We start from the raw sequence: 144,179 nt of genomic DNA on the forward strand, positions 1-144,179 counted from the left end.
TTAAAATAATGCACATAACAATAAAAATCCATACAAGGGTGGAAATGTCAGATCAGTAAACACCTTTTTTATACACATGTAAAACTTTTCGATGATCCTTTTCCCAATGAAGCATTGATAACATCACACAAACTCTCATAACATTCAAAGCTCGAAGGTAACACAAGTTTGTACATGCACGTATGCGCGAATACTCCATCAGAGGGCTGCTCCGATACCGTCAGTGCTCTTGACAATTTCATTTTCGATCCTGTGGAAAAAGCTAATAAATCTTTCAACGTATTCGGAGTTGCATCTGCTAGATAGCGTCGCAAGTACACAGCTACTTCCGAATTTTCATTTTTGAAACGGAGGTAGTTTAATATTTATGTAGGCGTTGTAATCTCCGTTCCAACAAACAAATGACAAAACAAATCTTCACACTTTGAAACCATCTCTAGAACATTCAAAGTTTTCAAACCAGATCGAATTTGGTCTAGAACGAGCGTTCTTTTCCCAATTACATCATGGAATAGAATATTCTGTATGATGCTTTCCTTTGTTTTAATCTATGGAAAAAACATTTACCTTAAGAAGGAAAGAAATTGTTTGCGGAAGAAATATGTGCGGAAGAAATTTTTGAGGATTAGGGCCAAACCGCAAAACTTTCTTAAGATGGCAATTTCACATTTTCAGACCAACTATTCTCTAAATTTGGCAAGTACTTTTATTAATTATTGTGATGAGATTGGAAAACTCAAATTTATTATTTTATCAGGAGATACAGATACAGATACATACATCAAGTATTTCGGTTGTTCCAGTTTCATTTAATAATTCCATAAAGCCATCATCGGATGTAATATCACTGAAATTTCCATCATTGATTTGGTTCAGCTTGAAAGAAAAAATATATCATCATGCATTTGGGAAACACCAAACTGCTCATATCACTGACAAAATTCTGAAAACAATACAGTAGATTCAAATTCAGTAAGTAAGATTCTGATATTCATAAACACGTTCATTTTTTGTATATGTAAAAACAATAATAGTACAAACAAACAGTCTTACTAAATCTATATAATGCCTTGTTCGGGTAGTCGCATCCTCCACTGATATCAATGGTATGGTTGAGTTTAAATCTCCACTACATATGTATTTGTACACAGTAGGTGAGAAAAATGCCGGACCGATCCCAGTTAAAACAATAGAATGGGATATTATCTTTCCAACCAAGTTCATGATACCAGAAATGGTTATTGCAGCATTCTGAATTGGCATTTTTCGACCAGTCGGACCTTCAAATAATGCTGGTATACCACTTCCACCAATTAAAAGTTGATTGAAAACGTCAGTGAAAAACTGCCTAGATACACCACCAGTATCTACTGCTGGTTGCAATTTGTAGCGGATTCTCAGTTGTACTGATGCATCAAATTCAGAATCCTTATAATATGCAAAGGTATCACCCAAAATGTCCTCGGGCTCAACTTTAAATGTTTTAAATTCAGACGTCAAACTTTTTTTTAAAGTTTCCAATGCTTCTTGTAATGATGTTGGAACTTTCAATTCTGCTGCTTGCTGGTCGAGCAGGGATCTTCGACCAGATTCTGGAGCTCATGTACACGGTTGGTCACAGTGGAAGTGGACGAAGAAGGAACTTGATTGTCAGTATGAGTATCACTAGTACCAGAAGAGGCATTCAAGCTATTACCAAAGCTGAAAATGAAAGAAATCATGTGATATGCCTGCTGCAATCTGGGCATTTTTTTCCGTAAAAAAATGTTAATAAAAGATGTATTGTACTCTTAGGTTCCAAATAAACCTAAGTGTACATACATACCAACTGTTCATGAAAATATCATCTCCAGGCTCAAGATCAGACAACGATTCAACATCTGATATTCCTTGCTAAAAAAAATGCAAATGATTTGTACAGCTCTGATGACAAGAGTCACTCTTTCTGAGAGATTGACAAAGATCGCTTTAGCTTCAAACTGGCAGCCATTTCTAGTTATAATCATTAAATGGATCCCAAAGTATTTTTACAAGTTGAATTCATCTGATTAAAAAGAAAAACTTGATTAACATTAAGCAAATATTTTCCTGTAAAAGTTGATTAAACCATTTTGAAATTTTAAATTCCTGGCTTGGCCGCCATTACAACCTTCTTCTCCCCTAAAATACCTTTATAGAAGCAACTGATATACCTGTTGTTGTTCCAGCATATCTGTTATCAAGGGTTGTTTCCTTACACTTTCAAATGGTATTTCACAACTGGGTCTTAGCCATATGATCTTTTGAGAAAATAATCTGTTTCCTTACACTTTCAAATGGTATTTCACAACTGGGTCTTAGCCATATGATCTTTTGAGAAAATAATCTGGAAATTCTGGCTCCATCAAGCATTTGCCCCTCATTGAGGCATGGTAATTGCAGAGAATTACCCACTGCCAATAATATTGTGACACTAAAATAAAAAATAGCACATTCAATAGCACCCTGCCTGCCTGGTCTTTAGCATGTTTCTTCCAAAAAAAGACAAATATATAACTGGTGTGTGTACCTGATGCTCCAAAGTGTCAAACTGTCAGAAGAGCAAGAGAAAGAGGGCAAGAAGGTTTATTACAACTCCACAGGACATTTTTACAACAATTTGCAAAGCTCTATACTTACTTTGGATCGTCTAACAGGTCAAGTTTAGCCTTGAATGAGGATTTCAAAAATTCATGAACTTCACGTTCATCCCAACTTTTATCAAGCTCCAATTCACTACGAATAAAACCTTGCTCCATAAGTAATGCTTTTCTCTCACCTCGAATAATTTTCGTCTCGTTATTATCGGGTAGTAATACCACTTCTTTTGTGATAAATTTTGCACTATTGCGACTCCTACCACCACTACCAGCTGCTGATGACTTTTTCTGATATTTTTTAGTGTTCTTCTTTGTTGACTTAGGGTAAAATGTATGCCCCCTTCGAAATCTTGATGGTGAATTTACATTTCTCAGATTATGAGTGCTGAGACTACCCATGACCAACAGCCCCTGGTGTCGTTGTGACAGAGGTAGTGGTGGTGTTCTCCTCAACAGCATGATGATGATGATGGTATGTTTTCCTGTCACTGCTTGCAGCTCTTCTCCTGTACAGACTGGACAGTTCCTCTTGAGGCGTATTATACGATATTCTTGTTGTTCGTTGTGGCATAGGAGAGGCTGAAAGTCTTGAAACACTTTCCCTGAAAGAAGGGTGTGCTAAAATTTGCTCCACAAGCGGATCAAGTTCCACGCGTCGTACCTCCTCCGCCATCTTCTTTTTCTTCTAAGCACGTTTTTTCTTTGAGGTTTAATCTTTGAAGGGCTGTCCATGGTTATATAATTTTATTTTCGTGAGTGACACTTTATATATAAAACTTTTTTTGAACTTATATATATGTGTTTTGCGATAAAATATATAATTTCGGGAATGTATATATATATATAATGTATATGTATGGGAATGTATATATATAATTTTGACTTTATATATTAGAATTTAACTCATAATTTTGACTTTATATATAAGAATTCGACTTTACATATAGATTTTGACTTTATTTATAACGATTTAATTTTATATATGGATTCTGACTTTATTTTGACTTTTGTCCACTTTGGCAGGGCATACACAGGGGAGTAAATAAGTTGGATGAAAAGTAGTTTTAGCTTTCAGATTATTAGCTAAAATAATAAATTGGATAATTGTAGAAGTATATACTATATATATAGATGCAAAGAAAGGGAGAAAAACAAAATCAACAAAAATGCAGTCTGAAAGTTTACTCAGCACAAGGTTTGTCATTATGGAAATTTAAAAATGACGGTTCACATGAATATACTAGACCAAAAGCGCGCCGTTAAATTCATAATGGTAGAGACAGTAAAAAAGTATCATAAATAAACAGATAATAAGTTAGGTTAATACAAATTCAGTTATAGAAATCAAAATCAGGAAACATTCCTACTAATTCATATACATTGTTTATTTTTGTCGGGCGATCATTTTCATTAATTTTCATTAAAATAGATCCTTTCCAGGAGCAGCATGCATGTATTTTAGCTTTTGTATACAGTTGACGACACATTCCAAGTAACATTAAGTCATATTGGCACAGGTTATCAGAAATAAAAATATCAGAACTATTCAGGTTAGGAGAAATTGACGTAAGATCAGTATCCTTTAACTTTTTTCTACGTTCCAGAGCAGTCTCGCAGAACTTCCGGTTTACAAATCGAATTATTGTTCGCTTTGGTTTGTTATGTTTGCGCTTCAGCATGAAGAATATGTTAAAGCATAACTCACTTTAAAAAACCAATGAACAAATGGAACAAGTAGTTTATAAACTATATTTTACTACATGTTATGCATTTTTTTGTTTAAGTACACAAAATATTTATATAAAATTTTGTTTTCCATTTATACCAATCATTTTACAGAACGTTTTGCAAGTGTATTGAGTAAAAAAATATCATATGCTACTTTAGATAAATTTCCCAAATTCTCCTCCTTCAAAATTACCATTAATACTAGCTACTTCTGGTCAAACATAATAATTTCCTTGAATATCCACAAGAAGAAATGAAAGAAAAATGAGCAAAACTTTCTGACAGTATTTGCAATACATCTTGTGGTCTATCAATGATCTGTACATCATTTATATACTTATACCTGAAAACTCCATTTTGGAATAATTCGATTGTAACAATTTCATCGCTCGGTTTGAATTTACCAAAAGCAACTTTGGAGTACATTAAGTTTTGGCATTCATACCCATTTTGTTTTAATTGATCAGCAAATGTTTCCGCCAAATTTTTTGCCAACATGTGCAACATGTTTTGACTTGGGTGGTGCTTTTCATACTTTTTTTGATAAATTCAGTGGTACACTTTTTGGGATATTAAATGTCGGATTTATAATCTGATAATTGGGAAAATACTTTTTGTTGACGAGATTGTTTTGCTTTGTTGACTTGTGTTATTTAAAAATTATGAGATAACAAAACAGCAAGCTGTAGTGATTTGACTAGTCTAATGACTCTTATTTTAAGTGGTAGAGCTTAAGCCCTCCAAAGATCTCTATGCAAAGTAAGATCTCCCTTTTACAAAGATGGTCTGTAAAACCAAGCTAATTGAAAAAGCAACCCTCTGGACAATACAAATAATGTGCATACAACAAAAAAAACTGTAAAAGGAATGACATCGCAACAACAAAAAACATATATTGACATAAAACGTATATATATATACAAATAAACAAAAACTATAAAAAGGAGGCAAACAACTACCTATGCGCCAGGACTTGTAAACCTGGCTGTAGCTTTACACGTCTTACGGGATCCCAACACTCAGCCTTACACAGGTGATTGATGAACTAAAACTATTTTCCTTGATAAATCGATGTGAACTACTTTCAGGTTCGGAAGTTGAGAGAGCTTTGTGCATGATGGTCCCCTATCAGATGCAAGGATGTCACAAGTCATTTCAGGTGGCACCTTGTCTTTAAAAGGCTCATTACAGGCATTTTCAATTGAACATATTGTCACTTCTTCCTCAAAAAATTCGACAAATTCCTGAGGCCCAGTTCGTTCATACTTCTTAGCTTTTCCTGTAGCCTCAGATTCCAGTGGCTGAACAATAATTTCTTTACAGTTCAAAATAGTTGCCCTTTTGGTCTGGCTTGTTCCTCCTCTTTTTCTTCATATCACTTTAAACCTTTTCCACTTTTCTACTTGTCCCTTACCCGCCATGTTTGTTTTAAATGCTCATAGCTATGTCATACTCCTTAATACCGCAATAAAGGTTATCATTCAAAAGAACATTTTTGGCAGCAATGGGCCTCGTGTAAATTTTTTATTTTAAATTTAATTTCATAAAAAAATTGAATTAGTTTGGATTGAAATGAAAAAAGGTAAATCGAATTCATTTTTATAAAAAAACAAATTAAAATTAAATTGACTTTGATTTTTTTTTCTTATTTAATTAGAATGAGTGTCACAGTTACGACGGCAGAAGTAAAAGTGAGGGCCATGATGGGCTCGCACCAACACGGTAAAGGTGGGTTAGGTCTGTGTCCGAGAGCTAAAATGCCTGCTTCCTGACATTGTTACTCTTACAGGAAGCTAATAACAAACACTGCAAAGGAAATAAAAGAAGAAGAACAAGTAGGTAGAGTTACGCAACTTCAGGTGCAAGGGCACTGGAGTAAATGGAATAACTACATCAAGCACGATCTCTCCTGGAAATCCTTGTTGGCAATGCAACCAAACTTAGTGTCATTCTGCTTAAGTTCGACCTACGACATTCTTCCTTCCCCGGGTAATTTAAAGCTTTGGCGGATATCCACTGAATCCTCTTGTTTTTTTATGTGAAAAAAAATTGTGCACCACAGCTCACATCCTAGGTGCCTGCAAAACTGCTCTTGCACAGGGTAGACTTACATTCCGCCACGATTCTGTTTTAAAACAACCTGTGGAGTTGCTCACTACTTTTTGTAAGTCCATTACGTCACCTGTAAAACAGCTAAATAGCATTAAGTTTATTAAGGCTGGTGCCCACACTCCTGGTAAAAAGTCTACATCTTGCCTGCGACTGGATGATTTTGTCTAACTTAACCCTATTAGGTCTGGGTTTTTTTTAACATACTATGACCGGGGGAGCGGAATCGCTCCCCTCAATAACTTTTCATAGGGTTGTTTAAATTGAATCAAACTTGGCACACTTATAGTACGTCATAAAAAGAACAAAATGGCAGCAATAAATTTTTGCGTCAGCACATTTTCTGTGACGTCATCAGAAGCTTGAAATTATCTATCTGCTTAAAATTTAATTACTTTTGTTCCAGATCGAATTTTTGTATTCTGTTTGAAGTTTCTGAAAGCTAAATAAAAGTTATTTAACATATTTTCCGGTTTTTACGTGTATCGAATAAAAAATTGCAAAAAATTACCCGAATATCCGGTTTTTTCCGACTTTCGGGTAAAATCCGACAAAATCGGGAAATCGGATTAATCACGTGTCCAAATTATGCAAAATGATTCTTCTTAATAAAATAAAGTTGTGTTGCAAGTTTCAAACTCTAAAGATAATCCTAACAGGAGTTATTAAATTTTAGCCATCATAAGGATTTCATAGAGATTTTTAGGGGTAGCTTCGAGTAATGGGCAATGTCCAACTCTCTGAAAGGTATGGGACGTAAAAATTTGGCATGCAGGTGCCTAATAGATAAATATTGAAACTCAATAAATTTCATAGCCAAATAACCTAGCAATAAGGTGTTTTTTAAAAAAAACCGTCAGGGAGAAGGGGGGGTGGGGGGCAGAAAACGCCCCGGACTGAATAGGGTTAAAGGACGGATTTGCTTTCCCTGGGCATATTGCTTTAACATCACTCAGGCCAGATGTCGTTATCTATTCCAACAACAAGAAGCATGTGATTGTGATGGAGCTTACCTGTCCATGCGAGGAAAATATGGAAACTTGGCATTCAACTAAGATGTCCAAATGCAATCCTCTGGTGAACATCATCAAACAAAACGGTTGGCATACAGATCTTTTTGCCAACGAAGTAGGTGCCAGCGGCTACTGCTCTCGATCTGTTTCTTCGTGTTTAAAAAGACTGGGATTGGATCGCAGAAAAACTTTTCAAGCTGCTCGTCAACTTGGTGAAATGTGCATGAAAGCTTCTTTCTGTATTTGGGTCGCTAGAAATACAAAGGTATGGAATGAACACAGCCACATCCCTATTTCAACCAACTATTCCATACCCACTCCTCTAATGCCAAAGGCCAAACAACCAACAGTCACCAAGCCCAGTACACCTGTTAAAGCAGGCCTAGACCAACCTACCCAAAGCAAAGTAATTTACGCAGGATTAATGAATAAAAGAAACACCTGTTACGCCAATTCCATCCTGCAAGCATTAACTGCAATCCCATCATTTTGGTCACATTTTGCTTCGGAATCTTCTCCTGTTTCTCCTCTATTGAAGTCTTTTATGCTGAGTATGTCCATGCCGTCCCAGTCTTCCACAGCTGTTGACCCTTCCCCCTTCTTAAGAGCCTTGCAGCGTGAGATGTCCAGCATTAGGAAGACCCCATTCAACATTAATACCTAGCAGGACGTGCCAGAAATACTGCTTCATGTCTTGGGTGAATTACCAGGCCCTTCGGTTATCGCAAATAATATCATCATTAACATAACCACTACGACGTCTTGCAATGCATGCTTCTTATCAACTAGCAGGGAGGAAAGTATGCCTATTGTGCCACTCCCTATCTCAAACAGCGTTACAGGTTCAATTAATTGTTTTTTGCAGCCCGAAAATTTGTCTGGAAATGACAGGTGGCTTTGCCTGCAGTGCTCTTCTTATCAAGAAAGTACAAGCGAAACGGTTTTCACCCAGTGTGGAGACATTCTAATTATCCAACTGAAGAGGTTTACGTTTCTTGATGGAAGAACCCTAAAAAATAACAAATTTGTTACCTGCCTTGCTTCAAATGATGACATTTTTAGAGTTCTCTCTCTGCCAACGGATGACATATCATTTAACAACAAATATTCGTTAGCTGCCACTATTAATCATTCGGACACCCTAGAAGCAGGTCACTATTGGGCATTCATTAAAGATCGCAGATGTGGCTCATGGTTAAGATGTGACGATAAAGCAGTTGTTAGAGTTGCACCATCCGATTTAAATAACTCTTCTGTGTATGTGTTGTTTTTTGTGAAAATGTAAAAATTGTCTGATTAACATTCACATAAAGGGGGAGGGTTATCTTTCCCTAGCGGTTTTGTATTACCCGGCTGTTTCTGTCACAAGCAGTCTACCGTGAACCTAGAGTTTGCTCACTCTTCACTCTCTTATAGAGTAATCATAAGAACCATAGCAAGGGGGTTTGACTATATCTTGTCTTTGGGTGCGACGAACCCACTTTTTACCCCAGTCCAGTAGGGAGGCCAAGTTTGCTCACTTGGTCTACAGGGTTAACGATCCTGCTGTACCCATAGTTATTCTTGTAAGAAGCTCTGCAAGGGTTTGTGAAATTTCTCTTTCATGTCTTCGTAGTTTTACGCCCACGCATATCACCCCAGTAACTTCAGGCTGGTCCTGACCAAGGCTGGTCCTTAGCATCAATCACCTGTGTAAGGCTGAGTGTTGGGATCCCGTAACACGTGTAAAGCTACAGCCAGGTTCACAAGTCCTGGCGCATAGGTAGTTGTTTGCCCCCTTTTTATAGTTTTTGTTTATTTGTATATATATACGTTTTATGTCAATGTGAAGAGAACACGGAATATTGGCACAAACGAAAGCTTAACAAATATTCTTCACTTTGCTATGCTATGAAAAACAATGGATGGATCGTGCATTTCTTTGCCATTGAGGTGGGTGCAAGGGGTTTCTGTTCAGAATCAGTAAGGACCTGTTTTCGTCGCCTTGGTTCCCCTAACAAGCCTTTACGTTCCCTATTAAAATCCCTAACTTTTACCTCCATGAGTGCTTCTTTTTACATCTGGATGTCTCGAAATTCTACCACTTGGGTTGAGCCTGAAAAGGCCCCAATCATTCTTGAAGTTTCTTCTGTTACAAATATGGAATGTAAGAAATCAAACACCCCTGAGAAATCTTCCGCAAATCACACAAAATCTTGTAAAATCAAAAAAACCGAAAAACTTGCTACAAGGTCTTCTAAAACAACAGTCGCATTGCCATCTAACCCTGATTTTAGGAATAGCGGTCTAAAAATCTTGGGAAACACATGTTATGCAAACTCCATCTTACAATGTTTTTATAACCTTCCAAAAGTTAAAGAAGCCATTTCTGTCAGCAAAACAACCTCAAAGTTTGGCTGTTTCTAGAAGTCCAGTTGCTCCCTCCCATTTTTTGCGTGCTATGAAACATCATATCTCAGCTGCGAAGGGAAGTGCATTTAATATCTTTGCTCAGCACGACGTCCCCGAGGTTCTTGAATATCTCCTACCTGGTCTGTCATTAGACTTTCCATTTCTTGGAAGTCTTTTTAGTATTGGCATCAAGACATCAACCACTTGCAATTCATGTCATATTACCAGCTCCTCAGAAGTTATAGCACCATGCATCCAACTTTCTCTGCACCCTACGTTACAATCTTCCTTAGATAATTTCTTCGAAAGCGAGGAGTTGTCAGACGCCAATGCCTACTTCTGCCATGTTTGCAACGCTCATCAAACTGCTCTAGTTGAAAAAGAGGTAGTGTCGTGCGGTTCCCATCTCATTTTACAGCTAAAACGTTTTGCCAGTGCCAACGGCCTTGTGTCAAAAATTGCCTCTCGTATTACTGCTTACCCTGGTACCCTTTCCATACCTTTAACCGTAGATGGAGAAGTGAAATTTCGTAAAAATTTTCAATTAACCAGTCTTATCAACCATTGCGGCAACTTAAATAATGGTCACTACACAACCATAGCCTTCGACCAAATTGTACACAGGTGGATACATTGCAACGATAGAGCAGTAATTTGCTGTGATGACCGCCTTATTAACAGTCACAAGTCATATGTTATCGTATCATCAATGAAATTGAGCCAGCAACATATGTCAACATCAAATTCTGAGTCGTATCACGAGGGGAGATAAACAACAAGGTCACCTCTAAGTTACGAGAACATGTCATCACAGATGATGGTGTCAATACAATTATCTTGACAATGTTTGGTGACCTAGTCGATAAACTTGAAGAAAAACACGTTTATTCGCTGGTTAACTGCCAAGTCAAGACTTTCATGAATAAAAAAAGGCTAAAAAGTTCATACCTTTCTGTTGCGGAGGAAGTAGAAGGATCAATTCCTGATTTAAGCTCTACCGAGGTGGAAGAAGAATTAGCTTCAACATTGGATTCCACGACAGGGAGTGCAGAAGTCAAGATACGTTCAATTGATAATGGAAGTTTGTGTTCAGTGTTTTCGTGCAATGAATGTGCTGAACAACTGATGAAAGTGGGAACAAAAAGTTGCACAAATGTGAATCTTGTGGTGCTGTGCAGTTGGTAAGCATGTGCAAATCAAAGATAATGGTGTCATTCACTTCATCAACAAACGAGAAGTTCCAGTGAGATGGTCCCTTAATTCGAGTTGTCTTACCGAATGACATTGAAATTGGTGACAAAGAGGACTTTTTAATTTTCATGCTTTCGAAAACTTTCGCAATTGAACATGTGAATGGAAAAATTACCAACATAAGTGTGAAGTAGTGCAGTTTGAGATTTTATTGTTTTTTTTGTATATATGTTGTGCCCACTTTGCTTTTATGAAGTCTTCTGTTTAGAAACGTTTTTGGCTGTAAATATGTTTATATATGGAAAAAGTTATGTTTGTTTGCAGTATGCAAAAAATCTTTTGTACAAGCCTCTTGGTGTGGTTGAAGGACTTTGATTGTGAAGTAAGCAGGTTGACACTGAGATAGAAACTGCTCTTTTAAAAGGGCAGTTATCAAGTAATTATACCTAAGAAGAAAGGCAGAAAAGTACTTTGTAAACGTTTTGGAGTTTCTTGCATATGTGAAAACATTATAACATTTGTTCGTTTTGAGAACGCACTGCTGTTAAGGTTGCCCTTTAAGCCGGGTTTCCACTAGGCGACGTTTTTCACGCGAAGCAAAAAATAATTTTTTCCCTCCATATTTTTCTCTTCAATTTATTGCGCAATATACACAACATTTTTCAGACACAATGGAATAGAACAATAGAGACTGAAATTTTTCGCTTCGCGCGAAAAAAGTAGTCTAGTGAAAATCCGTTTTTCAGCTATATCTCCATTGAGCGCTTTTATCGCTGAAGCGCAAAAAGCGCTGAATGAAGCGCCGGTAGGTGGCTGCGATTTTGTCGCGCGCTCACCATTAAATTTAATTTCCATTATGCGCTCCAAACTTTCAAAACTTCGAACATGAACGAAATGCGAAAAGATATGCAATGGCTGCTTTGATGCGTGGGGGTAAAAATAGCCTGGGTCATGGTAAAAATTATGCTGCTTACGAAACAAAAGTCAATATCTGCTGTTGTTTAAGTGCTTGGTGTTGTTACAGTTCTGTTCATCTTTTCAAATGTGTTGTGTTTTTTTTATTTTATTTTTTTTATATTTTTTTTAATTCCTTGTAAAAAGGGAGAATTGTGCTTTTAGAGGCATATTCTCTAGAGGAGTACAACCTCTAGCTTGTTTCCAAAGACCTAACAGGCTCAAAATTGCGGTGCCTTGCCACCTCTTTGCAAATTATTTTCTTATTGATTCCAAGTAACGATAACCTTCTTCGCAAGTTGATTGCCTTCTCAAATTTATTATCAACGAAACCTTGACTCACATCCTCATTTTGAACTTCTGGTTCTACTTGCTGGTTTATTTGGTTTATTTGCTCTTGGCGGTTTTAAAAGCTAAAAAATGAGGTCGGATGGTTTTGCCTATTATTATTCTAAAAATGGAATAAACATAAACATCAAGAAAAATGAAAATGGAGAATATATATTTGAAAGTGGGGACATTTCTATACAGGACAACAAGTGCTGTATTATTATCATTCAATGGACAATTTTTGCATGTTGTTCAGTAAACTGTAAAAAAGTTTGTTTATGTGCGAATACCATCCACGAAGAAGTGCTCTGTTCAGCGGTACCGTGAGGGAGTTTCATTTTTAATTGATTCTGATTGGTTGAGAAAAGTAGAGTGCGAAGATCTTGGCGATAAAGTAGGATGAATTCAACTTTTTCTCTTCAGCGCTTTTGTCGCTCTTTCGCATGACACGTCGGTGCCGCAGCGGTAATTCGTCATCATTGCGCATGCTCGGATCAGAAGTCACGGCGCTTTTTGCGAAATAGCGACAAAATCGCTGAATGGACATATAGCTTTACGGCCGTAGTTGAGCGGGCGCTGGTTCAACTACCAAGTGAAAAGTTTTGTTCATCGGACGGACGATCATATATATTGTGCAATATCCTCAGCTTGTTCAGAGCGCGCGTTTAACTGGAAACGGGTCTTAAAATACCCATGAATCGGCTTCGCAGCTGTGCGGTTCGTTAAGCACGGCCTCACCTCCGTAACACGTGACTATCCATACATAACTGTCTCACACTACGTTTCCCCGAGGCGACTATCCATACATCACCACTGTCTTCGCGCTACACTTTCCTAAGGCTGAGAACGTTTCAATGCGTTGTTTGTACGACATATCGTGATCGAGATTTTCGAAAGAAAAATGATTTGAGAAATTTCAAAACAAAATGCGCATGCCCGAAATTTTTTCACACCAATTTGTCATGGATTAGGCAATAGAAATAATTAAGCGAGTAACTTATTGCATCAACCAATCACAAGACTTGAAAACTTATCCGCGTAGAGAGATTTACCCATGGTTTCACAAATCGATTATAAATTTCATGATTAGTACGCAAATAATTTTGAGTCATAAATATTGTTTCGATTAATGCATTAATACATAAAAAATTAATACAAACATTACCATGACATTTAGAACATCAGATGAAAAGGACGGTTTGCGAAGTGAAACAGAACTGACCCCAGGATTATCATGAATATTATGAACCAATATATGCTTTCGAAAACTCAATGAAATACTTTGAAATTTGTCTGGGTTGCAGTTATGGTGAACATTGAAAGAGGACAAAGTGTTTTCAATACTTTGAGTATCTTGATTAGGATATAATTGTGTTTCAGTTAAACATAAAACATCAGAGTTCATCAGTGCAACATCAGAATCAATATCAGTAGCATGCTAAGGCAATGACCTTGTATTTAATAGTGTGAGAGATAATGTGTTGTCAATTAGTGGACAAATATCTTCAAGAGGTTGCAGAACACTTTCTTGTCTAAGGCGTTCATACTCAACAGATGCACGCATATCAGATTTTATTGCTGAAGTATTGAAATGACCAGACAAAAACATGCCATCTATGGGATGTCACTCTACTCAGCGCCACATACATTTGCCCATTATTGAATGATCGCTGCCTTAATAAGTCGAAATTGATCACAGCTTTGTCTAATGTTAAACCTTGAACTTTGTGAAGAGCACAAGCCCAAGATAACATCAACGGAAATTGAGTGCGACGAATTATAGGAGATGTTGCTTTTGTGACTCTGAGTCTAATGTCTGCAGAAGAACGTAAAATTGAAACCCATGCATTAGCTCGACCAAAATTATCCTTTAACATGGCAGTGAAACCAGCATTAGAGTCATCAAGGTGTAGGTATATTTTTAATACATTTTTGTTTGAGTCTGTGGTCACATGTTTCACAGTTCCAATCTGACCATTGATTAGTCTATCTGCAATGTCTATATTCACAGTAAGCATCACCCTTGCATTAATCTTGATTTTCAGTTCCTTTGTAAGACCCCCTGTTTTCGATTACGGTTGAGTGTTTTATCAATGCTAGATTTCGGGATATTTTTTGGTAACTGATCAATTTATTGAAGAGTAAAACAGTTCTCACTAACTGAATCTAACATGAGTTCATTGTGAGCCCTAGCTGGCGCGTTTTCAGCAAATATGTGCAGAGCATCATAAGGATATTCCGAATCGGCTGATGAAATAACTCTGGATTGTAACAACTTTATATCACATGCATCTAAATTCGCCAATCTTAATTTATTAAGTCAATTAGCTGGATATCGCCTCTCTGCTTTATTACCTCAGTGAGTTCTGCCAATTTGAAATACTTCCACAGATGTGCAAAATTAAGCCAATCATTTTTGAAATCTGCAAACACAGAACGTTGTTGCACTAGAGGTAATTGATACAAATCACCACATGCTATAACGGTAACACCTGCAAATGGAAGTTCTTCACTGCAACTAAATATCTCGACTAAACGCATGTGAATATATAATAACTGTAGATTAGATACCATGGAAATTTCATCAATGATAAGCACTTTGATGTCAGCCAACTTATTACGTAAGGTAGATCTTATTTTGTCATTCAAACGAGGTAGATTTGCTCCAAAATAGCCCACAGGTATTCCCAAAGCTGTGTGAATAGTAGTGACGTTGATATTAATCGCAGCAACACTAGTAGGTGCGTCAAGCAATACTTTTGGTCTATTTAATTCTCTTGATCTGTATAAAAGCACTTTTGACAATGCATGGCACATAGTTTTAATCAGATGTGATTTTCCCCAGCCACCTGCACCAGTCAAGAATACATACAATGGTTCGATTTTGACTTTTTTTAATGCTGATTAGTTTTTTATATGTCTACGGGCCCAATCATAAAGCACATCAAAAATCTACTTCTGTTTAAAATTTAGTGACAATATCATGGTATTCAATTCTTGGTCATTTATGAAAACAGGGGCAGAGCTTGGGACAGGAACCTCAGAGTTAAAATCTACAGCACCATCAGCTATATCCTCATTTTCTGATAGACTGTCAGTCTGTTCTGTTATTTGGTCCAAGACTTCATCGTTTTCCTGGGCAGCAAAGGAATCTTGGTTTGAAACAACATTGGTGTGTAGGTTCATTAACGCAGCATCAACTAAATCACTGAATGGCTAAAAGACATGTTTGTTTTTATTAACTAAAGTTAAAACACCGGGTTCATTAAGTTTTTCCACATAGCTCCCATTCATAGACATCAGATGACCTTCTTTTCGGAATGGATAATACAATAAAAGTAAATGGTGTGCATATTGATCAGTGCGTTTGTGCTTGTTTGGCACATGAAATCTTAATACTGACTTCACTTTACGCCATTTAAGTTTTTCATTTGTTCTCATCAAAGGTATTGGTGAGGGATAGGTACTTATGTTATGGTTATTTTCCAAATCATTTTCAAGAAGTATAGTAGGTTGGCAATCATTGTTATCATCGAATTTACCAGCTAAATAGTAATTAGCAAGAGAATTTGCATCACAAAATTGATCTAAAACAGCATATTTCCCCTTATCAAAGTTCAAATCAGGTCTATCAACATAACGATCAAGCATATTCCTTTGAAATACATCAGAGCTATCTTCAGGCAGTTCTTCAATCTTCTCTTCACTCAGGCATATTCTATATCGCTTTTCAGGTAAATTTGTATTTGCAGATACAACTTTAGGAAATGTTCGTCTGAGCCAAAGTTCAGGCATTAATTAGTAAACAGCTTCTTGAATTGAGCACTGCCTCTTTGTTGTGAAAATGCGTGCTATTGATCTCATCTGTTCAACATATGTCTATCCGAACAGAAAGCCTCTTTTGCAGCTTGTTTCATTGCTTTTGATGTCTCATCCTCACATTTGGAGAAGTAGGCACACATGTATGTGACAGCTTTATAATGATTAAACATTGGCTGAATATCAATATTAGATTCCCATGCTAGTAAGCCTTCTTCAAAATAATTGTTTACAAAACAAGAATTTGGTGGTCGTCTCAAGTGAAGCTGGAAATCATTATCACTGGAAATACCTAGTGCATGATAATATTCATTTTCAGTAATATTAAGTTCATTCAAGATGTCTGTTATAGTAGGCACCTGCTCAAAGTTCTTTTTATCTGAATATAGAATATTTCTCTGCCTTGGATTTAAATTACAATCAATATGAGCCTTGACCTTATTCAATATTGCCTCTCGTTTTTCGAAAATTATGCTACGTTCAGCAGGGTTTAAGTTCTCACAAAGTGGCAGAGAACCAATAGTCTTTTCAGAGAAAAAACGACCAAACTGGTATCGACAACTTTCATTTTTATATTTTCTGCACGATTTTGAGTGAGAATGTACCTGATAAGAGGTTACTAAATTAAATTCTAAATTCTGTTCTCGTTCTGGAACTTTTGCCTTGATAATTGCATCAACAAATCTAATATATTCATCAACGTTCTGCGTGGTCAAGGTTGGTGCATTCAGAACCCACAAAAAAGAATGGATGTGTGGACTACCACGAATCTGGAATTCAACACGAATAGCATGTTAGGTAACTTTGCCAAGAGGTCCATCTACAATGATTTCTTGAAAAAATATTCAACACGGTATTGGAAATGGCGAGCTAGTAGAACAGGGTTTAAATTTAAAAACCGGCATCGTTCAAAGTACAAAGGTCATATTGATGGTTTCCTCATCAGACAGATTTTCACAATTCAGTTTGGCAATTATTGATATTAGTTCATTCCACCTCAAATCAACACAACTTAAAGTCATAAAGAAAGTTGGGAGACCAAGCTGCTTTACCATAGATAGAACCTCTGAAAGAAATTGCTTCCAATAGGCTGGTGTTCCTTTCACAGTACTCATGAATTGAAAGCCTTTATCTTCCGCAATAAAAGACTTCACAGCCTCTGAAAAATTTCTTGTCAACATTCCTGCTGTAAGAGAATCAGTTGAAACTTTTTTCATGGCAATATTAATTTGGCTGTTCAGATTGAGTTGCTGGATGGTAGATAATGCATAAAATATATAATCAGAGTCCTCCGCAAACTTTTGTGTATAATTCAAGAGACGTTGGTTAAAATACTTTACTGGACTCAGTTTAATATCACGTTCAGCCTTGTAACCAAATTTCCCTGTTAGGAATAGATGAGGGTGTGCTAATTCTTCACAGTATAGATCCTGTAACATTAAAAGTGGTATCTCACCTTCGCCTGGTGCTATGCTAAAATTCTCTGCTTGAGGTACATTAGATAACATCATAGTTTCATTGGAGACAAGCCTATGCAAGTCTAAAGGGTTTTCAATGTCTTCAAGGTCAATGCTGGTTCTATGCGAGTCACTTGATAAATGTTCTGTTTCTTCAGGTTTATTCAGGCTTGTAAGAGATACAGGAATTTGACTTTCATCAATCACTATATCTGCATACAGGGGATTGTGCTGTTTCAAATAAAGCAGAGCTGCTTTCACACCCTGTGGATTAACAGGTTCAAAATATACATGCCCACGAAAAGATAATTTCCGTTCCAATTTTATTATTAATATGCCATTGCTATCGGCACCGTGTGCCAATGTAGTAGTAACATTTTGGCAATCAATTGGAACATTACAAGCGCTACTTTTCAGTTTAGGAGATTGACCTTTAGGCATAATTGCTATTTTTTTAAATAATATTCTTCTCGCAACAATAGTTCTTTCTAGCCTCTTTAAATTTTTTAAATCATCTGGTAAATCATATAGTTCTAATTTGTTCCAGACAGCTTGTGAAGGGGTTTGAGATTTCATTAACTTTTTATGACATGATTTACAAATATAGGACATTCCATCATTACTTAAGACAGTGTGGAGTTGCAGATCAATAGGATACTTTTCGGAAGAGAAAAAAAACAACAGATCTTCTGTAATGGCAACGATGACATACAACACAAATAAACACTGGTCCCTCTTTGACAGCACTTTTAAGCCTTTCTATTTCCTCAGCCATTGCTTCGTCCTTGTACCAGCCACATTTCTTTTTTGATTGAGGTTCATGTGAGTCTTTGACAAATAACGTTGTTTTCCTGACATATTATCGTTTTTGAGCAGTTTTACGGGATTTGGCTATACTAACATTAATTGATTGTGCTACAGTCTCACTCACTACAACTTGTACATACTGCATTTCAAACTGCGTTTCAACAGAATTTTCCATTTTATTCAGATACAAATCTTTAATGTACTTTTGTACATTTGTAAAATTCCTAAACATCAAAAGAACAGAAAAGCCATTCTGACAAATCTGACCACTTTCATCCCTGCTATGAGAGTCAAACAGATAAATGTAATTTTTATCCCATATGATAGCAACACTGTAACCACTTGTGGTAAATATTAAACCAGTACCAACTGTTTCTGAATTCATTTGTCCATGAGCTAAGAAGTAATGTTCATCACCCAAAAGAGCTGACGTACTACTCAGGAGACTTATAGCAATTTGAAAACGATCAATATTGATAGATGTTGGTAACTCATAACATGTCATGGGTCTGTTAAAATTTTGCTGCTTAAAATTGGCACCGCCATGTTCTAAGATGTTATCTAAATCAAATGATTTCCAAACAGAAATTCTTTTGAGTTGGGACCAAGATATAGCTAGAAGAGCATTGCACATACACTGAATACCAGCAGTTTCACCAAACTTTTTGTCGCCTTGATTAAATGACCCATTAACTGATTTAATATGGTAAGCCGGACATAGATTAGATTCAATATCCCCGCACAATAATACTATAAGTTTGTGCAAGAAAGAAGATGTCGTAAAAACATGGCAGAAAAACATAATTAGCTAGTTACATGAAATAAATTAATACACTAAGTCAATGGAATGATGAATAATATTCAGCACGACGTACCTTGGTACCTAAAGTAGCTTCCCCAGGTATTAAAAGTCTTCTCGATCTAGCAGTTTTAAATTTCAGTGAGTGGAGGCAGACTTTGCAGAACAACAACACACTAGGCACACTTGGTACAACAACAGTAGGTCAGTAAGTCTAGCAAGATAGCAGAATGCATGAAAGCAAGATAAATATTCCAGCGATACTTCATTTATATTCCGCTACTATTTTTTAAAAGAATTTCGTAGAAATGTGAAAACACAGCTAAGAGTGCTTCAATTCTCAGCGGGCAGTGCGCATGCTTCAACTTCAGCGGTAGCGATGCATAAACGACTGGTCTGTGGTCTGCAAAATACGGGTTAAGACACGCATAACATAATAAGAAGCGGGAAATAGGGTCGCGGAAAAAAAGAAGAATTATGGCGCGGGGAAGCGGATAAGTTACGATATTCTGTCAGATCGCATGTCACTTTTGGTCGCACAAGCCGAAACCAATACACTCCTCTCCTCCGGGATGAGTGTAAAAAATAAAATAAAAGTAAAAAAATTTAAAAAAATAAAAACAAAATTGTATATAAAAACGTCGCCTAGGGGTTTGACTTGCTTAGTTCTCTTTTTACAGGTTCCTACAAGTCTTGTCTTCGGATGTGACGACCCCACTTATTACCCCAGTCAACCCTTGCTTTAAATGTCAATAGATTGCAAGGATTAAAGAGCATTTCATGACAGAAAAGGATTTCAGGGCCTCCTGATGACCACTTAGTGGACCTCGGATTAGAGGTGCCACGCCTGGAATCCTGACACCCTTTGATTGAGGCTTTGGGGAGAAACTGTTTGGTGTCAAGGTTGGTATTATGCAATGTTTGTGTGTGTGTGTGTGTGTGTGTGTTTTTTTCACTGATATTGTGTATCCTGCAAAAAGGAAGTTTAACTGTCTTTTTGGCAGTAACTTTGGAGGAACAAAACCTCTATAATTTAACCCTGAAACTTAACAGATTGAGTTTTTTATTGTGCCTTGCTGCATTGTTCAAAATGTTCTCTTCATACTCTCGTATGCCTTTCTAACAACCGTTAAGTAATCCACTACCTCCCAACGTCTATTGTCTTTATACACGGTTCTCAGTGGACCGGCAATAATGTCCTTTGCAGGAAATATATTAATGTCCTTGTTTGGTGGTTCATATTCGTAGAAATCAAATCAGTAACGCCAAGTTTTTGCTGAAAGCAATTGATTTGGATTGCCACACAATACGAGTTGTTAGCGTCGGATTCGTCAGACATAAAACGCGTAATAGCTTTACCAACACACAGAGTTGGCTTGTTCTTTTTGGTCGAAAATAAGCAGGCAAAGTATTTGCCAACAATTGACTCCTCAGAGTTTGGCAAGTTATTAACTCCCAGCAACATTTAAGAACACTATGCGAATCTAAAGAAAAGATAAACGAACATCAGTTAGACACTTGCAACGATTAATTTTTAAAAACTTTCTAAAGCTTTCATTGGCCCTAAAACTAAAGGTGTTTACTAACGGAAGGGCAGGTGGACTTTTTTCTGTTACCATCTCTCTTCTTCTTCTTCGTCGTCACCCAACTCACTATCTCCGCTCTCACTCTCACCATCAAATCTCTCGCTACCTTCTTTACTTTCCTCCTATTCACTTTCCACTTTTTGCTTCTTTGCCAGATCTTTTTTTTTTCGTCTTTCTACTTCCTTCTTTTTCTTAGCCTTTTCATTTAGTTCCACAAGCAACTCCTCTTGAAAAACAACCTGTTTTAGCACAGTTAATAAAAAACTTACGAAACAAGGTGCTACCTTTGCTCGAAAATCTAGTTTGGATCTTGTTGTTGTACGCTTGTTCCCTCCATACGTTTTTAATTTTTCAAAGCATAACGTTTCGAAAGTTGTGTTAACAACAACAGGATCCAACTTCCAACCCATTGGGAACCCATTTATACCCTTCGGGAGCGTTGTATGGATACGGGCCCAGCAATTCAACCAACGCATTCTCTTTCTCGTTTGTAGGGGTGGCAAATAGAGTGGACGAGGAAGAAGCAGATTCCGGATTAGCCGTGTATGTTGTAGCTCCCTGATTAGTGGTTGAAGTAGTGATGACATCCAACGATTGGTTACCAATACGTGGAGAAAGGGCTACATCTGGTCCATAACTAAAGCATCTAAAATAATTTTCCCTTGGATGTCATTAAATTGTTTATGTGAAAGAAGACAGTCCAAGAAAATACTGCCCCTTGTATGAGACTATCAATTTGTAGATTACTTACTCTGCAGGAAATTTATCCCAATTCAATTCTTGTCCTGACAACTTTTATTTCTCATATGCTGCTAACTTTAATGCATTAAGGCGATGTTTGGGATATTCTTCCCGATCCAGTGGATAAATACCTAAAAGTTATTTAAATTTAACTTATAAAACTTTTTTTTATGACCTCAAACGTGTGAACTAAGACTTTTTACCTGTGGAAGCAATTCTGCTGGTGACATTTTCCGGTTTCATACCGTCGCTGGTTTACGAAATCTCCTTTTGTTAAATTTCATTTAGCACTAAACTTGTTAGCTCTTGAAGCAACGTTTCCCAACAACGCTTAAGAGGCCCGAAGCACGCTACATCAAGTGGTTGCAGAACATCTGTAACGTGAGGAGGAAACTTTACAGTGATAATATTGTCCTCCAAAGCTCTTTGAATCACCGGTATTGAAATATGCATCATGTGCCCATCAAATAAAAGTAAAAGGGGCCTCTCCTTAACTTTATCGGCAAATAATCAAAACCGATCTGCAAACACTTTCGTGTCCATCCAGCCTAGAATGCATAGTAAATATATATACATAATCTTTTTTCCGTTACTAATAAATGTTAATATTAGCCTGATGATTCCGAAAGCCGTACCGCTTTCTGATTTTCCGTAAAACATATTCGGAAGCACTTCGGCTCCATACCAGTTTGATTGCATATTTTTAAGTACAATAAGTGAATTTTTAGCAAAGGGGTGCGGGTGTAACCTGGGAAGTGCTAGTACTAATTGTATTAGGCTTTTCACTACAGAGGAAGTAGAGTTTTCTAGAAATTCTGTGGCTGACTTATGAGGGAAAGAAAAAGACATTTTTGTATTAAATTTTTTACAAATTTCTAGGCTACCCAAATTTTTATCTACAAGTTCAGGACATATAAATTTCTTTACGTATGGGTGTAAAATTTGCACAAAGACTTTCCTTTTCTTACCCGATATATCCTTGCGAACTTTTGCTTGTTTATGCAAACATTTTGACGAGGAGGGTGCAAAACTAAGAAAATGCGGTAATAACAAAAGGCTCCCATCTAATGCCCATACATACGAAACAAATTGCCATGTAAAAAGGTTTATTAAAAATTATGCAGAAGAGAATGCTGTTCTATTGCCTGGTCGGATACCAGGTTACAGGGATGAATCAATGTCATTAATTCCATCATCAGATACCAAAAAAAATATATGGCACTACTACAGAGAAAGTAGTTTAAAATCTGTTATTCCATATGTAAGCTACAGTCAGGCAGTGGAAGATTTAAAAAAGTATCCACAATGTGACCCTAATGCATTAAATAAGCCATGTTCGTTTAATGGAACAGCTCATTACACATGGGACTATGCACAACAGCTACATTACCCACAGGATCCTTTTCAGCCTTGTCCAATATATTTCAAAACACCAAGAAAATGCAATATATTTGGAGTGTGTAATGATGGCATTAATGTACAAACAGCGTACCTTATTGATGAAATAGTAAGCACAGGAAAGGGTGCAAATTCAACTATTTCTTTTGTTCACAACATTTTTGCTGATCATGGTATGGGTTAAACAAAAGCCAACTGTCATGCTGATAATTGTACTGATGAGTCTAAACTAACATAAGTAAATTAGTGTTTTATACCATTTCTTTTATAAGAAACACGCTTAAAAGAAACCTGAACCTCAAAATTTGAAAAAGAAACTTGGCTTGACTCTCAAGCCAAGTTTCTCAAGCTCCTCCAGACAATAAACTATTACAGAAAAATATTACAGTGGATTTGAACTTTAAGAAACTGTTAAGAGACATTTAGCCTCAAAATCAGTAAAAAATAAGAAACTTGGGCCTTCAAATCATGTAATAAAAATTTTGCAGGAAAGGTTTTTTGGAGCCTTACAATGTGATGGCATATTTCCTGTTTAAATTATTTCCATTTTAGGCCAGAACAAGAATAATTACTTTTTATGGTACCTTGTTTGGAGAACACTGACAGGTTTGTATCACGAAATAGAATACTCGTTTATGATAGTGGGTCACACCAAATGCAATTGTGACAAGTGTTTTGGTGCATTTAAGAAGAGAACATCAGTCACGCCTCTTTGGACTTTATATGATGTTGCTAAATACTGTGACGATTCCGCATCTTGCAACAGTGCTAAACTGGTTGCAAAACATGATGGCACTGTTCTGGTACCAACATTTTACTGGGTGGCCATGGTGTTCAAATATTTCATTAAAATTTCTAACATCACTAGCTATCATCATTTTCGAGTTAACCACACTAAACCAGGCATTGTCTATTGCTACGTAGGTTTAACTTCAGACCCTGTAAAAGTAAATATACTGAAAAAGATTACAACTTTCCAAAAAGAAATGCCTACAATAATCACCCCAGTTGGCTTAGCAGCTAGTCAAAAATATTTGTTTGATGAAATAAGACCCTTTCGCGCAGAAGGCACTGAAGATGCTGTTGCACCAAGACATACATAATACATTTACACTTTTATGTATATTTCTATTTACCACACTGAATTACTGTTATTTTCTGCAGTAATTTTTTCCAGTGTGCAATGTTATTTAACACACGAATTACTGTTTTTTATGCAGTAATTTTTCCAGGGTTCATTGTTACACGCTGAATTGCTGATATTTTCTTCAGTGATTTTTACAGTGTGCAATGTGATTTTTGTGTGTGTTATTTAAATTTTAAACAAATGTTTGTCTACGGTGTACAAATTGTACTTTTTCACCTTAGGTTACCTAATTAAAATGTCAGTTCATATGGATATAGAAAAGAAAGGCAAAGGTAAATCATATACTATCTTTAGGATTTTTTTGTGTTACTTTGTATAAAATGATATGGTAAAATTTTATTTTAGACACACGTGGATGCAAAGAGGAAAGAGGAAGTAGTTCCACTACTTTAAGTTTGGAAAAAGGTACTTTTTTGCTTAAAAATTTGCTTTTCTTGTATTCCTTCAAAAATTTATTGCCCTAGTTTGGCACAATCTCTTGTTTTTCAGAAAATTGTAATGAGGTTGACTTTAAAATAAGAAATGTGTAAACAAAAATGTAAAATGTGTAGGTAAGATAAACAAAATGGAAAATTACCAAAACAGCAAAAAAAGGATTATTTATTCTTTTTTATCTATCCCTAGCAAGTCTGCGAAACCTTCTTTTTAGAAGACAATGAGAAAAACAATGAAACATCAGGTAAAATAAAGAGATCAGAGTCAAGTGAAAGAGAAAGAGGTAAATATATAATTTACAAACGAAGTAATTTGTATTTTTGCACTGAAGAATTGATTGAATTAGTCATGTATTTTTTTACAGGTAGCAAGTTTACATGGAAAGAGTTCCGAACATACTGCAAAACCCAACCAGGCCCCGAAAACAATAGAAGTTTTAAGGCCCGGATGAAAAATGGGGGTCGTGAACGTGACGGGTTTGTTTGGGTGCCAAAAAAGAAAAAGATCACACATAACTACTACAATCCACAAATTTTAAATCCTCCAGCTCTACCACAGGTCAAAAACAATATTTTTTATGGTTTCCAAACTTTAAACTTATAGGCTTTTTTTATCTTTACTTGGTCATATCAAATTTAAATAGCAAATTTAGTCTGACATTTAGATTAAATTGGAGATATTACTACGTATATAGCTACAATTTGTTCGGCCAGTGTTACTTACTTGGGTTAGCCGCGTCATTAAACAACATCAATATTATCTGATTGGTCAGTTTGACAACAATATTAAAAAAATTTTTTGTAAAGTAGTTGTTTGATTTTGCTTTGAGAACAATACACGTTGTGCAAACTATTCTGGATAAAGTTTTGCGAAGTCGAACATTTGCGATAACTGAAATTAAGAAAATTTTCTGTAGATAAACCAAATGTTTTCAGAGGTGTTCAGAGGTGAAAGAAACCTGTTTTTCCTTTTCATCTTAGTTGTAGATGACTTTTTTGAATTGAACAATTTGTTATATTTTAATAAAAGAGAAAATTTAAACTGCTCTTCCAAAAATAATATAAAAGACAAAAAAGTAACCTTACATATTAAACAAATTACTTGCCACGCTGTCTTATGTAACCATCTTGTCTCGAACGCTCCTGGTCTGCCAGCGTCAGTCATGTGGACGAAGTATTACGGAGGCCGAATTAAAATAATCAACCTCGTTTCCAGCGCATATTTGTTAACAAAATTGATTTGCAACAATAAGCTTTGAAGAAAAGTTACGTCTAAAATAAAAATTGCAAGTGTCTCAGTTTGGAAAACTTAAAAGCTAAGACATGGCCTAGCCAGTGTTGCTTATAAAGTGTAAGCAAAATTCTTATACACACTTTAGGTGACTTTTAACGGATTTTCCGCCATTTATTGCCTGAATTTTTAAATAGCGGGAATAAAGTTGTACATGCGCAAACAAAATACCGAGCGTGAAACAGCCTGGAATGATTCAAACATGTTTCTTAAGAAGATGATAAAAATGTGATTATGTTAAAATTTATAGGTGGTGTTATTAATATTAAAAGTAAAAGTTTATCGATAATTGGTATCGTTACTATCGGTGGTATTGGTAATACGGTATCGGTAATTGGTAATGGTACAATGTATCGGTAATGGGAATGGAGTTGTATTGGTAATATCGGTAAAATGAACAAAAGGTATTGATACTAATCTAGAAAATATCGGTAAATTATACAGTTATCAATACTTTTTATCGGTAATTTTATGGGTAGTATCAATGCAGTATTATTACCGATATTATAGGTTGTTACTGTTTTCCCTAAAACCGTCACATTTATGGTATGTAGTTGCTGTTTCCCTGTTGCACTCTTAGGAGTCTTTATCATCAAGGATGTCTGATATTTCTGTGTCAGGTGAAATTTGTCCTAAACTGTGTTGGTCTCCCAAAGATACTTGTGCACCTGTATGAAACAGCACCCTCCTCTCTCTCATTCAACACACATTTCACTACACACTTCTCACCCACTAAGTCTACATATCGAGCTTGCTTTTTGACTGTAGTGACAGTTGAAAGTAACATATCTTATTACACAAAAATAACTAGTCAACTAATTAACGCGAATTTGTTAATTCCATACCTACATAGATTTCTCCTCCGTTAAATAATGGTTCGCGTTAAGAAAACATCTATATGTTTTAACGCATTTTATTTTTAAATAATTGTATGTTTTAGTATATGATTTCGAGAACTTCTTTTTGATCTACAAAAATGTGACAACAAAACATAAAACAGAGAGATGGAGTGTTAACAAATCAACAAATGTCGCCAACGAAACCAAAATTAGATTAGTTTAAACCCCTTTACTTTATGATATTTTATATATATAAAAAGATTGCCTATGCATACCTAATTGCTGTTGTTTTTTCTTTGCTTTAAATTCATCTAATTTTGAGAAAAGGAATTTTTTAAAGCTGAAAATTCGCGTTTTATAATGCTGTTTAAATATTTGCTTTTTTAAATTCGCGTTATTTACCACAAACTTAAATACCAAAGTTTATAAATTCGCGTTAATTTCATGTATCATAATTACTCCCGCTTTATTAAGATGACTACTTATTTTCGTGTAATAAGGTATTTGAATCAATTTCCCTTGTTTTCTGACTTTGCAATATCTGTATCAAATCACACAATGCTTTATTATTTGGCCAATCTAGCTTTTAGAAATGTTTGGAGCAATAAAACGCGCTTTACAATCCATACAACTATTATTTACAGGTTCTTTTGCACTGTAAAATTTATCCATTTCATGATATTCACGTTATGATCACTTTTATTTATCTAATGTTTACTTACTTATTCATTTTGAATTGCTGCCATATTTGTTGTTTTGTGTTGTGTTCTGTGGCAGTTGTATTTTTCTGGTTCTCTTTACGGTCAATGGTTTTAGGAATTTCCTACAAAAGGGGCGCTTTTGCTTTCTTAAAAAATATTTATAGAATTGCAACCTCTAAATATAGTAGACCGACTGTCATTAGACAAGTAATATCATTGCAGCTAGCTGTTTTGTCACCTCATCAATCATCTACATCACTTCCTTTTCTTTTTTCTTGGGCTTTGTCTAGCTTCTGACAATGATTAGAACAATGAAAGTCAGCTTTATAATCTGTAAAACGTCTATTTACAGGTTTTTTTGTACAATATTTACATAACTTTAGTTTTTGTTTTATATGGGCTTTGTCTTCAAGAGTGGAAGGGATGGGTTGCCCAATCATCTTCTCCCCATCAGTTTTGGGTCATCTTGTGCATTACATTGTCTCGCATAATGCTCTCCTAAACCACACTTCAAGGAGTGTTTGCATTGTTTACTATTGCTCTCCTAAAAAATACCACACATTCTCCCACCCTGTCTGCTAAATCTTTTCGGTCTGGGGTTTTCACTATTTAATTTCTCAATTTCCTTTTGTAACTTTTGCACAGACACTGCCAGAGACGCCATTGCAGCAACAACTTCTTGGTCAGTCACTTCTACCTTGTTAACTTTTGCACGCCTTTTGTCCGGAACTTTCTTGAATAGAATTTCTCTCCTTTTCTAGGTTTTGCAGCCTTAGCAACAGCCTCAATTAAATTCTCATCTGCTGTACCTGTTCTTAACAAAGGTCTAAGTTCATTTAAAAGTGAAGTGCTAGATAATCATTTTCCAGAGTGCGATAAAACAATTTACCAACAAGAGCTAGATCATACGGTTTTTCAGACCTACGAGATGCAAACAGAACCTTTTGGCGCATTTCTATACATCTTATAACAAAATTTTATGCAGATTCGTCAGTTGTGCCATGTTAGTCAACTTGCTACTGAGCTCAGTAGTATTATGCTCATCAAAATGGGCTTCTATAAAGGATTCTAGTCTTTTCAGACTTTGAGTTGACTCTAAAACATTTCTGAGGTCAGGCTAGGTGTCACAGATCTAATCACTGAATTTATTATATCAATCCCCTCGTCATATCCTCCCAATTTTGCATCCCCAATTTGTTTCATGATTCTTCAAACGCCAGCTTACCCCTTTGTCCTGGCTCGCCTATCTGACTCATACTTTTTAGATCTTTCCTGAGCAAGCTATTTCACTTGCTCAGGAAAGAGACAGGCTCAAGACACTGACTAGTTCATCGCTCTTACCCTTTTCCTCTGCACTTCTTATTGTAGATTCACCAGTAGCAGCTTCAACTTCTTTCTCTTGTGTTGTGGTAACTTCAGGTGACTTCTTCTTTTCTTACTTAAAACACATATACATGGTACTTCATCATTTTTGTTTTTCTTTTAGAAATATTTCGACATAACTAACCTGAACTTTCAGCGTGGCCTTTCTTGTCCGCCATTTTGATTGAATCTGATTTCCATGGCTGGCAACAAGAAAACCTTTCGGTGGGGTAAAATGGCTTTAAGACAGGGGTAAATTGAATAAAAATTTCAATAGTTAAAAAACCCCTGAAGTATACCCCCGTTCCATATAATGTGTTTCTGTTGGTCGAGAAACTATAACATGGAAAACAAAAAAATCGGTATTCGTATTTGGAAACTGTTTCCAAATACAGAAACTGTTTCTCGAAACGGAAACTGTTTCCATAAACGGAAACTGTTTCCATATATGTACCTTATCTTGAACTGATACAGTATGTCATATATCGAGCATGGCCTGAAACACGAGTCAAAAACAGCAATTATTTCCATATTAGGAAGATGTTCCTTATCGAAATGTTTTACTCTTCCGATCAAGAAATAAGTACAGCACTAAATGGTGCAAAGTTTTTTTCAACTATGTGGTTTGTGTTGTACTCCTTTTGTGATCATTTGAGGCCTATTTTGTCACCTCATCATCAATCAGGAAACATCACTTGATAAAAATGAAGAAAAAAGAAAAAGAAGATGATGACAGGTATGACGAGTACGCAATGAACAGTAAAATGACCAAGTTATTCCAATATATCTTCAAATACTAGACGGTAAAAAAAAACGCAGATACTGAAAAACGTTGCTGATCGCATTGTTGGACTTCTCCCTGTAAATTTAGGAAGAATATTCCGTCACTTAATAGAAAGTGATGCTTTGAATATACATGGATAACAAAATAGTTTTCCTGTGAAAGAAAGGCTGTCATAGCATTAAGTATCTGATTTTGTTAGTGCTGTAAAGGTGATCCAGTGCCAAACTAGATTGTAGGGATTGGTCCAGGTCCAGGCTTTTGGAAAGAGAGATCAATGATAATAATTCTGTTGACAGAAATATTTTGTGAACGCGCGTTTTAAAAATCGTAGAAAAACAGCTTCATCAATCAATGTTGGTACTCTTTCTTTTATTTGCAATCCAGGTCGAGATAGTGTTTTTCTTGACACCATATTCCTCAGCAATACTTTTTTGTACTTTTGCCCTGTGCAATTTTCTGCAGCGCTTTGTATTTATCGGTTATAGAGATATTTACTCAGTTCATTTTCATTCACTTGCTGTTTTAATGTGCCTTCTTCACCTTAAAATTCTGAATAGTATTTCGCGTTTTACAGTTATGTTTAGATTTAAACGTGGATGACATTGCATTGAATTTCTTTTTTCTGTACGTAAAGTGATATCTACGTGGTGTAAAAATATAGAAAACATTGCGTGTGTTTTGGTTTTGTTTCTTGTGTTTTGTAGCATTTGATACTTTGAGTTTGTTATTTTATACTGTAAAATCGATGAAGACTGGTGCACTGATCAAACCTGGTGAAACCATGACCATACTGTGCAAACTGGTCATGGAAAAGACAACTCTGGTGGTGTTTGAACCAATAACTAATTGCCTTTGGAAGATGTTTTGCTGTTAAAAGAGCAGTTATTTGGAACCTTACAACCACTTACGTCAATGACTCCAGCACCAGTGAAGTTCAAAGATTTCGCAAATGAACAGCAGGATTTAGATACAAAAGAGCCATACAGTTGACCCTCGTTTTAGCGAAAATGGTTTTTAGCCAATTCCCCATTATATCGAACAAAATGGCTGAGTCCCTTGATTTTTGCTAACAAAGCTCATATAAAATACATCTATTTAACAAACTCGCTTTTAACAAAGTTCTCATTATATCGAACAAAAATATCCTAACACAACGCCTGATTTACCCTCAACATAGCGAATAGTACCACATTTTAGAATCTGAATGCTTCGAATCACCGGTATTCGAAATTCAATCTTTGAATTTTATTCAATTGTTTGTTTACATATTTTTTGTTTAAAAAATGTCGGCTGCTAAGAGAAAGAGGGTGAGCTTTGGTGAAAAATATAAGGCTATCAAAGAAATTGAATCTGGTATTAAACCATCTAAAGTTGCCGAAAAGTATGACGTTCCTAGAAAAACAGTATCGACATGGCTTAAAAAAGGATGAGATCAAAAATGCTTTCAAGTCTGGTGAAGTTAGCTCAAAAGGAAGAATATGAGAATCAGAAAGAATGATGATTTAGAGAAAGCACTATTTACTTCGTTTAAAAAAATGCGAGCAAACAAATTATCAGTCAATGGGATAGTCGATAAGGAGAAAACAATAGGCTATGCAAAGGAACTTCAAATTGAGGATTTCAAGGCTTAAAATGGATAGTTTGAAAGATGGAAAACAAGATTTAATGTGTCTTTCAAAGCTATTGCTGGAGAACAAAGTTCTGTAACACCTGAGATGACCAGTTCATGGTTAGAAACTTACTTGCCTACAATCTTGTCAAGATACGATCTAAAAGACATATATAACGCAGACGAATTTGGGCTTTTTTTATCAAGCACTTCCAACCAAGACAATGGAGCTTAAAGGAGAAAAATGTACTGGAGGTAAGAATTGATTTATTTCGTGTTTTCTCCTATCTTTACAACTTCTTTTTTAGGAATATCTAAACCCAAAATATAGCCAGTGATTTCTAACTTGCACGGTACTTGCATCCCTTCTCCATCTCCAAAATTGACAGGTTTTCCTTTGATAATAACTTCACAAGAATTGCATTCATTCTTTAAGAAGTGGGAAAAACGTTTTGCAAATTTTTCACTTTTTCCCTCCTTTAAATGGCCAATTACTTTCATCACTGTCACCGCGAATTTATCGGTTTTGTTTTCTGGTTCTCATCTTGTCTTGAGCACTTCACCAATCTCTGGTTTCCGAATGCCTTTGTACTCGTGATATCCCTTTACATGACTGGTCAGTCTACTTTATTATTTGGAAGCTCATTTTTCACACAAATAATTGAAATTATTTTCTGTTCATTCATTTTAAAGAAACTATTGCCATCGTTCCGTTGTCAGTTTAAACCGTATTTATTTAGCTTTATTGAATGTGAAAGGTAAACTATTCTGTAGCCTTATCTCCAAACGTTTAGAGACACACATCATAAAAAAATGATTTCATCAACAAAAGTATTCAGAAAGGCTGTATGGAAAAGGTTTCTGGCTGTTGAGGGCATATGTCCCTAGTTTGGTCGGTATTAAAATCTAAGACTGACAAAGATTCTGTTTCAGCTATATAGCTGGATGTAGCTAATGCATACCCTTCAGTTCCGCACAAACTTATCTTATATGCTTAAGAACGTTACAATGTATCACCTGGATAGAACTTATTTAGACAGACCCTGTTAGATTTCTTAGTCGGACAATTACACATTCCCTTTCTGATCATCGCGCTGTTGACAAATTTATCTCAGAAACTAAACGCAATCTTCAATTAATTCACATTGCATACCAGCAACACGTAACATATACCAACACTTTTCGACACTATCATAGACTTGACATCTTCAAAAATATTATATTTTTGGAATTCTAGTACATCATTATCATGATAAAAAGAAAAAATTTCTAATCCTTTTTCATCCAAATTAAATGTAAAGCCATTGACAAAAAAAGTAGAGAATATTTTGTCAAATACTGATTGAATATAGATTATTTCATTTTTCGTTTTGTCATCGTCGACTTTTAGCTGCTTCTCACAGGGGTATCAGTTTAGCCAGAAGGTTATCCAAAGAAAAAAGTTTTGGATAATCTTCAACCTCATTGTAGCCAACTTTGAACCAAAATATAAAGAGTTTAACATTAGAACTTCAAATTTTAGAGAGAATGTAAATTATGAACTAATTTAATGGTTAAATGTAGCTATGTACAAACATATACAGAGGTAGTCATATGACAGGGGCAATATAAATAATACAATGGCTTTGTGTAGACCTTAGTAACATCTCTATAATTGTCTATATTATCAATAAAGCGATAATAATAATAATAATAATGGTATATTTCGGGCATATCCATATATTACAATGGCTCTTCATCCCTAATTAAAAACAGCTATTTATAATAAAAAATTAAGAAAATTTTAAAAAGCGTAATATATATTTCAGTATAAACATTAATCAACTAAAATTTGACTCGAAATGGACATGAGAATAGAGTAGATAGGACTAGTGGAGAAATGGTGAGAAAACGTAGGGACAAGGCAAAATCAACAAATAAACAGATTATATATTAAAGAAATACTATAGTATTAGTATATGTAATCAAATAAAGTCAGAGACTAAAATGGACTTGGAGTAGAACGAGTGGAACAAGCGGAGAGAGCAAAAATCAGCCTGGGGGAAATAGTAACTTGATTGGCTGGAGCTATGAGCATACTGAGGACATACTGGGTAGAATCGAGGCTGTTGTTGGAATATATAAGAACAGGACAAAATCAACAAATAAACATGCAATCGTAAAGTCGTAAATAAAAGTGAACAGTGTGTGTATATATTGAATGCAATATTTTCTATAAAAAAAAACAAAAAAAACTAATGTTTATTTATATATTTTGCAAGAGCTCTATCTGATAAATAACATTTAGCTCCGTAAACAAATTTTTTATAAACCACTTCTTTTCGTAGACTGATGGGAAGATCGTTCAGTTGTCGACTACTTCTTCCAATAAAAGTTTTATCCGATGCGTTAACTTTGAATTCGGACACAGATCTTTCAGAACTTCTTGTCGTTCTTTCTGTTTTCTTCATTTCCAGCCCCTTCAGGTATGTGGGAAATTCTGTTTCGTGCAAAGATTTGTGAGCGAGTTTCAACATGTTCAAGTTAATTCTCTCTTTGGAGGGCAACCATTTCAAGTTCAAAATATCTGCTGTGGTACAGTAGTGCGCTGTAACAAAGGCTGCTGCACATCTTAAAACTTTGTTGATACGGTTAAGTTTGTAATCTGGTGCGTTGGAAAACACCACATTGCAGTAGTCAAGTCTAGAGAGTAACAGTGTCTCCGCTAACTGTTTACGTAAGTACTGAGGAGCTGAATGTTTCAATTTGCGCAATACAGAAAGCTTACAGTAAGTAGATTTCAAAAGCTGGTTTAAATGAGTGTCCCAGGCTAAATGTTCATCAAAATGCACACATAGTAACTTATAACTTGCAACTCTTTCAATAAGTTTATCACAATGTTTAATATTGAAGGTTACATGTGTGTCATAATCTAACTTATGTGTTTGTGACATTCTGCTTCCCGAAAACAGCATGATTTTAGTCTTGCCTTGGTTGAAAGCAAGGTTGTTGTTGGAAGACCAGTCACACAAGTTGTCCAAACGTTGTGTGAGTTGTTCAATGGCATTCGGTAATTCGTTTTGTTTACAGTGATCATAGCAAGATGTGTCGTCAGCGAATTGACAAACTGTCCCATGAACTGCATCTTGTAGGTCAGTTACGTACAAGTTGAAAAGAATCGGCCCTAGAACTGAACCCTGTTGCACACCAAATTGAACGGTCTTCATCGATGATGAACAGTCATCGATTTGAACGTACTGCATCGATTGTTGAGGTAGGAAAACATCCATAGAACAGCTGGTTTAGAAAAGCCAAGATAATACAGCTTAGTTATGATAGTTTTGAAATCAACTGTATCAAATGCCTTGGAATAATCTAAAAACATTGCTAGTGTCACTTCACCCTTTTCCATGGCTTTTATAATATCATCGCGTATTTTCAGCAGTAAGGTGGTAGTCGAGTGATGCTTTCTAAATCCGGACATGGTGTCTTTGAGTACATTCTCAGATGAGATGTATTCACATATTTGGTTTGCGATACACCTTTCGTACACTTTAGACAAGGTCGGCAAAACTGAAACAGGTCGATACTGATCTGGAGAAGTAGCATTGTCACATTTTGGAATTGGAGAAACCTTTCCGATTTTCCATTGCGTATGAAATTTTTGCTCATCAATACCAGAATTAATAACATGTGTTAAAGGTGAAATGAGATATTCTAATACAGGTTTTATAAGAGCAACTGGTATATTATCGAATCCAGCGGAACAATCCATGCGAAGCGATTTCAGTTCTGTTTCAACTTCCGCATAGGTCACATGTCTAAAATACAACTCTGAACGGTCATTGCGTAGTTGGAAATTGTTAATATGATTCAATAAGTCATCTTGTGTAGTTGGAACAGCGTTCAAAATTCTATTCGCGGTTGATATATAGTGATCATTCAGCGTGGTTGGATCCAGGCAAATTTTATCTTTCTTCGGATTCAGAATACGGTGAATAAACTTCCACACATCTGCAGGTCTTTTTGAGCTTAGAGCTTTCTTGAAAAACGTTTTCCTAGTGTGCTTGATCGTACGTTTCAGGTTATTTCGAATATCTCAGAAATTATCCCAGTCACTATCAGATTGTGTCAGGTGAGCTTTGTGACGCAATTCTCTACATTTGCTTTGCATATCATTAATGCGGAGATCTTTTAGCCATGGTGCTGGAGGTCTGGTAACTTTGATTCGTTTCAATGGTGCATGTCGTTCTATACATGAAGATATTAATTCATTGAGAATATTTAGTTTATCATCTGCAGATTCTGAAGAATAAACAACACTCAATGGTAATTGCGAAAAGTCAGTGACATAATCATTTAAAATGTAATTCTTGTAATCACGTATATATTTAAAACGAGGCTGAAATCTTGTAACTCTTGTGTTGATACAGGCATATATAGCATCATGATCACTTATTTCTGGTGTTGGAGTAACATCACAAAGTTTTACTTTACATTGAGCATTTGTTATAAAATGGTCAATTAGCGTAGTCCCTCTTCTGGTTGGCTTCGTAACATGTTGTACTAAGTTATGAGAGTCAAGAATGTCGTTGTACACTGTTGTGATCTGTGAATTCTCCAACAAGTTGATGTTCATATCACCGGTAATAACAATGTGACCTCTCCACTGAGACACGACTTTATCTAATATAATATCCACTTTACTGAGCCATTCAGCTTTGCTTGCATCGTCAAAGTTCGGTTGATAAAAAACACCCAACAGAATTTTGCTATGTCTATTGCGACCATTTATCTCTATCCATATGTGTTCAAGTTCGTTATGTAAAGTTGTGATGTCATTTCGTAATTTAAAGTTAATATCATCTTTAACATACGCTGCCACACCACCTCCTCGCCGGTTTTTATAGACTAGCTTGAAACCTGGTAATTCAACATATTCGATAATGTGTTTATTATTTTTCAACCAAGTTTCAGACATTGTCATTATTAGTTATATGTATGGGCAAATACTTGAAATTCTGCGAAAGAAGATATCAAGGATTGAGTGTTCAAATGAGATATTTTTAACAAATGTTTGTTTTTGTTTTGTTTTTGTTTTTTGTTTTTTGTTTTTATTTCACATTATTTATTGTCGAAAATACAATAAAAATAGTCATATTTAAAAAAACTGACTAATTAAAATCGACTTCATGTAACTAACAAATATAAATTAAAAATAATAAATAAACTAAAAAGAATTTAACCTCAAAAGGTGATCTTATTTCTATATGTATCCTAAATTGTGAATATACAATCTACAAAGACGACACTGACAAGTTAAGCCTTTCCATTTTTTTAGACAACTTACAAACGTTGAAATGCATGGCGCTTCTTGAATAGATTTTGGTAGAGTTGCCCATAGCTGCGGTCCTCTGAAGGTTACAGTTTCCAAGCCATATTTTACAGTTTGTGCTCTACCTCGAAATAACTCTGAATTAATACGATTCGAGTACCTATTTTTGTTAAGAATAAATACTTCGGACATAATATCAGGATTGGTATTATTTTTGACTTTATATAATTCCTTTAATAAAATAATCAAATTACGGTGATGTACACTAACAGTTCCAGTTTTATCCAATAGGTCTTGAAATGAAGAGCTATAATCATTAGTTATTACACGAAGGGCTCTACTATGGATTCTATTGATGGAATTGTTAGTAGTACGGTTACAAAACATCCAAAGTAAAGGACAGTAACCAAACTGAGATAAAATAAAAGAATTTAATATGAGATATAATTTTTGTTGATCCATATACGGTGATAATCTAACAAGAGCATTTAATTTATTGCTTGCTTTCTTGCACAAATCTTTAACGTGTTTGCTAAAAGTCAACATATTATCTATTGTAATACCAAGAAGTTTTTCCTCCGAAGAGCATTGCACAGCTGTTCCATTGATATTAACTTGTAGAAAACATTGTGTGTTGCTACCGAAAAACATAAAATGACACTTCCTTTCATTCAGTTGTAAGCAGTTTAACCTAAACCATGTTGAGACAGTTCTCATCTCATTTTCAAGCTCGTACAAAATATTTTCCTCAGAGTTTCTGTTGAATTGACCATGTGACTTGAACACGTGACCTTTACACGTGCGCTCACTTTTGTATATATTTTTCTGTTTATATTTTTGAAGAGTTTAATTAGATTTTACTTCTTGTTGAACGAGGTTGTTCTCTTCGGTTAATACCCCCGAAACCTCGTATTCTTATTATACAGTCCTCTGATTATAATTGTGGATAAAACATTGGTCCACCGAGCCGGATCTATTGTTGGATATAATTATTGATCGTTGGTTTATTTAATCGACAGTTGCTGAATATTTACTCACATAGAACTTTTGAAATTATACACATAAACATTAGAACATTTTTTGAATTTACAACACTTACAATTTAGTTACTTTTGAAATTATATACAAACATGACTGAAGATATCAGTAAAAAGATAAGAGTCTGGTACTAACAGAATAGGATACCTGGAGTTATATGGTACAGGAGCATTTCCTAACCGACCCCTGCACCTCAGCAAAAAATCTGTGTCTTCAAATAAATCCAGGTTCTTTTCCCAATGTTTAAATTTCTTGTGTCTTTAAACAATAACGCGTTTTATCACAATCACCAACAAGATGTGCCCGAGATCCTTCAAGTTGTTTTTGACGAAATTATTGGATCTTCCCCTTTGGTTGACAATCTACTGTCTGTAACTGTGACCACAACAACGTCATGCAACTCCTGTTGTTTCTCCACTTCCAGGGAGCAAAAGGATTCAATTTTAATTTTACCAACGTGTAAGTCAATAGCAGACTCTTTTAACAAATTTTTACAACCTCAAGAACTTCTAGGTGACAACAAGTGGTTCTGCCCCCAGTGTTCATCGCATCAAGAGGCCACAATTGAAACTCAGATTTCTAATTGCGGCGACTTCCTTGTTGTACAATTGTTAAGATACACATCAGTAAATGGGTCTTCTTTTAAAGACAACAAGTTAGTCAATTGCTTGCCTAAAAAACATCATGTCTTAAAGGTAGCATCTCACCCAACTGACGATGTGTCTTTCAACAACAAGTATAACTTGGTTGCTACCATTAACCACTCAGGTACATTAAAAGCAGGTCATTACTGGGCCTTCATTAAGGACCAACAAAACACCTTGTTCAAATGCAACGATCGCTGTATTTCTCAAGTAGACACATTCCACTTGAATAATTCTTCGTCATACATACTTTTCTTTTCCAGAAGTTAGCTTATTTGTATGTCACACAACAAATGGGGGAGGGAATCCATGACCCTAGCGGTTTTATTTACCCCAGCTGATTTATGTTGGTCAGTGCACCGTGAAACCGGAGTTTGCTCACTCCTCTCTTTGTATAGAGACAATGTAAGAAGCACAGCAAGGGGGCTTGATATCATATCTTGTCTTTGGGTTTAACGATCCCACTTATTACCCCAGTCCAGTAGGGAGGCAGAGTTTGCTCACTTTGCTTTCAGGATTGACAATCCTGCTGCCCTTAGTCATTTTAGAAGAAGCTTTGCAAGGGGGTTACATTTTCTTATCTGGTCTTCGTGGTATTACGCCCACGCATATTACCCCAGTTATGACAGGCTGGTACTGTCTTTAGGCAGGTCCACAGCAACAATTATCTGTGTAAGGCTGAGTGTTGGAGCTCCATAACACATGTGGAAAGCTACAGCCAGGGTCACAAGTCCTGGCGCGCAGATAGTTGTTTGCTTCTTAAACACATTCTCTAAAGAATAATTTTAAATTTATCCGTTTAAGGATATTCACGTTATGATAAGTTTTATTTATCTCATTTGTACCTATTCAATTCATTTTGAATTGCTTTAATATTTTTTTTTAGTGTTGTGTTCTGTCGCTGTTGTATTTTTCTGCCTTTTACGGTCAATGTTTTTAGGAAATCCTTGCAAAAAGGGGGATTTTGCTTTTTTGAAAAATCTCTAGAGGGTTGCAACCTCTAACTATAGTAGAACCAGCTGTCATTAGACAAGAAATATCATTACAGCTAGCTGTTTTGTCACCTCATCATCAATTGCTGTTCACCGTAACGGTTTCATGGCTGCTAGGAAAGACTAGCTGACCCTGGGAAAGACTAGTGACGCTGGGAAAGACCAGATGCGCTCCTTAAATACCTTGACCGTTAATGGACTATTCTTTCGGATTTGATTTTAAAAATTCTTTTACTCGGACCTCAATCTACGGTACGCGCCAATAGATGAATGGCTAATAGGTTAATTAGTCCCTAGCGAATCCTCGCAGTAGTGGCGACACTGTGAAAATTATAGCTTAGCCCTGTGTGCCAGGCAACTCAGGGTGGTCTTTTTGCCCTGTGCATTTTACTCACTGTAGCTATAGATAAATCCTTAACAAACTCTAACAATCGCTGCGGTGAATCTGAAATTGATTTTGAGATCACAAATTCAGCATTTCCAAATAGTCCAATAAAACATCCTCCTATTACCAAATGCAAAGTTGTTCTTCAGGATATCTTCCCTAAATGTGGTGCTGAAAAGCTTAAGAAGGTGAATGATTCTCCGGATAAACCCCACACGAGACATTCCCATCACACTGAGGAGAAGTATCTTAATAACTTGCAGATTAAAACACCAATATCTTGGGGGAAAATGGTTGACGACCGCTGGTCCAATTTGGATAATGCTGCTTCAAATATTCTTTCTAATAAGCTTCATTTGTGTAATTCCTTGTCCGAAAAAGTAGAACTGCTTGAAGACACCATTTATAATGAGGCAGCACAAATCTTTGGTCACTCAGTTCATAAGGGTGGCAGAAAGCTGTCAGGAAAAAGCCGAAGAACTATTCAATCCATCAATCTAATTAAAGAGAAAAATTCCCTAACTAGTCAAATACAGTCATCCTGCTACCTAAGTCAAAGGAAGGAATTACACCAACTTCTTACGGATGTAAAAGGTCGAATAACTTTATTGCGCCGAGCTGAAAGGTCTAGAAAAAAACGCCACCAATTCAAAAAAGCCCAGACCGCCTTTAAGAACAATCCATACAAGGCAGGAAAAGACCTTCTTGACCCGAAGTGCAAATCAGTTTTAATGGTCGAACAAGAAACGCTGGATAACTTTAAACTTGAATCAGTTAAAGACAAATTGTATGATGTACCTTTAGGTAATCTAGATGGGTTATCATCCACTCCACCTCTTTTGAAATCGTTTCCAGTTTCTCTCTTTAAATATGAAGATTTTATGAAAGTTCTTGGCACTCGGCGAAATGGCTCTTCCCCAGGTATCAATGGGATACCTTATAAAGTTTATAAAAAATGTAATAAAGTAAATACTGTTTTGTTTAATGTTTTTAAGTCTTGTTTCAAAAATTGTGTTGTCCCTATTCAATGGCGTTGTGCTCGTGAAGTTTATATTCCCAAATCAAAAACTCCTATGGAGTCTAATATTAAAGACTTTCGACCTATCGCATTATTAAATGTCGAAGGCAAGCTTCTATTTAGCCTTGTATCAAGGCGATTAGAAGCTCACATTATACATAATAACAAATTCATTAACACGTCGGTTCAGAAGGGTTGTATGGAGAAAGTCCCAGGATGCTGGGAACACATGTCAATGGTTTGGTCTGCACTTAAAGAGGCCCGGGCCAACAAATCACACCTTGCAAATATATGGCTGGATATTGCAAATGCATATCCTTCAATTCCACACAAGCTTATATTTTTTGCACTGGAAAGGTATGGAGTCCCTCAGAGTTGGATATCATTCATTAAGTCATACTACGTTGGTTTATATAGCAAATCCTTTTCTTTGTCTGCACCAAGCAACTGGCACAAGCATATGCGAGGTATTTTTGCAGGTTGCACTCTTTCCATCATTTTGTTTCTTGCTGGTATAAACATTATTCTTGAATACACTATTGCGGCACCGGCCCCAAATTATATTACTTCTAAAAACGTGCCCCTTCCTTTAGTCAGAGCTTTTATGGATGATATCAACCTAATGTCATCCTCTGTCTGTGGAGCTCAAAGCCTCCTTTCCAGGTGCGTCACTGCTTTAAAATGGGCTGGCATGAGTTTTTGCCCTCGTAAGTCAAGGAGCATAATCCTTATAAAAGGTAGATCTGTAAACTCCACACCTTTTTCTGTGTCTCACATCTCGTCACAAACCGACTTCTCTTCATTCATCCCGTCAATCTATTCATCGCCAGTTCGTTTTCTCGGTCGCATTATTGATGGTACGATTTCAGATGCTAAAGCAATCGACGAGCTAGATAATAAGCTAATAACCGGTCTTACAATCATAAACGGTTCGTGTTTCAAAGGGACCCAAAAACTATGGATTTTGCAAAACCTTCTAATTCCTTGAATCCAATGGCCAATTCTTATTTATGAAGTTCCAATATCTCCGGTTACAAGGCTGGAGCAGAAGATATCAACTTTCATTAGAAAATGGCTATCTCTGCACAATACCACGTCAAATATTTGCCTATATAGCTCCTGCTCGCCTTGTCCAATGCCAATTAAGAGCTTGACGTCATTGCTTACATGCTCTAAAATAAGTGGTCATTTACTTTTACGCGACTCCAAAGATCCTCTTGTGTCTAACAGTGCACCTACTTTGAAAGTTGGCATGTGGAAAGTGGACAACGCAGTAAGAACAGCAGAGGCAGAGGTGAAAATAAAGTCAGTCGTGGGAACTCCCCAGTATGGAAAATCAGGCCTAGGGATCAACAAATCTTTCAAAATTCCGATTTCAAAACAGTGCTATGCGTATCGTAAATTAATATCGAACACAGCTAAAGATATCGATGAGGAAGGCAACATGGGTAGAGCATTGCAGTTGCAAGTGCAGGGTCAGTGGACGAGATGGGAAAATTACACAAAAAACGATCTATCTTGGAAGTCCATTTTTGCCATGTCCCCACACTTGCTTTCCTTCTGTCTTGCTTCTACTTACGATGTTCTTCCCTCACCTAGCAATTTAAAGCGCTGGAACGTTTGTACTGAATCTGCTTGTGCCTTATGTTCCAAACAAGTATGTACAACAGCGCATGTTTTAGGCGCTTGCAAGGTTGCTCTATCACAAGGAAGGTTCACTTTCCGACACGATGCTGTGCTTCGCGGGCTACTGTTAAGTCTACAGCGTTTTTCATCTGAAGTTGTCCCGGAAACGAAAAAGCACCTTAAAGTGTCATTTGTAAAAGCAGGTAGCTATTCCTCCGCTAAAAGATCAAAACCAACTGGTCTATTCCACCATGCTAGTGACTGGGTGATGTTAGCAGATCTGAATGAAGGATTTGTGTTTCCTGGCCATATTGCGATCACATCCCTCAGGCCAGACATTGTAATATACTCAAATTGTTCTAAGCGCATCATCATTATTGAACTTACTTGTCCTTGTGAGGAAAACATGGGATCCTGGCATTCCACCAAGCTTTCCAAATACTTCCCTTTGGTCGAGGTAATACGTAGCAACGGGTGGTTTCCGCATCTTTTTGCAGTAGAAGTGGGTGCTAGGGGCTACTCTTCAAGGTCTCTAACTTGCTGTCTAAAAAGCCTCGGTTTCGCTAGCAAATCTGCGTTTTTAACCGCCCGCAAGCTTGGCGATATAAGCATGAAAGCATCCTTTTGCATTTGGATTGCACGAGACTCACCACATTGGTCACAAGATCTTACGCACTGCAGTCCGCCAACATTGCCACGACCAAAGGATAGTATACCTCATGAAAAATCCTCGTCTGTTACCAAATCCATTAAAAGTCCATCTTCAGCCATCTCCGACATGCCAAAACCCACGGAACACCATAACCTTAGCCAGGAACTTAAACAAAAGGTGAGCATCGTTCACGCTGGTTTGATAAACAAGGGGAACACATGCTACGCAAACTCCATTTTGCAAGCATTAACGGTTCTTCCAAGACTTTGGTCTCAATTACCATCAGAGTCCTCTTTGTCATCTCCTCTAGTAAAGTCTATAGTCCTAAATATGTCACTACTGAATCGTTCTCGTTCACCAATTGATCCTTCCAATTTCTTACGAGCACTGCAAAACAGAATGCATGCTCTTAACAATAACGCGTTTTATCACAATCACCAACAAGATGTGCCCGAGATCCTTCAAGTTGTTTTTGACGAAATTATTGGATCTTCCCCTTTGGTTGACAATCTACTGTCTGTAACTGTGACCACAACAACGTCATGCAACTCCTGTTGTTTCTCCACTTCCAGGGAGCAAAAGGATTCAATTTTAATTTTACCAACGTGTAAGTCAATAGCAGACTCTTTTAACAAATTTTTACAACCTCAAGAACTTCTAGGTGACAACAAGTGGTTCTGCCCCCAGTGTTCATCGCATCAAGAGGCCACAATTGAAACTCAGATTTCTAATTGCGGCGACTTCCTTGTTGTACAATTGTTAAGATACACATCAGTAAATGGGTCTTCTTTTAAAGACAACAAGTTAGTCAATTGCTTGCCTAAAAAACATCATGTCTTAAAGGTAGCATCTCACCCAACTGACGATGTGTCTTTCAACAAGTATAACTTGGTTGCTACCATTAACCACTCAGGTACATTAAAAGCAGGTCATTACTGGGCCTTCATTAAGGACCAACAAAACACCTGGTTCAAATGCAACGATCGCTGTATTTCTCAAGTAGACACATTCCACTTGAATAATTCTTCGTCATACATACTTTTCTTTTCCAGAAGTTAGCTTATTTGTATGTCACACAACAAATGGGGGAGGGAATCCATGACCCTAGCGGTTTTATTTACCCCAGCTGATTTATGTTGGTCAGTGCACCGTGAAACCGGAGTTTGCTCACTCCTCTCTTTGTATAGAGACAATGTAAGAAGCACAGCAAGGGGGCTTGATATCATATCTTGTCTTTGGGTTTAACGATCCCACTTATTACCCCAGTCCAGTAGGGAGGCAGAGTTTGCTCACTTTGCTTTCAGGATTGACAATCCTGCTGCCCTTAGTCATTTTAGAAGAAGCTTTGCAAGGGGGTTACATTTTCTTATCTGGTCTTCGTGGTGTTACGCCCACGCATATTACCCCAGTTATGACAGGCTGGTACTGTCATTAGGCAGGTCCACAGCAGCAATTATCTGTGTAAGGCTGAGTGTTGGAGCTCCATAACACATGTGGAAAGCTACAGCCAGGGTCACAAGTCCTGGCGCGCAGATAGTTGTTTGCTTCTTAAACACATTCTCTAAAGAATAATTTTAAATTTATCCGTTTAAGGATATTCACGTTATGATAAGTTTTATTTATCTCATTTGTACCTATTCAATTCATTTTGAATTGCTTTAATATTTTTTTTTTAGTGTTGTGTTCTGTCGCTGTTGTATTTTTCTGCCTTTTACGGTCAATGTTTTTAGGAAATCCTTGCAAAAAGGGGGATTTTGCTTTTTTGAAAAATCTCTAGAGGGTTGCAACCTCTAACTATAGTAGAACCAGCTGTCATTAGACAAGAAATATCATTACAGCTAGCTGTTTTGTCACCTCATCATCATCATTCGACATGTGCATGAATCTGTGAAGCATTATGGCACAAAAATAACACTCACAGAACTTAGAAGAGAAATTTGGATTCCATCTGGTAGAAATGTTGTTAGAAATTTTATTCGTACATGTCAAAAGTGCCGAAAGTACGAGAACAAACCATATCCGTACCCAGATCCTCCATCATTACCGAAGAGTAGATTACAAGATAACATGTCATTTGAAGTAGTTGGCATCGACTATGCTGGTCCTTTATTTGTAAAAAATGTTTTTAACGAAGAACCAGATATGTATAAAGCTTGGATAGTTCTTATAACGTGTGCGAGTACTAGAGCTATTCATTTAGACTTAGCTTCGAATTCTTCTGGACCTGAATGTATAGAAGTTCTGAAACGATTTATTGCTCGAAAAGGAGCACCGAACTTCATTTTATCTGACAATGGTAAATGTTTTATTAGCGAAGACGTACAAAACTTTGCTGCTAGTAAAAATATTAATTGGAAATTTAATATTGAGTCTGCCCCTTGGCAAGGCGGATTCTTCGAACGTTTGGTCAAATCAGTCAAAAGACCACTGAAGAAAGTTCTGGGCAATAGTCGCCTGAAGTATAACGAACTTTTAACGATACTAACTGAAATTGAATTTATACTAAATAACAGACCATTAACGTACATATATGAAGAACTTACTGAAGAACCATTAACACCTAATCATCTTATGTATGGAAGAAAATTAAACACGAAAGCAGATGAGAACAACTTAATACCTGAAGATCTCTCGGCTGATATGAGTGTCAAACGGAAAGAAAACGTAAACCGATTACTGACACACTTTTGGAATAGATGGCGTGACGAATACGTCACAGAATTACGAGAATTCCACAAATTGAAGAATAGTCGTTTCAATAAATGTTTAATTCCAAACGTTGACGACGTAGTTGTTGTTGCTGATGATAGAATGCCACGATCACAATGGCGAATTGGTCGAATAAAAGAAACGTTGAAGGGAAAAGATGGAAAAATACGTGCAGCGATAATACAATGCAAAAACTGATCAAGACAGACGATCAAATTTACGGCGACCGATCAATAAATTGATACCGTTTGAACAGTGTATTATTCCAAACGATGAATCAACAGAACCAGCAATACAATTTATTGATGAACAATCAGTTACACAAAACGATCAGTTAGCTGAATCAAAGATAACATTTGTTGATGAAAAGGATCTTGAGATTGTAAACATTTGAGATGACAAGTTTTGACCTCCGTCAACTGGGGGAATGTTGAATTGACCATGTGACTTGAACACGTGACCTTTACACGTGCGCTCACTTTTGTATATATTTTTCTGTTTATATTTTTGAAGAGTTTAATTAGATTTTACTTCTTGGTTAATACCCCCGAAACCTCGTATTCTTATTATACAGTCCTCTGATTATAATTGTGGATAAAACAGTTTCCTATAACATAAATCGTGTTATCGTCAGCATAATTGCATATATCGCTGGTGACAAAAGATAAAAAATCATTCAAAAAGATGTTGAAAAGGAGAGGTCCTAGCACAGATCCTTGAGGGACACCGAAAGTCATTTCAAGCCATTCGCTAAAAGAGTTTGCCAGTCTGATACGTTGCTTCCTATTTTTCAGATAGCTAGCCACAAGTTTTAAAGCCGAAAAACTTAAACCATAGGCATATAACTTCGCTATGAGAAGATCATGGCTAATACAGTCAAAGGCTTTTGATAGATCCATAAAGATAGCTCCAACTTTTTGTTTGGCATCTAATGCTCCTCGCACTTTCGAGAACATACGCAAGAGAGATTGTTGAGTACTAAAGCCCTTTCGGAAACCACATAAATACGGAGATAGTTTATCACAGAAAAAACCCATAAGTTGTTTATATAGAAGCTTTTCAAATATTTTAGAGACCACAGGCAAAATACTTATAGGTCGAAAATTTTCTTTAGCTGATGGATCGCCTTTTTTAAAAATTGGACAGACTTCGGCACATTTTAAATCATTTGGAAATTCAGAATCCTTAATAACGGTGTTGTTAAATATGCTAACGAGACTTTGATAATATAAACTATAATAATCTTTCAAAATTCTACTCGGAATATCACCAGCAACATTTGATTTGGATTCATCTAATTTCTTCATTTCTTCCCACATTTCACTTCCCGTTGTTGGACTAAATTCGAATCTCGCAATATGGTTATATCTCTCATTGATTTTTTGGATACTCGGATGTAATTCGTATTTATAAATAGCATTCAGAACGTAATCATGTGAATCTGTTGAAACATCAGGCCATCGATATAACTTCAATGAACTGATAACCTTTTGAAAATAAGAGTTGAAGATATTTGCTATGTCTTCATCACTCGAGATAATACACTCATTTTCGATAAGAATGATTTTCTTTTGGTTTGATGAATCATCACTGACAAATGGCTTCACAGTACGCCAAAAACATTTGTTATCTGTTATCTTCTTAGTATTAAGGTTTGAATAGTAAGTAAATTTGGCCTTTCTCGACAGCTTGACACAAAGATTTCGTTGTATTTTATACTGCTTGATGTTTTCAGCTGAAGGAGATGATATCGATTTATTGCGTAGTCTGGAACGCAGCATGATAGCCTTTCGCAAATTCTTGTTCATAAATGGTTTATTATTCGATCGCAAGATTTTCTTTTTAAGTGGCATATGATTATCTAATATATTTTTGAAAGTGTTATTAAATTGTTCATACGTGGTTATATTTTGCATCCTGTTGGTCAATTCTGATATAAATATCTCTTTATTAAAATGAGAGTAGTCATGATAATTCACAACTTTCGGTGGAGCTTTTACATAAGTAGTTTTCATAACAGTTAGCACCATTCTGTGAAAATCTGAAAGACCAGTTTCGATAGTACTTGTGTGTTTAAACGTCCTTCCAATATTAGTTAAAATCAGATCAATACATGAGGGATTTGATGCTGATTTAAAACATGTTTTTTCTTTTATTAGATTAGACAAATCGAAGGCACTCATAAACTCTGACATTTCATCACTATCTGGCTCCAGGTTAAAATCGCCCATTACGATAATGTTTGAGTAATGTCTCATGTGAAAATTAAGTGCATTCGTGATATTTGAGAGGAAAAAGTGTGTGCATTGTGACGGTGGACGATAAGTGTACAGCAATAGGTACTTCTTCTTCCTTAGGTTTATCTCCAACGTAATCAGTTCTATTCCATTCTGTACCTTGAATGAAGTCAGTTCTTTAGTAAGAAGATTTTCATTTGCAAAGATCATCAAACCTCCACCATTTTTATCCCGGTCACGGCGAAAGGGGAGCTTGAATCCAGGCATGTCAAATTGACCTACCGGGAAAGATAAATCTACTTTTGTTTCACATATGCAGAGAATATCGATGTTGTTTTCCACAAACTCTTTCAGGAAGTCAAATTTATTTCGTATTGAGTTGATATTCACGTGGGCAATAATAACATTCTTAGGATTTTTTATCCGTAAATTTCTCAAAGAAGGTAAAGTATTGGAAAGGTTTTGACTGTCATTCACATTCATGTCATCGTTGTAGACTACATTTCATTCATTTTGATATTTCTTTAGTGTGTCAACAAATTTTTGGGATAGCAACAAGGTTCCTTTTCGATTCAGATGAAGATTACTTCGGTTTAGATGAAGTTTTGGAGATATAGTATGAGTAATAAAACAAATGTTTCGCTCCTGGCATTTTGATTTGAGTAGCTCGTTTACCGCTTTGACCTTTACATTATATCTGTCTTCGCGTTCAATGATTCCTGATATGATAACATTGGTTTTATCACTCATTTTCAAAGCCAGAGACAAAATATCATTGCAGATTTGATGATGAGTCTTTTTAGATGGTATGTCGTTTGTACCGACATGCAAAATAACTCTATTAGGCTTTTGGTTTAGTGAGGGGATCACATGATGATTCATCGCGTCTATTTTTGCTCCGGAGAATGGTTTAACAATAACTTTTGTCTTATCGTTGAATTGATTCCCAAGCTTCCACCCTTTAACATCCTTTATTATGGAATCTTCTCCCAATATATATGTAACATCATTATCACAATCAACTTTCTCGGTATCCGATTCAATTGATGTATTTAAATGGCTAGGACGGGATTCTATTTTATAACCGGCTAATTGTTGTAGACGTTGTTTTCTGCTTTTGACGGTAATTTCTTGCATCGCATTAAACTCTTCGTGCTTCTTTTTTCTTATAGACTGTAATTGGTTTTCAATGTTTGTTTCAATACAACCATCAGACTTAATTGAATCGTTTTGTAAATCTTTAAAATGTTCATTGTCAGTATGATTAGAGGATAATGATTCCGTATAATTGTTTTGGGAGTTTTGCGGTAATTGTTTGTGATGTAAAAAATTAATACAAGTATCTTGTGAAGAGCTAGAATGCTCGTCATGCATTAGTGATTTCTGTATAAACAAATCTATAATAGTATTTTTTGAGCTCACCTCTTCCTTCAAAAATTTAATTTGGTCTTCGAGTGATTTAATATAACTTCGTTGTGTTGAAATATTACTTTCGTCGTCCAATAATGGAGTATAACCACGCCTCAATTTACGAAATTCCATTTTTATGATATCTTTCAGAGATTCATTCAGATCCGCAAATAATTCAGATTTCAACTTTTCATTCATTTTGTTCAGCGCTTCAAGATGGTAGTCAGTCATTGATACGTCGTTCTCACTTTCTACATAGGATGTATTTAGTGAAACATTGAGAAACGGGAGAACAGTATGAAGACATCGATCACACATTGTTTCGTACGGTACTCGAGAATTCGTAACCAAGTGTTGTTTATTTTGGCATACTGCATGTGAAACATCGAGGCATTGACTACATAATAGACGTTTTTGGTTACATCTCACTACTTTAGAACAAGTACTGCATTTAGGAGCGACGAAACCAGGTCCTGGATTAACTTCAATATCACCATCAAGATTAAACGTGGCACTGCAATTTGAATAATACAATACCCGTGATTTCCCTCTTTTAAGATGTCTCGTTTGGGTATTCTTTGGTAACGACGGTAATGAAGTTTCATAATGTACTTGTTGATCACTGGAACTAATTACGAATGTTGTTAAAATTAATGTGTAAAATAGAATTTTTCTCATATTACCTGGTTTCTATTAGATGGAATGTAAGAAGCTGGTGTAGAAAATTCTCCCGCAATCAATTTTCAGAGCAACGACTTATTTTGTAAATTCCTTCCAAGTTATTAGTCAATTCACAAAATGTCTTCTTGGTTATCATGTATCAATAACAAAATAAATCTGTGTTAAAATCTGTAACAAATATGAGTAAAATCTTGGTTTATCATAACTTTATCAATAACTTTTATCAACAATCAACAAAGACGTCCGTTCTCAACGGATGGGATCAAGGAAGCCGAGGAAGCGAACTATAATAACTATATTATAATAAGAACTAAACATAAAGATAAAAACAACGTTATGCATAGGGACTGCAAACATGTCATCTACAAAATATTGATATTGGCTAAAACTGAAGACTGAGGCAATTGAATTTAGTGCGAAACTAAGAAAAAGCAGGCAACCCTTTTATAGAAGACTGACAAAGAGCTAATGATTTTTAAGTACCGTATGCTTTTTAAATAAACTATGAATATTAGAAATACTGATACTAACTATGCAAAAAACTACAAACACTATTAGGTTATCTGCAAAATAATGACAGTGGTATATTGATATGGGCTAAAACTGATACTGAGACAACTGTATTTAATGCCAAGCTATAAAAAAAGCAAGCAAACTTTCAGAGAAGACTGACAAAGAGCTGAATTTCAATGCATACTATATAATAAAACTGGAAATATAATGGAACTTTAAAATAATAAATTATAAATAACATTAGAAAGTGAGTTATATCGATCACTGACAAAGAGGGGAGTAAATTAGTTTAATTAAAAGACTTCATGTATCAAAGTGGCTACCAATTAACGATATTCCACTTTGATAGAGCACTGCCCCTGTTCTATCAGGATCGATCTTGCCCCCTCTTCACGTGGAGAGGGCCCAGGCCGCTCCCGCCAGCGGAAGCCCTCACGGTCCCTGCCCCCGAGGCGACGCCACACCAAGTATGACGCCCTGGACCTGGGCCCTGGGTTATTCCTGCGATATTGCAGATATGCTCGGTAGTATAGATCCTAAAATAGAGAAAATAATATTGAGATTAAAACTTTTTCTGCAATAAGGTGATGACAAAATGCGAGAGAAGTAGAGGTTATAAGGGATAGTAATGAAGGTTGAGATTGCATCGTTGCGGCCTCCTTGCTCTGATTGAGTTGTTGCTGTTGTTGTTGTTGTTGTTGTTGCTGTTGTTGCTGTTGTTGTTGTTGTTGTCGCTGCTGCTGCTGCTGCTGGTGTTGTTGTTGCAGCTGTAGCAGCAGTTGTCGTTGTAGTTGCAGCTGGTGTTGCAGCTTGTATTAAGTTTAAAGCCATTGTAGCCGTTGGTGGAGGTGCCGGGGCTCCAGAATTTTTAAATCTGTTATATCTTGACATTTTTAGGTAGCCTAAAAATAAATTATTTAAATGAAGTTGCATGAATGTTAAGAGAGACAGAATTTGTGCAACTGAATATACATGTACAACTACATAAATAGTGATTTTCTTAACAATAGCAGACCATATAAAATTTCTGCAGAAAGAATGCCCATTGGGCAACCCTGGCTTTCAGTTCGTAAACTTTAACTAGACTTCAACAAAGAGCATTTAGTGTAAAAAGTTTTTTAACTTAGGAAGGGCTACAAAAATGTTATTTTGTGTTTGCAAGTCAATTTTGTAAATTTCTGAAATTAAAACTCTGTAAAATTTGTTTGCTTATAAATCCAGATAAAATTGACGTAGCAGGGTGCACCGCGAGAAGGTAAGCCATTGGATTTCGCACCCCACCTATGAGAGAAGAAAAACATACATTTGCACAATAAAATATGACGCAAACTCTCACAGGCAGTGGACAACAATATTTTACAGTTTAGGAGATAGAGGTTCTTTTAAGGGGATATACAAATTAATTTAGCAACACCGCGTGCGGCAATTGTGTGCCACAAAGATCAAGTAGACGCGGCACTTGTTCAGGCGTGAACACACACTTTAGTCATTGAAGTTGAGGAACTATCTCCGCTTAAAGCTAGAGACAGAACATGCTAACACTGTCAACACACCTATTAAGGCATGAGAACACCTGAAACCCATCATATAATGGTCACGTAGGCAATACACAACTTTGATAAGCACCAAATCAAAATTGTAAGTTGCTTATTAAAATTATGTGATTGCAGGGTTAATGTTACATACGACATGTAACACTAACCAATACTTGAAATCTTAGTGTTGCATAAAAGCGTAACATAAAAAATTATAATACTTGCCTTGTTGCCTTTCCTAAAAAACACTTGTTGGTAATTTGGAAGGTGAACAGGAAGTCTTGTGATGGAATGACTCTGAGTATGCATAGGAAATTCACAGAGACGCCAAGTTGCTTCAGGTGCAGATACATATCTAGCATCTAAGAATGTTGTTACTTCATGATCGATGCGCTCATTGATTTCTATGTATGCAGTATCATAACCTTTGTAAATAGATTTATACAAATACTTAACACTTTTAATTGACACACATGCTTCTAAGTTGATATGTGCCATATATTTTTTACAAAGGAAAGGGTTATAAGGCACAACCCACCTATTATCAACATCAAAGTTTCGAATTCTTACCGTTCTTCCATTATAAGGGCGATGGTACATGGGATAACCGTCTACATTGATTACGGTTCCGTCATTAAATTGCTTAGGAAAAGGCTTAGTACACTCACTCTCTTTCATGCATGGAGATGTATTATTAAGGTGGCCACATTGCCCATGGATCATACATTATATCATACAGTTCAGCATCTTGGTTTTGATCCGGAATCTGTGCACAAATTAATGAGTCAATATCATCAGCATTTCGTAATTTAAACTAATTGTGTAGATGCAAAAGCATATGAACATGCGGTAAACCTCTTTTCTGAAATTCAATAACATCTACGTGTGCACACAGAACATTTAATACACCGTCTTTTAAGTTTTTTTTCAAAGCAAGTAATTTTAATTTAAACACCCTTGCAACCAAATCTGGTCTATCGGAAGCAGATTGACCAGGTAACAAATTAATAACAATTTCTGGCCATTTGGGTTTGCAATTAAAAGTCAAGAACAAATCTGGCTTACCTTTCTTTGAAACAAATGCCATTGCATCAAGGTACAACTGATGCATGTTACGGGGTGCGCCAGAAAATGTAAATGGTAAGACAACAACATTACCTGCTTGTAAGTTACGTTGATCTGCAGCATTTTGGAGGTAATCCAGGAGGCCTTGGTAGGAGTCTGCTCGAAGCTGGTTTTGATTTTGGCGAATAAATGCAAGCCGTTGACCTTCAACTTTAACATATGCATCTACTAATATTGCTGAAACAATTTACCTGTTAGATGAAGGGCAGAAAATTCTCGCCTAATAGCAATGCGGTAAGTATAATATTGCAACTGGGTTAGCCTGTTTCTAACTGCAGTTGCATGCTCCCTGACGTGGGCCATGTTTGGGTCCCAACCCGGCTCACCACGTTGAAATAAAATAGGATACATCATAGGATCAATATTGCATGATGTATAAGAAATTCGCCGCAAAGGTTGATTACGTGGATAAACAACGATATCTCTTGCAGCAGGAGGTGCCCCATCATTACCAACGAAGATGGCAGCAACTTCCTGATGCAAGGGTGCATTATACCTTCTGCGATCATTACCCTCACGCATTACCATACTTACAACAGAAGGGTGTCTGTTTTCTGCTGCTGCTCTGGCTGTTTCTTCACGTTCCACTTCAGCCATATTTCTATAAGCTTCAGCATAGGAAGAATCCCTGTTAAGAACATCTTGAATTATCTGCATTGTTTCACGATTACAATGAGCATGTGTTGGATTCTCAATGCGCATGTTTAAGGCAGCTGCAGCCTCTACAATATACAATTGGCTAAAATTAGGCATTTCATTTTGAGCAGGTAATAAAGCACCATACCTGTAAAATAATTGACCACATATTCTAAAACAGGGGGGTCCACGACCTGGCGGTGGTCGAATGTTTGCTGACAAAGAAGCAAAACTAAATCCATTATTGTATACTCTGATATACTTGCGAAACTGTTTAGTTGGGCAGAGTCGTTGCTTAACAATTCACGTATTTCAGCAGGAAATTGTAATATGTCAGGCAGGGACTTTGCCATTGTGACAACACTTAAAATAATTTTCATTATTAAATTTAATAGCTCCACAATGCTGACATACTCTATTAAACTCACCTGCAGAATGTGTAGGAGGTAAAACATTGTTAATCCTAGCTACATTTAGTAAACGTGGAGCCCTTACTCGATGACGCAAAACATCCGCTCTACGTCTTACTGCAGCCTGTTGGGGTAATTCATTTTCTATGTGTACATGTGGGTGCTGAACACGTAGATTTGCTCTATTAGCAGCCCTAGCTAAGCGATGACGTAAAAGATCAGCTATACGTCTTGCTGCAGCTTGATGGGGCAATTCATTAGCTCTATTTACCTGATGACGTTGATCCACTTGTTGACGTACAATAGCTTGCTGAACATTTTGAGCTGCACGTCTTACCATTTGTCGTGCAGCCTGTGCTTGTCTACGCCGTTGAGCTTGTCTTACCCGTTCCCGTTCTACATGTCGTTGCCTTAGCATATCAGCATGCTCTTCCCTCCTTCTTTGAGCATTAACATTTTGGAATTCAGGACGGACATTGGCGTAGTTATCTTTCAAAAAATAACTTCATTACCTTCAGGAACATCCATTATACTGACAAATAAAGATAGCTAGCTAGCTAGGCTAGCTAATAAAACAAACTGAAAAAAATAAAGAGTAGTTTTAAAATCACTGTAATCTTTTTGGAACACTTCTTTCCTTTCCAAATGATGATTTGCTTAAATTGTTTTGCTCAAATTAAAGATATGAACTCTTTGCCAGAGAGTAAGAAAACGTCAAAACGGAATCGAGAGAACTTTAATTTATGATTGGTCATTTACTGCAAAATGCGAACCTGATTGGCTCTTTAATTAAGGATAGCGGTAAAAAATATCCAAAAATCTCCACCGTGCTGCTTCAATTTCTTCTCCTTTTGGTGCGTTGTTAACACGAGTTGCTTTTGACGCACGAACAGACAGACGGAATACGGCATTGTTCAGTAGTGGCGCGCAATTCAAATTATTAGTACTACTTCTACCAGAGATCAATAAATAAAGAATGATAGGTTCCTTATACGTATTCGTAACTTAAACTTCACTTACGTCAATATGCAATACGTCAGAATCGGGTAAGCCAAATAAGAAAACAAAACAAAACCCCTAACTTTGCCTTTTCTTTAATTATCCAAGATGTTATCTTATTCAGAAAAGCAGTTTCTGCATCTAACTTAGCATTCCAGCATTTCGTAAGAGCTCTTTTGTACATCTCTTGTGAAATTTCTTTCATTACTGATTAAGTTACTTACTTTAGAATGTCGTAGGATTTTAACATGCAAGTGTACGACTTCCACAATGCAATGACTTAATTGACGTCAAAAAGAATTTTCAGTTATGTGCAATGTTATTTATTAAAGGAATTGTGCATTTAAATAGTGGAATCTTTGTGGCGTAATGTTTACCGTGACCAGCAAGCACTTCAAAACTGTCACGCAAGGCTATTCAATGTTTTTTTTTTGCATGTCTTTGTTTAATCAAGACATACTTCTCAATGTGTTCCGATACTAAGCATCACAATGACTTCATTGACAGGAAAAAACTTTTAGGCGGTTATGCGCTATATTGGTTTCTGATATAACATTTATGAAAGAATTTCAAAGTCTTCATTGCATTATGATAGTCAGAATAGATGTTTTACAAGTGTTACAACACAAGTTAAACACTATTTCTTTACGAACATGCATAGAATTTTAGTGAAAGAGTATGCAGAAAGTATTAAATATACTGTTGCCTATAGGTGACATTCTACATAGTCGTCTTTTTTTGGAAAAAAGTGGCTATTGGCGCCTTATAAGTGGTCAATGGCGTTTAAAAGTAGCCCAAGGCGTTATTCAAAAAATAAAGTTTTGTAGCAAATGGTGCCTTTTTAAAAGAAAGTCTTTTTTTCATCGTTATCCGTGGTGATTATGTGCAATGATGGGGACGATAGATGCGGATGTAGTGGAAAAGGTTTGTTTGGTTTGTTGTCTTACGGTTACTTAGTTACCTGGACCTATACACGGTAGCTAGCTAGCTATACTTCAGCAACACGTATTAAACATAAGTTTATTCTAGCTAATTCCTAAGCATTCATTCAGGTGTTAAAACAGTAAGAAGCTATGGCAAGTTTGGCAGACATAACAGCTATTGTAGCTTGAAATTATAGCTTGAAACTAGGAAAAATTGGAAACTTTTTAGATCTGTGATATTATACTTTGCTTTATCAAACTTCAAAACAGATTGTTTGTACAAGCACCTATTGCATACCACACAAATATAATTTGGTCCTTCCCTAATCATATTCCTGAAATCAAGTATTCGTCTTTCCTGAATCTCAATTTTCTTATGATAAAATGCTTTACTGGATCGTTCTTTAAATTTCTCACTATTAATTTCATAAATTTCTTTTCTTTTTAACAACACATTGTCACGCTCAATCTCGTAATACTCTTTTCGTTTTAATTTTATGTTTTTAGAGTTTAGAATGTAGTACTTTCTTTGCTCATTTTAATTATTTCACATTCATCTGCATAAGTGCTCTTTCCTTTTTAATTTTATTTGCTCCTGTCCCACTGAATAATATTCTTTCCTTTTCAGCTTTATTTGCTCCTGTTCCGTGGCATAGTATTCCCTACTCTGTTTTCGTTTTCTAGATTTAATGTTTTCGTTAGTAGCATATTGCTCTCTTAACCTTTGTGTAACTTGCTCCTTTGAATTTTGGTATTTTTCTCTCCTCTTTCTTCTTTTATAGAAGCTGAAATCTGAGTCAATTGTTTTTCACTTATATGAACCTTAACAGGTTGTAACTTATATTGAAGAAAAGACTTATTTTGTTTCGTCAAATAAGAGTCCTTGTTGTAGCTCTCCACATCAGTAATATTTTTTTAACTTTAACAACACAAAATAACCATCTGCAGTAAATGAACCATCATTTATTTCCCTGACTATGGGAGTCAAATATAAAAAAGCAGACTTGTTATATAAAACTGATGTTGTAAAACCACCTATCATAAACATCATCCCACTACGTTCTGCAAAGTTCAAAAAATTATTTTGGAACCAAGTTAGTTCATCATCAATCCCCTTAGTCCAGTACACGACCGTGAGTATTTAGTGTTGCCTAGCTAACATTTGGCGAACCGATTTGCCTTTCTCACTCAAAGGAACTTTTTTCCTCGGTTAACAATACTTGTAACCATGTTTCTGCAAACAATGCCTTATGTCCCTGCTAGTTATCTCCCAGCCGAGTCCTGCTGTCCCTCGAATTTTCCTTGAGGAAAACTGTACCCCGTTCTGCCGCAATTGTGCCAAATTCCTAATAATAATTTCTCCCATATGCATAGACAACTTCTGGGCTCATGACAACTAAGACTGTTCTCCTGATGCAATATCCTCAACATAATGGACGTTTGTTGGTCCATTTTTTGATACTTACCCGACTGCTTTTTGGGCCATTTTGTTTTCGCTGGTTTTATGTTTGTATATATGTACTAGCCGGGAGACCCAGCACCAGAACACTGGGTTAAACCACAAGTCAAGGTGTGACCCGGCGTTGAACACTATGTAGGGCGCTTAATAAGAGCCGTAAACTGTGCCATACAATCAGGTGGAGCGCTTTAGTACAGGTATGCAGTATGTTGTAAATCAAATGCCACGTATACACCATAATAGTGCTTGTGACAGTAACATATTTTTAAAAAAATAACATTCCCGCAACGATAGCTCAAATAAAAACAGAGTTTACAAACCGTTGTTACTGTATTTTATTTTGCGGAATAAAATTTTGTTAAAGTTAAAAATTTGATTTGTGACACTGGCCTGATTGCTTAGTACAGTTAAACAGTGTTGTGCAGCGTATAGGGATAATACCGTTTTAAAAAAAAAATCTCACAGACACAGGGCTGAGCGGTTAGTCCAGTGAAACAGTGTTGCACATCCGTACAGGCGTGATTCATGAGACAGTTTAAAAATTAATTGTCACAGTGGGTTGACCATAGTACATAAACATAGGCACATAGGCTAACAGCCTGTTACAAAAAACAGTATGTTTTTAAAACTGGACTAACCGCTTAGTTTATATAAACACACATGGAACAGCCTGTCGTTACCCATCCTAAAACAATCGCTCAGCCATTTTATTTGTAGAAAAAGTTTCCAGGAAAATAATAAAAGATGTAGCTACCTAGCTAACTGCATTTAGCATAAAAATTATTGCTTAAGAATATTGTTTAGCCACACTGCATCTTTATATATAGCTCTAGCTAACTACCTAGCTAGCTAGGCTTCAAAATATTCGTTCCTAGCCAAAAATCCTAAAATTGGTGCGTTTAAGATCTGTACGTAGCTGAAAAACGTGACAATTTTTACCTTAACACTAAAACATAAAAAAACAAATATTACAAAAATAAAGAGCTTATAGAAGACAAAAAGGTGAAAAAGATCTACAAACAGCACTGACCACCATCACTTTAAAAACTAAAATAGCAATCATGTTTTGATCCTCATTTTTCTTTGTTGGCATGTCCAGGCCGCGACAATCCTGGATTAGTTTTTCAACAAATCAACAAATCAGACGTTTTGACTGGTTTTACTACGTGCGAGCGGTCGAAACAAAGCCAGCAAAACTGTCAGTAAAACCGTCCTATTTGTTTTCTGTGGCTCCTGACCGGAATCAGCGATTAAAGACATGGGAGTAAATTATTATTAAAAATGCCGTATTAAAATAATGTATTCATTGAATCATATAATACGAGTCCAAAACAAAAGTAAACAAGGTGTTTTTCCATTTTGATCTTCCCTTACAGAGCTTAATGCTACTTTTTTGGTACTATGTTTCCGAATTTTTGACGGAATATAGATGTTCCCGAAGTTTCTTGAAAAGGTACATATATTTTTGTGCGTAGTAGCTTTCACACAAAACTTTTTGCACGTTGCTTCTGTACTAAATTTTTCACATAAATAATTTTTTTGGCACGAGTGCCTGAATATTAATACTCACAAAATAAGTAACAATAACGTGTTCATCTAACTAAATTTTCATCGAATATTTTAATGTCTCGAGATTATCGAAAACTGCCCCATTTGGCTCATCATCTATTGTTTTGCATTTCTATTGTTTCCGATTTTAGCATGGCACGAAGAACAATACTGGCACCTATTTAAAACCATATAGTATAAATTAAATTTAAAAAATGACACAAAAAATTAGCGAAAAAAAGTCCAAATTTTCAGGGACAATAAGCTACAAAAAGTAGAGTATAATCCTTTTCTCGCCCAGTATCAATGTTCGGAGACGGATTAGCACAAGTTTTGAACATTATACTGATGGAGGGGAAGCTTTGTAATTACTTGCTCTTGCTACACATGTAAAAGGGGTTTACTGTCGTTATTTTTGACCAGGTTGTAGCTATATAGTTGTGGGTGCAAATCCTGTAAGGGAGAGGAAGCTTTGTAATTACCTTGCTCTTGCTACACATGTAAAAAGGGTTTACTTTCATTATTTTTGACCAGGTTGTAGCTAATAGTTGTAGGTGCAAATCCTGTAAGGGAGAGGAAGCTTTGTAGTTACCTTGCTCTCGGGTGAGTTATTCCGCGACCCTCATTGAGTTTACTGCACGGCAAGCGGTCCCTTGCCGCATTTCCAAGCCTAACAGTGGCTTGGATTTTAGACGTCCGACATTTTGTTTGATGAGTAGTCTGGCACACAGGCGTGGCGTGGCGTGGCTCTTGAAAGATTAACTAGCCAGCGAGGCAGATCACAGTCAAAACAAAACAAACAAGAAACTGAAAAAGTATCCAGCGATACATTTTGTATTTGTTGAATGTAGTGATGGCTTATTCTATGGATTGTTTTATGGTAAGTATTTATCATTTATAGCCATTTTCTCATGATAGTTTGCTTGGAAAGATACACCCTACCCCTAGCTACCTAGCCTGCTTGTGAGTTTAAGCTGTGCTGTAAACAGTGTCAGTGAACAAAGGACAAATACATTGTTCATTAATTAGCTTGTTAAAGGAGAATTTGAAAAATAGCTAGATACCTCTTTTATACAAAAACACTGTTTTTTGCAATGGGGCGAACAACGGTGACTAAGTTACTGTGTATTACATCAGTTGTTAGCTAGCTAGCTATAAGGTTGTCGAAAAACTGCAGGTACAGCCACGGCTCAGGAAAGTGTTTCAGGTAGTCGCTGTGTTCTTAAAAACTATGTACACCTGACTTCCACTTTTTGACATCCTTATATCATTTTCCCACAGAGCCTTTTTTCAGTCAGCTGGCTAGAAATATACATAGCTAGTTTGTTTAGTATAAAATAGTAATGTCAAAATTTTATCTCCCAACGTTGCAAAGGTTTTTTACCCAATGTCACTCTCCTCAGGAAAACATTCGCTTCTTCATCTGCTTTTATATCTTCATTGTTGGGCTGATAACCTTTTGATAATTTTTGATAATTTTTTTCGCATGCCTGCAGTTGTTTTTTGAATTGTTCATGTGCCTTAATACTTTCATCTGAAGTTTTAGTAACAGCGAAAAGCATTCTTTTCATGAATATTCATTTGCAGTGTTTTTAAATTTGATGTGATGCATGTCAAACTGTGTCAATACTGGACTTTCACCTATCATTTTATGGATCAAAATACCGATATTTGATTTAAAGGATGAAGGCTTTTTCTCGGACGTGCAGGGTAAAAGTTGTAATAATCCAGGCTCTGTGATTTCTCCCAACACATTAACATTCTGCTCTATGCTGTCTTCATTTAAAACAATCAATTCTTCATTCTCTTCTTCCGCTTCCTCCTGTAAGTATAACAGTTTTTAAAAACTGTAGTTGAATAAGGAATTTCGTAAATTAGATTCACCGTTATTGTAACATAAAATTTTTTAGAAAATTGATTTGATATTTTACTTACCAGATCAACTTCGATGTTTGTTTTAGAATATTCATACGAATTGGCTTCATCATTTTTTTCTGCTCCTACGAAATGAAAGAACCTTATATCTACAAACAACACATATATATATACACAACATATATATATACACAACATAATATATATATATATATATATATATATATATATATATATATATATATATATATATATATATATATATATATATATATATATATATATATATATATATATATATATATATATATATATATATATATATATATATATATATATATATATATATATATATATATATATATATATATATATATATATATATATATATATATATATATATATATATATATATATATATATATATATATATATATATATATATATATATATATATATATATATATATATATATATATATATATATATATATATATATATATATATATATATATATATATATATATATATATATATATATATATATATATAAATGATATTATGATTTTATAATATATATATATAAATGAGGTAGCCGACAAAATGCAAAAAGTGCTGACATGTGCATATATATATATATATATATATATATATATATATTTTTGTCGGCTACCTCATTTAACTTAACAAGATTTAGGTGTTTTACTGTCAAAATGGAGTTACTTTTTTTAACTTTTGGAGCAAAAAGAAATTTCGATTTTGCTGGTATAAGTAATAGAATACAAATGTCTCATTATTTTGTATTGTAGCAATAACAAGGGGAATATCTAATCTATATATTATGGAACAAAGAAAAGGAATCAAGATTTCTCCTGTTTTGATATAGGGAGATATTTACTTCAATTTTTCCCAGTGTTTTGTCTATTTGACTTCCTTATCTCATTGTTAAAAACGTTTTAATCATCCTAAACTATGGTGTGCCATTTCCCACATACCTATAGTTTACGAGACAAAAGAAGGAAAAGGATGGTGTAAATGATCCTGCTACCATGCGTTGTGAACGTCACCATATTTTGTTAACATTTCAGTTTCCAAATATATATTTTAATTAGCATTGTTGTTAGTTCGGCATAAAAATATCTGAATCTAATATTTAAATACTTTGACACTTATTTACACTAGTTCATAATCGCGTTATTGAATGGGCCAATATGACGAAAAGTCCAAAAGAGTTTATTACACCTTAGTAGTAGCGTGGCGATTTGCACAATTAATCAGCGCATCGCACCTATGCAATTATTTTGTAATTGTTTGACCATTGCTTGCAGTCATGCACTTTTAAAGGAATATGCATAACGTAAAATTGGCAGTTGAAGTTGTAAGTGGTAAAGAAATTACTATGTGCACTGAAAAAATTAATTATATGCTGAACCCGCGTACTTTTTTATTGCCAATTTTTATCAGTTTTATGCAATTATTCTTTATTAGTGACTAAATTCAAAAACTTACTCGGCAAAAACTGACTAAATTAAAAAATTTAGTCGGCAAAAAGTGACTTTTTATTTTTGCCGACTAATGTTTTTCCAACTTTTTTGTTCCTGATAAGGTACCCTTGGTTGAACCTTTATCGTAATAATGTTCTTAGTGGAAAATATTTCACTCTTACAAAATAAAATGGAAATGTTAAAATGTTCTTCTTTGTGTTTGTAAGCCATCAGCCGAATTAAGCTTGTGGAATCAGCGCCAAAAGATTGTAAAACTTCATAGTAATCCCTAAGATTAGCAAAGATCACTGGTGCAAAAGTTCCACTAATTAGAGGTATCCTCGTTTTAGAAAGTATATTATTTTCAGGACATTTTTTTGTTAAATCATTAAGTTCCCAACTATACCTCAAACCTCATTTTAAAGTGAATAAAAGGGTAAGCCGCGATGAGGGACATAAGCTACAAACTAAGGTGTTTGGTATAGTAGCTGTGAAATAACTTCATGCTTGTGTTGAGATGAATTGAAATTTCATCTTTAGTTCCATTGATTAGATAGATTAAAAATTAGTTGGGTATATTATAAATATATTTAAAAAATGTGTCCGCTAAATAAAAACAAACTTGAAGAAGTCCATTTGGTGAATGAAATGGGCGGATAATAGTGTGCTCTTTTACAAAATTTTCTTTGAGACGCTGACCGGAGTTTCGCTGGCGTAACCAAGTCTATCTGTGAAAAAGCGCCCGGCTTTTGTAGTGTCCGTTAATTAGAAAGAAGCTACAATAAGTAAAGAAAATGCGGTACTTTATTGTCAAAAATCTAAACGGTAAGTTTTTGCGTGGCCAATTTTTAAGGGACTTTATTTTCACGGATAAAATTCACCGGAATGAAAAAATTAGCTTTTTGATAATTTCAATATTTGAGTTCGTCATTGTGAGCAATGACCTTAAAAAGGTTGTTCAACTTAATACAAACCGAAAATTTAGAAGTAAACCCATCGACGAGTTTACAAATCGAAATGATCACAGCTTTGTCAGGATAAAAATAGATATGTAACCATGAGCAAGAAAAATAAAAATATAGCTACATATACCTAAAATCGTGTCAAGAATAAGATAATACCATAACTCTGTTGAGAAGAATAACATATTTTTACAATGAAATGTGACTGTTGTGTAACAGGGATATTCTCATAAAATGTTTAGGGAATAATTTTTACTGGGATCCAGATTAGCATTTGAAAAGGGGATTTGCCGGACACTACATGCGGAAATTAATGCTTATAAGAACAAACTACGAATAATTGATAGTAGGAAGGCAAAGATGAAGTAAAACTATCTATGTAAATAAACTACAATTTATCTTTTTAATTAAGTCACGGTGGTTTTAGAACCACCCTTCCCTATTTGTCACGCTCCATCACGTTTTTATGTAAGACCCCTTTTACGTGACGTCACGCTCGGTTGAGTCCTCACTTCTTTCAAGCTCCTGAAACGCGATGCATATAGCAATTCTCTTTCTCGGCGGGCTGCAACTCTTTGGGGTCGCACTTTTCATGTTTCAAAGCTTTTGGCAACTGCACGCGATTCTTTTGTTCGGCGGTATAATAAATAGTTTCGATTTGATACTTTTAAAATATAAATGGCAGTGTCCGCAAACACGGCTTGTGATTTTGTCCTTGTTACTTCATCTAATGCATCAATTTTGCGTTTCCGTTCATTTTAGTACTTTTTTGGCGTTGTCGGTTTAACTTTAGTTCTCCCAGCTTCTTCTTCAAGCTGTCAAGGTTTCCTTTACGTGTTTTTGTTCCACTTTAAGCATTTTCGGTCAACTGATTGAGTTCTCTCTTCTGATACAATACAACCAACATCTCATTTTCTATGTTAATTTGATTGTTCAGCTTTTTTTGTTTTGTTCGGACGGAGTTTTTTCTGCCAACCTATAATTCTCTCCCTCATCAATTGTGAAAGTTTCCTTAACTTTAGAAGCAGGAGAAGAGGTGGGAGCCGGAACCGGAGTTTTTGATAAATCCGCTGCACCTAAAAAAGCAAAGAAAAGAGGTCCAAATAATATTATTATTCTTATGAAAGATTGTTAATTTAATTCATTGTAAATACAAATGAAATTCGCTTACTTTTCTTTGAAGAGTGTTTCCAAGGCGATAGAATAGTGCCTTTTATAGGCTAAGCAGCATTTCTTTCATGCCTCCATGTTTTAATTAGAGCAATGACTTGAGATATCAGCTCAGGAAAAGATTCCTTTCTCATGTTTTGCCACACACTTTACAATAACAACGTGTTTGTTTTGACAAGCAAATCTGCCTTTATACGCTGTGGAAAATGAAGGCAAATGAAGTCGCCATTTTTACTACCGAATAAACAGTATGTTCAAAGCCAAATATATACTGAAATGCATGTTTACAAACGTTCGAATTCTAAACTAAAACACTAATTATTACTATTCCCTATCGACCCCTTATTTACCGTCACGCTACGTCATGAAAAAACGGGAAGATCTATCTACCCGCTAGCATGAAGTAATTATTAAATGGCCCAAAACAGTATCTTAATGTCCACGATATTGCAATTTTTCTTAAGTTCGTTTTTCTTTTCCTTTTTGGCGCTTCCATTTCGCAGCTGCACATGATACAACAAATAATAAATTTTTATAAATAGTTGATTTGCGAATTTTACAAGTTTCTCCACATGAGAAACTTGTAAAATTTGTTTGTTTTCCTGTTCATTTGTTTCATTTTACGGTTAAAAATAATATAAGATCAGTTAATTGCACTACTGTAGGCTGTCAAATTCTAACCTCGACCCCAGAGCCTGTTGTCTTCTTTTATATCTGAAAAGCTAGATAAACCATCCCAATAATAATCTTCAGTAAGAAGTTACGCACGTTGATAACGATAATTTTGTAAGCTCAGATTAACCAATAAAACATTACATTGTCTTAGTCAGGAAACTTAGACCACGTTTATACGCATACAGGACAAAATCTCTTCCCGGGATGGAACTCGTCCCGGCGTGAAACGAAAAGTGTTTACACGTGAGCCTCATCGAGGGATGAAATCAGCATATTTTCATCTCGGGATGAGTAATCACATCCCGGGATGAAACATTAATTTTGCTAACTTTGCGTATGATAATTTGAATTGATATTTTTTAATTTGTGAGTAGAAAGGTCAAACGAGAAACCTAGAACGATGGCGCCTGAGAGAAGTAGTGTAATATTGTTGATCACAAATATATCGACAATTTTAACTATAACATCCCTTCTGTTACAGTTGCATATAGTATTATTAATACAACTAGCAGAGTAATATAGAAACAATGTAATTCTTCTGAGGGAAGCTGTTTGGTAGAAACAAAGCATTGACTAGATGTCGACGAGCAAGATTGAGGTTGGTGGCTCGCCGTTGGCCGTGTAATCCTCACTATTTTCAATCGGCAAAGTTTCCTCCACTTCATTTTCTTTTGCGTCGCTATCAATCAGTACACTCTTTATTTTTTTTTAACATTTCCTATAAAAAATCAATAATTACCAATTTAAACAGACACCATCATTTTAGCATACAGCAGGCATAACATTAAAATGGCGTGCATTTTTAAAACACTTTCTCGTACAAACATATGAGAACCATAATTAATGCTGGAATAATATTTGAACTCGTATAAATTTAGGATGGAATTTCGTTATCTCATATATAAATTAACGAAGAAAGTTACAACCAACCTTTTCATATTTTTTTCCAAATGCTTTCTTTACTTCTTTGCGTCGATTGTCACAAAAAGAATGATCGGATTCATTTTATAGTTCTTATATTTAAAATGATGTTCAAAAAGTGTGAAAAGTGTACATTCAGCATTCTCATCCCGGAATGAAAAGAATTATTGTGTTTACACTTATTTTTTTTCTTAATCTCATCCCGAGACACGATTTTACCCTGTCTTTAGGATAGGGATGAAATTTAACGTGATGATCTCATCCCGGGATAAAATTTTATTCCGCCTTAAACATGTAAACATTGTGAGGACTTTCAGAAGACACAGAGATGAACTCATCCGCGTACGAAACTCATCCTGGGATGAAATTTAACGTGTGAGCGGCCTCTCAGGAAAGTCATAATTAAACACTTAAATGTGATGTGGGTCCAGGGAAGAAGCAACATTGCGGCTTAAAGTAGTGATTGCCTTCTCGTGTCCAGTGCTATTCTTTCAAAGACCACGAGGCCCAGAGGAGAGAATAACGCAAAATAATTGATACGATGACAAGAATTTACGATGATGAGAAACTACACGGAATACACACTTTTTTATAAAGACACGAGCCTAAAAAAAAAGCCTCAATCTTTAAATATTGCTTCTAAAACTGAAACAACCCGAGTCTAAATTTTGCCATGAAATGAGGAAATTCCAGGATATGAATTCCTTTACAATGATTTTTAAAACGAAATTCCTCTTGAAATGTAATCCAGGAATAAGAATATATAGAATTATTGCACAAAAATAGTACTCATTTTGTATCTCTTACGTACCGCGTTGTTGTTATTATTAAACATCTACTGTTGATATTGGTGGATCTAAAAAAATAGTTATAATTTCTTCTCCGATTTTTTAATTCGAGAAAGTGAAAAAGATGAAGGTGTTTTTCTTTCGCACCTATTAGGCATATCTTCCGTCTGCGTAGTCGTAACTTGCATTACATTAGCAATTCCGCCATTTTAAAGGCAACGTTTTCAAAAAAGCGTGGACATGTGATGAGAAAATTTATATTTTAATAAAATGTTTTGACTTCTTTCGGAGATACGAGGTCAAACACAAACTAACACATGATGGATTTATTATTCACACTAGATGGAAGGTCCTCTATACGCTCAGGGGACACATTTGCAGTTGCCTTATTTTGATTTCTATTTCCGCGAAAGTTTCTTACATAACACATTCAATATTCTAATGACTTGAAATGCGTGTATTTAATGCAAAAATGTCTTTTTTAATAATACACAACGTTTGTCTGTTTTCTTTCTTCCAAGTTATGACTGAAAATACCGAACTAGACCAAAATTGGGACTTACAAAAGAGAAGGTTTTCTCAAAATTGCTCAAATTTGAAAGAAAGTACAAAGGTAAAAAAAATGTTTATCTGTCTGTGACAAGCAAAGTGAAAATGTTCTTTTTCCTTTGAAGTTTCTAAAAAATACATGTCTCAAATTTTAATCGACAAAGAAAACGTTGCCACGTGAATAACAGTAAGTCAAAGATAAATTTTAGGACTACGCTAGTTTTCCAGAAAATGTTCACAAATTTCTTTCACTAAACAATGCGCGTTACTTGCAACAACAGCAATCCCCGTCAAGAAGAAGCAAATTGACCGTTACAGGCGAGCAAACCACGAAGCAAACTAGCTCTATTTATAAGAAAAATGCAAATTTAAAGTCATTGTAAACTTTTATTTATTCATAAGTAAAGCTATATAATAATAGTTGCATTCTGTTTGTGTCACATAAAAGGGTCATAAAACAGCAATCTCATGATAGGTGAAAATCTGAGCACAGGCTCAGACCGGCGCACCTGTGGCTTCTTCCACAGCCTAACGAATAGTTCTATTTATATTAAACATAACCTTCCGATTCAACAGATAATTTTCCAAAGTAAAACTTGGCACTAACTGGATAGCTACTTAATCAAATAATTCGAAACTTTGAAGTTGGACGATTAACTCTTTGTTTATTGTAAGTATATTTCATATGCATAGTTATGTTACATTGATAATGCGTTGCATTAATATTTTAAGTGTCATTGATAATTAAATATAGCTTGGTTTCCAATAAAAGTTATAACTTGTGGTTAACTGCACGCGTTTTCAATTTAGTCGTAACAATGACAGTTCTAAGTATTAGATTATACCGCAACAAGCAATTTTTGTCTGATTGTCCACCAAATGCTGCATTTTTCAGCCTATAGTTTTCAAAATTGTGTTATAGCGCCGCAATTGTCCACCAAATGCTGCATTTTTTGTTCATATTAATTTTAAGTTATTAGATAGTATGGCAAAATGTAATTTTTCTCAGATTGTCTACTAAATGTTTCAATTTTGTGCCTATAATTTTTGATTCTGTGTAACAAAACCACATTTTTTCACTTAGTGTCCACCAAATGCTGCATTTTTGTTTATATAAATTTTGTAGTATTAGATTATACTGCAATATGCAATTTTCATCTGATTATCCACCAAATGCTGCATTTTTGGGCCTTTATTTTTTAAAATTGTGTTATAGCGCCGCAATTGTCCACCAAATGCTGCATTTTTTGTTCATATTAATTTTAAGTTATTAGATAGTATGGCAAAATGTAATTTTTCTCAGATTGTCTACTAAATGTTTCAATTTTGTGCCTATAATTTTTGATTCTGTGTAACAAAACCACATTTTTTCACTTAGTGTCCACTAAATGCTGCATTTTTGTTTACATAAATTTTGAAGTATTAGATTATACCGCAACATGCATTTTTTGTCTGATTGTCCACCAAATGCTGCATTTTTCAGCCTATAATATTTGATATTGTGCAATAAAAGCGCATTATTTCACTTATTGACCACCAAATGCTCAATTTTTGTATATATTTAATATTTTAATTTTATATTTTTGTATATATTAAATATCAAAAAATCCCGTCAAAATACACTATTTCATTTAGTGTCCACCAAATGCTGCATTTTTGTTGATATAAATTTTAAGTTATTAGATAGTACGGCAAAATGTAATTTTCCTCTGATTGTCTACCAAATGCTCCATTTTTCACCCTATAATATTTGATATTGTGCAATAAAAGCGCATTATTTCACTTATTGACCACCAAATGCTCAATTTTTGTATATATAGATGTTTTAAATGTCAAAAAATCCCGTCAAAATACACTATTTCACTTAGTGTCCACCAAATGCTGCATTTTTGTTTACATAAATTTTGAAGTATTAGATTATGCCGCAACATGCAATTTTCGTCTGATTATCCACCAAATAATGCATTTTTGTGCCTATAGTTTTCAAAATTGTGTTATAACGCCGCAATTGTCCACCAAATGCTGCATTTTTTGTTCATATTAATTTTAAGTTATTAGATAGTACGGCAAAATGTAGTTTTCCTCAGATTGTCTAACAAATGCTTTAATTTTGTGCCTATAATTTTTGATTCTATGTAATGAAACCACATTTTTTCACTTACTGTCAACCAAATGCTGCATTTTTATGCCTTTATTTTTAAAAATTGTGTTATAGCGTCGCAATTGTCCACCAAATACTGCATTTTTGTTCATAGAAATTTTAAAATATTAGATAGTACCGCAAAGGGTAATTTTCCCTCCAATTGTCTACCAAATGCTCCATATTTGAGCCTATCATATTTGATATTGTGTAATAAAAGCGCATTATTTCACTTATTGCCCACCAAATACTCAATTTTTGTATATATAGATGTTTTAAATATCAAAAAATCCCGTCAAAATACACTATTTCACTTAGTGTCCACTAAATGCTGCATTTTTGTTGATATAAATGTTAAGTTATTAGATAGTACGGCAAAATGTAATTTTCCTCTGATTGTCTACCAAATGCTCCATTTTTCAGCCTATAATATTTGATATTGTGCAATAAAAGCGCATTATTTCACTTATTGACCACCAAATGCTCAATTTTTGTATATATAGATGTTGTAAATATCAAAAAATCCCGTCAAAATACACTATTTCACTTAGTGTCCACTAAATACTGCATTTTTGTTTACATAAATTTTGGAGTATTAGATTATACCGCAACATGCAATTTTTGTCTGATTGTCCACCAAATGCTGCATTTTTGTGCCTATAATTTTTAAAATTGTCTTATAACGCCACAATCTATTATCCATTGTCCACCAAATGCTGCATTTTTGTTTATATATAATTTTGAAGTATTAGATTATACTGCAACATGCAATTGTTGTCTGATTGTCCACCAAATGCTGCATTTTTGTGCCTATAATTTTTAAAATTGTCTTATAACGCCACAATCTATCATCCATTGTCCACCAAATGCTGCATTTTTGTTCATATTAATTTTATGTTATTAGATAGTACGGCAAAATGTAGTTTTCCTCAGATTGTCTAACAAATGCTTTAATTTTGTGCCTATAATTTTTGATTCTATGTAATGAAACCACATTTTTTCAATTAGTGTCCACCAAATACTGCATTTTTTTATATAAATTGTGAAATGTTAGATTATACCGCAACATGCAACTTTTTGTCTGATTGTCCACCGAATGCTGCATTTTTGTGCCTATAATTTTTAAAATTGTCTTATAACGCCACAATCTATTATCCATTGTCCACCAAATGCTGCATTTTTGTTTATATATAATTTTGAAGTATTAGATTATACTGCAACATGCAATTGTTGTCTGATTGTCCACCAAATGCTGCATTTTTGTGCCTATAATTTTTAAAATTGTCTTATAACGCCACAATCTATCATCCATTGTCCACCAAATGCTGCATTTTTGTTCATATTAATTTTATGTTATTAGATAGTACGGCAAAATGTAGTTTTCCTCAGATTGTCTAACAAATGCTTTAATTTTGTGCCTATAATTTTTGATTCTATGTAATAAAACCACATTTTTTCAATTAGTGTCCACCAAATACTGCATTTTTTTATATAAATTGTGAAATGTTTAATTATACCGCAACATGCAACTTTTTGTCTGATTGTCCACCGAATGCTGCATTTTTGATTATATAAATTGTGAAATGTTAGATTATACCGCAACATGCAACTTTTTGTCTGATTGTCCACCAAATGCTGCATTTTTGTGCCAATAATCTTTAAAATTGTCTTATAACGCCACAATCTGTCATCCATTGTCAACCAAATGCTGCATTTTTGTTTATATAAATGTTGTAGTATTAGATTATACTGCAACATGCAATTTTCGTCTGATTATCCACCAAATGCTGCATTTTTGTGCCTATAGTTTTTAAAATTGTGTTATAACGCCGCAATTGTCCACTAAATGCTGAATTTTTGTTCATAGAAATTTTAAAATATTAGATAGTACGGCGAAGTGCAATTTTCATCAGATTGTCTACCAAATGCTTCAATTTTGTGCCTATAATTTTTAATTCTATGTAATAAAACCACATTTTTTTCACTTAGTTTCCACCAAATGCTGCATTTTTGTTTATATATAATTTTGAAGTATTAGATTATACTGCAACATGCAATTGTTGTCTGATTGTCCACCAAATGCTGCATTTTTGTGCCTATAAATTTTAAAATTGTCTTATAACGCCACAATCTATCATCCATTGTCCACCAAATGCTGCATTTTTGTTCATATTAATTTTATGTTATTAGATAGTACGGCAAAATGTAGTTTTCCCTCAGATTGTCTAACAAATGCTTTAATTTTGTGCCTATAATTTTTGATTCTATGTAATGAAACCACATTTTTTCAATTAGTGTCCACCAAATACTGCATTTTTTTATATAAATTGTGAAATGTTAGATTATACCGCAACATGCAACTTTTTGTCTGATTGTCCACCAAATGCTGCATTTTTGTGCCAATAATCTTTAAAATTGTCTTATAACGCCACAATCTGTCATCCATTGTCAACCAAATGCTGCATTTTTGTTTATATAAATGTTGTAGTATTAGATTATACTGCAACATGCAATTTTCGTCTGATTATCCACCAAATGCTGCATTTTTGTGCCTATAGTTTTTAAAATTGTGTTATAACGCCGCAATTGTCCACTAAATGCTGAATTTTTGTTCATAGAAATTTTAAAATATTAGATAGTACGGCGAAGTGCAATTTTCATCAGATTGTCTACCAAATGCTTCAATTTTGTGCCTATAATTTTTAATTCTATGTAATAAAACCACATTTTTTTCACTTAGTTTCCACCAAATGCTGCATTTTTGTTTATATAAACTTTGAAATGTTAGATAATACGGCATAATATAATTTTGCTCTGATTGTCTACCAAAGGCTCCATTTTTGAGCCTATACTTTCTGACACATCTGACAAATTAACCATACTTATAATTTTTGACTTTGTGTAAAAATTATGGTTTTATTACACAATGTCAGAAGATTTAACCAGGAAATGTGCAAAATAAAAACACGTAGAGCTAAAGGACTACAAACCACTCACCACAACTGCCATAAGCAGCACAAACTGAAAATACTTCCTATTTTACGATACTAGGCATTAGTCCAATTAGTGAAAAGAGTGGTGTTCTCAGCAAGAAAACAACTTACTATAATAAATCACAACTGAGAAGGGATCCCAATGCTCACTCCAATGTGTTGCCTACGAACAGCAATAACATTATGGCTTCCTTCGAAATGTCTTCCGTGCATCTAAGGTACATGACCTCCTGCACAGAGTTAATGCATAAAAAGTTAAAGAAGACTATTTTTCTTGGTTCGCTGGGGCATTATCCTTTACTAACATCAACAAGTAAAACCAATTTGAAATAGAGTGTTCGTTGCCCATTACAATTTCTCATCATTATAGTTTGTTCAATTATCGTAAGATAAGATAACATGTACATCTTCCAATCTCCGATACCAACACAACATCATCAACCTTGAAGGAGCGTTTAGAGTTCCGAATATTTTTTCCTTGTTCTGAAATTTGTAAATAGCCGTTTCGCCGTGGAAAACAATAAATGCTGTATGCACATATTTTGAAAATGTGGAAATTTGACAATAACACGCACTTATTAATCGTCTTTATGCGCGTTTAAATTTATTTGTTGAGGCAATGGTGAGAAGTTCCAGATTGGCAGATATTTTTTACCTAGGCAACCGATACTTTATTGGGAACACAAATTTGGAGTTCAGCCTAGGTGAAAATATCTGGCAATCTGGAACTTCTCACCATTGCTCGCTTAGTGTCTTGTCTTTTTTTCCATTATGATGTTCTATTTTTCTGTCCATAATATTTAGTTTGAAAAGAGAGAAAACTGTCATTTAGTTAACATTTGTGAAGATCCAGTTTAAGACCGTGCTGAAATATTAATTGTATATTACAAAAATTAGAAAGCAATTCAACGCGACAGAAGAGATCTCTGTCATTTGTTACTTGTAGCTTGAAGATTTAGTACGTGGTTTAGTCTAATTCAGTTTTGACCGACAGACGGACAATGACAATTATTATAGAAACTAAACCAGTGAATCGGCGGTATATGTCAGATTGAGCGCTTTAATTAAAAAAACTCCAATGATATAAGCAATAGACTGTGGCTACGCCTTTAAACTAAAGCAGTGACAAAACAGTTTTATTAAGTTTAATTTTTAAAAATTAATAGACACTGACCGTATTTTTATATTTATTCTCTTTGTTGTATCCCAGTTTTTTTAAAAGTATTTAACAGTAAAATGGATAAAATATTTGAGATCCTCGCCAAAATTATAATAAAGTGTGAAATTTTCAAGACAATAATGCATATAAATAATCTCTTATAGCAGTTTGTTTGATAATTTTGAAGTTACGCTCGTAAGCGTTTAAAAGTTATGCTCGTAAGCGGTTTGACTGTGACAATAACGTCGCCAAAGCAGGAAATTTTGAATATCAAACAAGTTACTGTATTTTAATTTACCTATACTGAGTTGTAGATAAGAAAAATATTGGTAAATTAAAGTTTTAAAAACATGAAATTAGGAATTATTTATCGTATATATATTGTTTTTAATAAAAGCACAGGCTACGCAGCTAGTGTTGTTACTCCGTTTAGATTTATTTCGTGGAAAAGTTTGAATGTTTAAAGCTATGGCCTATTTAAATAAAATATAGACTAGCTACGTTACAAAATTAACTGTAGAATCTGCATTCAACAAGTTTGGTTAATAAAAAGTGAATGTATTTTAGTAGAGTTTACCATAGATAGCGCGTCATTTAAAAATGATCAAAAAAGAAACAATGAAATTGGTTAGAACAACATAGTACAGTTGGCTTAGTTAGTTGAATATTTTCTGCTTCCGCATGATCAACGTTTTAAACCAAAATGTTATATTTGATTTGATTTGCTTAAGATTTATACATGATTTAAAAAACCGTGATGAAACGCTTAACATGTCAAATTTATCAAAAACAAATATTACAAAAGTAAAGGTCTTGAAACGTAAAAAGGTCAAAACAAGTATATATGTCCTCTTCAAATGGTTCCATAGAAGAGTTGCTTTTTCCGGACGTTTATTTAAGTAACTGAAATGTATTAAGTTCAGTTCAAGTTGCTTATTTTATTTCTGTGACTAAAACAAAAGTGAGATCTTCGAAGCTAGTTGAAAAAATTTAGGTCAGGTTAGGTTTTTATAAAGGCATCTTTCTGAGCTAGAAATATTTGTACTTAAAACATTAACGGCAAATTAAGTATTAAGTAGAGAGCTAAAAATTAAAAGTAGTGACGATGTCCTGACCCATCTTCCACTTTGAATTCATTTATTCAAAAACTCGCAGAACGACAATGGTTAACAGTTAAAATTTGTGACCCTTTTTCAAACAACGGGCGCACGCGCTTATAGTTAGGCTGTCCAATCTTTTAATGCTCTAGTCCACCTTTCAAGGCAGCGATCTGTTTACAAACGGGAGGACCAATCGTTAAGCTAGCCTATACAGTCTATAGAGTCTCGGAAGGATCCATAGGTGATATTGTATTTAAGCAATTTTATCGATAAATGTCCGAATAAAAAAAATAAAAAAATTACAAACTAACAATAATTCCCTAAAGAATAAAGTAATTTAAATGCAAGTTCGATTTTTGCAGTTAAGGGGACAATTTAACACTATTCAGTCTGGGAATATTTCAATCATGTTATGACTAGGAAGAGTCCAATTAAATCCCATTTGGCACATAGTGTACGTCAACTTGTTTACTTATGTGAGCACATTTTTTGTGAAGCATGAAATACCAAATACAAAATTGCACGAAAATCCGATTTTCCAGGATTTTGGGTTAAATCCAAAAATATTAAAAATTGGATTAAGCACGTCTTCAATATTTTCGGAATATTTTCCCTTGATGAACTAAAGTTGTGATGTAAGTTTCATGTTCTAAGGATTATCCTATCTAAGATTATCAAATTTTCCCGATTATGATCTTAAGGGGTAGTTTTAAGTAATAGACAATATCCAAGGGTTTGAAAGGTCTTAGACCTAACAAAATAGCATGTGATTGCCTAATAGATAAATATAAAAAGACTCAATAAGTATCAGAGCAAAAACGAGTTATTAAAAAAAAACCAACAGGATGGGGTGGAATACGCCCAGCATAAATGTATAAAGTATATATTTTCAAGTGGAAGCCATAAACAAATAACGGGAATGTTAATATTCTTTTTACCATGTTATAGTATTAAGACACTGTTTAAGGCGAAGTTGATTCCCATTTATAGGTACCAGGCTTCCATGAAAGTCGAAATATATGCCGTGTCTACCAAATGATGACGCATTTGACTTTTGCATATATACAACAACCATTTTTAAAAGTGATATTTCTCAGCAGCCAAAGACCTAATAGAGTTCAAATTTTTGGTGTTAACAGAGTACTTGGTGCAGAAGAAGGTGGCATTAAAGAAAATTGCTTTTTATCAGAGCAAAAACGAGTTATTAAAAAAAAACCAACAGGATGGGGTGGAATACGCCCAGCATAAATGTATAAAGTATATATTTTTAAGTGGAAGCCCTAAACAAATAACGGGAATGTTAATATTTTTTTTACCATGTTATAGTATTAAGACACTGTTTAAGGCGAAGTTGATTCCCATTTATAGGTACCAGGCTTCCATGAAAGTCGAACTATATGCCGTGTCTACCAAATGATGACGCATTTGACTTTCGCATATATACAACAACTATTTTTAAAAGTGATATTTCTCAGTAGCCAAAGACCTAATAGAGTTCAAATTTTTGGTGTTAACAGAGTACTTGGTGCAGAAGAAGGTGGCATAAAAGAAAATTGCTTTTTTGTCTACCAAATGCTAAATATATATATATAAATATTTTGGTGGACACGAAATTGTCTACCAAATGACCGTGTCTACCAAAGGTTGCATTTTTTGGCACAAATTGTCTACCAAATGCGGCCATTACATATATATATATATATATTTTGGTATATATATATATATATATATATATATATATATATATATATATATATATATATATATATATATATATATATATATATATATATATATATATATATATATATATATATATATATATATATATATATATATATATATATATATATATATATATATATACGCTTTACCCGCAATTCATTTATACTTGGTGTCTTCAAATTTTTGTATAGAAAATGGTTTTCCCAAGTTTAGATACAAGCCTGTGCTTCTTGTTGAGCATCTATAATGAGATTGCAGAAATGCAAAATTAAAGCTTTACACCTTTTTCTGGAAATTTTGTTCTTTGTATGCACGATGTCATTGAATCTGCTTTTCTTACATACACAAATGCATGGATGGTTTCCTCCATGCAAATTACCACATTCAAATTGTATTTCTGGATGGCCACCTATATATAAATCGAAATAATCTCATTTTTCATTCTAAAAAAAGTATTAAGGAAATAATTATTGCAACTTTCTTTCTTTATTCTTTAATTTCAAAAATTAATTAAGCAAAATTAATTTTGGGTAAGTTTTACGATTCCTCTAGGTTTGATGGTTACAAATTTTTTCATTTATGATTCTTTTTTTTTTCTTTTTTAGAAATTGGTACACGTTATACTTAAAAACACACAAAATAACTTTAATTCAAAAATCAATATGATGTTTATATAGTCTTTTATTTGTTTGCAAAAGTTTATTCTAAATATTTCTCCAAATGTACCTGTATTTTGACTTATATCGTCCTATTAAAATGTACTGTAGTAGAATAACACCCACCATGAAAATGCCATTAACAATAATTTCCTATGTCATGACTCTTATGTCACTAAATCCTGTTTATACGCAAACAGTGTATATTGATGGTCTTTCCACCAATATTTATATGAAATGCCTTGTGACCAAAGTTAAATAACGAAACATGCAACATTGACAATGTGTTTAGGAAGAAGTATTATTTTATGTTTTTAAAGTTTCCAATATTTTAATTTTAAATTTTAGCAGTCCATAAAAATTACTACACTTTTTTGCCGTCACATATAGTTACACAATATGCAAATTTTGTAGATGTTGTGATACTTTTTTTGTGATTCAGGCAAAAAAATTCAATATTAAAATAAAATGTCAATTTTCAATGTTTATTTGTGTACTAAGTTTTAGCATTAAAGTATTGTACATGTATTGTACTATAATCTTAATCTGATGATTTAAGAAACATCTCTTCATTGGTATAAAATATTTCATCATCATAAACAAATGTAGCAGTAATTGTCCAGCGTTAGGAATTGATGCATGGTATGATCGCAGTATAAAATATCTTGTTAATGTTGTTGTATTTTTAATTCTCAAAACTTAATATTTTCATTTGTTGATGTTCTAGGAAGATTTTCTTGTGTATTTCGCTCATTGAAATGCATCTACCAGAAACTAAACTTTCTGTGGATATTTGACCATTTTTCGTTACTATCTTAACTATCAATTAGCAAATTAATTAAGATCTCTCTTCTCAAATGTTTGAACATGTCTTATGCTGAAGATTTATTACTTGTCGTTTTTGGTATAGAAAACGTTACATGTTCCTTGCCAATACTCTTTTTTGATGCATCTTACAGCGATTTCAGCAACAAACTAAGGAAATGTACTATTTTAATTGAAAGAAGTGAGGCCAGGTTACGTAACTTACTTACTAAAAAAGAAAGTTAACACACAAAAATTCACCTAGCTATCTCATTAAATATCTCGACAACCAAAGTTTTTTTTATCAAAGAGGTTTTTGCAGCATTTTGTTCAGGGCTTAAGCTCTTTAAACAACTATGTTTAGAATGCATTTCACTTTTTTCCTAAAAATTTAAAGATCTGCAACAACAAATAAATGGCCGCCAAAAACCATGAAAACATAATTGCAAAAGTTTGTAGAGTTTGTGGAGAATTTTTTCCAAAAATAAAGGTATTGCAAAACAGAAAATGACACTTTAAAAGGAATTAGAATTTTCTTTTATTCATACACAAGAGGATGTGGACAACATTCATCCTAAATATGTTTGCTTTCTGTGTTACAACATAAAATATTGAAAATAGGAATACAACAACACAGTTGAAACCTAAAAATTAGTCTCCCCATACAGAATTTTTGTAACACAAAGAATCTGAACAGCAAGGTAAAAAAAATCCTAGATAATTTTTACTACCTTTTAGAAAAAAAATTATTATTATAGTGATTTTTATGAATTATTGCAATTGATTTTATGATTTTTATAGTCATTCACTGTTGTCTTTAGTATCTTTGAGGCCAAGGATAGAGGAATAACTAAATAATGAGGTACATATTTTTTAAATTTATTACTGCCGGTAACGTGTTCTTTATATACATTACTTGCTTGTATACAATATACTATCCGTTAGTGTTCTTCAAATACATTAGTTAATGGTTATATACAATATATATACTATAAAATAGATGTTTTTTTTGTACATTTCCTGAAGTAAGCCATTTGTGAACAAGTAAATAGTTTTTTATCTTCTTCTATGCTAAATCTTTAGTCGAAAATTATTCAGTTGATAAACATTTGAGAGTAATCACACGTGTAAGATAAAATGTGGACCAGATGTGTAATTTACAGACCAGAATATATAATTTGCGGACCAAAATTGATATTTTACGGAAATTACCCTTTGTCTTTGATTGTCTTTATTTGTGATTAATTCTTCGTTTTGGGAAATATACTTACTTTTCAAAAAAAAGAGAAAAATTGATGTTTTGAATTAGAAAAAAACATTTTTTATTGTGATCAAATTTCATTTTCTCCTAACATATCTATTAATTAGATTTTTTTCATAATTATTTAATCATAATAATTTTATTATATAATATTTTTGTATATATTTTACATACTTTTCTACTTTCGAAACAAGGCATACACTAAACTACGACATTTTTCATTAATAACTAAGAAAATCAGCTACCTTTTGTCTTTGATGACGTCACAACAGGTGGCAATGACGTTATTACACCCAAATTAAAAGTCGATCCTATTGTGTTGAATTATAAGTGTGCCAAGTTTTATAGCAAAATGATTTGTAGTTCATGAGTAGTTTATAAAAATGTGGCCGCGGACAATTTATGCCAACCCCCCTCCTCCCGGTGCTACAGCAGACCTATAAGGCCAGGGTTTAATAGGGTTAACGTGGATAAAACGAAAAGCTACATTAACCCCCAAAAGTTGTGGCAGATAAATTTCGGCGAAAAAAACTAGTACATATTTGCAAAATTCGGTGAAAAATAAAAAAGAAAGAAGAAGAAAAACAACAAAAATATAATAGGAGCAAACAAACATGTCTAACAATGAAGCAAGATGGAGACCTTTTTAGTAAATTAAACAGAAAAAAATAACTTTTATTCAACTTCTCAAGTAAATGTATCAAATGTATAAATGTATATATCAAAAAAGAAAAAATATTTTAAATATGCAAAAGGTTATGTTTCTGAAATATTGATTTCTGGCTTAATAAATTCCACGCAATGTATATCGGAACACATGTTGATGGTTCACCATACTTTCTTACTATTTTAAGAGCAGCATCACACCGGTGCAACAAATCGGTAACTTCATCATATCACAAAACCAATGTCCTGTGCACTTTCTTATCTTCAACCTCATCTTCATCCGACATTGCCTAAACTTTAAGATATTTCCGCCATTTCAGATCATCCCCTTCCTTAAGGACTTGATCGTTGGCATTGTGTATAATGACTAATATTATAGAAATACGTTGCTGCTTAAAAGGACCAAAGTACACTTTATCAATTAGTAAAAACACAAATCTGTTTTTTTTAAGATGTTTACGGTGTTTCACACAAAAATTAACTCAGGTGAAAAATATTTTTTGGCTCTAACTGCAAAAATAAATGCTACGAAAAATATTTTTTACTGCCAACCACAAAGGGAAATAATGCATGTACCTACATTCTTTGTCCTGATGGAAAAAAAATACTCACCCTGTGTCTTGCTGATATAACTCGTCCGATCTTTTTCTGCCTAGCCTGTTCATCATCCGAGCATTGCATTGTTTTGCATTTTCATTTCCCGCATTGCTTCTAAATGCATAAATACGTATAGGAATAAATAAGTTCAATATATTTAAATGAAAAGCATAATATCTCAGCCCTGGTCAAATTTCCATTCTTCCTTCTCCTTGAATGAAAGATACGAATAATTATCTAAATACAAAATACAGAAATATTTTCTGCCTTTACACTAATTTGCATATAATAGAAAGTTCAGGTGGTACGTTAATTCGGTCTTTACTTTGTTTAAGTTCTTTTAGCAACAAAATGTCATTCTTTAATTCCTGAATTTCATCCTTCATTTTCCTTGTTGTATGTTGTTAATCATCCTATAAAGAAAATATTTAAAGGAGCAACCTTAGGATTCATACAGAAAATATTTATTATATAAAAGCTGCAACCCAGATACACAGATGCGCACTCGTAAAGAACGAGAATTTTCAAGGGAACTCTCGGTGAGTGAGTGCATTTCTGCATTACAGTTTTTACTTTATTAAAAAAATTGCGCACTTTTTCGTCAAGTTTAGTCAAGTTGGGTAGATAGTTAGCTTTGACTTACCTTAAAACATTGTCATTAACAGATGATGGCGATGATGACGGAGTCGAGAATAATGTGTCTTCGGGAAATAAAATTTCATTATCACTGGAAGCTGATGGAGCAGGTGAGCTAGAGGGACAAAAATATAAATTGAGTATATTGCCACCATAAAGCTAGCTAAGAAAACGAAAAACATACTGCTTAGACCCAGTGGATCTAGAAGGAATCACCACTCAGCACTTTAGTGTTTGTTAAAAAAGCTTGAAGTTGATGCCATCTTAAAAACCGCGCTGGATTAATGAATGGTCTTTGGTGAAATGCGCGCGCACATGCAAATACGATATAAAACCCAGACACATTATCTTCATGGTATGAAAAATTAATAAAAGGTTTATTTAAAAAGAAAATAGTTTGGAAATCATCTCCTAAAAATACTACATTTATATGTAGTTACATAAAATTGAAATTCAAAAGAATTCAATTTTAACATCAACATAACATATCGTAAATGCAGTCCTCAAATTACACAACACTCAGCGCCAATTTTATACTTTTCTTTTTATAAACTTTATTTAGGAAATGGTGGATAACAAAAACAGACGAAAACTATACACCATGTGTGGACAGTGTGTTTCTAAAACAAATTTTTATTTGAAACATAAAAATGATAATTGTGTTAAGCAAAGCAAACAGTCAAGGTACTTTCATCAAAAAAAAAAGTCACTTCCGACTTCACAAACATCCTATGACAAACAGCAGCAGAGCAACAATGAAGTTGAGTGTGATGGTGATTCTACTGGCGAAATGTGAACTGAAGATCTACATTATTCCGACTCAAATGACGAAGGAATAGCTAGCTTCTTTTTCATATTTTTTTAGATATACTTTTTGGACAATCATTAGGCCACCCTCAAAAATATGTTATGTTTGTGTCCTCCAAAAAGTCCCTGCAGAAATGAATGAGGGATTTTGCGACTACGGCGTGCATTTTTCTGCCTGTCGGATTGTGTAAAAGGCCTGTGAATATAAACAACACTACGTCGCACAGAAACTCGTACGGTACATACACTATATTTAGCCTCTTATGATTATTTGTTTATTTTTCATCAGGTCATGGAGAAAATCGTCATTTTGTTAATAGGTAGTTGTTTGCCCCCTTTTTATAGTTTTTATTTATTTGTATATATATACGTTTTATGTCAATATATGTTGTTTTTTTTGTTTTGTTGTTGCAATATTTGTATTGTCCAGAGGGTTGCTTTTTCAATTAACTTGGTTGTACAGACCATCCTTGTAAATGGGAGATCTTGCTTTGTGTAGAGATCTTTTAGAGGGTTTAACCTCTACCACTTAAAATAAGAGTCATTGGACTAGTCGAATCATTACAGCTTGCTGTTTTATTATCTCATAATCAAAAAAAAAATTGATGAAGAACCATGTGATAATGTACAGGTATTTTTTGATAATTGTAAAGTACTTACTTTTTACAAAGAGTGTCAGTGCCAAGACTTAGCAATCTATTTTTTCGTCTTTTTTTTTCATACAGAATATATATGTTTACTGTTCAGTTCTAAGGTGATGAGCCAGAAATATGAAACGATCCTAATACAACTTCGCCCGAAGATTTTGTTGTCGATACGTCTGATAAAATGTGTCACTGAAAATGTGCAACAGTTATAAAAAGTGTGCTGAACGTTCTTATGAGTTGGATGGTGCTAAACTTTATGTCTGATAGTACATCAGATAATTTTACTGCTGTTGTCAAAAAATTCTTCTTCTATATCAATATGTTTAGTCAGAATTCCTCAATGAGTTCATCAATACGTTTCTATCCACGCTTTACATGGCAAGAAAATTTCTTGGAAGTTAAAGAGATGATTTTAATAAATATGTGGTGTGTACAAGATGCGACTCTGTATTTAAATTTGATGATTGCTACGAATACTATGGTGGTAAAATCAAGTTTGTTATTTTGATGTTTTGTATGTGTATATGGCATTAGCAATATGAAAAATTTTTTATCTTCTACATAAATATGAGCCTTCTATTTAGATTGGATCAACTGTAAATACACCATTTTTTAGTTGTATATACACGTTTTTGTTATAGGTAAGCGCATATCAAAAAAGTGTTCTTATGTTGCTTTTCCTAAACATCCAACACAACATTTCAGATCGCCTTGTGGCACAACGTTGATGAAAACTTTTAATTGCAAATATATATTTCTGTATCCATATAAAGCTTACTGTGCTCGCAGCATCAAATCTTCTGTTCAGGAATTACTGAAATGTCCAGGATTTAAAGAGTTGTTGTATCAAGGACCATAATTTTCCAAAACTGAAGCGTTGGCTAATATATGTGATGGCAATGTGTACCAAGAGTTTTTACATAAAAATAGGAATTTGTTTTTTAAAGATGAAAGAAATTTAGGACTAATGCTAAATGTTGATTGGTTCAATCCTTTCAAGAACAGCGCCTTCTTCACCTTGCTTCCGATTGGAAAATACTGTCAGATTTAGATTCCGTTTTAGTTGTTTCACTATACATTGCCATAACACAACTACGCCCAGTTGTGTTATTAATATCGAGTTCTTCCAAAACTGTAACTATGTTAGAACTGACTTGTCCATGTGAAGAGAACACGGAATATTGGCACGAACGACAGCTTAACAAATATTCTTCACTTTGTTATGCTTTGAAAAACAATTGGTGGATCATGCATTTCTTTGCCATTGAGGTGGGCACAAGGGGTTTCTGTTCAGAAACCCCTGAGAAATCTTCCGCAAGTCACACAAAATCTTGTAAAATCAAAAAACCCGAAAAACTTGCTACAAGGTTTTCCAAAACAACAGTCGCATTGCCATCTAACCCTGATTTTAGGAATAGCGGTCTAAAAAACATGTTATGCAACCTCAACCTTACAATGTTTTTATAACCTTCCAAGAGTTAAAGAAGCCATTTCTGTCAGCAAAACAACCTCAAAGTTAGGCGAAGCATTTGTAGGTGTTCTTCAAAGTTTAGCTGTTTCTACAAGTCCAGTTGATCCCTCCCATTTTTTGCGTGCTATGCAACATCATATCTCAGCTGCGAAGGGAAGTGCATTTAATATCTTTGCTCAGCATGACGTCCCCGAGGTTCTTGAATATCTCCTACCTGGTCTGTCATTAGACTTTCCATTTCTTGGAAGTCTTTTTAGTATTAGCATCAACCACTTGCAATTCATGTCATATTACCAGCTCCTCAGAAGTTATAGCACCATGCATCCAACTTTCTCTGCACCCTACGTTACAATCTTCCTTAGATAATTTCTTTGAAAGCGAGGAGTTGTCAGACACCAATGCCTACTTCTGCCATGTTTGCAACGCTCATCAAACTGCTCTAATTGAAAAAGAGGTAGTGTCGTGCGGTTCCCATCTCATTTTACAGCTAAAACGGTTTGCCAGTGTAACGGCGTTATGTCAAAAATTGCCTTTCGTATTACTGCTTACCCTGGTACCATTTCCATACCTTTTACCGTAGATGGAGAAGTGAAATTTCGTAAAAAATTTTAATTAAGGGCTATTATCAACCATTGCGGCAACTTAAATAATGGTCACTACACAACCATAGCCTTCGACCAAATAATTCACAGGTGGATACATTGCAACGATAGAGCTGTAATTTTCTGTGATGACTGCCTTATTAACAGTCACGAGTCATATGTTTTCTTTTTAGAAGAGCTGTAATAAGAATATTTTTACCGGAATGAGTCAGCAAGGGGGCTTGACTACACTCAGTCTTGTCTTTGGAGAGTGACGACTCCACTTATTACTCCAGTCAAGAATAAAACAAAATCAAAAAAAAATTAAGTTAGCAAGGGGGTTTGATCATACTAGGTCCTGTCTTTGGAGAATGACGACTCCACTTATTACCCCAGTCAAAAATAAAACAAAATCAAATAAAAATTAAGTTAGCAAGGGGGTTTGATCATACTAGGTCTTGTCTTTGGAGAGTGACGACTCCACTTATTACCCCAGTTAAAAGAAAAACACAAAAAAAATATTAGCAGGGGGGGTTGATCACACATGATCTTGTCTTTGGAGAGTAGCGACTCCACTTAATACCTGAGTTAAAAACACAGTTTACTTTAGGAAGATAGGGATGTCTAGTTTCTGCTGATGATCGTCCGCGGACCTCTTCGAGGTGACCCAGGGTACTTAGGTTTAGAAATATTGGTCGAAACCTACCTGCCCTTGGTTAAAGTTCTGTTCATCTTTTCAAATGTGTTGTGTCCTTTTTATTTTTTTATTTTTTTTTAATCCATACCTCCTAATTCATACAAATATGTCCAGATCCCTAGATATTTCACAAATGGCGTCAGCTCCCCAAACCTGAATAACGCATGGTCACCTAACACCCACTCAAAGATATCCTGAACGCAGCAGCAAACAAACGCACGTATGGTAGAAATGACATCCTTTTGTTTGTAAATACACACGCGCCAGTGCACAACGTTGCTACAAGTTTGCTCAGTATAATACAAGAAACAGGAGATGTTTGTACACAAACACGAAGACAGGACGTAATGATCACTCGAAGCATCTTGGTCGGTAGGGTCGCTGATCGAAGTTATATATTTATATTATTGTTAGGACATTTCTATTCATATTAGTAGTATCAAGAACGAGTATTTAACCAATAATTCGGGTGTTTTGTGAATGCTTTTAGGTCTCCACTACTTGAAGTGTTTAGCACTTCTAGGCCTTTCGATATACCGGGTTAAAGTCGTGCCATTAGAAATTGAGTTGACAATTAAGTAGTGGACCTGGGCGGTGCAGGGAGTTTGCGCAGTTGTTGATCGTCGTATCGGCTGACAATAAACACAAATCCCGCCGGAGCACAACAATTTTTTTTTTACATTTAGTGTAAACTTTTGTGCGTATAACCATATTCAATACACCAAAAGAGCTACTTTGTTGATTTCCATTTTATACTCTTTGTAAGCTATTTTTTCCTCTTCTTGACATTTTGAATTAACTTATTGTTGTAGAAGGCATATAATATACAACATGCATATAAAAAAAACTTAATTTTGCAAATTTCTGTTTTACCACTCAATTCTCACATTTTATATAAATTACTTGGGACAGAATGGTATGAAATAGACCAAAATACCTTACAGGTTGTGGCTTGTGAAACTTTAAGGTGAACACTTTGTGAAGAGACAATGGCATGACATATACTGATAGAACTGATTTTTGTTGTTTTACAATTGAAACTTTTTTTGACATTTTATGTTAATTTTGTGAAATAATTGATTTTTGTTGCAAACTGTTTTTCTTTGGCATTTTAAATTAAAATATTGTTTTAGAGGGCATATGCAGTAGACATATGCACCAAAATAACTAAATTTTGAAACCTTTGATTTTGTCGTTAACCTCTCATCTTTTACATTTTGATTAAACTTTTGTGGGAGACCGTCGGTATGCGAAGGACCAAAATGCAATATATAAAAAACGTTTTGTTGCATTATAATTTATCCTTGCCATCCATTTTTTCCACCTTAGATAAAAAACTTTGCCAGAGGCATAATGCATTGTTTATTTTTCACATTTTGTGTCAACCTTTGGCAGGGTTTGCTCACAATCTGCATTATATTTATACCCGATTAAAAATAAAAGTAAAACAAAAATGCAAATTGTCTAACAAAATCGAAGGTGTCTAACAACGCTTATGTAAAAAGCTAAATCTAAAATTATATACTTGCTTTGTAGAAGTGCACCAGAGACAATAGTATCCAGACATTAGAAAAAATCGTTAAGTCACACAAAAAGTTATTGCAAAATATCCATAATGTACAGTTTCTAATGCATCATACCAAAAGAACTATTTAGTCTATTGCATACAGCAACCCTCCAAAGCTCAAATGTGACGTGCATGATAACAATGCAACGTTTTCGAATTTAAAAATCGAATAATATTTCAAACGGTCACGTAACAGATGTAAACATTGATTTAACTTTGTTTACATTAACGTTTAAAAAACTTCCACTATTTCGTAGCGTTAAAAACAACAACAACGGAAAAATTACTTTTTACATTTTGTATAAAGTTCTTCTCTAGGACATATACACGCTGTATTTTATAAGAATAGTGTGTGTTTTTTTGTTTAAGCCTTCATGCTCTTTACTTGATTGTCAAATCCTATCCTCATTATTCTTAATATCTTCTTAGCATGATCATGGCCTCAAAATGCATGTCCTAAAAATAAACCCTGTTATAAGTTAATATAGCTAATGACAATTTCTACTACATGTAAACGTCCTATTGCTTGGACAGAAAAATTATGTTAGAACAAACAATCAATCTTAGATTTTTAGAGTGTATTCTTACAAAAAAAAGATCCTTAATTTTCTTGACAAATACTATCCTTGTGGCCAAAAAATATATAGTGCCTTAATAAAATAAAGCTGGTTATATATTGCTATAGCTGCTGACAATTTTTTTTTATATTTAATCCAAACAATCAGTTTTTACTTCGATTACTAAACTTGGCCTGATCCCAAAGAGAACGAATTGGAAGCGTGTACAATTGTTTGATACATTTTTAATCAATTCTCTTTGTGATGTTATATCATCGTAAGTTTTTCTTCTTAAAAAATATTTATGAAACGGTTTCTTTTTTACATTTTAGATTTGAATTATTCATATTCGACTTCGATAGTCGAAAGCAACCTCGGTACCCGGACACAAAATGGAAAATATTGAAGATCAGTAAGCTTAATCTAACCTCATGATAAGTGAACATTGTTTGAAATCACTTTTTCCAGGAATTTTTTGAAACAGAGACAACCTTCTTTATCGCTTGTGTTTTCGTTCTTCAGTTGATAAACAACTTGTTTCCGTGAGATACGACACGCAAGTGGTAAACCGGGGGTAAAAATAAATTATTCTATTTATAACAACCAACGGGGCTTTTAAAGCAAAAAAAGCAAATAGAAAGATTTAAAAATAGAATAAAAATTAGTTTTAATAAAATAAAGAAAAAGAGTTTTATTTTTTAAAGGAATAAGAAAAGAGAATTAATGTTTAAATAAAAAACCCTGATTTGCCTTTTTTTAAATCGGTAAATTTAAGCGTAACGCCACGCCGTAAAAAATTGACCCGTACTTTGCATGTCGTGGACTCACATGGTTACTCACACAAGTGTATTATGTATGTGCGGTATGAAGTTTCGCTTTCTTCTTTTTATCTCGTGTATTGAAAGATAGCATCTCCGGATCTCCTTCTACGCAATCTAAAAAAAAATAGAAAGCAATTGTATATAGTATATTATATATATAGTAAAGTCTCGAAAAACATTAAAACAAGTGGGGCTTCGAGGGACGATATTTAAAGCTAAATTTCCAAGCTACAAATATATATATCATTCTTTGGGATATAGTGCTCAAAAAGTGTTTACTAGATACAATATGCTTGATATAATTAAATAAAGTCCTGCAACTCTGTTTACTTTGAGGGTTGTCTTCTTTAGGGGATTGGTAGGTAGTTCAGTCGGTAGAGCTTAACTTCATATTCATATGGGTTCAATCCCACATAACAGTTGTTCCCTATTGAACAGAATTCCAAAGGGTTTCTGCAGCTCAAATGGAAGCTTTTAACGCTCTAGAACCGTCTAGTTGTCCCACCTGGAAAAAAATTAACAGGGTATATTTTTTGGAATTAATGAAGCTAACCATATAAAATATAGATCACTACTTTTTGTGGCCAAGACAACAGAATTGAAAGCACTGTTTTTTATTTGAAAAGTACAAATTGTTTTTAAAATTTGCGCAGGTGGTGACTTAACTTTATTTCCACGATGCAAGAAAAAAAAGAAATAATTTTTAATGTTTCTTTTTGAGGCAATTATTAATTATATATCTGCAATGAATGTTAAGCATGTTATGGATGCTATGGATGTGATGGATGTGAACTCAGATAATAACTTATGTAAATCATATCACTAATTGTTTTAATGTTTGCATTATAAGTGATTTTCATAGGAATAAAACATAATCGATGTTCATATATACAGCATTTTTGAAGGCTGATGATATTATAAGAGATTTACGAAGATAGACAGTAAAAACAATTTCCAATATATCTGTAATGTTTTACATTTCCTAACCACAATTATCAATTTTTTTTAGAACATAAATCAAGCACAAAGCCAAAGGTATTTTTCATTCACTAATATTATTAAGAGCCTTAAGAAGCACTAATTTTGGCATTGTATTATATACTATCTCCGAACATTTATTTAAACCTTTTCTGAAACAACCTCAATGATGACAACAACATCCATTTTCTTTAGACGTGAAGTTTTGTATTTTAAAGCAAATACAGGTAATTTTATGTATTATTTGAACGTTATTTTTTATTAACTCATACTATCAAGCCTAAAAAAAAATTTATCCATAAATATTAAAACAGTTGTGAAACGAAAGTTATTCTTAACTGCATTCTAAATTACTTATTACACTTACATATTTAAGAATCACCATATTTTACGGAAGTATACAAGCCATATATGCTATGTTTTTGTGTGTTAGTGTATTTTATTAATTTAAATATGTTGGGGTTAAAAAAAATCTAAAACTCACTATTTCTCGCAGACACAGTACGTCTAAAATGCTTAATTATTTCAGGTCTTTAACACGTAGAACGGATTGTTTCGTGGCGCTGACATTGTGCAAAATGCAGTTAGCACATTCCTGACTTTGTATATATGTATATACTCGAAGCCTGCCCTCCTAAGAATAATGGTCAAGTAAAGCTCTTTGTCCACTTCGAGAAAAAGTAAGCAAACAACATCTTCCACAAAGTTTATGTCCATGAAACAACCTATATTTCGTATATTTTCTGACAGATAGTGAACATTGTGTTGAATTAAAACTTTAATTGGAAAAGAACTTTATCACATAATTTATTTTCCTTTTTAAAGAATTAGGAATCTTGTCTTTTCAGAGAGTCAATTAAGTTAGTAATAAGTTTCACACAATATTATTATTACCTTTACACGCATAATCATCATTAAAATCAAATTAAATTATTGTGAGTTGAGCATGCCTCATTAGGCACTCAGAGATCACTAACTTATTGTTAGTCAACCTAAATGTTTCATGCCTCAATACTTTGCTGCAATACTTGTGTTAGAAGCTATTTACTTGAAAACATACTAAACCGTGTTCTAGAATGAAAAAATTGTTAACTCCGTATTCCTGTATCAAAATTCCGCCCTGCTCATGTCTCCCAGTCATTAAGAGCAAGCAGCAAACTGTAATAAAGATTTTAAAGTAAACATCTCGTCTTGATCAAGCGCCCTCTTATCGTTTAAAGAAATATGTTTTAATTGAAAAAGTGACACTTTGCCAATAACATGGAATTGTGGTAAAATATGCGTTTGTAGGTGTACATATACTTTTGCACTACGTATTAAATAAAGATCACGGATCACTTGGCAACATTGATGTTAATAGATCCCCAATACCAAGGCATGAGTTTACATGATTTTTTGTTCACACACACTTATTCACTGTAAAAGTAGATTTTGTACTATCGCTTTGACCAAAGCTTTTATTTTTCAGTGTATTATGGTGAGAAGTTCAACATTAATGTGTAAAATACATTTTATTAACAGCAAAAAAGAAATTCATTATAATTTTGTGTCAAAAATAGTAATACGATGTGAAATTCGTTGAACACTTTATAAGTTTTAAAGTATATAACTAAAGGGTGACGTGACAAAAACTACCTGAGATGGCCTTAGACGAGTCGAGGGCGCTAAAACCAAGACTGTTGCTTATTTCAAAATGTTGAAGAAAAATGAGGACCTTCTTCTTAATGTATATATCACTGAAAATTAATAACAGATGACCATAATTAAAAGCATAAACACCTAACACCTTTTTTAATTTACCAGATCACACAATGAAATTTAATTCAAGGAAATATATTCTATTGGTATTGCTGAAAAGTAATGAAGCATGAAACATTTAGGTTGACTAACGTTACATTATGAACTCCGAATGCTTAATGAGGCATGCACAATTCAAAACATGATTCTATTTTTATAGATAATAATTCAAAGTAATCTGATCATTGCGCTCGTCATATCAAAACTGAATTCGGTATTGATCATTGCGCTCGTCATATCAAAACTGAATTCGGTATTATACTTTCTAATAATAAAAACTAGGCCTTGTTTTCAAAAAAGTAAGTACTAAACATTGTGCTTCAATTCCTCTCGAAGAATTAAAAGATTGGATAGAAATTATAAAGTATCAAAACATAAATTTTGATTAGCAATACAGAGTACATTTCCTGTATATCACAGAAACGAAAAAATGTTCACTTACTAAGATAGCTACAACTTGTGGCGCTTTTATTGCACCGTATTAATGCTGGGATTTTGTGGGGCTCCTCAATGCAGGCAGCAGAGTGCTGATTTGCCCCTACTCTGTAATTTCTAAAGTTGTTGTTCAATAAACATTAAACTTAGGAAATATGTTGCCTAGACTTTAAGTAACAACGTGATAAAAAACATTGCACTTGTCAGCATATTTACTAATGGCGTCATCAAATTTACTGAAGTTGGTATAATTTTGTATGACAGTATTTTTATAATTGCTTGGTTTTTGTCAGTGAGAAACAAAAATAATGTATCAATACTTACTAAGAAGTAACCTAAATCTTGTGAAAACAATTAACCTAAATAAATCGAGGCAACTCAACTTCGGCATATTTTTCCAAAAATATTCTTTGGAAGAAATAAATGCTAAATATAAAAAAAGACTAAATATAGGCTACAAGACGTAACAAAATATCAAACAAAAAAGTTATAGAAATAAGTTAAACAGGAGGGATTTGCGACCCTGTTTAACTTTTTTAAAAAAACACAACTCTTATTCAGGGTCATAAATAAGAAGTTTAAGCTTTACCAAAACGGTACAATAAAAAAACAGAACAAAAGGGGAAGGGATATCTTTAAACTTTATTGTCCTAGATTGGGAAAGAACACAACTTATGCAGAAGTGATTTCAATATTAACTTCTCATTTCATATTGTTAACCCTATTCGGTACGGGGTATTTCGAACATATTATAAGTCATGAAAGAAACAAAATGGCAGAAATAATTGCACAAATTTTTCTGTGACGTCGTCGGAAGCTTTGTGTAATAAACCACTATCTCTTAAATTTTGTGAGGGTTAACGACCCGTAAAAAAGTTGGTCATAGTTCTGCGAACCTGTCCGCTTGTAGAAATTCTGTAAAACACAAGCTCAAATAAACCGTAATCTATATAGTAAAACAAACATTTTATATCTATATTAAGTATAAAAAAAGAGGAACAAAAATGACCATTTCGTGTTATGTAAATGAGTATTCTATATTGAAGAGGTAATTGTTTTTATCGTAATCCGATCTGAGAACATTTGATTTTAACAATAATCCCGAAATGCAAATACGGCGAAAGAATGTGGCGAAAAGAGACTGGAGCGGAGTAAAATATCTATATATACCAAAAATTTTGTTCAGTGTTCAGTCAACTTCGGCAGTTGAAGGAAGCGTATCAAGGTAAGATTGAAAAATCTTGTACATAGGCAAATCTTAATTCACAAATTCGTAATTGCAATCATCCTTCTCTTTTTTATAGATGCAGCAAATTTTATTTATGACCCTAAGCTTTGCGCTTTGTGGGGCATACTTTGCAGGTAAGATTGTATACATAAATTTCATGCATTATCAATTTATTGCCACTGACCACATTTAAAATGGATAAAATGCTTGTTGGAAATTCATTTCTTCTAGACATAAAGCTACACAAATTTACTAGGGAGCAAAATATCAACTTTCTCAACTCTCATAAAAAATGAAAGAAAAATCTAGCTAATAACTGCTTAAAAAACTCCTTTTAGCCCCGCTTTACTCTCACACGAGGGATACAAACAGCGGAAATTACTTTGGTCATATTGGAAACAAGGGAACACAAAATGGAGGACAAACCTACGGTGATCGTAAGTATAAGAATTTTGATTTTATTTCGTCAGGAAAACCATTTTAAAACATGGAATTGTTTACATCAGATTTTTGAAAAAACTTGTTTTTAGCCGCGCCATATTTTCCGCTTCCTCTTCCAACCAGCTCGAACAGCGGAAATTACTTTGGTCATATTGGAAACAAAGGAACACAAAATGGAGGACAAACCTACGGTGATCGTAAGTACAAGAATTTTGATATTGTTTCATCAAAAAAGCCATTTTAAAACATGGAATTGTTTACATCAGATTTTTGAAAAAATTTGTTTTTAGCCGCGCCATATTTTCCGCTTCCTTTTCCAAGCAGCTCGAACAGCGGAAATTACTTTGGTCATATTGGAAACAAAGGAACACAAAATGGAGGACAAACCTACGGTGATCGTAAGTACAAGAATTTTGATATTGTTTCATCAAGAAAGCCTTTTTAAAACATGGAATTGTTTACATCAGATTTTTGAAAAATTTTTGGTTTTTAGCCGCGCCATATTTTCCGCTTTCTTTTCCAAGCAGCTCGAACAGCGGAAATTACTTTGGTCATATTGGAAACAAGGGAACACAAAATGGAGGACAAACCTACGGTGGTCGTAAGTATAAGAATTTTGATTTGATTTTGTCAGGAAAGCTATTCTAAAACATGGAATCGTTTGCATCAGATTTTTAAAAAATTTTGTTTTTAGCCCCGCCATATTTTACGTATCCTCTTCCAAGCAGCTGGAAGCGCGGGAATACCTTTCATCGTATTGATAACAGCGGAACTTAAAATGGGGGACAAACCTACGGAGATCTTAAGTATATAAATTTAACTTATGTTATCTAGATCAGAAAGCAACTTGTAACTGCTCCCATAAAATTTAGAAATGTCCACATTTTTAAAATGAACAAGTTGAATAATTGTTTTTATATCAGGTTAATGTATCTTTAAGCCGCATTGATGCATGGCGTTATTTTACAAAAGCAATAAAAAGGCGGAAACTACTTTGCGTAAAATCCAGAATGGTAGACACAACTATGGAGATCAGAAATGTGTATTTTCCCAGAATCTTGAAGTGCCATTGTAAAATATATTTTACCGGAGACATTTAGTTTTAAACTTTGTTATCGTTAATGTAACTATGTTTTGACATTTAATTTTAGAATGAAGAAAGCGTGAAGTAGCATTGAACAAGAAGAAACTAAGCGACTATTTCCATCATGAATATTGTGGGATTTGTATACAATTTTTTGTTTGGAAATAAAAAAAAACATAATATTATTTCATTTATTCACTGAGCTTTGTTTCAGCCAACAAATATGGGGTAGCGAGTTAAGAAATATGTGAAAAAAAGTGTTTAGACGTTAAACAATAATTGAAAATGTATGTCATTTTAAAAATAGCGGGTGATTATAATATTTCGATCCTTAATTGATTTGCGAATGTGTTAATGGTTTCTACAACTTGCATTTTTCTGTTCTTTTAGTTCTATTCCAGTCATGAGAACCATTAAGTCCCTAATGTTGTGTGACGAGTATCCCTATCCAGAATTTTAAACGTAGCAAACTATCAATTTGCCTGTTTGTTAAATTCTCTCCATTGTTCACAACATCAACTATAATAAACCCAATATTTTGCACGGAGGCATCAGGGCATTCATCAATAAAATGTTTCAAAACTTTGCAAGATGGTATCTTCTTTTTAATGTGGGATTTGTAATTTGAAAGTCGAGGCTTCCAAGCAACGGTTGATCCAACACCCGGCTTACCACATAATTTACAAAAAGCAACGTATATAACGTTTTTTGAACTGCAACTGCTTTCGCGACGAATTTTAAATTTCCTGCCAGTTGCTTTTGATACTATAAAAGTGGTTTCAATTACATAATTCTTGCAGGAGTCGCATTTTTTATTTTTACATTTCACATAACCTGCTGCATTGTCGCTTGATAAATCGGACTTGATGTTGTAAGGATCAGCACGTAATATTAAATCCCTTAAGTTATTCTCTCTTTCATATGCAACCAATATACTGTTTTCTGGAAACAGCCGCGACAAGTCTGGATGATTACTAATAATGGGCATGTGGGTCTGGACAATGGTTTTAATGTCGGGTCCTCTAGGGTTGAACTTTGTGGAGAAGATAACTCTTGTTTCAGAATTATTGCGGGTAATCTTTTTCCTAGCATCAAAGCGTGATATTGTTCCTATATGTTGAAATGTTTTCTTAATAAAACTTTTATTATAACCTCTTTTTGTTAAATAACCACAATACTTGTTTGATTTCTCATTATAATCAGTATTGTTACTGCAGATCCGACGAAGACGTAATGCAATACCTTTTGATATACCTCTAATAGAACTTTTATTGTGGCAGGATGTTGCGTGAAGATATAAATGAGCATCTGTGGGTTTACTGTAAACAGTTGTACTGATTTTGTTATCTTTCAATGACATCTGTAGGTCAAGGAAACAGAGTTTATCACCTCCAATTTCCATTGTGAATTTCAAATCTTGGTAGTTTTTCGGGAGATCCTTCTCCCATCATCGATGCCCGATGATGGGAGAAGGATCTCCCGAAACGTCGCCTACTAAACTATCATGTTCAAGAAATGATAAACTTTCCACAGTAATAGATATTTTACTCCGCTCCAGTCTCTTTTCGCCACATTCTTTCGCCGTATTTGCATTTCGGGATTATTGTTAAAATCAAAAGTACTATCAGATCGGATTAAGATTACGATAAAAACAATTACTTCTTCAGTATAGAATACTCATTTACATAACACGGAATGGTCATTTTTGTTCCTCTTTTTTTATTCTTAATATAGATATAAATTGTTTGTTTTACTATACAGATTACGGTTTCTTTGATCTTGTGTTTTACAGAATTTCTACAAGCGGACAGGTTCGCAGAATTATGACCAACTTTTTTACGGGTCGTTAACCCTCACAAAATTTAACAGATAGTGGTTTATTACACAAAGCTTCCGACGACGTCACAGAAAAATTTGTGCAATTATTTCTGCCATTTTGTTTCTTTCATGACTTATTATAAGTGTACCAAGCCTGTCAAAAGGTTTGAAGGCGGAGTGCGGAGTCCGCCTCTCTCATCCATCTCCCTAGCTTATAATATGTTCGAAATACCCCGGACCGAATAGGGTTAACAATATGAAATGAGAAGTTAATATTGAAATCACTTCTGCATAAGTTGTGTTCTTACCCAATCTAGGACAATAAAGTTTAAAGATATCCCTTCCCCTTTTGTTCTGCTATTTTATTGTACCGTTTTGGCAAAACTTAAACTTCTTATTTATGACCCTGAATAAGAGTTGTGTTTTTTTAAAAAAGTTAAACAGGGTCGAAAATCCCTCCTGTTTAACTTATTTCTATAACTTTTTTGTTTGATATTTTGTTACGTCTTGTAACCTATATTTAGCCTTTTTTTATACTTAGCTTTTATTTTTTCCAAAGAATATTTTTGGAAACGTATGCCGAAGTTGAGTTGCCTCGATTTATTTAGGTTAATTGTTTTCACAAGATTTAGGTTACTTCTTAGTAAGTATTGATACATTATTTTTGTTTCTCACTGACAAAATACCAAGCAATTATACAAATACTGTCATACAAAATTTTACCAACTTCAGTAAATTTGATGACGCTATTAGCAAGTATGCTGACCACAGCAATTTTTTTTGACCACTTTGTTACTTAAAGTCCGGGCAACATTTCTCCTAAGTTTAATGTTTATTGAACAATAACTTTAGAAATTACAGATTAGGGGCAAATCAGACCTCTACTGCCTACATTGAGGAGTCTATAAAAGCCAAACATTAATGCAGTGCATAAAAAGCGCTATAAGTTGTAGCTGTCTTAGTAAACGAACATTCCCTTCCTGTTTCTGTGATATACAAGAAAATTACAATGTATTGATAAGTAAAATTAGTGTTTTGATACTTTGTAATTTCTATCCAATCTATTAATTCTTCGGAAGGAATTAAACGATAATGCTTAGTGCTTTTTTAGTACTTTTTTAAAAACAAGGCCTAATTTTTATTATTGGGAAGCAAAATGCCGACTAAAGTGTTGCTATGTCGTGCTCAATGCTCAGCTTTACTTTGGATTATAATCTATACTAATTGAATCATGTTTTGAATTGTGCATGCCTCATTAGGCACTTAGAGTTCACCAACGTAACGTTAGTCAACCTAAATGTTTCATGCCTCATTACTCTTCATCAATACCAATGTTAGAATATATCTTCATGAATTAAATTTCACTGTGTGATCTGGTAAATTAAAAAAGGTTTTAGTTGGGTGTGGTAATGCTTTTAATTATGGTGATCTGTTTTTTAATTTTTAGTGATCTATACAGTAGGAACAAGGTCATAATATTTATATAACTTTTTGAAATAAGCATCAGTCTTGATTAAGCGCCCTCTATTCGTCTAGATGAATACATTTTGACTGAGCAAGAGACAACTTATATATGTTAGGCCCAATAACTTTGTCATTAAAAAAAGATTGTGTAGGTAATGTAAAAAAGAAATGTGTCAGTTGCCGAATTTACCAAGTAAAACATGGGTTTAAGCCCTTTCATAGCTGTGATTGTGAAACAAAAAAAAAGAAAAACATGAATTTTTCAAACATTGTAGTACAACGAGACTGCCAGTTATAGGAAAGTTTATTTGTTTCCTTGTTTGATCTCCCATCTGATACAAACAATTATGAGAAAACCCTCCCCCATTACATTCTCAGTTGTATTTATGAAACCACACATTGATTTTTGTAAGTAGACTGAAATAAACTAAACACATCTATTGACCTTTTTTTAGATTTATTTTACTTTTTTAAACGCCCTTTATTTTTCATTGTATCATATCAAGTAGAAGATTTACGTTATTGTGTGAATAAAGAATTTTCCATCAAGCAAAAAAAAGAAAGATACGAAGTTCATCAACTATCATCAATAATTTTAATAATCAAAATATTGATGTGTAAAGAAATAGCAAAAGATCTCTGATGGCCTACTTTTCATTTTTCTTAATTTCAGTGCAATATAAATATGGCAACAAAATTACAACGTAAACAACAGTCTATATTTTTGACTTAGCATGCAAGCATGAGGATAAACGTCTTTACCTGAACCTCGATACAGTTTCTATAAATTAAGTATACTTTCGTAGCTAAGTAGTAACAGTATATTAAATGTTCCTTAAGTTTACCTGATCCAATTTTAGAAATCCCTGGATGGGTTTTTTCAACCCATCCAGAGATTTTTAAAATATTTCATATAATATAAATTGTCCTAAGTTTTAAAATAGGTGTCAAGACAAAGTAATTCGATGATTAATGATGTCTGTTTGTGAAAAACACGAAAACAAAAAACAAAAAAAAAAACAGTATTACCAGAATTTAATGAGGTAATTCCGTGTATATGCTTTATAGAAAAAAAACTGCCACAAGTATTGACTACGATTAATCTTATCTTAATTACTCTCCCATTATCTCTCACTTTTTGATTGGATGAGTTTAAACTACACAGAACAGGCAAACAACTATCGTTATTTCTTATTTCGCAAAAGCAATCTGTGACAAAAAAGCAGTGCTAGGAAAAAGCAAATGCGGTATTTTTGTTGTAAGAGGCGAATTCCTACGAGCAAGAAAGTGTACAGCGGCAAGCAATTTTCCATATTCTCTTTTCTTTTCTTTCTTTTTATTTATTCTTTAACATTGAGTTTCCGAAGATTTTATATTTGCTAACGACTAGTCTCCTTTTTAATTCTGTCTATTTGTGCACGAGAAAAACAACACAAAATGCGATATAAAAAAAGGGCGAATTTGTGAATATATCCACGGACTAGTTTCTATGACAATAGCCGTATTCTTTCTGTTCGCGCGTGAAAACTAGTTAGTGTTATAAGGGAAAATAACAACGAGCGATTTTTAGTAAATTTTTCCGCGAAATAACTGTAATGTTCTTAATGAAAATGATTTCAGAATAGCGCATATATCATTTCTATGTTCGTACGTTTCTTTAAATTATAGGAAGTAATCAGCTAAACGAACTATATTCGATTTAATTAGTATTCACAAAATTAAAAGTCTCTTTTTGTCAATACCTACAATAATTACTTTTTTATGTTAAAAATATTATCTGCATTTTTGGATAAATATTTAATTACTTTGTTAGCCAGGTAAAAGTCTTAAACAAAAACGTATTTGATCTTTAATACCCAACGTATATTGAGCATGACGCGAGATAGTTAGTTACCTACATATTTTACCAGCCTGACTTTTTGTTTACATGTGGCCAGCTACCTTACTAAATGTAACGTAATCAAACAGGAATTGCATTTGTAGTGATACTTGACTCTCTCAAATTCACATCTCCATTATTCGAATTGCTTCAAAATCCAGACAAGAAATATAACATCCAACACATTTAATCATGTTGATCGCTAAGCATGAAATTCAGACTTCTATATCTTGCCATAGTTAAGGTTTGGACCATAGAGATTTCGGACGGAAAGCTAGCGATCCCCCACGTGGCTTTCTGTTTGTCGTAATTCGGCCAAATATCAGATGGTGTTTCTTGGACATTACAAAGTCAATATTAAACTCAATGTAGAAAATAGATCTATTTTTTTCTGATTTTGTAACTCAATTACGTCATATACTTTGCTAGATGAGCAAACTACTTGAGAAATTCATCTCTCTTTCATGTTGGAACTTTTTCATATCAATGCAGAGAGGCGAGTTTATTCTTTCTATCAAAGGCCTCCACAAGTAGTTGTTTCTCACATCACCCTTTATTCTCGCGGGTCTCTCTTCTGGAAAAAGTTGCTGAATCATATCAAGAACAGAGATTTCTTAGCAGATTTTTTGGACTTTGGACGCTTAAACTTTCGCGTCCTTTTTTGTGCAAATTACTCAAACAAATTGCAGCACTGTTTTTCTCATTTTGTTTAATTTGTGTCTGTTGGCGTGAATTAGTCTTTAAATGGCCCAACATGCTACTATGATGTGACGTAAAAATCTAAAATTTCTTTCCATTTTGCTTTTGGAAATTGCTATTTTTTATTCCTTGATTAAAAGTCATAATTTGCTTTCAAAGAAAATTATAAATTCTAAAACTCGGAAAGTATAGTTAATACAAACGAAGTTTTGAGTTAATGCCATAAGATTTCTCTGTCTAAGAGTACCAATTTGACTTTATATAAATCTTTGAACCATTTTATGTAGAAATAAATGAGAGTTACATTCCGACTTGGGAAACCAATTCATTTAGCAATATTTAGAATCAATATTAAGTATTATTATTTGACAGATATAAAAGACTGGTTAGTATGAAAAAATCAGATGATTTAATTGGTTTTGTCTTATTAAAACAGGACTTTGTAAGACGCGGCATTAACCAGTCTTGGAACCCTTTATTAAAGTGGTAACAATAAAACGTAAATAAATAAAAAGCATATTTTTATAGCACTCAATAAGCATAAATGTTGTTGGCATTAACTCAAAACTTCTTTTGTATTAACTATACTTTCCGAGTTTTAGAATTTTATATAGGCTGTATGTGTTATTAGCGATTATTTTCCGAATTTTGCACACGTCGACGACAAAACAAGTAAACTTTTGCCTTGATATGGAAATCTTTTAATGTCAATGTTGTCAATTAACCCATTATTCATACTCAATACGTAATGCAAATGTATATGATGAGCAGCTACAAAGTGCATATTTTACCACAATTCCATTTCATGGACAAAGTAATAGGGAAAACTGAAATAAGCCTCTCTTTTGCAATTAAAACGTATTCCATTGGAGGGCGCTAGATCAAGACAAGGTGTTTACTTAAAAATCTTTTTTAAAGTTCAGTTCTTGGTCTTAATGTATAGGAGACGTGAACAAAGAGAATTTTTTACAAAAATGTGGAGTTAACATATTTTTAGATTGGAACACAGCTGAGTGTGTTTTCGAATAAATAGCTCTAACACTAGTATTGCAGCACAGTAATGAGGCATGAAACATTTAGGTTGACTAATGTTGAATTACTAAACTATTAGTGCCTGAACTATTAGAGGCATGCACAACTCAAATAATTTAATTTGATTCCAATGATAAAACGTGCAAAGATTAAGTGAAATTATAATCTTTGGTCGAGTTTATTACTAATTTAACTGTTCCACTATATCGGCAAATTATAGTTGATACATTTTAGAGTTTAAGTAAAGTTAACGACCCTTTAACGTTAAATATTACATACAGTTAAAAAATTCCAATTTTGATATAAATAACATGTAAAAATAACGTAAACATTCATGTTAATTTAAAGTAATATTACATTATGTCACGGTTGGGTTATAGTCTGGTCAAGTTGTAATAATCAATACCACCCATAATTTACCAATCATGATTTTTAACTAAGCGTCGTAGTAATTGTAGTCATATGTCACAGTATTAATACTAAAATGTTCATAAATTAAAGAAATATAGTTTGTCAGTTTTTCATGGCTCAGTTTTTCATGTTCAACAACTTCTCTTCTTTCTTTTTTTTAGGTCGAAACGTGCAATCCAATGACTTACTTACCTTCACGTGTCGTAATTTGTTAAGTGGCTTATTTCATTTTCATCAAGGTAATTCACCAACGAAAAGTTAGGGCATTCCATCCTATTTAAAGAAATATTAGATTTGTTTCAATTGCAAAGCACCAAAGAGCATCTAGTGGACCTAGTTTATTCAATACCATTTCCATTTTTTCAAAATCACATTAAAAATTATTATTTAATTGATTCTTTAACAAACATATCAATCATCGTCATCATTAAAAATTACTATTTAATTGATACTTTAACAAACATACAAACATTATTTCCCTTATTAGAAATATTTCCACTTGTTTTTATTTTTCTATGTTGACACACAAAGTCCCACAAGTTACCTACAAGGTATAATAAGGTAAAACCTCTGTTGCTATATTCTTAATGTTTGCTATACCTTATTGCCACATTGTGAAGAATGTTTGCTACGCATTGATTATACCAATAAAGTTAAAACAAGTCTGAACTAAACCTCCAACGCCCAATATATTGTCAAATAAAATAAGGAATGCTCAAAACGACCACAGTTTATTTAAACAAAAATAAACGGTATATTCTACACATTTTTTTTTGCAAATGTATAACCAATATGCTTCTTAATGATGCTGAAAACATTGATAAAAATGTGTTTTATGTTAAGCAGGTTAATTTATTGATTTACATTCAAAATCACTTTTATGAGAAAATGATAGATATGTTTCTATTATTTGTTTGTAGTCCAGCTATTACTGGTCACGTGATAAGACTTCTGTTTTTATTTGTAAACCAACCTCGTTCTCATACCTTTACCTTATTTATCAAGGGGTCAACTAAAAGGGTACACTGCAAGGGTATATCAACATAAAATGACTTTTTATATGTGTCCTGTGCAAAATAAAAATTTAAAACAAAGTAAAAAATGTTTAAGTCCTAAATCCCCGTAAAAAAAACTTTTGTTTTTGGGATTCTTTATAGCTATAATGGCATGCGTGTGAATTTTTAAATTTTTTTAGCTTTAGGAAATTTTCTTTTGATTTCTTATTATTACTGTTAAATGCTTCTTAATTTCTTCACACTTGTGATGAGACTCTGTGATTAAATATAAAATTGCAGCAGGGTTATTTTAAAATTTTCAAAAGTTTTGGAGCAAAATAAATAACTTTTGTTTGAATTTATTTAATGTTTTTACAATAATAATATACAATATTTTTTTTAAAATTTATAAGAAGAATGACTCTTGCCACTTATATTGTAAAAGGTCAATAAATAAAATTTTTGACGAATTTTCCTCCTCGGAAGAGGATTATGAAATGGAGAACATATTTTGTCAGAAGAACATTGGATTTGCAAGAAAAGTGAGTTACGCAATACCTGATTCTGCTTTTAAATGCAAATATATTTATTATATCGAAAAAAGGAATTTTGAAAATGAAGGTTGTAAAAGAAAATAATTTACAAGGGGGTGGCTAGCCACCGCAATGGTTAACTCAACCTGTTAGGTCTTTGGAAAAAAGCTAGAGGTTGTACTCCGCTATAGAAAATACCTCTCTTGAGAATAGAGCATTGCACAAAACAGATCGAATTTTTTTTAATTTAAATGAGAATTTCTGAAATCTTATGCTTTAAAAGTGCTTTTTGCAGCCTCCTCTTTCTTATAACCATGTTTCCTATAACAAAAACATGTGCTGGTGTTTGTTATATGTCAGACAACAAACTGATGTTTTCGTTTAGTATGAAACTGTATAGCACGTTTTTCAGTGTAGAGTTTGCAGCAGTTACGTTTTATTGTTTTTACTGTTATGTAAATTATCCATAAAATTTCGGTGGGATGACGCCTGTAACATGGATGCGTTAAAATAATTTTTGTCGTTTCCTTTCTATCTTACGTTTTGTTATTTTTTAGGTCATCTAGCTACATCTCGAAAGGCTGGTAGTTTAATGTATAGACAAGAATGTGATCTAACTACATGGGAGACATGATAAAAAACAAATTAAACTGTATACGAAGTTTTTATTATTCTTTTCATAATTTGTAAATTTTAAAAAATAGTAATAGGGTTTAAAAAATATCCAGCTCGGAGTTTCTTCTTTCATTTACGAGATCACACGATCTAATTTGGTTTTGAGTGATTATCTTCTAGCATTGGTATTGCTGGAGAGCAACGAAGCTTGAAACATTTAGATTCAATAATAATAAATCAGGGAACTCCGAGTGTTTAATGAGGCATACACAACTCAAATAATTTATCTTGAATAAAAATGTGTATAACGAGAATAATAATCCGGCGTCAGGCTGCTCAATAGCCACGTAGTTACAGCACTATATTCAGTATCTTGGTTCTTTGCCACACGAAATATTGAATAAGTATTACTAATATAGTAATAACAATGACTAATAATATATTAGGGAACTCCGAGTGTTTAATGAGGCAGACACAACTCAAATATTATATCTTAATTAGAATAATATTAATGTGTACAACGAAAATAATAATCCGGCGTCAAGCTGTACAATAATCGCATTGTAAAAATACTTTCTTCAACGTCTTTCTTCCTGTCAATAAAACCAGGCTTCTTTTTGAAAGATAAAGCAGGTACTAAGCATTTTGGTTCAATACCACACGGAAAATTTAAAGATTAATTTTTTTTTTTTAAAATTACAAAATAGTGACACTGTTTTTCGCTGGATCGTAGGCAGCTGGCCATGCTTCCCTTTGTTCCCAGAGAAACTGAGGTCCCTTGAACCATCTACTACTCTTCTCTACATGTTTCAAACTTATGCCTCTCGAGGCATCATCGGCTGGGTTTTCATGGGAAGGAACGTGATTCCATTGATCCAACGAAGTATTTTGTTGAATTTGTTGAATTCTATTTGCCACAAAAATATGAAAACGTCTTGATTCGTTATTAATATAACCCAGTACTACGTTGCTGTCTGTCTAATAACATTCGTAGTCTACGACAGGCATTTCTTGCTTCAACATTACTCCGACCTTTACGGCCACAGTTGCTGCTGTCAACTCCAACCTTGGTATTGAAACCATCTTTATTGGAGCTACTCTCGATTTTCCAAGGAGTAAGCAGCAGTTGACGTTTCCTTCTACATCTCTGACGCGAAAATACGTAGCAGTCCCGTAAGGGACTGCTACGACGCATCGGTTAACTTCCAGTTTTTCAAGAAGGACGATATCTAATCGCCATTTTTCCCAAGCGCTTCGAAGGGGTTCAGAGATCTCTTCGTCCCATGATGTTTTTTCTTTGCGTCCTCTATCGACCAATGAACACCGAGGGCCCTTTCGATCGGCAGCGATTCGTTTTTCAAGTCCAGGGACTTTGTTCTTTGCGCGTTCTTCAGTAGGAATGGAATTGATAACCTCTCTGCTATTTGATATGAACTTTGTGAGGCGGAAGCCACCTTTGCTGCAAATTTGTATCGTTGATTTGATGATTTTGATGGCTTCTTCGATACTTTTCACAGATTTCAAAAGATCGTCGACATAAAAATCCTTCATAATAACTTTCACAGCCTCCTCACCAAATTCACTTTCGTTGTCTGTTCCACTTCTTTTCAGGGCATAGTTGGAACAACTTGGGGAGGAATTTTCACCGAATATATGGACAGTCATGCGATGATCTACCAAATCTTTAGAGGTATCCCCATCAGGCCACCAAAGGTATCGCAAATAATCCCGTTGATTCGGCGGCACCTTAACCTGATAGAACATGGACTCGATATCCGCCATAAACGCTACTGGTTCCAACCGGAATCTACACAGAATTCCAACTAGCAGATTTGTCATATCTAGGCCTTGCATGAGTCGTCCTTTGTATGTAGCAGTACAATCAAATACTACTCTGATCTTCCCAGGCTTACGCGGATGATAAACTCCATGGTGGGGAATATACCACACATGACCAGGTTCCCTTTCAACTTCCTGCTCTGGAACCATCTCCGCGGAACCTTGGGTCGTCAGGTTGTTCATGAACGTGAGGTAATTCTCTTTGAAGATCGAATTACTTTCAAGCTTCTTCTTGATCCATTTCAGCCTTGCCAAGGCCTGACATTTATTATTTGGAAATGGAAGTTGGTTTATTAAAGGCAGCGGGAGTTGATATTTTCCATTTACAAATTTAACTTCCTTTTCCATTAGTGATAAAAATTTTTGGTCGTGAATGGATACGTAATCACTTTTAATATTCTTGAATGCGTTCATTTCTAAAAAATCAGCATCGTACATTCTTTTCAGAATCCCCTCAATTGTTACATCCCGTAATTCATCTTGTTGAATTAGGTGAAGTGCAGCAACTTTGTCAGTGGAGGAATCTTTCACAGCAATTCTGTTGCATCGAATTTTCTGCTTCTACCCTTTGCGACGAAGCACAGGTCCGACAAGATTCCATCCTAACCTTGTTTTTAACCCATATGGTTCATTTCCATCGGATGGAATTACCTTTATGTTCTAGCGCTTGTGGGCAATTGGCTCCAATAAGCAAACCAATCGGTATTCCAGGATCGTATTTGTGAAAGGAATGCTTTATATGTCGCAAATGAGGCCATTCAGCAACTTTCTCGGGAGTAGGTATTTCCATGGGATCTATTGGAAGATGTCTTCTACTGTAACAACTCTGTATTGTTACTTTGAAATCTCGTGTAATGGGCTCTACCATCAAGCCGGTTATTAGACAAGAATCTTCACGACTCTCGCTTGTGAGAGTCTTCATGACGATCGTCGACGAAATACCGGTTAAATTCAAGCGATGAACGATTTCATCGGTTATGAACGTACCCTGACTGCAATTATCCAACATAGCATAGGTGGTGATTGACTCAGCAGACTTTGGATGCGACAACACCACAGGCACTACAGACATGCTGATGATTTCTACGTTGTTATCTGTCTTGCAACAAACAGATTTCTTCGTTCTTGCAAATGCATTTGAGATTTCAGGCTCCTCATCTTCCTTTTTATCATTATTTTCCTTGTCGTTCTTGTTGGTCCTCTTTGGTCGGATGAAACCATGCAAAATGGTTGGGTGCCTCTTTTTGCACGTCTTGCAAGACAATTTGTTTTCGCAATTTCTTGCTTGGTGATTGCTGGTAATTGGATTCCAAACACGCGAAACAAAGCTTCTTCTCCCAAACAAATTTGTTTCTTTCCTCTACGTCTATTTTCATTATTTTTCGACAATCTTCCAATTTATGTTTGTTCAAACAGATCTCTGGTGACGCCCGTCAGGTTTGTTTAAGTTTGGGTGGATCTTTCTTGTTTTTCACGTCATTATCCTTTTTATTCTTCAATTCACTGATGGCTTCTCTAGAGTAGAGGGGATCATTTTCAAGCGTTGTCTCTTGCTCCATGAAGTCAACAAAATCCCTCAGCTCCGCTTCGTGATGTTTTTTCCGACGGACGTTGAGAACCGTCCGATTCCATCTTTGTTGCAAGGCTTGTGGGAGCTTTGATTGAAGTTGTCTGAGGACTTCTGGAGAGTTTAGTTCGCTTTTTATTTGTCTCTCCAAACCACCGTAGCATTTTATGAGGAACGTATAGAACTTTCTGAACGCTTCAGAATCACCAGCACGGAGAGTGGGCCATTCTCTGAGCTCCTGTAGGCATTTGCAATTCTGAATTGATCACCGTAGGTTTTCTTCAGAAGATCCTTTGCTCTTGAGTAGCAATGTTCTGATGTATCATATATACAGCTTTTGATCAATTCTTTTGGCTCACCAGTTGTGTAATTGATCAGGCGAGTCAATCGACCTTTATTACTTTTGATCTTGGTCTCAACAACTGCTTCAAATGTGGTCATGAAGTATTGGAAGTCAAGCACATTTCCATCAAATGGGTCAATTTTGATGTCTGGTGCACTTTGCTGTAGCAGTAATTTGCATAACACCCTTTCTGTGTTATTTCCAAATGGGTTTGGAGATTCCTGCTCATTGTTAATGTTCCAGTCTTTGTTAACATCAACTGAATTATCGACCACTTGCGGTTGCGCGGTGTTTTGTGGCACATCAGGAAGAAATTTGGGAATTTTCTTTACCAACTTTGGATGACTTTTAGCGCCTTCATAACCGGAGCCAATGACACCTATACAACCATTATTCACCCAAGATTGGCACTTCGCATATGAGCGGATTTGTTCATCATCCGTGTCCAATGGTCTTGAGAAATTATTTTTTTCATCTTCGTCCTTGGCTTCTTCATATATGCTGAGTTTTGCTTCTGCCACAGCAACCTGCTCTTTAAGCTCCAATCTTTTCATGCTTGCTTCAGCTTCCAGTTTTGCTTCTAAAAATGACGCCTTTGTCTTCAGTTGCGCTAACTCAGCCTTTTGATCCGCAGCACGACTACGCAAGGAAGATACTTGCAAACGACCTGAAGATCTTGTCTCTTTCGAACGTGTCGAGGGCGATCTGTGCGATCTATGCGACTTTCCAACTGACTTCGGGTGAATAATAACATCAGCTTTTAGGCTGGTAGTTGCCCGATCAACAACGGGGAACTTTGATGATTTAGGAGTTGTGAATCCAAGAGCGTCATCTCTCAACAGAGCATTTGTGTTTTCGTCAGCATGAAGCTTTGATTTTTCATACTGGTTCCACGCCCATTTATTTCTTTTTAGCCAATCATTACAATGATGCTGAAAGAGTCGAACCCTATCCTCAAGTCTAGTCAATTCTGCATTTAAATCTTCCTTCAGTTCTTCTGAATTCGCTAATGCCATACATTCATGGCTGTAAGCTTTAAATTCAGACAGTTTTACGCCAAGGATGTCCACGTTGTTAAAGATGAAGGCATAATTTTCATCCGATAAGGCAATATCCATTTCTGCAATCAGTCGATCAAACTCAAGGAGCACCTTTCGCTTGAATGATTCCTTCAAGGAAAATATATATTCCTTTCCCTTGCTAGTCATTTTCTTGGTCCGAGCAAGTGGGAGAGTATCTGAATAAGACATGACATGACGGAAATAACGTCACTAAGACTACAGCAGCTTGAACCAAGCAGAACCAAATGAACGTTGGTTGGAGAACACGAGACAAATAAATTGCCTCACTACAGCACAAAACGACGGGAATACCGAGATTACAGCACGTCGAAATGTGGATACAACGGAGATAACGTCACCAAGACTACAGCAGCTTGAACCAAGCAGAACGAAAAGAACGTTGGTTGGAGAACACGAGACAAAGAATTGCCTTACAACAGTACAGGACGACGGGAATACCAAGATTGCAGCACGTCGAAATGTGGATATGACGGAGATAATGTCACCAAGACTACAGCAGCTTGAACCAATCAGAACCAAATGAACGTTGGTTGGAGAACACGAGACAGACAAATTGCCTCACTACAGCACAGGACGACGGGAATACCAAGATTGCAGCACGTCGAAATGTGGATATGACGAAGATAACGTCACCATGACTACAGCAGCTTGAACCAATCAGAACCAAATGAACGTTGGTTGGAGAACACGAGACAGACAAATTGCCTCACTACAGCACAGGACGACGGGAATACCAAGATTGCAGCACGTCGAAATGTGGATATGACGGAGATAACGTCACCATGACTACAGCGGCTTGAACCAATCAGAACCAAATGAACGTTGGTTGGAGAACACGAGACAGACAAATTCCCTCACTACAGCACAGAACGACGGGAATACCAAGATTACAGGACGTCGAAATGTGGATATGACGGAGATAACGTCACCAAGATTACAGCAGCTTGAACCAAGCAGAACCAAATGAAAGTTGGTTGAAGAACACGAGACAAATAAATTGCCTCACTACAGCACAGAACGACTGGAATACCAAGATTGCGGCACGTCGAAATGTGGATATGACGGAGATAACGTCACCAAGACTACAGCAGCTTGAACCAAGCAGAACCAAATGAACGTTGGTTGGAGAACACTGCCACAGTTGCAAAAACAAATTGCCTCACTACAGCACAGGACGACGGGAATATCAAGATTGCAGCACGTCGAAATGTGGATATGACGGAGATAACGTCACCAAGACTACAGCAGCTTGAACCAATCAGAACCAAATGAACGTTGGTTGGAGAACACGAGACAGACAAATTGCCTCACTACAGCACAGAACGACGGGAATACCAAGATTACAGCACGTCGAAATGTGGATATGACGGAGATAACGTCACCAAGACTACAGCAGCTTGAACCAATCAGAACCAAATGAACGTTGGTTGGAGAACACGAGACAGACAAATTGCCTCACTACAGCACAGAACGACGGGAATACCAAGATTACAGCACGTCGAAATGTGGATATGACGGAGATAACGTCACCAAGACTACAGCAGCTTGAACCAAGCAGAACCAAATGAAAGTTGGTTGAAGAACACGAGACAAACAAATTGCCTCACTACAGCACAGGACGACGGGAATACCAAGATTGCAGCAAGTCGAAATGTGGAAATGACGGAGATAACATCACAAAGACTACAGCAGCTTGAACCAAGCAGAACCAAATGAACGTTGGTTGGAGAACACTGCCACAGTTGCAAAAACAAATTGCCTCACTACAGCACAGGACGACGGGAATATCAAGATTGCACACGTCGAAATGTGGATATGACGGAAATAACGTGACCACAGCAGGTTGAACCAAGCAGAACCAAATGAAAGTTGGTTGGAGAACACGAGACAGACAAATTGCCTCACTACACCACAGGACGACGGGAATACCAAGATTGCAGCACGTCGAAATGTGGATATGAAGGAGATAACGTCACCAAGACTACAGCAGCTTGAACCAATCAGAACCAAATGAACGTTGGTTGGAGAACACGAGACAGACAAATTGCCTCACTACACCACAGGACGACGGGAATACCAAGATTGCAGCACGCCGAAATGTGGATATGACGGAGATAACGTCACCAAGACTACAGCAGCTTGAACCAAGCAGAACCAAATGAAAGTTGGTTGAAGAACACGAGACAAATAAATTGCCTCACTACAGCACAGGACGACGGGAATACCAAGATTGCACCACGTCGAAATGTGGAAATGACGGAGATAACGTCACCAAGACTACAGCAGCTTGAACCAAGCAGAACCAAATGAACGTTGGTTGAAGAACACGAGACAAACAAATTGCCTCACTACAGCACAGAACGACGGGAATAACAAGATTGCAGCACGTCGAAATGTGGATATGACGGAAATAACGTGACTACAGCAGCTCGAACCAAGCAGAACCAAATGAACGTTGGTTGGAGAACACGAGACAAATAAATTGCCTCACTACAGCACAGAACGACGGGAATACCAAGATTACAGGACGTCGAAATGTGGACACAACGGAGACAACGTCACCAAGACTACAGCAGCTTTAACCAAGCAGAACCAAAAGAACGTTGGTTGGAGAACACGAGACAAAGAATTGCCTCCCAACAGCACAGGACGACGGGAATACCAAGATTACAGCACGTCGAAATGTGGATATGACGGAGATAACGTCACCAAGACTACAGCAGCTTGAACCAAGCAGAACCAAATGAACGTTGGTTGGAGAACATGAGAGAAACAAATTGCCTCACTACAGCACAGGACGACGGGAATACCAAGATTGCAGCACGTCGAAATGTGCATATGACGGAGATAACGTCACCAAGACTACAGCAGCTTGAACCAATCAGAACCAAATGAAAGTTGGTTGAAGAACACGAGACAAACAAATTGCCTCACTACAGCACAGGACGACGGGAATACCAAGATTGCAGCACGTCGAAATGTGGAAATGACGGAGATAACGTCACCAAGACTACAGCAGCTTGAACCAAGCAGAACCAAATGAACGTTGGTTGAAGAACACGAGACAAACAAATTGCCTCACTACAGCACAGAACGACGGGAATAACAAGATTGCAGCACGTCGAAATGTGGATATGACGGAAATAACGTGACTACAGCAGCTTGAACCAAGCAGAACCAAATGAACGTTGGTTGGAGAACACGAGACAAATAAATTGCCTCACTACAGCACAGAACGACGGGAATACCAAGATTACAGGACGTCGAAATGTGGACACAACGGAGACAACGTCACCAAGACTACAGCAGCTTTAACCAAGCAGAACCAAAAGAACGTTGGTTGGAGAACACGAGACAAAGAATTGCCTCACTACAGCACATGACGACGGGAATGCCAAGATTGCAGCACGTCGAAATGTGGATATGACGGAGGTAACGTCACCAAGACTACAGCAGCTTGAACCAATCAGAACCAAATGAACGTTGGTTGGAGAACACGAGACAGACAAATTGCCTCACTACAGCACATGACGACGGGAATGCCAAGATTGCAGCACGTCGAAATGTGGATATGACGGAGGTAACGTCACCAAGACTACAGCAGCTTGAACCAAGCAGAACCAAATGAACGTTGGTTGAAGAACACGAGACAAACAAATTGCCTCACTACAGCACAGGACGACGGGAATACCAAGATTGCAGCACGTCGAAATGTGGAAATGACGGAGATAACGTCACCAAGACTACAGCAGCTTGAACCAAGCAGAACCAAATGAACGTTGGTTGAAGAACACGAGACAAACAAATTGCCTCACTACAGCACAGGACGACGGGAATAGCAAGATTGCAGCACGTCGAAATGTGGATATGATGGAGATAAGGTGACGTCAGGGGTTTGGTGACCAGGCGTGAAATAAAAACGAAGGATGTTTTAGTCGCTGACTTCTGTTTCGGATAAACTAAAAGAAAATTGTTGTATTTGCTCACCGAAATATCTTTCTGCTTTCTTTGATGATCATCTTTTTGTCGAGAGTAAATTCTTCTTATCACGTCCTGTACCACGTATAAATTTTCTCGAACCACTACTACAGCAAGTTTACTACTATGTTACTGCGCGTTGTTGTTCGGTTCACATAAAAAGACAGAATTTTGTAAGATTCAACAGTTTCTTTCCAATAATAAAGTACCAATCCTCAAAATCCGTAGTAAACTGTTCTCGCTGTTCACAACGCTAAGCAACTGTTTTACGCAGAAATACAACTCTTTTTATACACAAAAGTGACACAAAAACATAACAATTACTGCACGGCTACGATACGCACGACTAACACACACAATGACATTAGCGCACCACAAGGGACAACTCAAACACACAAACTATAATTGTTCTTAAACGAAATCCCATAGGGGCCATTTCAGCGGTTCCTACTAAATCAAAATTGCCCAGAGTGATTGATCTGTAAGATTGTGCAACAATTCTCACTGTAGGAATAAACAGATTAGGATAATAAGCGTTGTAATTATAGAAAATTTGAGCTTATGTAAAAAGGATGAGAAATGTAAATTGTTCATTTCATCTGTGGCAGGGTTGTGTACGGATCGAAAAATTGTGTAGTGTCTCTCAAAATATATCTACCTTTAGAAACAAATCACAATATGATGCATAGAGCTTTATCTAAATGTTATTCCTTTGCACTTAGATCAAACATCAGGGTAAGGTTACGTTTTTATGAATCATTTAATGTAGTCATACTAAATCATCTTCTCAAGTACTTCATAGATGATGGCAATTCATGGGAATAAAACCCACTCGATCAATCATCTTTGCAGTACTTGGGAAGCTAATGTCCAGCTTTACTTACAGTACTATCACTTATCATATGGTTAAGTTCTTCTCGCACTGTGATTGGCTAATCTGCACGAAATATTTGCTACATCGTATGCACCCATGTTTCGATGACATGGTCAAATCATACTTTTAATAAAAAGAACTCTCGATATTACGAAGCGCCTTAATATATTATCTCGATTAAATTAACAAACTGATTTATGTCACTCATTCTTAAGGATACTGTAGTCCCTTTATTTGTACGTTCAAAAGCCATGTTTCCTTAATCATCCCTGTAATAATACGCCAGTTCCGTGTGTCTGTGACAGGCAAAGTGGATGTGTTGCTTTTTTGTTCTCATTAAAACCTTTGTGTAAATGATGTAAACTTTATGACACAAAGGTCACGGGTAATTAATTTTTATCATTCCCTTAAGCACGTGTCTACTGTTAAAATGTTAAATGAAAAAGATATTGGTTTTATTTATTCCCGCTTGAATGGAATTAACAACAAAACGTTTTGACAAAAAAAAACAATGAATTTTATGGTTAATTTCGCTCACTATTTCGCTGTTTTTTTATTCGGTATCTATAGTGGATTTTTCCACGGGACTATATACTAGTCTTTATAATAATAGCCGTATTCCGTCTGTCTGTCTCTGCGCGGACCCCCCGCTGAGTTAGAAAATGATGTTACGGAAAATATCAAAGGCGATATATTCTTATCCACTTTGTTGCGATGGGTAAATATAAAGGACGGGAGAACCCGTGGATTATTTCACGGGCAACGACTAGTATAATAATAATAGAATAAATGCGCTCAAAAATATTGAAATATGTAAGGAGATCATAAAAACACTTCAAAAATATTGCCGAGATTTTTCTCGGCACTGTGCGATAACTAGTAGTTTTCGAAAATTTACGTTTGAAGATATACAGGTTAATAGACCTGGAAATAATGTAACAATGATAATGGTTTTTTTCTGAACATTAATATTTTAACCAGAGCTGCTCCTCACAACTTGATAATATTTGAGATTACATATAAGCTATTTTGATGGATCATGGTGTGTGGTACACATAAGTGCAAAAGTATAAAAATATAATATCTCGTTCCTTAACAAACAAATAATACCTAGTGTGAAGTGACAGGGTAATGAGAAGTGCGTAAGATTTGTTCAAGTTAACTTAAAAACGCAAACTAAGTTATTTTAATAAACAGCTAAAAAAAGGAGGATAAGAGCAGGAAAAGAGGAAAAGCAATATTTGTTTATCAAGTAGACGTCTAAAACGTTCGATTTGTTCTAAGCTTCCAGGCATTCCGTCATCCAATTCAGTTTAATTTGAAAATGCACTACACTTAAAATGTCAAAATAGTGCTATAAAGCGAGGACGACACGATTTTTTTTCATGCGCATGCAAAGGGACTTGTTTCATTTCTTGCTCCTGAACATGTTGCGCGTGTAGCTACCACAAAAACCAACAAACCTTTTTTACAAACGAAACAAGGAAAGATAGTATCACGTAACGGCATTGTCAACCGAGAAGATAAATCTGAAATGTGATAGCGGGCTCTTTGTGCGAAAACGTACCATCTAAAAGTTGGTTGCCATTAAGAATACGATAGCCCCTTAGAGTTGAAATTATCAAATTTTTTTATTTTTTTTACGGATGTAACTTCTATGCTAAGTTTCTAGTAAGTTTAAGAAAAATTATTCTATAAAAATGTTATTTTGGTGGGATAAAACAGAAAAAATTTCTTTATAACATTATCTAGCCCCGAATATGAGTCACGAATTTTATTTTTTTAAAACACACACACTCTGTATGAAAATTAAAGACTTTAAGGGGGGGTTCACACTAGAATTTTAAAAGCATGCTATAAATTTAAAGCATGATTTAAAGCGTGCTAATAATGTGAACGCATTTTGCTTTATTAAAATGTCTTTCAAATTATGTTTACTTGCTTTAAACATGCTTTAAATGAAGCAAAAATAAAGAGTGCTTCATGGCACTCTTTATTTTTGCTTTAGCTGCTATAAGTGCATAAAACAATAGAATGAAAATTATTCACAAATATTTGAGTATTAAAAGGGAGGATTTTGAGCGGGTATTATGAAAGTGAAAGTTCATTCGTATGTGAGAAAAACAACAACATGAACGTTCTGTTTTAAGTTTTGTTTATAAATCTCCCTTTGATGTTACAGGCAACTTGCTTTAGTCAAAGCATGCTTCATTTTTATACTAAGCATGCTTTATTCTAGTGTGAACCCCCCCCTAAAGTATAATGTTATACTTTCCTTTTATATACTGTTCTTTTTAATATTTATTTTTTTATTGCCATCGTTTTTATTTGTACGTTTAGAAGCCATGTTTCACATTTATCAATACAAATTTTTAACTTACTTGTTTGTTTGAAAAATTTTTTCTCCGTTCCAGTTTTTTTTTCACAAATTTATTTTCTTATATACTCGTAGGGAATTTATCAATGTTTTATAATATATAAAAATGTTTTTAAAAAGGGACATGTTAAGGAGATACTTTGAATATACTCAACATGTGTCAAAAGGGTCTACCATATCTTTAAATATCTTCGTAATATACCAAACAATTTTGCTGCTGAATGTAAACATTTTAAATGATCATATGGGTGATTTTAATTGATTAATAAAAAATATGTGTCAAAAATGTGTTGCAACAACCTGCAGAGGATGGCAACACAATAAAACATTTAAAAAAAATGTTGCTAGCACAAAATTTGTTTAATTTTTTTTTTCCTGCAGCAAAATAGAATGGATTTGTTTTGTCCACGTGTTGCAGCAACAATTTTTTTGTACCTAAGAAATTGTTGCTTATGGGCCACAACGGGTCTTTTACATGCGAGTGCAATGTATCATGTTGCATTTCATGCACAGGAAAAGAATACCTCGTAACGCCCTAGCTTAAGAAACGATATGAGTTACAATTAATTGGCATATTTTTTATTGAAGCCGCAAAGTTGCTAAAAAGACTTATGCTTGCCATTTTTAATGCTTTTTTATAGCGACAAGCGGCTTTCCTTGAATTTTTAATGACTTTAATGACTTTTTAGTTAATTATTTCAGACTTCATCGTTTCGTCAATATTCAACTCCAGTAGTAAACTCTCACAATGACTGGGATCCTCTAGAAGAAGTTATTGTTGGTAGGGCAGACAATGCATGTATACCAGTACTTACACCCGAAGTAAAAGCTTGCACAGGTGAAACACAGTGGGACTACTTAAGAAAGCATGGCGGGCAAAAATACCCTCAGGAGTTAATCAATAAGATGAACGCGGAAGTCGAAATACTTTGTGATATTTTGCGCCAGGAGGGCGTTATTGTCAGACGCCCCGATATCGTCGATCATCAAAAAGTAAGAACCGTCATCGTTGCTTACATTGTCAGTCGCAGATTGTTTTTGTTTGTTTTGTTGTTGTTGTGTCATGGTATCATGTACTGGCGTGTATTATTCTTTATGGGTCTCTATCGTTGCCTGTTGTTTCTTTGTGTTTTTGTTTGTTGTCTGTTTGTATCGTCTGTTGTCGTTCATTTTTTTCTATGGAAATCTGAAGTTATCAGTATATTTAGTTTGTTGTTACCGTTGTTATCTGTCTCTTGTTTCTGTTGTCGTGTTTCTGTTTAGATCATCTGTTGTCGTATATGTTTAAGTCTTTCGTAATTTTTTGTTTCTATCGTCGATCGCTGTCTGTTTTTATGTGTACATTTTTTTCTGTTGTTTTTTGTTGCTGTCTGTTGTTGCTTCCAATGATTTTCTTTGGCAATGTGGATGTATGACAATTATAAATGCATGTTTCAGTTTATTCACCTCCATTGGCACCTGCTTTTGCCAGATGTTATCTACTGTTGTCGTCGCAGAGAAATACATAACAGACTGTTGTGCATTTTTAGGAATTTAGTACACCAGATTTCACTTCAATTGGATTGGAAGCAGCTATGCCTCGTGACTTTCTTTTAGCCGTCGGAAATGAATTAATTGAATCACCCATGGCATGGAGAAACCGTTTCTTTGAATATCGTGCATACCGAACATTAATAAAGGAATATTTTTCGAGAGGTGCTAAATGGACAGCGGCACCAAAAGCTACGATGTCAGACGAGCTGTATGACCCAGTAAATATAATGATTTATTTCTTTAATTTTCGATAGATTTTGTTTGCGTAATCACCTTAATACATGACACCATAATACATCCATAAATTTTGCCATTTTAGGAATATCAAATAAAATCTACGAAGGACAGACATGAATTAGCAGCTCAGGGTAGATTTGTGACAACTGAATACGAGCCATGCTTCGATGCCGCTGATTTTATGAGAGTTGGAAAAGATATTTTCGTGCAAAGAAGCCAGGTATGGAAATTATTTAAGTTTATTTTTAGTCATTTTTACTTGAAAGGGAGCCATTAAAGTACCAGTCTAATGAAACGGTACGGGAATCATAGTTGTCTTGTCAATAGAACCGCCTTAAGGTATAAAAATGTTTTACAAACCATTTTGTATTAATACTTTAAATTTAGTTAGATTTGCTGATACCAACTATTAACAATTCCTTGTGAAACAAAGAGGATCAGGGATTCAGTAGAATGAAAATATTATGTTGCAAACGAAAACATGCTAAAGCAAAAACTGAAATGTGGACTGCGATTCCACATATTTTGTTGTCATAGAAATTTTTAACTCCCTCAAATTATGACTCGCCAGTCACTGTAAACTGTATAAATTAACTCGCCAGTTATAATTTGCTAATGAATATTAAATGTTCAGCTATTTTAAATTAGCAATTAGCAATTAGGAAAGGCTCCTTGGATCCACTTAGCAAGCAATGACTTCCTAAGTGGATTGTGGCTTCAATTTATAAACTAAAAATGCCAGTCAGAATAAACCACAACAATTTTTTCCGGATTAATACAAACCTTATTTTAGATGAGCACTATTTTGAAATGTTAAGCTGTTTAGATTCTTTCTTAAAACGCCCCGAATGTGTTTATTTTTTGGTATAGAATTTTTTTACGTGAAATTCTCAATATCTCATCCCTTTTCGCGATTGTGAGGAAAAAATAAGTTTTTCCCCTAGTTATTCCTTATGACTTGGATAGGAATTTTTTTAAAAAAAAGCAGAATAAAAAATACAGTTATTTCTTGTGAAATCTATCAATTATATAAAATCTTTATAACATGAATCAATATAGAAAGAGTTGCGGAGAGGTTGCCAAAGCAAAGGCATTAAGCACGGCAAGGAAAGGGCAAAGGCAGGCAAGGAAACAGGAAGAGGAATCAGGAAGGCAGGGATGGGTAAGGCATGGTAGGCACAGGCATGGGAGGCACAGGCAAGGACATAGTAGGCAGGCACCAGAAAAGGCATAGGAAGGGTAGGCAAAGAAAGGCACGGTCAGTGCTGGCAAGGAAATGGAACGGCAAGGCAGGGGTGCATGACTTTAATAGAAAATATCCACCTTACAACTCAAAGATTGTGTATACTCAATATATCTAAGATAAGTATCATATCAGTCCAGGAGTATAGAAAGTATTGAGGTGCAAATATTTCAAATTCAATATCTCAAAAAAAGTCTCAAATTTATCTCAGGTCAATATACAGGGAATCATGTTAGCAGAATTATGTGCCATTACAAGTATTTAAACAATCGGTCATAACGCCATATGATTTTTTGATAAATCTGAGATTAACTTGATTCCAATGACAACAACATTAAAAAGTCAAGATATGGAAATAATCAGAGAAGTCCACGAGAAAGGCAAAAAAAACGTCTCTTTTAGTTTCTTGTGCCTACCAGGTATGTCAACACAAAACTTTTTACCATAAAGTGATAGATCTATTACAAAAAACAAAGCACTTTTGGGCTCTATAAATGAAAGTGACAAATCTACAACTCAAAGATTACCTATTATATGAAAGCCTGGTTGTTGTAGGTGCAAGATAATTATGTTTTTCCTAGCCCTGTCCAGGATTCGAACCTGGATTTCTCATTTGCATGAGTGTCATAGCCATTAGACCAGCAGGGCATAAATATATATATATATACAAAACTTTACAGGTGAACAATATATACACTTAGGAATTTACAGCACACAGCCTAGTTAATTAACCTTTTGAGAAATGCTGGTTAAGCCACAAGTAACTGTGTTACCTGGCGTAAAACGCTTGGTGGAACAGTTAATACAAATTGAAAACTGTACCACACATTCAGGTGGAGCGCCTTAGTACAGATGTGCAGTATATCGTAAATCGAGTGAAACACACAACATTTAAGGTGTTTCGGGTGTAATTATATTTATCCTATAGCTTGAATAAAAACACAATTTACATATTGTGCCATGTCATAGCGAAAACAGTCAGCAAACCTTTTTTATTTTTCACAAAATGTTCCCGGTAAAACTTAAAATATATGTACTTTAATCTGTGGTGCGCCATTAGTATAGGTAAAAAAACCCTTTCAAAAAAACTTTAGCACAACTTCTGCTAAATAGAAACACAGGTAATAGCTTGTCGTTAACACTAGGCTGAGTGATTAGTACAGATATACTGTGGCGCACATATACGTTTCGACATAATATCCCTTTCTGAAAAATATCCTAACTTTGGTTCAAATAAACAGACAGTAAACACCCTGTTGTTATCCTACACAGGTAAAACAGTCATTCAGCGCAAAAAGAATCCTGCAATAGTTTATGGGAAAAGTTCTTGTGCAAGATCAAACATTAATCGTGAAATCGGATAGCCGTAATACATTTTTCCAAAAAACTTTACTGCAACTTCGGTTACCCTGCATGACAATAAAAAATTCTTATTTCCAACTGAGCAGAAACTTTAAAATAATAGCAATTAATTAGACTATTGAGAAATTAAATAAGAAATACATGTTTCAATACATGTTGAGAACAGGTTGTCAGAATTTAAAAAGCCTCTTAACAGAAAACGTAGACGTTGATGTTAAAGTTAGAATTTAAAACGCCTGGGTAATAACAAATGCAGATGTTGAAAAATTAAATAATAAAACAGGTATGTTGCACATCCATATAGGTTTAATACCATTTCAAACCAGACATAATCAACATTCAATGTGGCACAGTTTACAAAACGTATAAATCGCGGCAGGTGTTATAGTTACTTGTGACTAAACCAGATTAGCTTAAACTTCTGTTAAATAGAAACACAGGTAACAGCTTGTTGTTAACACAGGGCTGAGTGATTTGTACAGGTAGCTATGCTGTTTCGCACATACGTTTCGGCACAATACCCATTTCTAAAAAACTATCCTAACTTCAGTTTACACAGACAGTTAACAACCTGTTCTTATCCTACGCAGCTAAAACAATTTTATATACTTTGTGGAAAATTTTGTAACATTTAAAAATAAAAATACAGTTTATAACCTGTTTTTACCTTCTCTAAGCAAAAAAACCCCGCAATATTTAATGGAAAAAGTTTCTGTTAAAGATTAAAAATTAAACACGGCACTATGATTGAGTGTATTATCTCACTCACTGTGTATTATATGTAGAGCTATAGCTAGCTATAGCCAGAAAATCTATTTCTTTGTAGCTAGCTAGTTTTATACTAGCCATTATGATATTGCTTGATCTTTTTTATGCTATTAGCTAGCTAGCTGTTTAATTCAAGTAGCTCTAGCTAGCTATTTAAGTTCTATTATTATTCCAGCTCAGTCAGTAGTTTTATGCTAGCTAGCCTTAGGTGTGAGTGAGAATAAGAAAGGGTTCATTACATACCCTTTCTTTCTTCGCTTTCTTGAACATAACAAGCCCTTCCGTCAGTTGCGATATGGCTTAGATTGAGTTTGAGGGGCTATGTGTCCGAGAAAATGTCATGTGATGTTAGTAAAAGTGATTTATGTATCACGTGGCTAAAAAGTGTAGGCAGATTTAACCTAAACTGGAAACGGCACCATTTACGCTTGGTACCATATTTAATAAAACAACAAAAACTCCATCGCCGTGCTAAAAACATGTTGTCTCGCTCACTAGAAAAATGTACTTAAGAATGACCATATGAAATCGCTGGGAGACTGGGCCCCAAAACGACGGATTTTTGATATTTTTGATGTATAGGGGGACGGGGCGCGGAAATCCTTTAGAAATCCTATATGCTCTCCACCGTGCTTACTTTTTCTTTTATATTTGGCTTATTTAATGAGGAAATGGGCTCCGCTACGCTCCGGGCGCTGACGCGCCCTCCGCTACTCTCCGCAAAAATCGAGCAAGATTCGTGATTGATAATTTGCCGTCCAAAATTTCTTTAACACGACTCAATTTTGCTGTACAAACAGAAAGACCGACAAAATAGATAATAAGAACAGATTAATAAATTGTTTTATTGAATTTGCTTACTCTTCCAGCTTTTTTTAATCCCAATTATCCAGACTTTTATTCAAATCATTAGTTGGAGAAGGTGTTCACAAACTGATGTGGGTAAATTTCCATTTTTGAGGCCTGAAATATAGGCGCGGCCGGTGCGGTGCAGCCTGTAAACTGCAAACATTTTACTTTGTCGACCAGCACGTCCAGTAACCAAGATCAAAGGTGCGCTAGCTGTGCTTTCTACAATATCCTCATTTTGGAGGAACGCGCTCTACGACTCGGAAAAATAGGCCTGAAAAATCAGCAGCAAAATAGCACCATTTAAGATCTGGGACCTAACCAAGTGAGATCAGAAGTACTAAAGCTGTAAACATTTAGAAGTGAGTGTAAGCTTTACCTCGTTTGCGGTGCGGTTACTTACATAGAAGCGGCTTTTCAATTGCTTGTGGTCATACGCGTCATTTTATTTCATTTCCCATCTGTAACAAATACTGTCTTCAAAGGATGTGTGGTTCTAATGAAAGGAACGAGGTGAATTTTCCGAATTTCTTTTATAATGGGCGTAGGGGCAGTAGGGGAAGGGGTGGTTATTTAATCGAAATGAGTGGTGAAACTTTCGTGATTTTGGTGTCCCTTTTTACAAGTGCCTAAATCTCACCTTTCTCACATGCCATGATATTACTCTGCTCTTCGTAATATTTTTTATTAAAAATTTACCCTGCATTTCTAATCTAAAGTCTCACTTTTTCCGTATGCCACTTTTTCGTGATGTGGATTTTCATGGAACTTGATTATGAATTGCTTGTAAGCGGTTTAAGTTGTTTTCATTGTTATGTTTCGTGTATTTTACTCTCGTTATTGGGAATTCTTTTGCCATATTTGCGCGCATGCAGCTACTCCAACACACACTCCTGCGTTAACATTCCGGTAGGAGTCTACAACAGAACTTTTTGCTACAATGTAGTTGTTGTGTATGCAATGTATGCAATGTAGCAGTTTAATTTTTTTTATTACATGTTTGTTTCAGGTGACAAATATGATGGGTATTTAATGGATGAGACGCCATCTTGGTGAAAAGTATAACCTTCATGTTTTGTCCTTCTCGCCTCCAGGTAGCATGCATATTGACGGAACAATTAACACAGTTAGAGAAGGCTTAGTGATCGTTAACCCTGACAGGCCATGCAATGAGCTAGATATCTTTCAAAAAGCAGGCTGGAAAATAGTGGAAGCACCTAGACCTGCTAAACCTGACTCGCATATTATGCGGATAAGTAGCCCTTGGATAAGTATAAATGTGTTATTGTTGGATGACAAAAGAGTAATCGTGGAGAGTTTGGAAGTACCAACACAAAAAGTATGTTTTCACCTTTTTTAATAATTAGTCGTAAGCCAGTGGAAATTCTCAGAAATTAACCTGCCATTACTTTCCGTTAGCATCTTTGGGTATCATAATATAGACAGTAGTCGTGATTCGTGAAAGAATTCACGGGGTTGCCTGCCAGTAAATTATACACTCTGAAAGGAAACCAGAATAAAACTGCGCCCAATCATTTTGCACAAAATATGGCTTTTATTACAAAGACTAGCTGACTAGCCAATATTATTTATTTTGCGTTTCCTTGAATGTCCAAAACTTAATCGTAACAGCGGGCTGAGCTCTTAGTATACACAGTTCAACCGTGTGACCAATCCATAAAGGCGTAGTACCCTTTTTTAGAAAAACTTTATCACAGCTTCAGTTTAAATTGAATTATAGGAAAGTCTGTTTTTTAACAGCAGGTGAATGGCTTAGTACAGGTAAACCGTGTACCACGTGCATAGCTATGGGCGTAACACCCTTTTTCCAAAAAAAACTTTATCACAACTTCAGTTTAAATAAAAACACAGGTAACAGCCTGCCGTTACTCGTCTACCTAAAAAATCACAAAGCGATTTTATTTTCTAGAATAAATTTTCACGACAGTAATAAAAGGTGCAGCCACCTAACTGCATTAAACGTAAGGATTACTAATTAAGAAATTTGTTTTGTCAAACTTCATTTTACTATTTTCACTTTTCAGCCAGATGCAGCTAATAAAGAGCTAGCTAGATAGCCACAACTCCAACATAAAAATATACAATAATATAACAAACTGAATAAAAAATTTAAAACAATAGGAATAAATAAGAATAGCTATACCTAGCCAGCTGGTTTCAGCAGGATACTGCTTCGAGATCTACGTTTGTAGCTAAAATCATAAAACTGATTGGTTTAAGGTTTTCCATGGTTAGAGAGCATGATGATATATTCATCTTAACATATAAAAACGTACAGACAATAAATATTCCTATAGATACAAAATATAGAGAAGAGGAGATCCGCAAACCTCATACCATAAATTTTCAATCAAAATGGCCCTCGTGAGCCTAATTAATTAGCTTAATCAGGCATATCTCTTGTTTCTTCATAAACGCGTGCTCTAAGTCCAGTTGGAAGATAGCTATCCGAACTTTCAAATGTATTGCAAATAAGTACTTCCCCTATATTTCTATTTTTATTTATATTTATTTCTATTTTTATTTATAATTCAGTAATTGCCGCAAATAATCACGAGTTGTTCAATATTTTTGTTTCAAGGTTATTTACTTAGAAAAATAAAGAAGACTGCTGAAATTGCAGTCAACTTATCTCTTTCATATAGGGATGGGTAAACCTAAAGGGGGTTTCCTCGAAGCGAATTAAACGGTGAATTCGCCGGCGAATTGTATCTGTGTGTGCATAGTTTTGTTTGTTATGATTTTGCTTCAAAAAAATTGCTTTGGCGTGAAGTTTCTAAACAGTTTCTAATCTTTAGCGGCGAAATATTTCCCTCTAAACTTTTAACCAATTGAAACGCAATATTCAGTGTTTATTCTAAAAAAAAATAATTATTGAAAAGAAATTAACATGAGTGTTTACATTCAGTATTTTTAATTCATCTCATGCTTTTTGTTTCTCGTGGAAATCAAAAAGATGTTTCGCTTCGTACAAAATATAAAATTCGAATTTTGCGAGAATTAATGTTCGCCAACACCGAGTTGCGCAAAAACCCACGATTTTCAGAAAAATGTTTCCATTAAGGTACCAATTGTATAATGATGTAAAGAAAATGCAAACGAGTAAGCCAATGATTTAGCACTACTTCTTTTACAGATGTTTGAATCGCTTGGTTTCACCTGCATTAAAGTAAATATGGAGCATGCTAATGTCCTAGGAGGAGGTTTTCACTGCTGGACATGTGACGTAAGAAGAACAGGAGAATTGAAGAGTTATTTTTAGATTCGTCATTATTTTTTGACTTATTTACCATACCAGTTAATTAAAAAAGATATGGAGTGAGAGATGAGTGTTTTTTTCATATGTCAAGGATTTTCTGTTTACATTTATAACATATGTAACATTTCTGTTCCAGTGTAAGATAAATTGTGTCATTTATTTTGGTGTTTTTTTCTTTATCTCTTACATAACTTGGGTACCATTGCAATTGCGACAGTTAAAAAAATTTTGTAGCCATAATGGTCATGAACTTCTAAAAAAAACTGTGGCTTTTTTAATGGTGACCAAGCACGTAGTATTGTATGTTGCGCTTAATATCCAGGTCTTGATTAAAATTAGCTTGTTTGCTGTTAACATAAGCCTTTTCCAATGCAACAAAGGACTCCAATGAGGAAATAAAAGTGTGCCAAAGTAGGGACTTGAAATCGCCAAAAACAATGTCGACTCTAAGTGAGATTTCGGAGGTGACGAAAATTTAGTCTACAGCGTCTTCGTTTTTCTTTAATTTTTGCACATCATACAGTTTTGATATGTTGTGCAAAATATTTTACTTTCGACAGCATTTTCTGCTGCAGAGCATGCTACCCAAGAATCTTTCATAAAAAAATTCTTATTGTTGAAAAATATGAGTGCTTTGTGCTTCCCATGTGCCAAGTCTTTTTGAAAAAACATGCATTAGCATTTTGTGATTTAAACTCTCATTTTACAGATGCATAAACATATAAAAATGCGGTAAAACTCTACTATAAAGTTCATGACATCTACATGTGCACACATAACACCTTCTCACCATCTTTTAAATCTTTTTTCAAAGCATGTAATTTAACACCCTTGCAATAAAATCTTGTTTAACAGAAGCAGATTGACCAGGTGACAAATTAGTAACAATTTCTGCCCATTCTGGGTTAAAGTTAAAGTTAAGGTAATCCATCAGTCCTTGTTAGGACTCTGTTCGAAGCTTGTTTTGATTTCAACAAATAAATGCAGGCCCTTGGCCTTACAACTGGGAAAGCCTATGTTTAACTACAGTTGCATGCTCCCTGACATCGGCCATTTTTTTGTCTCAAGTAGGCTCATCGCTACGTAATAAAATGAGAGACATCATCACAATGAGATCAATATTGCACAATATATAATGAGTTTGCGGCAAAGATTAACATATATCCTAAAACTGGGAGGTCTATAGCCTGCTGGTGGTCTTAAGGTTGCCGACGAAAAAGCAAAACTAAATGCATTATTGTATACCCTAATATACTTTTTTACTTGAGATGAATTCCTGCTTGATAATTCACGTACTTCAGTAGAAAATTCTACTAATGCAGAGACATTGTGACAACACTTAACATAGCTGTGATTATTAAATATATTCAATAAAATTCACATACAATATTAAAAGGTTTGCTCTACGGAAGGCATTTGCTCACTCATACAAAAATCTTTAACTTAGCGGTAAAGTCTTTTGTGTCAATTTCTGAACGTATATCAAGTGGAAGTTTATTATAGTTCTGTGCAGCATTGAAGAAAAAAGCCTTTTTCGTCGATTCAAACTCTGGGAGATGAAGAAGGTGTTAGTGTTTGCTTGTCCCGATGTTATAACAATCACCCCAAAATACTCTTCAAAATTAGGAACGTTACCTAGTAAACATTTATGCACGGTGGTACAGAGCTTTCTCATCTGATAATTATGAATTACTGTAGTGTTAGTGCTGTATCGGATGATACTATGTGCTCTGCTGTCTAGTAACTTCAACATATGTATTCTGTATGGCTGGTGGAAGTAATTTGTAAGTGAAAATTATGTTTTGCTCGGTTCGATCATAGCCTGGTAGATACACAGTGGTGCGGTAGCTATTAGATGAGATCTAATTTTACGTAACAGTCGAAGTCTCCCATATATTTTCTTGTGTACAGACTTTAAATGATTAACCAGAGTTACTTATAAATCCAGGTTGATTCTAAATACTTGTATCTTTCAGTATTGTTAAATTTATCTAGGCGATACAAAATGCTGATGTTTTGGTTTTGTCTTGTAAGTCGTGATTGTGTCCCAAAAAGCATGACATCTGTTTTTCCTTGTTTAAGGTTCAAGATTAGCGCATTTTCTTCTAACCAGTCCGATAAATTCTTTGAGCCATTGGTGAGTGCATGTTCGATTGAAGAGATATTGTTAAAATGAAAAATAAAAAATAGTAAATGAGTATGGCGTCGGCGTGCATTATAATTTCAAAGCTCTTTAGTTACTTTTCAGTCTGTTAAAATAGAGCAAAAAAAGCAGCGGATCCAGTATTAATCCTTGAGGGACGCCACAAAATACGGTTGACTCGAACATAGGTGATGTTGTAGGAAACGTGCTGCCAACGGCTAAACAAGTAATCAGTAAAAAATTGCTTTTCATGATCGAGAATGCCATAATTCAGGAGTTTATTCAGAATGGCGGTATGACTTATTGTATCGAAAGCCATGCTAAGATCGATAAAAATGGCGTTAGTTAGTTGTGATTTATTCATTGCTTTGTGAATGTCATTTAAGAACAAAGTTGCAGGAGTTTCAGTTGATCTATGCTTACGGAACCCAAACTGTTTTGATGACAAAAGATTATTTGATTCCATGTATTTTGAAAGTTGTTGATGAACACATTTCTCGAGTATCTTCTATATGATTGGTAACACCTTGATTGACCGATAGAATCACAATTAATTTTGCAAATTTTACGAAAACCGATCCCACAAAATAAAATTATTGTTCTCTTGCTTTAGCCGGTAGAACTTTAAGATGGACTTCTTCTTTATCTCCGTTTTTACTACCGAGACCACCGAAGCACGGAAGAATACCAGTCTAGTGTAGCGGTACGTGAATTATTAGTTTGTTGAGTGCTGAAAACAGAACTAACTTGTTGAACGGTACAAAAGGTACAAAACCAAAAAAAACCCTATTATTTTAGCAAGTAAATGATTTTCCATTATTATTTTATGCTTAGTTGGTTTCGCCAATTTCATCAAGCTACAATAGTCGTTTGTTATCTTTTTTTTTTTTTTTTGTGATGTGAAATTTAATAAAGCTTACGAGGAGTTTTAACATTCTGTTTAAAAAACGAAATAAATCCAAAATAGTTGGTTTTATTGACTTTTATGTTTCATCTAGGTTTCATAAAAGCTTAAACTCATTTTTTTATTGAAGATATTATTTCGGTTTGTCTGTTCAGTATTCATATTACTGTGGAAAGTTTATCATTTCTTGAACATGATAGTTTAGTAGGCGACGTTTCGGGAGATCCTTCTCCCATTTTTTTACTTACATATTTTTTATCGTCGCTTGGTGTGCCAGTAAAAATAATTAATTATTAATCACAACATACTGTAACTTGTATTTTTGGGACGATTTTTTCTGCACTTAAGTGCTTAACATGACGTTTACCCTTTTTTTTACTGTGTCTGTGCTGAGGTCACCGACTAGTCTCTTTGATAATAAATGTATTCTGTGTGTTCAAAATGTTTGCGCGCAGCTTTATCTTTTGAATTCAAGCAGAGCCCAAGGTTTTTAGTTTTCGACCCAGCTTTTGTTTGAAGAAAATAACAGAAATAAACAAGGAGACGAGCAAAGTGGAAGCAAGTGAATAAAGAGGTAAATTTCTGAATTAAGGAAGCTTCTCATTTAGTTGGTCTGAGTACTTTGTTCTGTTTGCTACTTGTGAGAAAACATGTTTACTTTGTTTGCTTGTTCTGAGAGCACTCTCGTGGTTAGCCAGATCACTTAGTTGCCTTTCATTTTGTTCTAATTTTTGTTAATTGTTTACAAAGGAACACGTAGCTATTTTTGAATATTTTTCCTCTACCCATTTTCTATTTCAGCATAGCTATTTCCCACCTGCAATTGTAAATAATAATGTTTAATTTTAAGCGCATAACTATGCACATTGTCTTTCTGGCCTACGAAATGATGCAGATGTTAATAGTTCTCATCTTGAATAACAAAGGCAACATCATGATTCACCAGGTAATTGAAATATTCTCAACGAGGCTAGGGAAGAAAATGCTCTGCAATTAAATGTAAGACGTGCTAATAAAAATGTTGGACTGGCAAATGCCCGGTGTAGATCAGACTTTTTGCGTCATCAAACTAGGCCTCCACAATGTTTAATTTTTTCTCGACATAGTGATAAGATTATGTTTCCTCCTTTAAATTCTGCAGTTGATTTTAATATTGCATGTCAATTTAATGGATTAAGTTTAATAATGAAAACTATTTTAAGTGTTGTCACAATGTCCCTGCCTTAATAGAGTTTTCTACTGAAGTACGTGAATTATCAAGCAGCAACTCTTCTCAAGTAAAAAAGTATATTAGGGTATACAATAATGGATTTAGTTTTGCTTTTTCGTCGGCAACCTTTAGACCACCAGCAGGCTATGGACCTCCAAGTCTTAGGATATATGTAAATCAATCTTTGCCGAAAATTCCTTATATATTGTGAAATATTAATCTCATATTTACGATGTCCCTCATTTTATTACCTCGTGGTGAGCCTAGTTGAGACCAAAAATGGCCCATGTTAAGGAGCATGCAACTGTAGATAGTAATAGGCTTACCCAGTTAGAATGAATGCCCTTCATTAAGCAAAGGAATTGTTTTAGCCATTCTTAGTAGGCGCATATGTTAAAGGTAAAGGCTTATTATTTATTCGTCGAAATCAAAACCAGCTTCGAGCGAGTCCTAACAAGGACTTATGGATTACCTGGAAAATACTGCACATCAACGTAACGTGCAGGTAGTATTGTTGTCTTGCCTCCTACCTTTTCTAGCTCACATACATCAGATGTACCTTGATGCAATTGCATCGGTTTCAAAGAAAGGTTACCAAGATTTTACTTATCTTCTACTTGAAACCCAAAATAAGCCAAAAACTGTTACTAATTTGTTACCTGGTCAATCTGCTTCTGATAGACCAGATTTCGTTGCAAGGGTGTTTAAATTACATGCTTTAAAAAAAGATTTAAAAGATGATGAGAAGGTGTTATGTGTGCACATGTAGATGTCATTGAACTTTATAATAGAGTTTTACCGCATGTTCATATGTTTCATATGCATCTGCACAACAAGTTTAAATCATGAAATGCTGATCCAGGCTTTTTCAGGACATGCGCATCACAAGGCACAAGTCAATCATTTTTTCAAGCGATAGGATTTTTTACTTTTTATTATAAAAGATTATTGATTGGTATCTTTTGCTGTAGAGAACGCTGTCGAAAGTAAAATGTCGAAAATAAAATTATTTTTACACAACATGTCATAACTGTATGATGTGCAAAAAATGTAAAAAAAAAACTTAAACGCTATAAAAAGTTGATCCAAGTTTTCTTCACCTCCGAAACCTCACTTAGAGTCAGCTTTATTTTGGGCGATTTTGAGTCCCTACTTTCATACATTTTTTATTTCTCCATTGGAGTCATTTGTTGCATTTGAAAAGGCTTATGTTACCAGCAAGCAAGCTAATTTTAATCAAGAGCTGGACATTATAATGTAGCGCAACATACAGTACTACGCGCTTGGTTGGCATTAAAAAATTCCATCCCTTTTTTTAAAATTTCATGACCATCATGGCTACCAAAGATGTTTTTCAAAGAATAGGATAATGACTGCCGTAATTACAATGGTAGCCATTTAGGTGAAAGATAAAGAAAAAACACTGAAAGAAATGGCACAATTTATGTTATACTAGGGTGCGTAAAAGCATAAACGTAACATATGTTATAAGTATAACCAGAAAATCTTTGACATAGGGACCACCTAGGACCAATTTGGGTGATTTTCCCAAACCTGGATCCCTGAATCCGTTTCGGAATCGACGGGTTAATGACGTCATCAAAAACCTTCAAATCCTAATATCTCTGCAACCGTTTGTCAGCGTTTCAAGATCTATACGATAAAGACATTAGATATATGAAATTTGGGAATTTTTTTGTTTGTTTTTGCGGGTCTTTGCTGACGTCAGCAAGATTTTCGAACCCCTATATTTCCTTATACGTTCGTCGAAAACCCTCGATCTTATACATTTTTCTCATCAGCGTTTTAACCTCTACACATTACAGGCAACGAATACACTAAACTTCGCTAAATTTTTTTGTATCTGCACTGCTGACGTCAGCAAGAAATCTAAAACAACCTATTTTTTATTGTCCTTCTGACTAAGTGGATTTCTCCACGGGCCTTATCGACTAGTCTCTTATAAGAGAGAGTGAGAGTGTGTCCGTCTGTCTGTGACAGGCAAAGTGGATGTGTTCATTTTCCTTTGATGTAGCCGAAATTTCCTTTCAAGTCTCCGAGAAAATTATATCCATTTTGCTAGCAGGTTTACTTTGTTTACATCACGTGATCAAAATGGATCAACTTGATTTGCTGAAATAAATTTAACGGCTTTCTGTACGAAAATGGTGTCCCTCGACACCGAAAACAACAACAAAAAAAGAACGGTCCCTTCGTCTTGAAAAAAGTGCAAAAAGTAATTCAGAGAAAGAAAAGTCCAAGAAGTGAATTAAGAAGTGGTAGCTAGAGCTAGAAGTAAAGTAGTAAAGTTAGAATTAGAAAATAAAGGCTAGAGTTTGAAGTGGATTTAAAATCAATAATAGTAAGAACTTTGATGTTTTTAGACGTTTAGTTTTTATGTCACTGGAGCAAGCAGACTCGCATTTTGCAAGAAAAGCCTCTTAGCGCTTTTTTAAAAACAAACCTAGCCACCATATTTGTTTATGTTTTTGTTGCATAATTAATGTATTCCCTGGTGCGTAACTAATGTGATTGTCCTAAAATTCAAAATGCTACATAAAGCTGTTAGCTGACTAACAAACGGAAAACTTTGGTTTGTTAAACTTACTGCTCACTGTTATGTTGTTATTTTTACATTACTATTGTTTCTCTTTATATGTGTTTTACTAAGCATAAATAGCTAGCTTTAGTTTTAGCTAAGTGTTCCCAGGTTAAATATATTTAACTGGGGGTCTTAGCCACTGTTAGCTAGCTAATGTTGGCCTCCAATGCCTGCTCCTCTCATCCCATGGCTAGCTCTAACCTATGACTTATATTGTTATTCTTTTTTTTTAATTATCTATAGCTAGCTACCTTAGTTTCCTTAACTTCTTTTCTTTTATGAGCACGATACAAAATCTTTAAAAACTTGAACTTTTGCAGATCTATTTTATATTTCTTTTCGCATTTCCTGTAAACTTTACAAAGGGACCACGTGCAATATGACAAGTGGAATTTTTTTTTTCCAGAATTTAAAGCGTGCGTGTTTATTTTTTTTTTATTGTTTTTTTTCTGACATCCTGTTTAACTTTCGTCAGCCTACATGTAAAATGCCAGGTTATTTTTACAGGGGGTGTAGACATTTGATTGAAAATTTACATGGGTTTTTGACTTTATTTTAATTTATGAGAGGATGGTCGTTCGGTTCGGGAAGGTTGTTCGTGTTTTTGTTTGTGTTGCAAACTACTGTTTTTTAAAATTTTCTTTTTTTGTGGGAAAAAGACCACATGCAAATATACTGAAAGCACAAATTTTGTAGAATTGGCCTCCACTGAAGGCTGTTGTGTAGGCTAATGGCTTTTTCATAGTTCGTATTATAAACTTTTGTTGGGGAAAAATAAACTGTATGTGATGTCATTTTTGCTGGAAGAAAATTCCATGGTTTCACGTTTTTGTTAAGATTTTTATAATTGTGGTAATATATAATTGTGTTTGGTGATGATGAAACTTTTTTGTTTTTTATATTTTATGAAATGCCTGATTTTTCTATAATTTGATGTGTTTCATAACCTTTTTGTAGAAGATTTATGGACAATAGCAATATAGAACATGCTAAATGAACTGATTTTTGTTGATTTCGATGTGCTCCTCAAAAACCGATCTGTTTTACATTTTGTGTTAACTTTTGTGAGGACGGACCGTATATGCACTTTGTTTTCCAAAAATAATATCTTTGTTGATTCAAATTTACTCCTTATTTATTTTTGACATTCACGTTTAAAATGGTTGGTAAAGGTAACTACAGATAATCATACTAAGGAAAATTTTTTTGTGTTCTTAACCTGTTAATTTTTACAATTTGTGTATATATATTTTTGGGAAACAGGATAGTATGTAATCGAATAAATGATCTTCCAGATATAAATTTGATGTTTTTTGACACTTCTGATTGAAATATTAAAGGTTTTCAACGAAGTAAATATTTGAGATGTCTTATTTCTGACTTTATTACTGTATTATTGTAAGTGTTGTACTTGATTCTATACATTATTTTGATTAGTGTTTCAAGCTCTACACATAATCTTTGTTGATTCAAGTTTATTCTTTGCTCATTGATTTTTTGACATTTATGTTTAAAATTGTTGGTAAAGGGCAGTACGGAACTAGAAGAGAAAATTTTTGTGTTCTTAACTGGTTGATTTTTACATTTTGTGTAAATTTTTGTGGGAGAGGATGGTATGCAACTGAAATGACTGATTTTTCTAGATTTAAAATTGATGTTTTCCAAACTATGGCTTTTTCATATTTTTGTATAAGCGTAAGGAAAAAACAATATTTAAACTGTGTAAAAAACTTATTTTTGTTGATTTGTGCTAACTCTTGGAGGCCTCCTTTTTGACACTTCAGAATAAAATACTGAGGGTTTTCAACACAATCACTTATAAGATGTACATATTTGAGAAGCGTTATTTCTAACATTGTTATTATTCGTTTTGTGACTGTCAGTGTTGTAACTGTCGGTATTCTTAGTGTTGGTTTAGATGGTGTTGTGAGTGTTGATGTTGTGAGTGTCTATGTTGTAACTTTTTATCAACTAGATTTTGCACCTTGCATGCTGTTCTTTTTTATTTTGTGTAAGAGTTGTGTGGAGGATTAAATGCTATTTGACATTTGATATTTGGTGTAAGATTTTAAGAACATTTTTTTTGTATATGCACTGCTGACGTCAGCAAACATCTAAAGCAACCTATTTTATCATTGGGCTTTTGCCTAAGTGGATTTTTCCACGGGCCTTATCGACTAGTCTCTTATAATAATACGGAGCTTCTGTCTGTGACTTTTGCAAAGTGGATAAAATATAAAATACATATACATACATAAAACGGTTCTGTAAGTTATCAAACTTTTACGGTAAACAATATTAACGTCAAAGGAAAGTATATTAACATAAGTGAAGCCATTACAGTACACTTAAAACTTTGAGGCCAAATAACTTGGAAACGAAGTGGTGACGTCAATAATTTTTCACCGCGTGGGTAACTAGGGACCACCTGGGACTAATTTGAGTAAGTTTTCCAAACCTGGGACCCAAAATCTGTTTCGGGTTGGACGGGTTGATGACGTCATCAAAAAATCTTCAAACCCAAATATCTCTGCAACCGTTTCTCAAAAGTACATGATCCTATATATTTTCTTGATCATTGTTTCAAGATCTATACGATCAAGGCAACATGTATACAAATTTCTAAAAAAAATTTTGGGGGTTTTGTCAGGCCATTGCTGCTGTCAGGAAACATTTTAAACCTTTATATCTCATTAATTGCTTATTATAACCACATGATCATATATGTTGTCTTGGTCAGCAGTTTACGCTCTACACAATAGAGGCAACGTGAAAACAAATTTCCATGAAAAAATATTTTGTTGTTAACAGATCATTGCTGACGTCATCAAAATTTAAATAATGGTTCTTTTTTACTGTTATTCTGTCTAAGTGGATTTTTCCACGAGCCTTATTGACTAGTCTCTTATAATAATACGGAGCTTCTGTCTGTGACTTTTGCAAAGTGGATAAAATTTCTATGATTAAGTCTATAAAACATCGCTTATAAATTTGTTTTGTAAATTAGCAAACTTTGACGTTAGAGCAATATTGACGTCAAAGGAAAGAATAATAAGATTAGTGAAGCTACTGCATTGCACTTTTAAATTTAAGGCTAAATAACTTGAAAACGAGTGGATATAACTGACGTCATCTCCTGCGTGGGTAACTAGGGACTACCTGGGACCAATTTGGGTGATTTTCCCAAACCTGGATCCCTGAATCCGTTTCGGAATCGACGGGTTAATGACGTCATCAAAAACCTTCAAATCCTAATATCTCTGCAACCGTTTTTCAAAAGTACATGATTCTATACATTTTCTTGATCAGCGTTTCAAGATCTATACGATGAAGATATTAGATATATAAAATTTGGGAATTTTTTTGTTTGTTTTTGCGGGTCTTTGCTGACGTCAGCAAGATTTTCAAACCCCTATATTTCCTTATACGTTCGTCGAAAACCCTCGATCCTATACATTTTTCTCATCAGCGTTTTAACCTCTACACATTACAGGCAACGAATACACTAAACTTCGCTAAATTTTTTTTGTATCTGCACTGCTGACGTCAGCAAGAAATCTAAAACAACCTATTTTTTATTGTCCTTCTGACTAAGTGGATTTCTCCACGGGCCTTATCGACTAGTCCCTGTAATAATACGCCAGTTCCGTGTGTCTGTGACAGGCAAAGTGGATGTGTTGCTTTTTCTAAAGAAACAGCCGCGGTAACATGTCACTTTTGCTAAACTTTTTTATTTTTATTCTGTCCTTTGTGTGCGATTTCAAATTGATTCAAAAATTTTTGTTTAAAAAAGTCACGGTTAATTTATTTTATTGTTCTCATTAAAACCCTTGTGTAAATGATGTAAACTTTATGACACAAAGGTCACGGGTAATTAATTTTTATCATTCCCTTAAGCACGTGTCTACTGTTAAACTGTTAAATGTAAAAGATATTGGTTTTATTTATTCCCGCTTGATTGGAATTAACAACAAAACGTTTTGACGAAAAAAACAATGAATTTTATGGTTAATTTCGCTCACTATTTCGTTGTTTTTTTATTCGGTATCTATAGTGGATTTTTCCACGGGACTAAATACTAGTCTCTTTAATAATAGCCGTATTCTGTCTGTCTGTCTCTGCGCAGACACCTCCGCTGAGTTAGAAAATCAAGCTGCAGAAACACGAATATCAAATGCGATATATTTTTTATCCACTTTGTTGCATTGGGTAAATATAATGGACGGGCGAACCTGTGGATTTTTCCACGGGCAACGACTAGTCTTTATAATAATAGCCGTATTTCGTCTGTCTGTCTCTTCGCGGACCCCGCGCTAAGTTAGAAAATGATGTTACGGAAAATATCAAAGGCGATATATTTTTATCCACTTTGTTGCGACGGGTAAATATAAAGGACGGGAGAACCCGTGGATTTTTCCACGGGCAACGACTAGTATAATAATAATAGAATAAATGCGCTCAAAAATATTGAAATATGTAACAAGAACATAAAAACACTCAAAAATATTGCCGAGATTTTTCTCGGCACTGTGCGATAACTAGTAGTTTTCGAAAATTTACGTTTGAAGATATACAGGTTAATGGACCTGGAAATAATGTAACAATGATAATGGTTTTTTTCTGAACATTAATATTTTAACCAGAGCTGCTCCTCACAACTTGATAATATTTGAGATTACATATAAGATTACATATAAGCTATTTTGATGGATAATGGTGTGTGGTACACATAAGTACAAAAGTACGGAGCGTCATATCTGTCCAAAAAAGCACCACTACTTTCACTGTTTCTTTATGACGTCCTGCGGATCTGTAGGACGTCCTACGGGTGTCTAGGACGTCCTGCAAACTTCTAGCACGTCCTAAAAATCTGTAGGACGTCCTGCAGCCCTCTAGGACCTCCTAAATACCTCCAGGACGTCCTAAATACCTCTAGGACGTCCTGAAGAACTCTAGGACGTCCTACGGGTCTCTAGGACGTCCTAAATACCTCTAGGACGTCCTGTAGACCTCTAGGACGTCCTTAAGATCTCTAGGACGTCCTGTCACGTGGAACCAGTTTTAAAGTATAGCATTTTAGCTTTCGACCAAAGGGGATATTATCGGCAGTGCGTTTTGTTTGTTATGTCGACATTGAATGCGGATTTTGACTAATGTAAAAGAATTTAAGAAGAAGGCTTGCAAGGAACGGATTGTGGTGAGTGGCTTTTCATGATTTTTCCCGTTTCTTTTCTTCATTCAGTAAATGTATCATTTGTATTTTCTTTATCTTTAGACTTGGGAGACATTATCACTTATTTTTTTCGTTGTGGATATCAGTATAAAGACATTTTAGAACTCTTGCGCCGGTACCACGATATTTCAATCAGTATGAGAACTTTTCATCGCTTTTTAAAGGAATATGGTCTAAAGCGAAAGTGTGCTGATGTATCAACATCCACGATATTAGACAAGGTCAGGCAAGAGATTCAGGAAGTTGGAGAAAACCGTGGATACCGTAGTATATATCAGCATTTGTTAGAAAAAGGAATACAAATACCAACCAGGTTAGTTAGAGCAGCTTTAAAAGAGCTAGACCCTTCTGGTGTTGAAAGGAGAACAAAACATCGATTGAAAAGAAGGGTATATAGAACTAATGGTCCGAACGATGTCTGGCACATTGACGGGAACGATAATTTGAAACCTTCGGGTTTTGTATCCACGGTGGAATCGACGGTTTCAGTCGTAAAATTATTTGGCTAGCTGTTTCAGACACAAACAAGAACCCATTTATTATAGCTCACTATTATACTAGTGCAGTGAAGACTTTATGTGCCGTGCCAAAATTAATTAGAGGGGATAGGGGGACAGAAAATGTGAATGTATGTGGCATCCAACGACTCCTTCGAAGAAATCATCATGATTCATGGAGTGGTTGGATCAGTTTCAAGCACGGAAAATATGTATCAAATCAACGAATAGAGCAGTGGTGGTCATATTTGAAAAGAAATACCACTCAGTCTTGGATAGATTATTTTAAAGACCTGCAAGACCAGGAACTATATGACGACAGCAATAACATTGATGTTGAAGCATTGAAGTTTTGTTACTACGGTCTCATTCAGTTACATTTAGATCAAGTTAAACATACTTGGAATCACCACAAGATAAGAAGTACAAAATATTCAGAAAGCCCATCTGGAAGACCTGACTTAATGTTTTTTCTACCACACAACTACAATGCCATAGATTGTGCATTCGTATTCAATGCAGACGAGCTCGAATTGGTTGAATCCATGTATTCAAAAAAACCTCGAGCTATTCCTTGTCAGAATGAGTTTATAGAACTATCAAATATTTTGATGGAAGAGCAGAATTTGCAGCATCCGCGTTCACGCGAAGAGGCTGAACATATTCATTTATACCTTGTATCGACAATAGAAATGTTGTAATTTTAAATTTTATTTATAAAATTTGTGTGAAATAGAAATGAAAAATACGTACAATTTTATATCTTAAAAAACTGTATTTCAGTAGTAAAAAGAACAAAAACAAAATGATACAATATAAATCACGTCAGAACTTAACAAACATATATTTAACAAAACACAACTGAGTCTTATTAAACCACGTAACCTTATTGTGTACTTTTGAATCTTGTCGGTGATGACTCAACCAAAAGAAATGTCACAAGTTAAAGAGGTCATAGCCAAAAAAGGAAAGCAAATGTTGAAAAATTTCTTCGAAACCAACAAGAATAATCTATCGTTATAAAATCATACACATTCAAAAATAAAACAAAAATAGAATATACTTCCAAAAATACGCTGTTTCATTTTGCTAAAACTATTTCCTTTTAAAATAAGGTAAAAATACTACACAATGTGTCAAGCAAATATTTAAACCTATGTATGAAAAGTCAAACAAATAAATGTTAAAGACTAAAAAATAACATACTCTTTTCCGTAAGTTAACAAAAAGATTCGTAAAAGACTAAAAAGATATTGTCTAAATAAGAACAAAAAGTGTGTTCACATAAACAGAGTGTATCTAAAAAGTATGAAATTCAAAATCAATCAAGAATACTTAAACCGTCATACACAGACCAATGGTCATTGCTGTTGTACTGGACATTCAAACTGGTTTGAAATTGCGTAAATGATCGAAATTGACGTGGTAGGATTAAAATTTTGAAGCATGTTTTCGCTAGAAGATACAAGCATTTTGGATTCTGATCAACAAATTCAACTTTTATTGAAGACGTAGGTAACAAACTTGACGATCCTGTTATAAATCTAACCAATAAAAGCAACTCTGATTTTGTACAACTTCTAATATAGCGATTAAGATATGTGCTGATTATTCGGTCCTGTGGGCATGTTTCATTAAAAAAAATCTGTTCAATTTGTGATTCTGCAGTTGGAGTACAAGTTGAATAAAGTGAATCAATCATACTTTCACTCAATTTCTGCAAAAATGACCCCATACCTTCAACAATATATTTCATTGGTAGATATGGTCTGTTTATCAAAGCAGTTTTTGCAGCTTTCAAAAATAATGCCAATACGTTATTTGGTTTTGGCTTATCGAAAACGTTATAACTGTAAAGGACGTCGACTAAAGGTTGATTACTTGTCTCTTCTTCTTTGGAAAATCGCAATATTGTTTCTGTCTCATATGGTGTGACAAAATTGAGAAAGGAACATAGTAATTGTTGTTTATCAACACGATCAAACAAAAGTTTCTTCACAGTGCTTTTACACAGTTGCAAAGGGAAAATAGCATACTGAATGAAAGCATGGTTTACAATACTTCTAATTATTTCCAACTCTTCTTCATCAACACAGTCATCAAGTGGTACTTTTTTCATAACACCGTCCATTTTCTCAAAATGTTTTTTATAAAACTCAGCATAACAATCCTTTGTAACACCATCTCCATAAGCTTCCTCGCCACTAAATCTAAATGCAGCTTTATGTGAAATAGTTCCACGCTTTTTGTAAATATCAATTAACTCTTGGTACACATTATCTCTGGAAATATCAAAATACAAAGTAGAGTTATTTAGCTTTGATAGTTCATTTGCACGAAAGTCTTGCAGGCTATCAAACTCTTTTTTAGATTCACCAGATTTGTATTCCAACAACATTTCTGACTGAAGATTCCTATTTTCAACAAGATTATCATTCACATAATTCTTTTGTTCAGCAACAGTTGGTGGAACAACATCGTCATCATCTGATACAGTCATTGTAGCATAACCACGAAACCCAACTGTTCCACCTGGTGTCATAGGTGTTGGTGTTTCCTCTTCATTAACATTAAATATGCCAGAGAATACTTTTTCATCTGGAGAAACTTTGTGTCGATCAAAATTGATTAGGGTAAAATGTTCTGGCTGTAAAGATAGTCCTCCAACCCAATCATACACCTGAGTAAATTTAGCAGTATCATGAAATAGACGTGCTTTATTTCCTATAACAGGATGGCGTATGGATATTGTGACATGTGCCTCACTAAGATCAGGTTCTGGCATGACTCGATTCTTTGTTATGTTCATAATATCAATTAACCGACGTTCTTTTACTGCCACAGTATCCTCTATTTCTTCAGTTTCATTTAACAATGATTGTGGTTGTTTATTTTCGTTTTTAACATCACTTTTTTTTTTATCGGCCTCTAGTGACGTATTATGAGCTTCATCAATTTCATCTCTCAATCTTTTGCGTTCTACGGATGAACCTAACAGAATAGGACGGTTATTATCTTCATCACCAACTAAATTAATATTAGCAACTTTATGAGTATTGAAAGGACTTTCAAATAAAACATCGTCGTCTTGGTCATCCTCAAAGATATTGCTGTTTAACTTTGTGAACAAACTGGACAAAATGGATTTCTTTTTTATTTTGAGATAAATGCGAATATGTTTCAGATTATGTTCTTTAACATAACTCTCTAATGTCAAATCATCACTTAGCTTGTCACCAGAGAAACTACCAACATAAGTTTCAAACAGTGACAATGAACCCAAAACTGGATTGTTATCCTTTGGAAAAAAGGTTTTATGCAATTGTTCTTTTATACCACTCATAGTAATGTCCCGAGGTAAGGAAAGTTTTCTGGATCCACTAGTACATTTCACATAAGAATATTTTTTTAATCTCTCATTAAAGTTCTGCAACCAACATTTACAGTAAATGAAAGTTTATTTGGTTTCTCCATTGCATGACCATTTCTAATGGCAGCAGCTAATTCAGCCTTAACTTTATCTTTTTTACAGTCAGATAATTTGGCTTTACCATGTTTTGTATAAGCTCTGACGGCAAGGATATCTCCTAATGCTGTCAAACCCATTGATTTCATCATTTCGTCAGTGGATGCATTAATAGCTTTGTTCTGCCCAATCTTGAAACGGGCCCCGTCTTAAGACTGGCCAGGCCAATCTTCTTACAGTGATAAATGGGCGGCCAGTCTTAAGACTGGACTGCCCAATCTACGGACGTACATGTCCAATCGTAGAACGAATGTGGAAGACAAAAAAAAGAATAAAAAATTTTGACTGTAGCTACAGGAACTTTAAAATGAAACTTTTCCTGCAAATCAAAAGGCTAAAAAATTATACCATGTAAACTATTAAAACATATTAGCTAGCTAGCTAGCTAAACTTCTCATCCAATAAAGTTACCAGCTAGCTAACTAACTAAATATGGTTAAATAAGATTTATCTGACTCTTCATATATAAACATTTTTCAAAACTTGGCTACAACAAACTGTATGAAAATGCTAAATGTATAATAGGTGCTATAGCCACACAGTTAGTTGGCTAGCTACGATTTTTATTTTGTCCAAAAACTGGCCTGGTCAATTCAACAGTACTGGCAAATTCGTTTTTTGTGGTGTAGCTAAATACGCCAAATATGATTTTTTAATGTGCTTAAAAATGTTTGTTGGGTCTTGGAAATAACAGAGCTTGTGTGGCACATCCCTTCTTTAGAATCTAAAAGGCGTCTGAAAATGGGCCTTACATGGTCTCCTGCCTAATCTTGTGAGGCACTGCCCAGTCTTAAGACTGGCCGGCTAGTCTTTAGACTGGGCATTTTTATGTCCAAAGATTGGGCAGTGTCCTAAGATTGGGCAGAACAGCTTCACCATCCATCTGAAACAGACAATAGAAATAATAATAAAATGTTTGGATATATTATTATCTATCTATCTACCAAGTGGTAAGAAAATAAAATTATTAGTAACTAATACCTTGTTGGTTCTCAAAGTATCTACTGTAGGATTGTCCACACCTCTTTTAATCAGAAATTGGCAGATCTATAAAATAACAAAAAAGTCGGGGATCAGACAGAACAGTTAAGCTAGCTAAACTTTTCAGTTTTGATAGCTATGCAGCTAGCTACAAAGTAAATCACAAGATTTTGATATCTCAATACGGAAATGACACACTTTATATCCTTAATTACTTACTTCTTCGACTGACACTGTTGCCATAATCAATATAGTCCTTTCTGCGTCCGTGTCAAAGAAAAGCAATATCTTGTTAAAATCAATTTGTCACAATGTCATTATTCGAAATCGCAGCCATTAGAGCAAATACGACATTAGTATTAAAAAATGTAAGCTTAAAAAATCTTCTTTGCTTCTTCTAATATTATTAGTTATACGTAGACGCCAAAAAACCATGTGGATATTCCCTAGGACGTCCTAGCGATCTCTAGGACGTCCTAGAGCCCGTAGGACGTCCTAAATATACTTAGGACGTCTTGAGACCCTTAGGACGTCCTAGAGCCCCGTAGGACGTCCTAGATATTCCTAGGACGTCCTAGAGAACCTGTAGGACGTCGTAGAGACCCTTAGTACGTCCTAGAGAACCTGTAGGACGTCCTAGAGCCCCGTAGGACGTTCTAGATATTCCAAGGACGACCTAGAGAATCTGTAGGACGTCGTAGATATTCTTAGGACGTCTTAGATTCACTTAGGACGTCCTAGAGGCCCGTAGGACGTCCTAGAGGCCCGTAGGTCATCCTAGACACCCTGTAGGACGTCCTAGAGCCCCGTAGGACGTCCTAGAGTCCCGTAGGTCATCCTACACACCCTGTAAGACGTCCTAGAGGACTGCAGGACGTCCTAGAGATTTTTAGGACGTGCTAGAAGTTTGCAGGACGTCCTAGACACCCGTAGGACGTCCAACAGCTCCGCAGGACGTCATAAAGAAACTGTGAAAGTAGCGGTGCGATTTTTGGCAGATATGACGCTCCGTACAAAAGTATAAAAATATAATATCTAGTTTCTTAACAAACAAATAATACCTAGTGTGAAGTGACAGGGTAATGAGAAGTGCGTAAGATTTGTTCAAGTTAACTTAAAAACGCAAACTAAGTTTTTTTAATAAACAGCTAAAAAAAGGAGGATAAGAGCAGGAAAAGAGGAAAAGCAATATTTGTTTATCAAGTAGACGTCTAAACGTTGGATTTGTTCTAAAGAGCAGAACTTCCAGGCATTCCGTCATCCAATTCAGTTTAATTTGAAAATGCACTACACTTAAAATGTCAAAATAGTGCTATAAAGCGAGGACGACACGATTTTTTTTCATGCGCATGCAAAGGGACTTGTTTCATTTCTTGCTCCTGAACATGTTGCGCGTGTAGCTACCACAAAAACCAACAAGCCTTTTTTACAAACGAAACAAGGAAAGATAGTATCACGTAACGGCATTGTCGACCGAGAAGATAAATCTGAAATGTGATAGCGGGCTCTTTGTGCGAAAACGTACCATCTAAAAGTTGGTTGCCATTAAGGATACGATAGCCCCTTAGAGTTGAAATTATCAAAAAAATTTTTTTTTTTTTTACGGATGTAACTTTTATGCTAAGTTTCTAGTAAGTTTTAGAAAAATTATTCTATAAAAATGTTATTTTGGTGGGATAGAACAGAAAAAATTTCTTTATAACATTATCTTGCCCCAAATATGAGTCACGAATTTTATATATTTTTTAAACACACACACTCTGTATCAAAATTAAAGACTTTAAGGGGGGGGGGGGGGGGGGTCACACTAGAATTTTAAAGGCATGCTAGAAATTTAGAGCACATTTAAAGCGTGATTAATAATGTGAACGCATTTTTGCTTTATTAAAATATCTTTCAAATTATGTTTACTTGCTTTAAACATGTTTTAAATGAAGCAAAAATAAAGAGTGCTTCGAGGCACTCTTTATTTTTGCTTTAGCTGCTATAAGTGCATAAAACAATAAAATGAAAATTATGCACAAATATTTGAGTATTAAAAGTAAGGATTTTGAGCGGGTATTATGAAAGT

General features: G+C 34.8%; 5 protein-coding genes and 1 pseudogene across 6 annotated transcripts; 4 read left to right on the plus strand and 2 right to left on the minus strand.

Moving 5' to 3' along the window:
- The first annotated feature begins 6,064 nt into the window (after positions 1-6,064).
- Positions 6,065-85,614, plus strand: LOC130647687 (uncharacterized). Its single transcript, XM_057453628.1, has 2 exons — positions 6,065-9,230; positions 82,251-85,614. The coding sequence occupies exon 1, from the start codon at positions 7,458-7,460 to the stop codon at positions 8,130-8,132; it is 675 nt and encodes a 224-aa protein (XP_057309611.1). The 5' UTR covers positions 6,065-7,457; the 3' UTR covers positions 8,133-9,230; positions 82,251-85,614.
- LOC130647688 (uncharacterized) lies at positions 24,280-27,864 on the plus strand. 2 transcript variants are annotated; one of them, XM_057453631.1, is made up of 4 exons: positions 24,280-24,360; positions 24,434-24,493; positions 24,738-24,806; positions 24,888-27,864. In XM_057453631.1, the coding sequence occupies exons 1-4, from the start codon at positions 24,324-24,326 to the stop codon at positions 25,124-25,126; spliced, it is 405 nt and encodes a 134-aa protein (XP_057309614.1). In that variant the 5' UTR covers positions 24,280-24,323; the 3' UTR covers positions 25,127-27,864. The 2 variants fall into 2 exon arrangements, with proteins under 2 accessions (XP_057309614.1, XP_057309613.1); XM_057453630.1 differs by having other exon boundaries at positions 24,738-27,864.
- Positions 51,512-52,540, minus strand: LOC130648202 (uncharacterized). The gene is made up of 3 exons (XM_057454239.1): positions 52,030-52,540; positions 51,807-51,846; positions 51,512-51,608 (listed from the first exon to the last, which is right to left on the minus strand). Exons 1-3 carry the CDS (start codon positions 52,538-52,540, stop codon positions 51,512-51,514), a joined length of 648 nt encoding a protein of 215 aa, XP_057310222.1.
- On the minus strand, positions 52,557-54,944 carry LOC130648203 (uncharacterized). Its single transcript, XM_057454240.1, has 6 exons — positions 54,860-54,944; positions 54,119-54,522; positions 53,772-54,051; positions 53,179-53,709; positions 52,746-53,137; positions 52,557-52,676 (listed from the first exon to the last, which is right to left on the minus strand). The coding sequence occupies exons 1-6, from the start codon at positions 54,942-54,944 to the stop codon at positions 52,557-52,559; spliced, it is 1,812 nt and encodes a 603-aa protein (XP_057310223.1).
- Positions 85,615-89,272: 3,658 nt separating the features above from the next.
- LOC130647722 (uncharacterized) lies at positions 89,273-93,956 on the plus strand. The gene is made up of 8 exons (XM_057453677.1): positions 89,273-89,306; positions 89,445-89,476; positions 92,786-92,843; positions 93,048-93,146; positions 93,240-93,347; positions 93,441-93,548; positions 93,644-93,751; positions 93,845-93,956. Exons 3-8 carry the CDS (start codon positions 92,786-92,788, stop codon positions 93,925-93,927), a joined length of 564 nt encoding a protein of 187 aa, XP_057309660.1. The 5' UTR covers positions 89,273-89,306; positions 89,445-89,476; the 3' UTR covers positions 93,928-93,956.
- A 22,234-nt stretch (positions 93,957-116,190) lies between these two features.
- Positions 116,191-125,424, plus strand: LOC130647689 (glycine amidinotransferase, mitochondrial-like; annotated as a pseudogene).
- The last annotated feature ends 18,755 nt before the right edge of the window (positions 125,425-144,179 follow it).

This window comes from Hydractinia symbiolongicarpus, chromosome 6, assembly GCF_029227915.1.
Source record: "Hydractinia symbiolongicarpus strain clone_291-10 chromosome 6, HSymV2.1, whole genome shotgun sequence".
Taxonomy (NCBI): domain Eukaryota; kingdom Metazoa; phylum Cnidaria; class Hydrozoa; order Anthoathecata; family Hydractiniidae; genus Hydractinia; species Hydractinia symbiolongicarpus.

Excerpts from the sequence above, each read along its gene's own strand:
- LOC130647687 (XM_057453628.1), top strand. The coding sequence starts at position 7,458 with ATGGAGCTTACCTGTCCATGCGAGGAAAATATGGAAACTTGGCATTCA.
- LOC130647688 (XM_057453630.1), top strand. The coding sequence starts at position 24,324 with ATGTCAGTTCATATGGATATAGAAAAGAAAGGCAAAG. Across the intron at positions 24,361-24,433 it reads TATAGAAAAGAAAGGCAAAG|ACACACGTGGATGCAAAGAG; the intron begins GTAAATCATATA and ends ATTTTATTTTAG. Across the intron at positions 24,494-24,737 it reads TACTTTAAGTTTGGAAAAAG|AAGACAATGAGAAAAACAAT; the intron begins GTACTTTTTTGC and ends CCTTCTTTTTAG.
- LOC130648202 (XM_057454239.1), bottom strand. The coding sequence starts at position 52,540 with ATGAAAGAGAGTGAGTGTACTAAGCCTTTTCCTAAGCAATTTAATGAC. Across the intron at positions 51,847-52,029 it reads CACTAAGATTTCAAGTATTG|CTTTAAGCGGAGATAGTTCC; the intron begins GTTAGTGTTACA and ends TTCTGTCTCTAG. Across the intron at positions 51,609-51,806 it reads TCAACTTCAATGACTAAAGT|GTGGGGTGCGAAATCCAATG; the intron begins GTGTGTTCACGC and ends CTTCTCTCATAG.
- LOC130648203 (XM_057454240.1), bottom strand. The coding sequence starts at position 54,944 with ATGCCGTATTCCGTCTGTCTGTTCGTGCGTCAAAAGCAACTCGTGTTA. Across the intron at positions 53,710-53,771 it reads TGTGGTCAATTATTTTACAG|AGGCTGCAGCTGCCTTAAAC; the intron begins GTATGGTGCTTT and ends TGTATATTGTAG. Across the intron at positions 52,677-52,745 it reads TAAATGTTCTGTGTGCACAC|TTTAAATTACGAAATGCTGA; the intron begins GTAGATGTTATT and ends CTACACAATTAG.
- LOC130647722 (XM_057453677.1), top strand. The coding sequence starts at position 92,786 with ATGCAGCAAATTTTATTTATGACCCTAAGCTTTGCGCTTTGTGGGGCA. Across the intron at positions 92,844-93,047 it reads TTGTGGGGCATACTTTGCAG|CCCCGCTTTACTCTCACACG; the intron begins GTAAGATTGTAT and ends AACTCCTTTTAG. Across the intron at positions 93,752-93,844 it reads AGGACAAACCTACGGTGGTC|CCCCGCCATATTTTACGTAT; the intron begins GTAAGTATAAGA and ends TTTTGTTTTTAG.